At 38.9% G+C, this 144,179-nt stretch overlaps 8 protein-coding genes, 1 long non-coding RNA gene and 3 pseudogenes across 9 annotated transcripts in view; 5 read left to right on the forward strand and 7 right to left on the reverse strand.

Moving 5' to 3' along the window:
* The window catches only part of LOC137731092 (uncharacterized), a 3,151-nt gene extending 898 nt beyond the window's left edge, over window positions 1–2,253 (reverse strand). The window contains exons 1-5 of the mRNA XM_068470169.1: window positions 1,441–2,253; window positions 1,300–1,358; window positions 875–944; window positions 630–755; window positions 362–490 (exon numbers count right to left, since the gene is read on the reverse strand). Coding sequence (XP_068326270.1) covers window positions 362–490; window positions 630–755; window positions 875–944; window positions 1,300–1,358; window positions 1,441–2,217 — 1,161 coding nt within the window. The 5' untranslated portion in view covers window positions 2,218–2,253. The remainder of the gene's footprint in view (window positions 1–361; window positions 491–629; window positions 756–874; window positions 945–1,299; window positions 1,359–1,440) is intronic.
* Window positions 2,254–20,981: 18,728 nt separating this feature from the next.
* LOC137732471 (uncharacterized) lies at window positions 20,982–26,481 on the reverse strand. Its single transcript, XR_011068342.1, has 3 exons — window positions 26,320–26,481; window positions 26,040–26,183; window positions 20,982–21,096 (listed from the first exon to the last, which is right to left on the reverse strand). It is a non-coding gene; the product is annotated as an uncharacterized lncRNA (long non-coding RNA).
* Window positions 26,482–29,421: 2,940 nt separating this feature from the next.
* Window positions 29,422–37,891, reverse strand: LOC137732896 (pentatricopeptide repeat-containing protein At3g58590). The gene is made up of 3 exons (XM_068472149.1): window positions 37,878–37,891; window positions 37,092–37,132; window positions 29,422–35,308 (listed from the first exon to the last, which is right to left on the reverse strand). The coding sequence occupies exons 1-3, from the start codon at window positions 37,889–37,891 to the stop codon at window positions 33,039–33,041; spliced, it is 2,325 nt and encodes a 774-aa protein (XP_068328250.1). The 3' UTR covers window positions 29,422–33,038.
* Window positions 37,892–38,007: 116 nt separating this feature from the next.
* On the forward strand, window positions 38,008–81,327 carry LOC137732897 (uncharacterized protein At4g17910-like; annotated as a pseudogene).
* LOC137731177 (cinnamoyl-CoA reductase-like SNL6) lies at window positions 47,383–66,649 on the forward strand. The gene is made up of 5 exons (XM_068470283.1): window positions 47,383–47,518; window positions 47,612–47,766; window positions 51,267–51,470; window positions 65,419–65,532; window positions 66,590–66,649. The coding sequence occupies exons 1-5, from the start codon at window positions 47,383–47,385 to the stop codon at window positions 66,647–66,649; spliced, it is 669 nt and encodes a 222-aa protein (XP_068326384.1).
* Window positions 66,812–70,875, forward strand: LOC137731920 (zinc finger CCCH domain-containing protein 56-like). The gene is made up of 2 exons (XM_068471182.1): window positions 66,812–67,716; window positions 70,253–70,875. The coding sequence occupies exons 1-2, from the start codon at window positions 66,954–66,956 to the stop codon at window positions 70,531–70,533; spliced, it is 1,044 nt and encodes a 347-aa protein (XP_068327283.1). The 5' UTR covers window positions 66,812–66,953; the 3' UTR covers window positions 70,534–70,875.
* LOC137730632 (RING-H2 finger protein ATL29-like) lies at window positions 71,849–73,282 on the forward strand (annotated as a pseudogene).
* A 19,078-nt stretch (window positions 81,328–100,405) lies between the features above and the next one.
* On the reverse strand, window positions 100,406–101,359 carry LOC137732898 (uncharacterized). Its single transcript, XM_068472150.1, has one exon. It carries the CDS (start codon window positions 101,357–101,359, stop codon window positions 100,406–100,408), a length of 954 nt encoding a protein of 317 aa, XP_068328251.1.
* A 2,698-nt stretch (window positions 101,360–104,057) lies between these two features.
* LOC137732899 (uncharacterized) lies at window positions 104,058–104,525 on the reverse strand. Its single transcript, XM_068472151.1, has one exon. It carries the CDS (start codon window positions 104,523–104,525, stop codon window positions 104,058–104,060), a length of 468 nt encoding a protein of 155 aa, XP_068328252.1.
* A 4,099-nt stretch (window positions 104,526–108,624) lies between these two features.
* On the reverse strand, window positions 108,625–110,541 carry LOC137730435 (RING-H2 finger protein ATL52-like). The gene has a single exon (XM_068469424.1). The coding sequence runs from the start codon at window positions 109,982–109,984 to the stop codon at window positions 108,818–108,820; it is 1,167 nt and encodes a 388-aa protein (XP_068325525.1). The 5' UTR covers window positions 109,985–110,541; the 3' UTR covers window positions 108,625–108,817.
* A 6,311-nt stretch (window positions 110,542–116,852) lies between these two features.
* Window positions 116,853–118,897, reverse strand: LOC137732900 (RNA-binding protein CP33, chloroplastic-like; annotated as a pseudogene).
* Window positions 118,898–132,629: 13,732 nt separating this feature from the next.
* LOC137732549 (protein TORNADO 2-like) lies at window positions 132,630–134,725 on the forward strand. Its single transcript, XM_068471868.1, has 2 exons — window positions 132,630–133,270; window positions 134,375–134,725. Exons 1-2 carry the CDS (start codon window positions 132,773–132,775, stop codon window positions 134,684–134,686), a joined length of 810 nt encoding a protein of 269 aa, XP_068327969.1. The 5' UTR covers window positions 132,630–132,772; the 3' UTR covers window positions 134,687–134,725.
* Window positions 134,726–144,179: the final 9,454 nt, after the last annotated feature.

Genomic DNA, 144,179 nt, shown 5'->3' on the forward strand with positions numbered 1-144,179 from the left:
AAGCAAATAAAGATAACGGCGGCAGCAGACACTTAGCAGCCAATATGCATAGTTCAAGAATTGATCAGAGTCATTCTTTTGCTTAATTAACATCATCGTATACTTAGTGGCCAGCTGCCATGGAAACAAATTCATAATTTTAGGGTTGAAGGAAAAATGTTTCACATATGTCCCAGGAGACAACTGGGTGTCAAATCAACATCCCCATGAGGACTCTCACTAAATGGGCACAGCACAGCATCCAAGAAAGTGTGAATAATCAATTAAACAACCACATATCTGAGTTCAAAAGGCATGACATTATTACAAAGAAATATCGATTGTAAATGGGGTTTGATAAGCGTTGGTGAAAATAACATACCCTTGTTCTAAACAAAACATAAGCAATGCCCTTTCCAATACCATAGTTAGGATCCCTGATTATGCGAATAGCTTCAACACTGGAACCAAGATTGTTGATACCGCAAAACAACTGATAAACTTCCTCATCCTGCAAAAGAAAAGAAATTGTTATCCACATATTGCAACTAATATAAATAGAAATTGCCAAATTGAGCGGGGAAAAGTTACAAAGAGAAATAATAATAATAATAATAATAATAGTAATAAATCCTAGCAGAGGAATTCACCTTCACATCAAATGGAAGGTTACCCACAAAAACAGTTCTCGTGTGATCGTAAACAGTAGCACTCTCCCCCTTCAGCTTCTTACGAGGTGGGCATGCCCTGTCAACACGGATATGATGTCCTTCAACCTACATCAGCATGCATAATAATTAAAAAGTCAAGGCACGAGATTAACACTTCAGCTTTATGGTAAGAAACAGCTTATGCAGAATGATATAAATCAGCCAACTTCATGAGAATAACATACCACAGCCATGTTATGGGACAAGGAAGTCTGTGCCGATTCCTCCATTTTGAAAACAACGTAGGCATTAACACTGCAACACAAAATCTATTATTTCAAAGGCAATCATAAATTTTTTAAATTTGAAATTTTCTTGCCAACAAGCATCAAAAGTCTATTATCTATATCATTTTACATGTTTTAACAACTTAAAGTCACACGAAATGTAAATCCCTGACAACCTAAATGTATTGGCGAATAAGGGAGTCAATCTTCCACGGTAAGATTTTACTTGAGCTATGATAGATCACAATAGAACAGCTAGAAGCCTATACCCCTATCCAAATCTGATGGTAAATTATAAACAGGACCTTACGTGCTTCAAAACGTTTATAAATACAACAAGCAGTTCCTAAAACCAACTGATCATGTGAGTGAGAAATGATTACCTGTCAGCTTTATCGTGGATTTGCTTCGTGAGTATTGCTCCCTTTCTGGGTCTTTTCGTCTGAACAAAAATAAAACAAATGTATAAATCAGTAACAAAACAATATATTTAATCTCCAAACATTCCAACACAAAGTACTCACATCCAAGATTGGCACGGAGCGAATCCTCACTGACTCTACCTCTCCAAACTTAGTGAACTCCTTCATCAAAGCCTTCTTCTTGACCTTCAAGGGCAAATTTCCAACAAAAACAGTCCTCAATAGCTTGCTCTCGTCATCAAAACCTTCGGTCGAAACCAACATATCAGCTGGGTTATCCACTGTCTTCCTCTTCTCCCCAACAGTCCTCTTCTCCTCCTTGTCCCCATCCTCCTCGCCCTCCTTCACCCCATACTTCTTCACCTCATATTCCCTCTCAACTTCATCCCTTTTCCTCTTCTTCCCATCCTTCTTCTTCGCCGGGGCATTCCCTTTCTCCGAGGCTTCATCACTTTCCCGTCTTGACAACCCTTCAAACTCAGAACCCAAATTAGGGTTTTCAGAATCGGGAGTTTCCGGCAGCTTCCTTTTCTTCCTTTTTTTGCCCTCCAACTCCACAGGACCCTCTGAAGCTTCTTCGTTCAGCGAACCGGAAGCCGCTTTCTCTTTGCTCCTCCTCTTCCGCTTCTTCACGTCACCGTCACCGTCATCACCATTGTTTTCAGGCTCGACATAATTGATGCTTTCAGCAGGTTCAGCCGAAGGGGCAACAAACCCTTGGTCGGGTTCCCTGTTCTTCCTCCTGAAGGGGTTGCTGTCAGAGAAGATGGCAGGGGCGGCGTCGTGGCTGACGGCGTCGCCGAACAGGGTCTTGAAGATGTCGGACTGAGCTGCTGAAACGGCGTCGCTTTCTGGCTCCTTGGGTTTCTTCCTACCCATTGTATTTTGGTTTGAAGGAATTCGAAACCCTAGAGTCCTCTTTTCTTACAAGAATCAGGAGGGAGCGTTCGGAAGCGGTTGCAAACAGAGCGGGCCGGATCAACTTCAATTTCAGACCTTGGTGGGCTCAGAGATCAAATTGGCCCAAAGACAAAACTGTACTATTTTCTCGAGAGATTTCAATGCATCTAGAACATCGTTATGTTTTAATATAACTTAGAAGTTGGGCATATCAACCTTTTTGTCCTCTCATATTCTAGCATGTACAACATACCTTTCACATTTTCCACTTATGATGTGTCACTTAAAAATTAAGTATTTAGTGCATTTAAAAAGGAGATTTTCTGAAATATGATATGAAGTTATGAACTTATACACCATTTTTTTTATCTCAATTGTATCTTGATGAGCATAAATTGTGCTGTTTATTTTAAACCGAGGACTACGTTTTCTTGTGATGTTTTGCACTTAAATGAAAGAAATTACATGGTTTTGTGTCTTGGCCAACTTGGTGAGATGAAAAAGTTCCTATTATTTTCTTTAATGTTTAGTCAAACGTGTGTGCTTGGAGCTTTATTTGGTATAAACCAATTAGTTAAATTAGCATTTAATGCGTGTTTTCTAAAAAAAAAAAAAAAAAAAAAAAGGAAAAATTAGCATTTAATGCGTTTAATTAGTTAAATTAGTTAAATTAGCAAGCCATTTGTGTTTTGTATATTGCCCATGTGCCATGGAATTAGTCATACATTTCCACCATGTAAATGTTATGTAGGAGACAAAAAGGAAAGTAGCAAATTGTTATAAACAGGTCAAAGTTAGAGAGATAACCTTTTTAATGGTAGGTGCGAGGTAGATGTAAAATGTCACACTAAAACTATAGCACAAGAGGATAACAAATAAAAGATAGAGGAATAGATGACGTTACTGATCTTTTCTCTCGTTCTCTTCTTTTATATTTTTCTGTATCTTTTGATTGCAGTCGAGTGCTCTATTTATAGAGCAACTCATATTACTACATTTGAAATTTACAACACACTTTTGACAATATGATATCCTGCATTCCCAAAGTCAGTTTTCAATCTGTTATGGGAATTGACAATGTGTGCGTGTAGTCATAAACAATTTCAATGTTAAAAACCAATTTGTGAGGGCATTGAAAAACTCCACCAAAACACTGGGCATTCACTACCCATCAGCATTTTCAACACAAATGCATTTTCCTTGTTCTTTTATCAGCATGTGGCATTTCAAGCGATTCACGGTAAAGGATGAAAGCCTTCTCCACACTTTTTTTTTCAGTCAAAGGGTAGATTTCATTCCCAAAGAAAACATACAACCAAAGAGGCCACTGCTAGCTACATTAAGCACAGAAAAAAGTAGGGCCTCAAACTTAAAAAAGTGTGCCCAAAGCCAGCAAAGGTCCCAGCACAAAACCAAACAAACCAAAAAACTAAAGTAATTTATATCCCTGCCATCACATTGGCAACAGAGATCCTGCACTACACAGCAGCCTAAATTCTGACCAAACAAAGGCCCCCAAAGAAGAAGACACATAGCTCCACCATCCTTGAAACAGCACCAAACAATCCGCTGTCACCAAACAAAAGAAACTGACTAGGAAGTCATTGGGAAAACCACAAGCATCCGTGCCGATAAAGGCACACAAACGGATGGTGGTGGTGTAAACACCCAAGCCAGAGCTCTACACACTTTCGGGAAATACGCATCAAAGCGCAGTGAAGAGATGTAGTAGGTTGAGATTGGTGTGGAATCAAAGTGGGTGGATGTGAAAAAAAGTAAGAAACGAACACTAAGGTAGAAACGAAGTGGAAAGAATTAGGAGAAGTGGAAGGAAATTAGTTGTCACAAACATGGACAAAGGATAAGTAAATGGAAGATTAGAGCAAAAACAAGGTAAAGATTGGAGTTTAGAACATCAAGGTGAAACAAAAACAAACGGGATGCCACCGACCTAAGCCACACCTAGGGCTGACAACCAAAGGGAAATTGGATCAAGGGAAGACCACGCAGACAATGTGACACGCCCCAATCCCTATATCCTTAAGCAATAGGATGCCCACGTGCTGGATTGACACCTGAGGGTGACGAAGCCATTTTAACATGCATGCAAGTTACGAAGAAAGAATGAACGTAAATAAAATATTTACATTTAAATATGATGAAGTATGCAAATGCGGGAAAGTGTTTAGAGCATACAATTAATCAAGAATACTGCGAAAGAAATATTATAAAAAAGTACGATTACAAAGAAAGGGGTCATCCACTGAGAGGACTCGAAGATACCGATACGGGAATGCCGCAACGCCATGATTGTACGCTTATATTCTAAGTCTTGAAGGGAGCGCAAAACAAAGCGTGAGTGGCCCAAAATTTATAATAATCATACTAAGTAAAACCATTTTTCTTTTGAACATACAAACCCCATGTTTTGAAAGCATATAATACTACATAGTAGGTTTTTTGGAAACCCTAACATGCTATAAAACTGTGACAACCCGTTCCAAATTTTACGTTTTTATTTTATTTTAAAAGCGTGAATTTACGAAATTGCCCTAGAGGCAAGGACTTTGACTTCCGTTGGCCATCGTCTAGAGAGACGTATGATTTATTCTTTTAACATATTCTCGTAATACTTGTGGATGTGAACGCATAGGCGAAAGCCGTTTGCGAGTCCGGATTATAACGATACAGTTACGGACGTTCGAAATTGGTTATTCAAGGTTTAGTGTTAATTAAATTAAATCCCCAATCAGAAATTGGTTATTTAAGGTGAAACCCAATCAGAAATGGGGAAAAGAGAAAGAAGCAAAAAAAAAAAAAAAAAAAAAAAAAAAAAAAAAGCTTTCCCGTGGGTTTTTCTAACCCGCGACCACCCATCTTCCAAGGCCGATTCCGGCCAACTCCGGTGGAGTTTTTCGATGCCACCACCACCATCTTGAAGCTCTCATTCCCCTCTACAAAACCCACCCAAGAACCACCTTGATTAACCATGGTATGAGGCGGTTTGAGGCCACGAAAGTTGACGAAAATCAATGGTGCTCCGGCCACCCTTTTCGATTTTCCGTCAAATCGGCAAAGCAATGGCCGATGCCACCACTTGGGCTTTGTAGCCCATCATCCCAGGAGCAAAACCCAACCAACGATGACCCCGTTGTACCACCGTAGACGACGAATCGACGTCGGGAAGTTTTAGGCACCCGCCGGCTTTGTGGGCAAAATTGACCATCTTCCGTCCACTTTTGGACTTCGTGGCAGGTATGAAAGTTGCTCCACTCACTGAGATCTTCATTTCTGTGAAGTTTGAGAATTTTTGGAAATAGTTGAATTTTCCGGCGAGTCGGGACGGCCGACCGCCACCCGCGGCGGCGCATGCGGCGGCGCGTGGTCAGTGAGCCGCCAATGCTATTTTTAGGCTATGTCGAATGTTTTGAATTCAGTTTTGTCATTTGAATGACGTAGGTTGATAGTTGGAACCTAAATTCGTTACGATACGTTACTTGATAAAATGTGAATCGATGATCCGACCGTTGGATCTTCACCAAAATTGGATACATTATAATACGTAATATTTAAAGATTATAGGAATTTACGGATCGGGAATCCGACTTACGGATCTTCCTGAATTGGATTTGTAAGTTAGTAAAATAAATGTTCACGGCCACTTGTTTTAGGCAATTGGCGGAGATCTGACCGTTGGATCGTAATGAAATTTTAGTATGTTATTCTAGAAACATATTGTGGATCGTTGGGAGTTGCGGATTGGAAATCTGATATGCGGATCTTCCGGGTCAAGTTATACAGGGTTGTAAACCCTACCGTCGATCTTTGATCGACGGTTGACTTGTGGTCAATGGGTATCAAACTATTTTAGAATGTCGTTGAGGTTGTGTTTTATGTGAATCACATATTCTACGGATAAGAGTTCTGAGATGTGATTTGATAATTGGTCACAGGGACCAATCATTCAGGACGCCTCGATGCGTGCGCTAGAGAATCATAGCGTGGGCTCCAGGTGAGTGGATCTTTTCCTTTTTATCTTACATATTGTTGAGAGTTCTATCGACACTTATAAATTGATTAGGCATATTACTTTCATATATAATTATTGTGAATGCTTGAAGTACTATATGAACTACGAATGGCTTGATCCCTGTCTAGGGTACGTAGGCAGTCTAACGAGACGTTAGATGCAGCCATAAAATATTTGAGACAAAAGCCTTGCTTGGGAAATTGAGTAAGGCGAAGGAAATTGGTAAAGGCAAGTTTTAGTTTTATGAATTAGTTAGCTAAATTAGTGTTAATTGGGTCGTCATGGATAATTATCCCTGAAAATAAGTAGTTTGGGAGTAAGGCGTTATTGATTGTACACTTCTCACTGTATTGTTTATAATTGAACATGCTACGACATGGTTGAGTATTAGATTGCATCATGGTATAGCAATATGTATAATACTTGCATATAATTATTGGGAATGCTTTCAAGTGCAAAGGTGAACTCAGGACGCCCAGGTAAGTTCAGGTGAGTTTATGGTACTAGTTGAATCGATTGCGTTATAGCATGACTACAGTTATGTGTTAGGCAACTTCGATACTGTCGTACTAGTTGCCATGAGTTGCATATGTTATATTGAGATGCATTGAGAGCTCATAAACCTGCACCCCGGTGTTAGTGCTCCCGCCCGTGGCCAGGGCACAGTCCTTCACGTGATGTTCACCTCCCGCACCTTATGCTCACCTTGGATTCAAGGTAGGTGCACAGTCCTGTCGTACAGACCACTTTAGGTGGTTCCGACTCGTAGGTGACCCGCGATTATTCGCCCAGTCTTCACATGATCGTAGCACTTATTTACACCCAGCCCTGTCGTACAGACCACTTTAGGTGGTTCCGACTCGTGTGCAGGTATACTTATTGAGTTATTGGCTAGCCAGGATTGATGAGATATGGATAAGTCGTACAAGTCACTATAGGTGACTCCGACTTATATGCTAGCCAGGATTGATGAGATATGGATAAGTCGTACAGGTCACTAGAGGTGACTCCGACTTATATGCTAGCCAGGATTGATGAGATATGGATAAGTCGTACAGGTCACTATAGGTGACTCCGACTTATATGCTAGCCAGGATTGATGAGATATGGATAAGTCGTACAGGTCACTAGAGGTGACTCCGACTTATATGCTAGCCAGGATTGATGAGATATGGATAAGTCGTACAGGTCACTATAGGTGACTCCTACTTATATGCTAGCCATGACTGATGAGATATGGATAAGTCGTACAGGTCACTAGAGGTGACTCCGACTTATATGCTAGCCAGGATTGATAAGATATGGATAAGTCGTATAGGTCACTAGAGGTGACTCCGACTTATATGCTAGCCATGATTGATGAGATACGGATAAGTTGTACATGTCATTTTAGATGACTCTGACTGATATATCACTTTGTATTGATTTAGTTCATTTGGCCTACTTATTAATGTATGGTGGAGTTAATGGCAAACCGTGGTTTTGGTCATTTCTGAGTATGGTTTGGATATATGTATATATGTCGTATTGTCTTATGGAAAACGATACGGGTTTTACATTTAGGGGCATTACTTTTAGAAAGGTAATAACTTTGGATAGCTTGGTTTTATTGCTTACTCACACCTTCTGTTTGGTGCCCTCCAGGTTTTAGCTGCTGAGTTTGTATCGACAAGAATCTATAGCTAATCTTAGTTTTGGTGGCTACTTTTAAGGGTATGATTCTTACCCACACTACTGTACCTTACTTATGCTCTGACATCGCGTGTGAAATGGGTTCGCTCCCACTCGTAGCGCCCTCTGGTACTTAGACACTTTTAGATTCAAATTTATTCACTTTTTATACACTATCACATTTTATGGCTTCGTCACCTTCCAGGTGTCGGCCAGCACAGCTCGATTCAGGGTCCAAGTGGACTTTCTGGGTCGGGGTGTGTCAAAAACCATCGTAAACTGTGTATTTGTAAAATAGTGCTCAATAATGGTAACATAGTCGTTCGAAGGTAAATTCGTAAAAAGCTCGTAAATCATATAACAGTGTACTTAAATAGGGGTATCATAGTTGCTCGAATGCATATCCATCACCCGAGAGTGAAGTTGTACAACACTGGGTTACGCTAGTGAAGAAAAGCTACATATCATACCAACACTAGCCATGGCTAGTGAAGCTGTCAGACACTGGTTTCACCAATGAAGCTGCAAGTATAATCATAAGGTACCTCAGTACACGCAAACTAGGTCATATCGACATAGACAGGTACATACTCATATTGAGTGTATGTGTAGTATAATTACCCACTAAGTAAGCATGGAAAACATAAACATATCTCGAAACCATAGAAACTTTCTATCTTAAGCATCAACATAAACCATCATAAATTAATGATATGAAATTATTAAATCATACTCATAAATCCATAATATTTTGTAGGGCATAAAAGCAATAGTCATAAACCTTTTACAAAACGTAAGTTCCATAAATCATAAATAATGCGTAAAACGTAAAATCATGAAATCATGCTTTTAGTGAATGAAAGCCTAGTATTTTCTACTCACTGATACTTCATCGCTAAAGAGCCGTTCAAGCCCGGAAGGACGGGGTCACTTCCAACCAACGCACATAAATACAATTAGGGACCATTTGTTAAAATTATACCAAAATGATAGAATTTGGGAAAATGGACTACGAATTCGGATTCGGCACATCGAAAAACCTAAGGAGGGACTCGAGTTCTCCTACGCGCCACCACGAGACGGCGGTTGGGGTCACCACGTGCCACCCCACACGCCATAACGAACGCTGAGTTAAGTCGCTGGAAAGTTGGTCGGAAAAGTAGTCGACGTCGCCATGTACTGCGGTGAAGGCGATTGTACTCCATGCGCTGAGCACAACATGCCGTACTTGCTTTCTCCACGAACTTGCAGATTTTTCAGGTGACAGGGCCAACTTCCAGAGTTAATTTTTAGCTCGATACAACACTAAATCGAGTGATTCAAGATCCTATGTAAAGTTAGAAATGTAGGGAAGAGATATATACCCTTTCAAGACTCAACGGAGGTCGAAGCTGGTAAGAAAAATGACTGGAAAGTGGCCAAACGACCACAGTTTGGGTTTTCCAGAAATGCACAATGACTTCACGAGGTTTTCTATGTGCCTACATCACCAAAATCACTCAAAAACCCTCCAATAAAAAACCTAGACATGATCTACGATGATTTGGACTAAGTTCGAGACTTATCTTCGCCGAAAACAACGAGAACTCGTCGGAGAAAGGGTTGTACAGTGAGGGCACCACCATCTTGAAGAAGAGGTGAAAAAATGAGAATGATCTCGTCCTTGCCATGATGAAGAGGTGTGGTGGTGTGGTTCACTGGCGTGGATGAGTGGTGTCTGTGTGTTTGCGGGGAGAAGGGAGAGAAAGCTAAGAGAGGAAGAGAGTGCTTAAGAGAGAGAGAGTTGAGAACGATGAGAGAGAGGAAGAGAAAGTTGAGGGACATAGAGGGGACCACAGGATAAATTTGTGGTCCCAATGGCACACAAACAACTCCACAAAGGACAAAACATAACAAAAAAAAAAAAAATCTTCTAAACGTGAAATTACCAAAATGTTCTCAACGTTTCAAATTTCGTAAAAACGTCATCCTAACTCTGAATTTGGTTCTGTTCTTCGTAACAACAAGTACTATAAGGATACGCTAACATAATGGGTTATACGTCTCACAATATGAGGGTCAATGAAAGTCTACATTTCGCCTCAAAATGCATTTTCGTAAATTCACACTTTCAAAAATAATAATATCGTAAAATTAGGGACAGTTGTTACACGGTGTGAAAGGTTCTCACCGCCAACAAAAAGCTTTCTGCTTTTCTCTCCCGATTTCCAGGAGCAAGTCGATGCACAATTGTAGCTTATCAAAATTAAATAGGGATGAATTCCCAAATTTCTATTCCACCCTCCAATTTGTTGGTTGTCCGTGGAAGCATGAACTAGGCATATTTGATCTTTAATTTTCGTCAATTGCAATGGAGGTTTGGCTATTTTCAAATTTGTTGGAAATCGAATTGGGAGATGAAATATCAGTTACTAATCAAGCGGAGAGTGAAAAGGGGCAACATGGGTGCTGGCTGCAGTAAAGGGACCTGAGGCTGTGATGTTAAAGATGAAGAAATTAGTGGGTGCTTTAGTATACGAATTGGCTGGAAGAAGAATTCAATTCTTTTCCGGTTCTTATCTGTTATTTTTTATCAATTGCTATTTTTTATCAATAAATAGGCATTAAGGTCACGTCAGTTACAAAAAAGAAATAGCTGAATCAAAGAGCCCACCTGTTCATCATTGAATAAAGAGAGAAGAAAAAAAAGTTTTGAAGACTGATTGGTGCAGCAGAAGACATAATTGGCAAGCTAGAGGTGCGGCAAAACAAAAGATTTTTAAGCTTTTTCTAAACCAAATTTTCTTCTTAATTCTTATGGATTCAGTCGTAATTTCGATTATGTTTCAAAAGTAATTTCATTTCGCTAGGGCTATGATGTAGCCGAACCATGATTCCCTTGAGTATCATTTTGCTATTCAAATGAGCTTTATTTTAATCTTTGTGATTAGCTACTACTTTGGTTGGAATTGAGTGTATGTGATGTGAGTTAACGCATATGCCATGTTGTTAATTCAGGTTTAAACTTCTTGCAAATGATACCATGAATTCCTTGATGTAGATGTCATCACTAGGTTTCATACGGTCTCTTAGTTAGTTCCAAAATCATTAATGAATTCGAATGTGTTTAGTAATCTAGATGACATAGATTATTAACACATATGAGTATACGTAGTAATCTAGATGCCATGGATACTATATGAATTAGAGGAACTAGACCATCAAGTTGGATGTATATTCAATCATAATTAATTTGATTTATAATTTGATTTCTTTGTTATTCTCCTCACCTATTTAGAGCACTTCCACCGGAAGCAAAAGAGGCCAGCACCCACTGGAAAAAACAGGCTGGGACTCAGCCAATCCACTCCAGCCCGTGGAATAGACTGGCACCCAGCCCAAGCCAGTCTCCAGGCCAGCCTAAAATCGATTAACCAAGGGACCAGCCCGTTTGTTTTTTTAAGCCTGGCACGTGGCCTTCACTTGTGCGTAGGCGCGAGTTGCAAACAAGAAATCAGAGGTGGGGCCCGCTAGCAGGCGTAATCAAATGTCATCTGGGCTCAGCGATGTGGCCAACTCTATGTCGTTGGATTTCCAACGGCTAGTTTTTCTAGATCATTGGATTTCCAACGGTAAAAAAAAAATTGAATTTCACTTTTAAACTGGACCATCCGATCACAGATCAATGGTCCACGTTTTTTCCCCAAAAATAAAATTAAAAAAAGGCCCAACGGTCAATTGGTCACGTGGCAGCTCGTTGGCTGTTGGATTTGAATATTTTTCAAATCCAACGGTCCAGACTAATTAACAACATTAAAGTTTATTAAAAATTATGATTTTTTTTAAATACAGAAAAATTAAATTTTTTTTTTTTTCTGTAAATACCTAACCCTCATCTTCCACCTTACACCACATTTCAATATTTTCTACACTTTCTACATTTCAATATTTTCTACACTTTGAGAGAAAAAAATGACTTCATGGAAGCTCATTGAAGATGTTACGTTGTGTGAATGTTGGGTTCACACTACTCATGACCCGATTACGGGTAATGAGATGGATAAGCAAGAAATATGGAGTAAAATTACGAAAGTGTTTTGCGTTGTACATGGAAAAGACGCCAAAACTAGTCAAGGTCTTCAAGGTCATTGGAAAAAACATAACGCATACTTTACTTGTTGGAAAAACGCCGTCTCTCATGCTTCTGGTAATCTGCATAGTGGAACAAGTTTAGCGGATCAGGTGACAATATTTTTATTTATTTATATGCATTCCACCTGCATCAATATTTTAATTTATTTAATTTCTTATGTAATTTTTATGTAATTTATATGCATTCCACCATTTGTGTTACACCTGCATTTTTTTTAATACTATCTTATCCCACATTTTTATAGACACTACAAGTACAAACATTCTACAATGCAAAGAACCAGAACAAATCATTCAACAAATGGGAATGTTGGTAAATTGTCAAAGATTGCCCCAGATACAAAATTGTGGCAACTAGTCCAGAAGTTGTCATGCACGGCATAGGTCTACACAGTTCGCCAAAAGTAGACACGGCCGAACAAGAAGCCGACACATTTGAAGACACGGAAGGGATGCCTGAAGAAGTGCCGGAGACTTAACTAACTCGTCAGTCCCTCAAGCCTCAAGGTAAAAAGGCATCAAAGAAAAAAGGTAGTTCTTCCAAAAATGACTACACTAAATATATAGAGGGACTTGCTCGCCAAGGTGAACTGAACATGGCATGAGAAAAGGCTAAAGATGAGGAAAAAGTTGCTGCTATGGTAGCAATAATAGCAGCTACTGAGGCCCGTGATGCAACGGCTGAGAGACAAAGAGAAATAGTTAATCGAGAGAATGAGATGATTAGAGAAACAGTTCATCGAGAAAGTGAGATGCTTAGAGAAGAAAGGATGGCTCAAGCAGATCGTGACACTATGAACAAGCCCTTAGTAGGACTGTCTCCGAATTCAACATATTTTTGGACATCAGAAAAAAAAGAGGTCGTGCGAAGGAGGCGTGCAAGAGATGCTGAAACAAGTCGAGGGGGTTTTATCTACAGAAATCCTAGCAATGAGGATCCTACCACCACATATCCTAACTCCACAGACTTTGTATAATTTCGTATTTATGTGTAGTACTTTATTTAATTTGTTATGTAATTTCTTATTTATTTTTAGAACTTTATTTAATTTCTTATGTAATTTTTATGTAATTTCTTATTTATTTTTAGAATTTTATGCAATTTCAAATTTATTTTTTGTACTTTATTTAAACACATGAAATAAGATTACATAAACTCACCAAATAAACTTAAAAAAAAAAACACCAAATAAAATTACATATCCTCACCATATAAACTAAAAAAAAAAAAAAACAATAAGTAAGATTACTTAAAAAAAAAAATACACTTTATTCTTCAAGCACAAGCCTCATTTTAATTATCTTCGCCTTCGTGCAATCCGCACTGGTGCTCAACCAAGTCATTATGGCGAGTTACGTGCCAGTATGTCTCTTGCAATGAAGTGTACCGCTGAATGATCAATTCATTGTAACGTCCATCCCATTCTAACAGCTCTTGTTGCACGAGATCTTTGGTCCGGTCATGAGCATAGTAGATTTGTGTTCTTGAGTTGTTCATCGGATCCGGCTCGTATTCATCCACAGCATCATAATCATACTGATCTTCAACAGCCATGTTGTGGAGAATAATACACGTCATCATGATGGATCGAAGAGCCTCGACATCAAACATTCTAGCTGCAGCCCTGACAATCGCCTAACAAGCTTGCAAGATACCAAAACAACGCTCGACATCCTTCTTACACCCATCTTGACATTTTGCGAAGTGTTTTTCTTTATCACTCTGTGGATGTGGCACTGTTTTGACAAACGTTGACCACCTCGGGTGAATGCCATCTGCAAGGTAGTATGGTCCCTCATATTTATTACCATTAACCCAATATGTGCATCCCGACGATTTTCCTTACAGCAGGTCGTCGAACACTGCAGATTAGGCAAGGACATTTAGGTCATTCTGAGCTCCTGGAACACCAAAAAAAGCATGCCAAACCCATGCATTAAATGAAGTCACCGCTTCCAAAATGATGTTTTTGGTTCATTTTCTATCGCCATAAGCTCCTTGCCATGCACTTAGATAGTTTTTCCAAGTCCAATGCATGCAGTCGATGCTTCCAATCATGCCAGGGAAGCCTCGCATCTCACCCTTCCTCATAAGCCTTTGCATGTCCCTTGGCGTGGGTTTCCAGAGGTACTCATTGGTGTAGAGGGCTTCAATTGCAGAGCAAAACCGCATCAAGGACTCTAGAATAGTTGTTTTTCCCATCTTCACGATCTCATCCACTTGCTCTGCAGATGCTCCATATGCAAGCATTCGCAAGGCAGCCGTAATTTTTTGCTCGGGAAGAAGACTTAGAACATGGAAAGTATCCTTTTTTTGCACAAAGTATGGATCATGGTTGCAAACAGCACTCATGATTTTGTCGAACAAACTTCATTGCATTTTAAAATGACGTCTAAAAGCATGATCAAGGAATATGCTGTTGGGAATAAAATAATCTTCCAAGAGATCTTTACCTAGTCTTTCCCTTCTTTTACCGATGTTTGCGGCACGTCTGGGTTTGGCTATCTGACCCACAACTTCCATGACACGATGGGAATGTGAGGCCCTTCGCCTTCCTCTAGATTGACCAATTTTCCTGTTGTGCCAACAACCTTTTCTGTTGCTCTTGCAACTGTTTATACACTCTCCTTGAAGAAGACATTGTAAGAACTCAAGATTTGAAAACGATGAAGAAGGATTTGGAGCTAAAAAAAAAGATTGAGTTTGGTGTGAGGATAGATGTAGGGATATAGGGTTTATATGGACAAAAAAAAGAAAGGATGAGGTTCTGGACAATGCCATGTGGCACTACGTGATTGGTTGAAAATCTTATCGAAATCTTGGCTAAATTATTGTAAACAAGAAGTGACACGTGGCGCGTCGGGATTGGTTGAAAATCTTATCAAAAATCTATCCACAAAATAGTATGTTCGGATAATGACACGTGGCGTGACAAGATTGGTTGAAAATCTTATCGAAATCTTGGCTAAATTATTGTAAACAGGAAGTGACACGTGGCGTGTCGGGATTGGTTGAAAATCTTAGCAGAAATCTATTCACAAAATAGTATGTTTGGATAATGACACGTGGCGTGACGAGATTGGTTAAAAATCCTATTCAAAATTAAAACTATTTTATTTATTTATTATTTTATAAAAAAATAATAATAATGTTTTAAATGGGCTAGGTGCCAATGCATTTTGTAGGGGTGGAAATCGTTTGTGCCAGCGCATTTTTTTAGGGGTGGAGATGCTTTGACCTATTACTATTCATTGGGGTCTATTATTGTACACTGAGTGGATAAATGGGCTGGGTGCTGGCGCAAAGTCTTTAGGGGTGGAATTGTTCTTAAGCTCATTTCGTTTTTATTTACAATTATTCTCAAATCATCAATTTTTTCTAAGGAAAACTAATGAAAAGGACTTGAAAACTTTGAGTTTTAACTACAAGGACAAAATAAAGGGTAAAGTGAATAGTATCATGATTGACTTTTTAGTGTAAAAATGTGGTTTTTCGTTAAAGTGAACAGTACTATGAGCTTTTCGTTAAAGTTCCCTTTCAATTTAAATCGAGTTAGTTAGAATTATACTCAATTTTAGTTGGAACGATCTTGTGCTTGTCTACTATATTATACTACAATTCGTACACTTGCGAGCATTAAAATTTAAACTTAATTGGGTTAATTTCGACTAATCTAATTTTGGCAACATATCTAGAACATTGTTATGTTTTAATACAACTTAGAAGTTAAATATATCAACTTTTTTGTCCCCTCATGAATTTGTGGAGCATGTGTTCAAGTTGCATGGAATGCCTTATATAATAGTTAGTAACAGGGACACTGTTTTCTTAAGTGCATTTTGGAAAGATTTCTTTAAATTGCAAGGTTCTAAGCTTTGCATGAGCTCTAGTTACCACCCTCAGAGTGATGGGCAAACTGAGGTGGTTAATAGGTGTCTTGAAACCTATCTAAGGTGCTTCACTAGCTGTCAACCTAGGAAGTGGCTGCAATGGCTTCCATGGGCTAAGTGGAGTTACAATACATCATTTCACACTTCATCAAGGTTTACTCCCTTTGAAGTTGTTTATGGATACCCCCTCCACATATTGTCTCATATGAATTGGGATGTGCAAAGATGGATGTGGTGGAGCAAGGACTAATGGCCAAAGATAAATTGTTGGCAATGTTGAAAACCAATATGTTAATATCACAAAATAGACTGAAGGTGCAAGCTGACAAACATAAGAGTGAAAAAGTGTTTGAATTGGGAGATTTTGTTTATCTGAAGTCGATTCCTTATCAACTGCAGTCCCTAACTTCTCATACTTATCATAAACTCCATCCAAAGTTACATGGACCATTTGAAGTTGTGGAAAAAATTGGTGCACTGGCTATTAGATTGAAGCTACCTGAAACCACAAAGGTACACCCAGTTTTTCTTGTGAGTTGTCTTGAGAAACACTTGGGCCCTAATGTGAACCTGTGCCAATATTACGAGTTGTTTTAGATGATGGATTGATGGCTCAAGAACCCTTGGCAGTGCTGCAAAGAAGAATGTATAAGAAGGGAAGCTCAGCTAGAGTTCAGTTGCCAATATAGTGGAAGAATGGCAGTGTTGAAGATGCTACCTGGGAAGACTATGACGAGTTTCTAGCTAAATTCCCGGATTTTAGTCTCTAAGGCCATCTCCAATTGAGAAAGCTAAAGGGCTATAGGGCCAAAATATGGCTTGATTTGGACAAAATCCATCTCCAACTGAAAGGCTGGGCCAAAAATTAGTGGAGCCCACTAGGCCAAAACATCGCCAAAGGGTTATTAGGCTGACCAAAGTTGACCTGGTACCTAACCCGTTTTCTGGGCCCCAACCGTTGTAGTTGCAATGAGTTGGACAGATCCAGCGGCCAAGTTTGATACTAATTGGTACTATAATTTACATTTATGTATATTTATTTGTTTAAGAGTGTTATGGGAAGCAGAGCAAGGGTACTAATTAGTTCTATCATTAACTCCTTTTTTAGCTCCGAATAATTATTGGTACTTTAATTAAATTAATTAATAAATTTAAAGAAAACATTTGAAACTAATAAATTATTAAAGAGCTATGTTTCGCCAACTTGGTTGGAGATGGAATATGAACGGGTCTTGTAGTTTGACCATGAGTCTAATCCAGTCAATGAAACTTAAACAACATGAAACTTAAAACAAAATTCAACAAGAAGTGGCACTTAAAATATATCTGGAAACCTTATTTTAATATAGTAGTTTAATTCAATTAACTAATAAAATTAAAGAACAAACTTAAAATAATAAATTATTGAGGGGATAAAAAATAGCCCCCTTCGGTTGGAGATGGTTGATAAATATGGTCTGGCATTGTTCATTAAAAAATAATTTCTTTTATAAATATGGTCTGACATTGTTCATTAAAAAATAATTTCTTGCAAGGCTATAATTTGGACAGAAGTTAATCATAACCCCTTCTAAGACTAGTTCGGTATGTGATACTGAACTGAAATTTCAATATTCCCGAATTTTAGGAATCCCAAAATATTTTCGTTATTTCTGGACAAATTGGGAATCCCGAAAATTTTGGAGCCATACATGATTAAATTTCTCAATCTGTGCAAATTAAAGCACATATTTCAACCACATTGCTCCTAAAGAGAGGACAACACAAACTTTAAAATCATACTCATAATATACAACTTAATTGTGCCTTCTCCGTGGAATGGACGTAAACAAAAATGGAAAAACACAACACATATGAGAGGAGCAGCACTTGTAAATAAATCCAAATGGGTTATTATACAAAATGGTCCCTGAGATTTGCATGATCAATAGAAATGGTCCCTAAGATTGAAAATCAATAGAAATGGTTACTGAGATTGTCCACCATCCATGATTTTGGTCATTCCGTTAAAAACGATTTTGGGCAATTTTCAAAGCTTTGTAACTCAATCGTTTCTTAACCAAATTCGACCAATAATATATCAAAATGAAGATGGGAAAGTGTCGAATATGATTATACCTATTTGGAAGCCCAGTGGTTGTCGGAGATGGCCGGAAAATAACCTGAAAGGTGACTAGTCCGCAGGAAAACTCTCCAGAAACTGGGTAAACTTTAAACATTCATAACTTCTTCAATACTCAACCAAATCGAGTGATTCAAGAAAGAAAATAATACTTCTTTATGAGACGAAGAGAATGGTACCCTTTTCGAAGGCTAACTCATCATGGTTTGGTCGGACAACGGCTCAAAAATGGCTAACCATTTTCGAGTTCGCCACTTTCGAGCAGTTTTCTGGCCAAACCATGGCCAGTTAGCAGTAAAGAAAGATAATATTCTCTTCATCTCGTCGAGAAGTATGATTTTCGTTTTTGAATGGCTCGATTTCGTTCAGTATTGAAGAAGTTATGAACGTTTAAAGTTTACCCAGTTTCCGGCGAGTTTTCCAGTTTTCCCGCGGACCAGTCACTTTTCAGGCTATTTTGCGGCCATCTCCGGCAATAATTGGGATTCCAAATAGGTATAATCTTGTTCTACACTTTTTTATCTTCATTTTGATATATTATGGGTCAAATTTGGTTAAGAATTGATTGAGTTATGAAGTTTTGAAAATTGCCCAAAGAGTTTTTAACGGAATGACCAAAATCATGGATGGTGGACAATATTAGGGACCATTTCTATTGATTTTCAATCTCAAGGACCATTTCTATTGATCATGCAAATCTCAAGGACCATTTTGTATAATAACCCAATCCAAATACCAAAGAGAGAACTAACAAGATGATTATCTTTTTTTTTCCCAAAAGAAAACTAGCAAGCGCTTGAAACCAGTAACAGAAGATTGTTGTGAAAAGAATATTCTAGCAAGTACTGTTCTCATGATGCATCAGTAACAAGTGAAAGATATCTATCAGAAACAACGAATCACAACACGAACAAAATTGAACTCTACAAACAAAATTAATTTCAAACCCTAAATTAAATTTCAAAAGGAAGACAGAAATTAGATTTCAAAACTCTAAATTAATTACCTAATTTGGGGTGAGAGTGAGACTCGGTGCTAGATTGAGAGTTCTAAGTGTCTGAGAGAGAAAATCAAGCGAGAGAGAATCCCAGAGATCGCGAGAGAGAGAGAGCGATGGTTGTGTGGTGTAGGAAGGCTGGAGAGTTAGATTCAAACAACGAACGGCTGAAATAATTCTCTTATAACTAAAAAATAATATATATATATATATATATATATATATATTATATTATTTTTGGTTCGGTATAGGATTACCGAAACATTGAAAAGACAATACCGAATCCCGTATCGAAATTTCAGGATTGGTACAATATGTCATTCCAAAATTGAGAGAATTTTGGTTTGGGATCTAGATTTTTTCGGTTTAGTTCGGGATTTTCAAGAATTTTTTCCAGCTCTAGCCCTTCGGTTGAAGATGGCCTAATGGTAACCTTGTGGACAAGGTTTTTTTTGTTGAGGGAGGGTAGTGTTATGACTAAGATACTTTTAAGCAAGATTAAGTAATTAATTAGTATTTTACTAATTTGTTGAGTTTGTTATAGTTAGTGGTAAGCTGGTAGTAGGGCTGGGCATGGGCCGGGCCGAGTCCATTTTTGAAGGAACCGGACCTACCTGTTTTAAAAAGTAACGGGACTGGTCGGTTCGGGTAGAAGGATTTTGAGTTTTGGAACCGGGCTTTACCCGGCCTGTTGTTCACTAGACCCGCCTTGCCCCGCCCCACGGGTCCAACTTTAAAAAAAAAAAAAAAATTAAAATAACTGAGAATAGGCACAATCCGACTTCAACCACCACGTTGGTTCTAAGCATGGAAACCCACAATCTGACCACGATAGGCATCCACTGCTTCGCAGAAGTGGATGCAATTGAGTCTGCTAATCGAAGGACAACAATGGTGGAAGCTTTGCCGTCGCAAATGCAGCCGAGGTTCCGTCGTTGCAACTGCCAAGATCTGAGCCTCTCTTTGCAATCCATGCTCAGACCCATCAAAATGAGTAATCCCTTTTCTACGGATCCCAAAACCCGCTCGGGTTTGATAGGTCGTTTGCCTCGTATGGCCCAAACAAGGCCTCCCCTTGCCTGATGGTGCTCGCCAGGAGGTGAGAAAGGGAGGAGGTACAGTCTACAGGAGGTGATGGTGCTCGCCGAAGCGTGCGCCACTGTGGTGAAGGTCGTGGTAGGGTGTGGGTGTGGTGTGGTGTGTCTGTGCTCTAAGAATGAGAGTTGCAAAGATGGGGGGAGAAGAAACGAGGAGAGGAATGAGGGAGAAGGTTCAAGAGATTGGGGGAGGAAATATGAGGAAGTGGTGTGTGTGTGTGTGTGTGTGTGTGTGTGTGTGTGTGTGTGTTCTCAGAGTGGAAAGAGCATTGAGATGAGAGAGAGAAACAATGAGAAAATGTTCTCGAGATTGAGAACTGTTACGGCCCACGGGGAGGAAAAAAGGAAGTGGCCTAGCAGACAGTAATGTTTTTAAACTAGGATGTTACAAACGGGTCGGTCCGGGTACCCTTTTTTTTTTTATACTTTTGGACCCGACCCACCCTTAACATTCCAAAGCTTCAACCCTGCTCGGCCCGTTTCTCTTTTTAAAAATTAGGAACCAGCCCATACCCACCCCGAACCTTGATTACCCGCCCCGACCCATGGTTCCTATACCGGTTTGCCCACCCCTAGTTGGCAGTGGCACTGAGTTGGTGGGAGAGTTTGGATAAAGATCAACTGTGGAAATGTGTTAAGCCCTTGCATGACGGTATGGATTCAAACTCCTTCGGTAGCTAATCTAACATCTAATATGACAAAATTTATCGTTTGGCAACAAAAAAAAAAAATGGCGTGAATAGCTTGGCAACGGTCATTTCATTGAAGAATTAATATTACAAAAACAATTCCCAGAGCTATTGCTCTCTATCGTCTTCCTCCTTCCATATAATATTCCATTGTTGAAGCTACTTGCAGGTTTGAGCAAGGACCTGAGATTGAGCCTAACAACCGGGCAGCCCCGTCATGAGAGTTCCAACTAATTCAAAACAAAATCCAGTACAAGAAAAATGTTAAGCTTTAATCACCCAAAAATTCCTGAAATATTTCCTACAGTTGTGGAGCAAAATAGGAAACAGAGCAGCAACAGTGTTTTGGGTGCGAAAATGGTGAAAAGATGCTAGTCGAATGGGTAGTGCTACCCACACACCCATATTTACTTCTCACACGCCTATCAATTTATAGCTGTCGGATCAAATGACCTGAAGAAAATCAATGGCAAAAAATTAACAAGGTCGTTTAAAAGGTAAAAATGGGTGTGTGTAGACCTGGCAATTTCTGACACGACCCGATAACCCGACACGACACGACACGAAATTAACAGGTGTTTGGGTCGACACGATAACGAATCGGGTCTTATCGGGTAACCCGATAAGCACCTGTTAAGATAACGGGTTGGGTCGGGTTTACACGTGGGTAAACACGATACACGATAAGCAGAATATTATTTTTATAATTTTATAACCATCAAAAAATACTGTAATAATTATATACATTAATTTTACAATTTTATACCCCTAAAAATTATAATAAATATATATATATATTAAATTAACTATAAAATTTATAATAATTATAATAATTATATATACTATAATAATTATACCCCCAAAATATTAAGTCTATCTATACTAATTATATATATATATATATATATATTAAATTTTATAAAAACTATAATAATTATTAATTAATAATTTAATATGCATGATCATGCATTGCATATTTGCATGATTTTGCATCCATTGAAATTTGATGCGTCAGGACTCAGATGTGATTTGTTTCCATTCTCAAATTTCAATAATCAATTTCTTGTCATTGCCATTTGCCAACTTGCCGCCCTTTTTGAAAAAAAAAATGGAGGGAAAATGAAAATGTTAAGAAAAGTTGAAAATAAAACAAAAAAGTGAGAGAATTCAATTAGGGAAAGATGTTGGAGGGAAAAGTGAAAATGATAAGAAAAAGTTGAAAAGGAAACAAAAAAGAGAGGGAAAAATGAAAATTAATAGAAGTGGTGAATCTAAGTATAAATAAACTCTAAGTGTTAGTCAATCTATCGTTTTACGAATTCTCCAAAACTAATTTCAACGATCCAAACCGTCAAAATTGTTTGTATATGCTTGGAGATCACATCAGCAAAAAATCACAAAAAAAAAACATTCAGAGATCAAGTAACGGGACAAAGCTTTTCAACGGTTATAAACGAAAAATCACGATTTAACGGTTATTTTAACTCCGATTTTGATGATTTTTTATAACTACACTCCTTGACCCTATATGAATACAATGAATGAATTCGATCTTCAATTTAAAATATTTACACAAGTGGATACCACAAAATCTTATGTTATACTTAATAAAAGTATAAATAAACTCTAAGTGTTAGTCAATCTATCGTTTTACGAATTCTCCAAAACTAATTTCAACGATCCAAACCGTCAAAATTGTTTTTATATGCTTGGAGATCACATCAGCAAAAAATCACAAAAAAAAAACATTCAGAGATCAAGTAACGGGACAAAGCTTTTCAACGGTTATAAACGAAAAATCACGATTTAACGGTTATTTTAACTCCAATTTTGATAATTTTTTATAACTACACTCCTTGACCCTATATGAATACAATGAATGAATTCGATCTTCAATTTAAAATATTTACACAAGTGGATACCACAAAATCTTATGTTATACTTAATAAAAGTATAAATAAACTCTAAGCGTTAGTCAATCTATCGTTTTACGAATTCTCCAAAACTAATTTCAACGATCCAAACCGTCAAAATTGTTTGTATATGCTTGGAGATCACATCAGCAAAAAATCACAAAAAAAAAACATTCAGAGATCAAGTAACGGGACAAAGCTTTTCAACGGTTATAAACGAAAAATCACGATTTAACGGTTATTTTAACTCCGATTTTGATGATTTTTTATAACTACACTCCTTGACCCTATATGAATACAATGAATGAATTCGATCTTCAATTTAAAATATTTACACAAGTGGATACCACAAAATCTTATGTTATACTTAATAAAAGTATAAATAAACTCTAAGCGTTAGTCAATCTATCGTTTTACGAATTCTCCAAAACTAATTTCAACGATCCAAACCGTCAAAATTGTTTGTATATGCTTGGAGATCACATCAGCAAAAAATCACAAAAAAAAAACATTCAGAGATCAAGTAACGGGACAAAGCTTTTCAACGGTTATAAACGAAAAATCACGATTTAACGGTTATTTTAACTCCGATTTTGATGATTTTTTATAACTACACTCCTTGACCCTATATGAATACAATGAATGAATTCGATCTTCAATTTAAAATATTTACACAAGTGGATACCACAAAATCTTATGTTATACTTAATAAAAGTATAAATAAACTCTAAGCGTTAGTCAATCTATCGTTTTACGAATTCTCCAAAACTAATTTCAACGATCCAAACCGTCAAAATTGTTTGTATATGCTTGGAGATCACATCAGCAAAAAATCACAAAAAAAAAACATTCAGAGATCAAGTAACGGGACAAAGCTTTTCAACGGTTATAAACGAAAAATCACGATTTAACGGTTATTTTAACTCCGATTTTGATGATTTTTTATAACTACACTCCTTGACCCTATATGAATACAATGAATGAATTCGATCTTCAATTTAAAATATTTACACAAGTGGATACCACAAAATCTTATGTTATACTTAATAAAAGTATAAATAAACTCTAAGCGTTAGTCAATCTATCGTTTTACGAATTCTCCAAAACTAATTTCAACGATCCAAACCGTCAAAATTGTTTGTATATGCTTGGAGATCACATCAGCAAAAAATCACAAAAAAAAAACATTCAGAGATCAAGTAACGGGACAAAGCTTTTCAACGGTTATAAACGAAAAATCACGATTTAACGGTTATTTTAACTCCGATTTTGATGATTTTTTATAACTACACTCCTTGACCCTATATGAATACAATGAATGAATTCGATCTTCAATTTAAAATATTTACACAAGTGGATACCACAAAATCTTATGTTATACTTAATAAAAGTATAAATAAACTCTAAGTGTTAGTCAATCTATCGTTTTACGAATTCTCCAAAACTAATTTCAACGATCCAAACCGTCAAAATTGTTTGTATATGCTTGGAGATCACATCAGCAAAAAATCACAAAAAAAAAAACATTCAGAGATCAAGTAACGGGACAAAGCTTTTCAACAGTTATAAACGAAAAATCACGATTTAACGGTTATTTTAACTCCGATTTTGATGATTTTTTATAACTACACTCCTTGACCCTATATGAATACAATGAATGAATTCGATCTTCAATTTAAAATATTTACACAAGTGGATACCACAAAATCTTATGTTATACTTAATAAAAGTATAAATAAACTCTAAGTGTTAGTCAATCTTAAAAACAAAAACTCTTTATCCTTGCACATTTAATATTTGTAATAGATTAGTAGTGTATGTATTATTTTTTTTATTAGGCTTTCATTTTCGAGTGTAGATATAGTACTTGAACGAGAAATGTTTTAATGTTTTCAAGTAATATTTATGTCGCAATGTGTGGTATGTGCAAATTTTAAAAAATATATATTTTTTTTCTTAACGGGTCATAACGGGTCATAACGGGTCGGGTCACTTTACCCGTTGGGTAAAGTGACACGACCTGTTAAGGACCCGTTAAGATAACGGGTGTGACACGACACGACCCGTTAAGATAACAGGTGTTACACGAAAACGACACGAACACGACAGACACGACCCGTTTGCCAGGTCTAGGTGTGTGAATAACATCGTACTAGTTGAATATGCAGGGAAGCGGTGTATAAACCTAATCTAATATCTACAGTGTATTACAATTTCTTTCCTGCTGCATTAAAATAGAAATGTGAAGAATAAAGCCAAGTTAAAAACCTAATATCTACTTATGTTCTTTGTTGTCCCGGAAGATTTTTCATTATATGAAGAAAATGGACAAATGCTCCACCCCATTCTGCAGAAAAAAGGTATACAACAATGCAGCACCGCAGCAATGCGGGCAGCCTAGCTAGTATTTCCTACAGTTGTGGAAACTGAGCAGCAACAGTGTTTTGGGTGCAGAAATGCTCAATTTATAGCTGTCGGATCAAATGACTCGAAGAAAATCAATGGCAAAAAATTAACAAGGGTGTTTAAAAGGTAAAAATGAGTATGTGAATAGCATCATACTAGTTGAACATGCAGGGAGGCGGTGTATAAACCTAATCTAATATGTAGATGGGGTAATATGGTCACAGACATTTCTCATCTGTTTACTATTCATCATCCTCTCCTCTCCTCTTCGAAAAATAAATTTCAAGATAACAGACGACAATTAAGATGAGAAAGACACAACTTTTGTAAGTGAATGGAACCAGCCTTGGCTAGTAGTCAAATGCGAGCATGAACAACATTGATTGCAACCTTATATGTCACCCATCATTTATATCAGCATCCATGTTTGCAGGATTGTTAAGAGCTGGTAGCATGCATTAGTTGTAAGAATTCAGTTGTTAATGACTTGTGACAGCTGGGAAATTGAGAGAGATTAAGATAAGCTTCTAAAGCAAGGCTGGGTAAGCAGGGCCGTTATAAATGAGCTCGGGCAGACGTCAACCTGGTTTTCCCTAAAGGAATAGCCGATTTCAGTTGTTTATTAACTACTCCATTCTGCTACGGTTGATAGCCATGCCACCCTTAAATTGGAAGCTTATCCTCATCAGTGAACTACTCAGCTAATACCTGGCCTTAGCTTCACAACAATGCTAATATGGAGTGTGAAGTCGATAATGATACTACACGTAAGGTTGCTGTAATTGCTCACCTCTCTTTGTATTTAGGACGTCAAATAGGACTATCAATAAAACCTTCAATATAAGTATACGAACCTCTAAAGACCAAGTCCACTGATTCTTCTTTAGCTTCAATGTGGAAGAAGATGATCTAAGATCTTGACTAGAAGTTCTAATTATGAAAACAAATGTTTCCACGAGCATGCCAATGACCTATCCAAGAATGCCACCAGCAGCATTCTGAGATGAGAAATATAAGATCGCCATCAACTTATATAATACAAGAAATAAATAAACAATAATCACATATTACAATGCCCCAAAAATCAAAAAAATAATTTAACAGAATAGAAACTACTCTCTTGAAGATACATACCATGACGGGACTGTGGTTAAACAAAGCTCTGAATGCAGCATATCCTACCAAATATCCGGTAAACATGGTCACCACAACATGTAAACCTGTGGAAGTCTGACTGTTATAGCACTGGAGCATCCAAAACATATTTTCAAAGAGAATAAAAATTCTGCAGAAAATTTACACAGCAAACACAACGAAAAAGAAGAAATTAAAGGATTATCAATCATTCGTGAACAAAGGGATAATGAAATATATTTTGTTTTTCTGAACATAACAACAGATGCTTTAAATTACGGAAAAATAAACCACTCAACTCTATTCCAAAATAAGAATGAATTTTAAACAGAGATTCAAATAAGAAATATGCGGTCAAACTATTTCAATAAATTCTCAACACAAATGCTTCCCATGAAGCAAATCTTCTAGGCAAGTACTTTGCACACCCCTACTAATACTCTTGTACAGATCACACAATACATACTAGGATTCTTTGAAATTTCATATAAGCGTGAAACACCTCAAGAGCTAAGTTTTGAGCGGTTGGAAAATGAATTCATTCAAATGGAAAGTATTCACTGAAACAGAATCTGGTTTCTTTCTTGCAACATTTCAAGCTTTACCCTTAACATAGTTCTTTCACGCTTATGTAGGCATCTACATTAGTTATAAAGACGGAAAACTTGAACAGGTACTGAATGGAAAAGATAAAGATGCTTACAAAATCATACGTTTCTTCTATACGCATTCCATATCGAGGGCATGATAAAAATCACAAGGTAAAACACTACTATTTGGTTGACCTGCTCATAGAAATGGAATCAAGTGACATTTACATGCAATGGAAACCAAAGAAGACACCTGAGATGTGACATCTCAGAGTTTATCCATTAAAACTTTTAGAATGGATTCAGTTTCCATTTGAATTACCATGCACAAGAGAACCATGAAAATGAAAATATGCCAAATAGAGCTATCTTTTAAAGGCTGTTAAAGTTGTTCACATGTGTTCTTTTATCTCCCTCCAATGATCCAATCCCATATCATTTCTCTAAATTACCAATTTTTCCACTACCCAAAGAGAAAATATGACAAAGTTTACCTTAGCATCCCAGTAGCGAAATTAAGGTCAATTATAAGTTATAACTACATCATATCAAATAGTAAGAAACTACAAAGGACGGTTACATGCCACATAGAAAACTCAACTCCAATACATTATGCAGACTATCATCAAAGACCCAGGAATTACAAAACACAACTGTCCAAATGAAATTAAAAAACACCCAATAAGCAAGAACACGGGAATTACCTTGGCAAGGTGTTATGGAACCGAGCTCAATATTCAACCGAAAAGAAAATTAGAAAATGGTTTCGATCTGAAAACAACATTCAATTAACCAGAATTCGGGAAAAAAGGAGAAAAAAAGAAAAAGAAAAAGGAACACGCCAAAATTGAAGACTGATAAGAATTAGGTTGTTAATAGTTCAACATTTTAGTGAGTAATGCAAAAGTTAACAATCACATAAATTATGACAGAAAGTTCGATAAACTGGCACTCCGATGTTGTAGAACAACTTAAAAAGACAAACTGTATGGTGACACCATTGATCACCATTTCAGGACAATAGGGGAAACAAAACTTCCCAATCGTAAAGAAAGTCACAAGTAATTCCATTCACAAGATTTCCCAAAGTCAAACTTCTGTTATATCTCTACATGATCATTAGAAGCTCTAAGCAAAGCCTAAGTATGACACTGATCACCAGAGATTCAGAACAAATTCTCTCCCCAAAGACATTTTTCGCCTAGTTTCCAGGCTCAAATCATTCAGCCATCCAAATAAAGGAACATAATCTGATGGATCACAAAAACAGGAGAAAGAATCAAGCCATGAATGCACCCTGGTACAGTAATTTTCATGCCAAAATGTTCGATTTTGGTTTTATATGTGAATCTGAATGATGAAGGTGCAGAAGAATTTTGGACAGATATGACAGCAAGAGCAAAATGAAGAGAGCGGTCTGCAAATCTCAAAGAATGTTACTCTGAACATTGAATCATCACATTCATCACACTGAGTTTGCGAGCTCAGAAAGGACAAAATATAACCGTTAGAGGGAGAGAGTTTTGCAATTCAACTCAATCTCAACCAGTCATCTTACAACTTAAGAGATTAAGACACATGACAGTTACTAAGACCTATAAGACTTAATAAGCAAAATACAATTCAAATGATTAGCCTGCCAATATAAGCACAGACTAATTTCACATATAAATCAGTACATCAATTTATAATCCAACACTCCCCTTTAAATTGTGGACTGATTTTACTCCAAGAAGCTCTCTGAGATGATTGAACTGACCCTTTGCTAAAGCTTTTGTGAATATATCTGAAACCTGCTCCTTGGTTGGGAAATAGACCAAATCAATCACTCCATTCTGCAAAGCTTCCTTAAGAAATGATACCTCCTATTCATGTGCTTGGTTTTCTGATGGAATATGGGATTCTTAGAGATGGAAATTGCTGAAGTGTTGTCACAATTGAGTTGCCTCAGTTGAACTTCTCCAAAATCCTCTAAAACAAACCTTAGCCAAGTAGCTTAAGTTGTAGCTTCTGCAGCATTTATGTTCTCTGCTTCTGCAGTTGACAGTGCTATGCAATGTTGCTTGACAGAGGCCCATGAAAACATTCCACTTCCAAAGGTGAAAGCATAACCGCATGTGCCTCCTCATAACATCTTCAGAGCCACTCCAATCACTGTCACAGAATCCAATTAGTATGGCTCCTTTTCCTTTCTTCTACTCCAAGCCAAAATCCAAAGTCCCTTGAATATATCTTAGAACTCTCTTTGCAGTTCCAAAATGTTCGTTTGAGGGACAATGTATGAATCTAGCTAGCAAACAGGCAACATACATTATGTCTGGCCTTGTTGCATTAAGGTATAACAGGCTACCAACAACCTTTCTATATTGAGCTTCATCAGCTGCACCACTATCATCTTCTTTCCTTAATTTGTCACTAGGAACTGATGGTGTGCTCATAGGTTTACAATTTTAAGACCAAACCTTTTGAACAGTGAGGAAGCATATTTCCTTTGATGAATGAAAACTGACTGCTTCTAGAATAAATGATATCATCAACATAGATAGACACTATGAGAATTTCTACACCATCTGTACTTTTGGTATACAAGGTTGCTTCACTAGTGCTCTTCTTGAACCCACACTGACCAAAATAGGAATCAATCTCTCTATACCAGGAGCTTGGTGCCTGTTTCAAACCTTATAGAGCCTTGTACAATTTGTAAATCTTGTTTTCTTCTCCTTTCACAAGGAACCCTTCTAGCTGATCAACATAAACTTTTTCCTGCAGTACACCACTCAAGAAAGTTGACTTAACATCCAGCTAAAACAACTTCCAATTCTTCTGTGCAGCTAGAGCAACGAGGGTCCTGATTGTGTCCAATCTGGCTACAGGAGCAAAAGTTTCATAAGTCAATTCCTGGCTCTTACGCATATCCCTTTGCCACCAGCCTTGCCTTGTTCTTTTGCACTGAACCATACAGGTTGAATTTGGTTTTCTACACCCATTTAACTTGAACAATAGGTTTATCCATTCGTCTGTTCACCCGTTCCCAAGTATTGTTCTTCTCAATCATGTCCATTTCTTCCTCCATTGCTTTTCTCAATGAATCATATTGTGCAACATCTTCAAAATTTTCATGCTCAACAATGCAGAGACTGCAATGTTCATAAATCTCATTTAAGTTTCTCCATCTCAAGGGGGTTGAATCATAAGTCTGTGAATCTAGCAGACCAATCTGTGAACTAGTAACTCGACTTTGTGAACTAGAAGATTCACTGAGTGTTGATGATGACAAAGGAGTTGTGGCAAAAGGTTGACTTTGCTGCACAGGCATAGCAGTTCCTTCAGTCTCACTCAATTCCATAAAATCAGTAGAAATGAGCGGAACACATATCTCCTTGACTTTAAGTTTCTCCCAGTCCCATTTTCCATTCTCATAAAAAATCACATCTCTAGAGATAGTCACTTTCTGTGTTGCAGGATTAAATACTGTGTAGCCTTTTTCACGAGCACCATAGCCAATAAAGATGTCTTCAGCACTTGTCTCCTCCAATTTGTGTCTCAAATTGTTTAGTATGTATGTATAACACACTGAACAAAACACTTTGAGACGTTTAATCTCTGGTTTTCTCCCACTGAACATCTCAAATGGTGTCACATTCTCTAGAGCTTTTGTAGGCCATCAATTCAGCATATAAACAACAGTGCTAACTGCTTCACCCCAGAGGTTGTATGAAAGATCCTTCTCATGCAACATTTAGCCATCTCAATTATTGTTCTGTTCTTTCTATACAACTCCATTTTGTTGTGGAGTGTAAGCAACAGTGAGTTGCCTTTCCAAGCCTAGAGACTCACACAATCCAAGGAATTCATTTGAAGTGAACTCCCCACCCCTATCTGTCCTCAGCCTTTTCAGAAAGTAATCACTTTGTAATTCCACCATGGCCTTGAATTTCTTGAAGATAAAACACATCTGACTTGTTCCTCAAGTAGATCCAACACATTCTTGAACAGTCATCAATGAATGTGAGGAAATACCTATTCCCACTCATTGTTGGAACTTGCATAAGGTCACACACATCTGAATGCACTAACTCAAGTGGCTCCTTTGCTCTCCAGGATGACTCCTTCAGAAATGAGTCCTTGATGTTCCTATAGCACAACCATGGCATAATCATCTGTCTCCTGAATTTCAGGTAAGCCTAGCACCATTTCTAGTTCTTACAATTGCTTCAAACTCCAGTAATTCATGTGCCCGAATCTTCTATGCCAAACTGTAGCACTCTGATGAACATTGGTTCTCAATGGAAGTTGATGACCAGTCTTGAAGACCAGTGGAAACATGTATTCCCCTTTGTTTTACACTCACAACCAAGTTTGTCAATGACTAATCATCAAACACATCCACCTGTAGTCTCCAAATAACAGAAAATAGCCATGTTCTGTCATCTGTCCAACACTAAACAAATTCTCTGCAAGTCCAGGTACCAACATCACTTCTTTTATGTACCTCTTGCCCTTCATTGTGTCAATGACCAGTGTTCCTCTTCCCTTCGCATCAACCAAGACTCCTGTACCTACTTGTACTCATTCCTGTTTATGTCAATATTCACAAGCAGGTCTTCCCTTGAGGTCATATGATTGCTGCATCCACTTCTATGTACCACACACATCACTGTTTTTCTTCACATTATTTGAGTGACTGGCATAGAACAAATTTCCAGTAGCGCAACTTTGTTGAGGTTGCAGTTCTTAGCTAAATGAACAAATTTACTGCACTTGTGACATTTGGGTTTACCCTTGAACCAACACTCCATAGTGCAGTTTATCACAATGTTTACATGCCCCCTTTTCTGCAGTGCCAATTCATTCATTCTTCACAAAAACAATGGGTTTGTTATTCCACCGCTTCCCTTTGGCTTCAAAATTCTCTGATATTTAGCATTGTTAGCAATGTTAGATTGACCACTAGAACTATTGTTCTTAGATGAAATGTTCAAACTAGCAAATGTCCTTTCTGTACTGCTTTCTCCATGTCTATTCAGCCTTTGCTCGTATCCTTTCAGGATAGCAACCACATCTTGAACATCAATGGTTTCCAAATCCCTAGTATTTTCAATCACCAATCAATACTATCATAGGACTTAGGTAGGCTAATTAACAATTTCTACATTATTATCTGATTACTCAAATCTTCACCGTAACTCTCCATTTGATTAATCAGATCAAATAAATGAACTATATACAGACAGGGATTCATCCTCATTCATATGGGTATATTCAAAATCACGGCGAAGGTCTTGTAACTTCACTGACCTCACTTGTTTGTCTCCGACGAACTCTTGCTTCAGGATATCCCAGGCTGCCTTTGCAGTCTCCTGAGTTGCAATCCGTGGAAAAATCTGATCGGAAACAGCTCCTTGGATAATACCAAGTGTTCTTGCATCCTTGACAAGATTCTCTTGCAGTAGCTTGCTCTCCATTGCCGAGAGCTCCTTCTCCTTCTTCACCAGAGTATTGAAGCCCTTTTCGACTAGATTCCACGTGGGATGGAAGATGGTCTTCATTTTGATTTGCCAGAAATCAAAATTGTTGCCGTTGAAAATCGATGCTCTTAGCTCTCCTCCAGCAGACCTAGCCATGTTAGACTCAGATCTTTACACAATTAAAGTTTCACTGCAATGAGATATTGTTGTGACTCAATTCACAAAACTTCACAAAATCGATGCCCAGGCTCTGATACCATGTTAGATTTTTGGTTTTATATGTGAATCAGAATCTGAATGATGAAGGTGCAGAATAAAAAATAAGTTGCTAACACTTAAATTATTTGTTAACCTCCTAAAAGTTGCATGCAAAATCACTTGAGAAAAATCTCAAATCGTACAAAAGGCAAGTAATGACAATGACTATGTAGCCAATTATGAATGGCCACTTTGCAATAGGTGAGAAAGAAGGCAAGGTGAGGGGAAAGGGTTGCTGGAGGGAGATCCTAGAGACTGGAGGGGGCACATTGAGAGGGGTAAGTGAGTAAGTGACAATGTTTATGACTCGAATAAGATATCACAGCAGACATGAACTTGGATTTACTTTCCCTAAGCAACGTTGAAGAAGTTTGTAAAACAAAAAATTACTTGCGAATTTGCTTTACGGGGCTTGTTTTGTATCAGCTCCATAACTCTTGCAGCCCTCAAAGAAACTACGCCATATAACGACATTTGGTGGGAAGGGCATGTTGAAAATCACCTTCTCTGCTTCCCTAACATGTCCACTTTTAGCCAGTAAGTCCACCACACAATGGTAATGATCCATTTCTGGTTCAACCCCATAATCCATTTTCATCTGCCCCAATAACTGGATCCCATCTGTCACCAACCCGCCATGCCTACAAGCCGTAAGCGTAGCGCCAAAAGTCACTACGTCCGGCTTCAAGCCGAAGAGAATCATTTCTCTAAATCGTTTTATTGCCTCAAGAGCATGACCGTTAAATCCAAGTGCAGAAATCAGAGCTGTCCATGTGAATAGATTTTTGTCTTCCATTTCTTCAAAGATCTTCACTGAGCTGCCGATGCTACCACATTTCCCATACATGTCAATTAACATGTTGCATACAAATGTGTCACAACAATTGAAATTAGTCTTAATGATATAACAGTGAAGAGAACTGCCCAAAGAAAAGTTGCACAGTTTAGCACAGACGCTTAGAAGGCTAACAAACGTATAATTGTCTGGTAGGACTTGATACCACTGCATCCATTTGTAAAGCTCAAATGCCCCTTTGTAATAGTCACTGCGGGCACAAGCTCCAATCACACAGTTCCAGGATACAAGGTCAAGTTTTTCAAGAACCGTAGGTAATTTCGGAGTATCATCATATTGCTTGGTTCCATTACAAATTCCAGCAATGACATAACAAGGAACAGCAGCAAGCAGACCATCAGCAGAAGCTGTGAGAAAGACCAGCAGATGAGATATGAGACCATTCTTGGCATATGAGGTTATAAGAGAGTCCAAGACATACTTGTTTTCCTGAAAGCCCATTCTTATAATTAAGCAATGAAGTTGTTGTGCTTCTAATGCCAATGACGACTTAAGAACAGCTGAAAACGTGAACTCAGTTGGTCGGTAACCCAAATGAAGCATTTCTTGCATTAAGAATATAGAAGCAGGCGAATAGATATTAGAGTATCCCCAAATCAAAGCATTCCAGGAAACCACATTTTTCGCATATATCTCATTAAAACAGCGATGGGCATTTTCCAAATTGTCACACTTGGTATAAAAGTCAATCAGTGCACTACCAACAAAAACATTAGATTCAAAAGCATTTTGGATCGTCTTAGCATGAAAGGACTCACCATAGCACGGCATCTCCAAATGGTTACAACAGTATATAAGACTAACAAATGTGATCTCACTAGGCAATACTCCATCCATCGACATTTTAGAGAAGAGTTCGAGTGCTTTCCATGATCTCTCAGTTTTCGCTACAGCACCAATGATAGTATTCCATGATACAACATCCTGAACAGTAACCTCATCCAAAACTTTCTCAGCCGAGCATATGTCAGTGCATTTCACATACATACTCATAATAGAATTCACCACAAGAACTTCACACTTAAACCCATTCTTTATGGCTAAAGAATGCAGTTGTTCCCCAAATCCCAAGTCTTGTTGGCATGAAAATGCTGAAAGAATACCCACAAAAGAACCTTCAGACAAAGTATAACTCTTTCTCACAAGTTCTCGAAATAACACCACGCAATAATCAGCAAACCCATGATTCCCAAGCATGGATATCATTGAATTCCATGTGACCAAGCTCTTAAAAGGCATATCCTCAAATGCCCAAACCGCTTCCTTTAACAACCCATGCCTACCGTAAAAACTTAACAAAGAAGTCCCTGCAAAAGCATCAACATCAAACAAACCATTCTTTATTACCAAAGAATGCAACTGAACCCCATGGTAAACATCCAATGACCCACATGTCAACAACCCACCAAACACATACTGAGTTAGCTCAAACCCATAACACCTCATCTCAGAAAAAATTCGCCAAGCTTCCCTTATGTACCCGCATCTACTGTAAGCACTAATTATGATATTATATGATACAGCATTTCTATCAGGCATTTTGTCAAACCATTGACGTGCAACTGACAATTCGCCAAGTGAAAAATACTGGGACAAGATGTTGTTGTAAACAAAAATGGGTTGGGTTGGAGATGGACCCGTTGTGATGGTGAGAGCATGGAGTGGTTTTGTTACTCTAAGGGACTGAACCCTTGAGCATGCTCGCAGTAGTTGCAGAAGGTGTTTGTGTTGTTGCAGGAAGTCTCCATGGGTGCTTATGCAGTTGGAAATGATCAGCAACGGAGCCACGATTCCAAAATGGAGTGGGTTGATTGAACCTTCAAACACAAAATTTATTTCCAATTAAAAAAATATTGGGCGAAAATTTCAGACACAAAATTTCTTTCCAATTAGTTTCTTTCACACTTCCCAAATTTCTAAAACCTGTCACAGAGACAGAAATGAACTGAGAAAAAACAAAGTATAGTTACTTAGAACTTAGAAGACACAATCTGAACCACAAAACTGACTATAATCAAGGGTTTAAATTTCGATTTTGGCAGCCCAAATGTAGAGAAATATTGAAAGATGGGATAGGATCAAGGGAGAAAGATTTTGACAAAGATTTTAAAATTCTTCTCAACCTTTAGATGTAGTTTAATCTAGCGGTCCCTAAGTAAAACTTAAATTGTTCTCGTTGACATGGTAATGACATGGAAATAAATAAATAAACTAATTTAAGTAATTTTATTTTTACCAAAAGAAAACAAAACGAATCATGTAAAGAGAAAAAACTCAACAATGCTTCTTCTTCCTCTTCTTCTTTCAATCTCCATATTTCTAAAGCCCTCTATGCCATGGATTATATCTGATTAATATATATATATATATATATATATGTATATATATGCAATGAAACCAATAGATTTTTCTTAAAAATACATAAGAGTAGAATTTAATTATAAAAGTGCTTATGCTTTTAACTCTTGTTTTGCAAGAGCACGGTCCAAAAATTATCACTTTTATTTTTTTTGGTCAAATTGTCATGAAGACGCACCAAATTTTGTTGTTCTGGGAAATCATGAAATCAATGGAGGTCTTCATCCTTCCCTCCCACATTTTTGCAGATTTTATTTATTTATGTTTATTTATATTCCATGTCATCATTCTTGTCATTTATTGATTAAAATCCTCCATATCACTTTTAATTAGGACCAATGGATGCTACAGAATCTAAAGGTTAAAAAAAGTGTAAAAATATTTGTCAAAATCTTTGTCCCTTGATCCTATCCTTGAAAGATATATCGATATAGGTGGAAACATCAGTACACAAACAAAATAATAGAAACTAGCAATAAAAGCATACAAACTATGTTTGAAATACAGATAGCAACTTTCCGGTTCCTAAAACTGACGGCATATACTGGAATGTATTTCCAAGAACCCAGTTTGACTCTGCATATAATTTCTCGTAAAGTATGGTTAGATGAACAAATTCGTTATTGCTTTCTTCTTGATTTTCCTTTCCAAATTTCACTTTTCTGCCTACAAGTTATGAAGGTTATATTCATCCTTGAAATTTCAGCAGAGTCTATTTTGCTCGCGTGACTTTCCAAAATAGTTGATAACCTCTTAACACTTCTAGTATTAACTTCTACATCTTCAACCACATTCTCAAGAACAACATACTTACAAAATTTCACATTGGACAAAACTGCAAGCTCAGTGTGATAGTTTCCTCTAATTCACTGATGAATTATACATTTGAATTGCCCAATCTACCAACAGAATTCAGACATGATAGATATCAATTGGAATACAAAACCAAATGCCCAATCAAATTAAATCAAGAATTACCATTCACAATTTCCTATCCACAGAAAAAGCAAATCCATAAATAGATACCTAAATCAGTTTAAATCCATTCAATGAACCCTAAATTAGTAACATATTAATTCTAATAACCCTAATTCCTACATCCCAAAATGAAAATTTGAAAACAATCATAGAAATTAAATAATAAGAAGAGCAGAAGAAGAAGAAACGAAGAGGAAGAAGAAAAATAAAAAAGAAAAAGGAAAATGTCAAATTATTGGCAAGGGAGAAAAGGATTCGACTTACAGTTAGGGAATGGAGGAGGAAGACGATGGCGGAGAAGGACCCTAAATTAGTAACATTTTCCGCCGTACGGTTTCGAATTTTTTATGGTTATTTTTATTTCGATTTTAATCTCACCCTACTACTAAAAGGAAAGGGATTAGGGTCCCTTCCTCGTAATTCAACAAATCAGAAAATCTGAATTATTGAAATTTGATTCAATAGCTACAAATAAAGGCTTACTTTAGAAGTTATAATAATTTTAATCATTGAATCAAATTTCAATGATCTGATCCCTAATTTAGTGGATTAGGAAGAAAGAGATCCCTTCCTTACTAAAACTCAAAATTCGTTTTAAGGTAACGCTAGACACCAAATTTTTTAAATCAAATTTGTAAATAAAATAATATGATTATAGATAATTAGATTATTAATTATGGTTAATCTTTCGTGGTTTTCAATATTTGATACATGAAGTTTTTTTCAACCCAAATTCATATATATGTTAAGTTGATGGTTAAGTCAGCCGTTAACTGATGACGTAACGCACACTTGAACAATGACTAAGCGTTTTGTCAATATGGGCCCATGTGGATATTAAAAAAATTATATACACACACATATATATATATATATATATATATATATAAACTAAACATAACTTTGAACCCTTCCCTGTTGCCTAAACCCCTTCTTCTTCCTCCGTCCTCGCCGATTTGATCTCCCTCATATGTCCCTCTACCCCCTCGTACTCGTCCTTCCCTCACCACCACCTCTCAACCCAACCCATCCCCCCTAGTCCCTCCATACCCAACCCGACCCATCCCTCTCCTAATCCTTCCATACCCAACCCAACCCGACTTGACTCAAGCTCTCTGCAATGTGTTCGAAATCAAGGGGGCCCTGGCCTCGCTAAGGAAGATCACGCAGACTAGAGAGGATGTCCGGGCCCGACTCTGCACCTCGCAGTGCATGGTCCTTGAATCTAGTCTGCTATTTCAGTGGCAGAGAGCTTCATTAGTGCGATGTGTTGTGTGATGTGTTAGGCTAATGGTGATTCTCAGTGGAGAACACGAGGGAGGGCTTTGGGATCATTTTTTTTTGTAGTTGCAGATTTCCAGAGGCCTATGGGGTGGTGCTGATTTTCAGATCAACTTTGGCGGTTGTCGAAGAGAAGAAGAAAAAGGGGTGGTGCGGGTGGAGGAAAGGGAAGGCCCATATCCCTAGGCTATTATTTATTTGTTTAGTTTTTTTTTTAAATTTTTTTAATTTGTTTAGTTCTTTGAATTTGTTAAATTTTTCTTAAATCTTTAACTTTTTTAATATTTACGCGGGCCCATATTGACACATGGTGCTTAGTCATTGTCCACGTGAGCGCTATGTTACCAGTTAACGGTTGTTTTAACGGTTAGCTTAATGGATGTATGAAACTATTCCAAAATTATGACTTGAGGTATGACTCTAGTATAAAAAAATTTCATGTACCAAATGTTAGAAATCACGAAACTTCACGATAGTAAATTGAGATTAACCCTATTAATTAAGTGTCAATTAACGTGCTTATAAATTATTTGGTGACACATTATTTAGTTTACAATTTAGTTTAAAAAATTTGATCTCCTTAACATGAAAGCTTATTATAGGACATTGGTATTTTTATTCAAACAATTATCTCAACTATTATGGTATAGTGATATTCTTTTTCACTTGTAAGTGAGAATTATTAGGTTTGATTCTCTCGCCAAAGAGAATTTGAACTACATTATTGTGTGACAACCCGTCCCTAATTTTACATTTTTATTAATTTTAAAAGTGTGAATTTACGAAAATGCCCTAGAGGCAAGGACTTTGACTTCCGTTGACCATCGGTTTGAGAGATGTGGGACTTATTCTTTTAGCGTATCCTTGTAGTACTCATTGGTATGAATGCATAGGTGAAAGCCGTTTGCGAGTCCGAATTATAGCGGTATAGTTACAGACGTTTGAAATTTATTATTTAAAGTTAGTTAAATAATTTGAACTCCCATTTTGTGGGAAGGAAGTCAATCGGTTTTGAAGGAAGAAAAGGGACCAATCAAATAAAAGAAGGGTTGACCAATCATAAAGGAAAAAAGAAGAAGAAAAAAAAAAAGAGGGGGGGGTGAAGCCCAGCTTTCCCGTCTATACACCCGCTCGCCACCCAAGCTAAATTCCGACGATTTTTGCCATTTCTTCCGTCGAATCATCACCATACAACACCTGCAACCTCTTCCACAACCTTCGTGGGTTTTTAAGTCCAAAATCACCAAGAATAGCACCGGAGAAGTTCGAAGTCGATTTCACCGTTCCATTGAGTTTCATTACCCACTATCACCCTCAATCAACTCCCCTTGGACCCAGGAACAAGACCTAACCAATTGTAGGGGCGTTGGGACACCAAGGAATGAGAATCGAAGCTCACCCATTATAGGGTTTCAGACGGATTTAGGGGAATTTGAGGTGTTTCTCAGCCAAATTGGCCTTGGCCATAGGTATGAAAGTTGTTCCTCTCATTGAGATCTTCATTTCTATAAAATTTGAGAATTTTTGGAGATAGTTGAATTTTTCTGGCGAACCGTGGCGGCCAGCCAACACCCGCGGTGGCGTGTGGGCCGAGACCCCACATGACCATCTTAGGCTAATTTTGACGACCCGATTCCATATTTGTCATTCGTTTAGTGAAATTTTAATGTTTTAATGAAAATTCGTAGTTGATCACCTAGTTGGCCACCACGAGGTCCTTGCATGAATTGACGATCTGACCGTTGGATCGTCATCAAACTTTAATACATTATGGTATGTAATATTTGAGGATATTAGAAACCTACGGATTGGGAATCTGACGTACGGATCTTCCTGAATTAGATTTGTAAGTTAGTAAAATAAAACGTTGACCGCCACTTGAATTGGCAATTGGCGGAGATCCAACCGTTGGATAAGAATGAAACTTTAGTATGATTTTTTAGAAGCACGATCTGTATCTTTGGAAGTTATGGATCGGAAATCTGAGATGCAGATCTTTCGGATTGAGTTACGTAGGGTTGTGGACCCTACCGTTGATCTTTGACCAACGGTTGATTTTTGTTCAATAGATCTCAAATCATTCTAGAACGTCCTTGGGATGTGTTTTATGTAAACTATGGGTTCTATGGATAAGAGTTCTGAGACGTGACTGAATAATTGTTCTAGGTGAGGATCGCTCGTGACGTCTTGATATTCGTGCTTGGGAAGATTGACGTCTCCACAAACGTTTATAAATTGAATATTTCATATAATTATTATGAATGTTTTGGAGGACTAGTACGAACTATGAATGACTTGATCCCTGTTTAGGGTACGTATGCAGTCTAACGAGACGTTAGATGTAGCAATATAATAATTGAGACTAAATAATTGAGACAATAGCATTGTTTGGGGAATTGAGCAATGTGAGGGACATTAGTGGAAAATGTGAGATTTAACCTTATGATTTGGTGGTTAAATGTTGGTCATAAATCAATGTGTGAAGAATCAAGAAATTAAGGTAAGGAAACGTAAGTAATGATAGTTAATTAAATTAGTGTCTAGTTGAGCTTATCACCGACAATTATTCCTGAAAATAAATAGTTTGGAAGTGGGGCGGTATAGATTATGCATTTCACGCCATATTGTATATATATATTTGGAAACACTATGTTATGGTTGAATATTAGATTGCATCATGGTATATCTCTATATATATTATCTGCACATAATTATTGTGTGACATCCCACATCGCCTAGATGAGTGATCCTTAAATGTATATTCTCATCCTCACCTAGCACGAGGCCTTTTGGGAGCTCACTGGCTTCGGGTTCCGTAGGAACTCCGAAGTTAAGCGAGAAGGGGGCTTGAGCAATCTCATGATGGGTGACCCACTGGGAAGTTGCTCGTGAGTTCCCAAAAACAAAACCGTGAGGGAATGGTAAGCCCAAAGCGGACAATATCGTGCTATGGTGGTGAAGCGGGCCCGGGAAGTGATCCGTCCCGGGCCGGGATGTGACAAATTGGTATGAGAGCCTAACCCTGGCCGTGGTGTGCCGACGAGGACGTCGGGCCCCTAAGGGGGATGGATTGTGACATCCCACATTGCCCAGATGAGTGATCCTTAAATGTATATTCCCATCCTCACCTAGCACGAGGCCTTTTGGGAGCTCACTGGCTTCGGGTTCCGTAGGAACTCCGAAGTTAAGCGAGAAGGGGGCTTGAGCAATCCCATGATGGGTGACCCACTGGGAAGTTGCTCGTGAGTTCCCAAAAACAAAACCGTGAGAGAATGGTAAGCCCAAAGCGGACAATATCGTGCTATAGTGGTGAAGCGGGCCCGGGAAGTGATCCGTCCCGGGCCGGGATGTGACATATTGTGAATGCTTTGAAGTGCAAGGGTGAACGCAGGACACACATGTAAGTTCAGGTGAGTTTATAGTATTAGTTGAAATGATGGAGTTATGGCATGACTACATTTATGTTTTAGGCAACTCCGACCTTGTCGTACAGGTTGCCCATGAGTCGTACATGTTATATTAGATGCAGTTAGAGCTCATAAACCTCCCGGTGTTAGTGCTGCCGCGCGTGGCCAAGGCACAATCTTTCACGTGATGTTCACCTCATGCACCTTACGCTCACTTTGGATCCAAGGTAGGTGCACAGTCCTGTTGTACAGACCACAATAAATGGTTCCGACTCATAGGTGACCCGTGATTATTCGCACAGTCTTCACATAATCGTAGCACTTGAGCGTATTTATTTACACCTAGTACTATCGTACATACCACTTTAGGTGATTCCAACTCGTGTGCAGGTATACTTATTGAGTTATTGGCTAGCATATTTAAGAGCTATTGACTAGCATGTTGATGAGTTATTGGCTAGCGATGAGCTATTGGCTAACATGTCATTGAGCTATTGACTAGCATTGATTGATGAGATATGGATAAGTTGTAACGGTCATTATAGATGACTCCGACTTATATGCTAGCTTTGATTGATGAGATATGGATAAGTCGTACAGGTCATTATAGGTGACTCCCGACTTATATGCTAGCTTTGATTGATGAGATATGGATAAGTTGTACCTGTCACTATAGGTGACTGCCGACTTATATGCTAGCTTTGATTGATGAGATATGGATAAGTCGTACAGGTCACCCGACTTATATGGTAGCATTGATTGATGAGATATGGATAAGTCATACATGTCACTATAGGTGACTCTTGACTTATATGCTAGCATTGATTGATGAGCTATTGATACAGCCGTACATGTCACGTAAGGTGACTCCGGCTAGCATGTTGATGAGCTATAGTTCAGCCGTACAGGCCACAATAGTTGGATCTCGCTGACATACCGTTTCATATTGATTTATTTCACCTGGGTTACTTATTCTTGTTGAGATATTTGACATGACATAACTATGAGATGGTTATTTTGGTTAAACTTTAGAGTTATAATCACACCTGTTATTTTCTGGGAAATTATACAAGTGTTACGGTGAGGGGTTACTGCCTTTGGTAATTGAAATTGGGTTGAAAAGTTTTGTTTCACTCACTCACATTTTCTATTTTTGCACCCCTCCAGGTTCTAGCATCAGAGTTCCATATCGACGAGGATTCGTGGCACTTTTCAGTACAGATGTCTTCTTATGATGGTATAATCATTATCTTACCTTACTGTATTATACATATGCTTTGTATCACGCATGAAATAGGTCCAGACCCGCTCATTGCGCACTCGTGTACTTAAACACATTTAAGTTTTAATTTATTCACATTTTATACACTATCACACTTTATGGCTTTGTCACCTTTCATGTGTCGGCCAACACAACTCAATTTGGGGTCCTAGTGGACGTTTCGGGTCGGGGTGTGTCAGTTTGGTATCAGAGAATAAGTTGGGCAATATTGTGTTCATCACACGCATGATGTGAGCATTCTTGGTTTTTGTGTCTAATGTTCGATTCTTGCCACCTCATCGAATACGGAAAAATATGATAGCTTTTTTTCAGTTTTGGGCAGTTTTGTGGTCTTGACGACATTTTAGAAAATCATTTTGGCATTTATCCTTCGAATTAAAACGAAGTTATTCCTTGTGGAAGAAATGTGTAGATTTGAGGCAAATTGAAGGCCTAAGTTGATGTATTGATAACTGTGTATGACCAGAGATTTTACCAACCAATTCCATCATCATTCTTCCATTGTTAGAATTGATCCTTTTGAGATTGGAAATATCTGCTAGTTTTGATTCCTTGGTAGTATTGTTAGAATATCACCTAATAGAATTCTTGCAAAGTCTACTTTTGTTAAGACTCTAGAAATGTCTCATGTGGCAATGTGGTGCTAAAGTGGTAACACTCAGCGGAAGAACATGTTGGGAAATTACTTTTGGTCCTTGGTAGTTTAATATTTTGTGATGTTACTTTTCGATCATCAAGAAATCTTGTTAAATTATTCTTAAATTTTACCTCTCTATTTTTGGCTTGGGACAACGTCGAAATTGTTTAGTTTTTTTTTATCATAATTCATCACTTTTGAAATTATTCGACTTTTTGATATTAGTTTGCATCAGCTCTGTTTGTACCCTCAACTTCACCTCTTGGTGGTAATTGGGTTAATTTAGAGTCACCAGTATGTTTCCCATACAAACTAAATTAGAGTTCCTAAGCATATTTGCCAAGATTGCATTAGAAGGATGACCACATCTCTGACACCACAGAGAAGATTGCACAGTGTGTCCTAGATAGGCAGAAGAAATTACACCTTGATTCAGTAGTTTAGGAAAAATATGCACAGGTACTCTGAACAACTCATTATTGATACTCTTTCCATGGTGGAGGATTGCCCCTGTTGCCTTGTCTTGCACATAAAATTGAATATCATCACATATGAACCAACTGTGATTGTCTTTGCATAACTTTTTAACAGATAAAAGATTAACAGTTAACATTGGCACATGCCAAACATTCTTAAGATGCAAAATATGAGATTGAGTTTGCAAAGTGCCATGACCAATATTGTGGACATCCAAACTTGCACCATTACCAACTATTATCTTCTTAGTGCCTTCATATGGTGTAGACCGAGCAAGGAATGTCACATCTGGGGTCATATAATATGAAGTACCCGTATCAAGAATCCAAGACTCTCTACTTGAAATGTCAGCAGAAGTTTGAGCATTCAGAGCTTGAAAAACAAGAGAAGGGGATGGCATACGTTGAGACACAAATGGAGGAGTCTGATTGGTATGCATAAACTGAGAATGTTGATTATTGTTGACAAACTGTGACTGAGCAAAAAACAATCTCATATCAGCTTGAGGAGGCATATGAAAACCTTGATAGGTATAGTTGGCAATTAAGGAAGGAGGTGGTTAAGCTCCTTGATAGGCATAATTACCTCAATGCCTGCAATTTAAGGCAATATGACCTCGTTTTCCACAAATTTGACATTCTTGCACAGATAGACCATTATCATTCCTATAAAGGCAAGTAACTGTTGTATGACCTTTTCTTGAACAGATTTGGCGCTTAGGAATATGTTCAAATCAATTGGAGGTATTACCTGACCATGGCTGCCAATTATTACTAGATCTGGAACTATTAAATCTCAGTTTATATCCACCATTTCCCCTTGGTCTATAGTTGTTGGAATTGAATGATCTACCAGTCGGATAAGTACCTGAGGAGCCATTAGATTGAAACTGATTACCCATAAAAGGATAACTTGTATGAGATGATAGGCCATCTGAGAATCCAGAACCAACATTCGGAGGAAACTGTGTAGTAGAAGAACTACCAGAAGAACTTGAGGAACCATTAAATTGAGATGATGAGCCCCTAGCATTATCATTAGAAGCATTAGTATTGACATACATGGCAGATATACTCTGAACTAGAGACTGCATTCTAGTCTCAATTGTTTTCTCTGCATCAATCAACTGAGCTCGAAATTCTTTAAGTGTAATAGGTGACTTGCAAGCCAATATAACAGTTCTAATCATATCATAATCAGAAGGTAAGCCTGTTAGAGCAGCAATGATGAGATCTTATCTGGCACTTTCTCCCTAGCCGCCTATAACTGATCTTTAATAGTCTTTAACCTCAGGAGATACTTATCAATAGTGTCCCCCCCTTTCTGCATAGCATGTAGTTCTTCTTTGAGATGATTAACACTAGCTTTGGACGCAGACATATATTGATCCTGTAAAGCAATCCATGCCTCATGAAAGGTTTTACAACCTACCACATGTTCTATAGCATCATCACTGAGTGTAGCAATCAACAAGCTTAACAGGGCCATATCAATCTTAACCCAATCCTTATAGGTTGCATTTATCTCATTGGTAACACCTAATTCAGTAGTGAGAACAAATTAGGGAGGGCACACAGAATCACCAGTAAAGTGATCAAAAAGATCATAGCCACGAAGAACCAAGCCAAACTGAAAACTCCACTTAATGAAATTATCATCATTCAGTTTAATAGTAAGCATACCCAGCAAACTTTCAATTTTCACTTGATTCACCATGATGTGAAAGAGCAATCAAACTTATATCACCAGATGTAAGCAGTAACAACAATGGCGGTGAGAGAACGCCCAGAAAAACCCATAAACAAATTGAGTCGATGAACAAAAACCCAAAGACAAAAATTGCATATTTGATCTCCAAATAAGAACACAATCACTATACTATTGCAGAGAAGCAAGAATCACATATAAACATCAACAATGGCTTCCGCCTTCGATCAATTCATTCAATACAAGAAACTAAAAACTCAACAAATTTGGCATCGGCCTTTCATCAAATCAACATATAACTCTTCAATTAACTAGAAATTATGGCATCGGCCTTCAATTATACTTCAATTCGAAAAAAAATTCCAAAACAAAAAACAGAATTCTTTAGAGTTTTCGAAGCAAAGAACAGAAACGATAGCACCTTATTCACCAGTCGAAGCAGCAGAGATCATGAAGCAGTACCATTGCGCAAGCAAGACCGGCTCTTCATACCATATTAACAATAAAGATTAACTCCATGGAAATCAAGAAACACACTGAAGAAGGAAGCTTAGAGAAGAAGAAAAAAAATATCCCAAGATATTTCTTAACTGTTTCTTCTGTTTACAAATGAAGAACCTCCAAAGTATATAAGGGAAAGGCTATTTATACTATTCTATTGAGACTTATGAGATAAGCTACATGTGCACATGTTTTGCACATGTAGTGACAATGACATGGCATACTATACTTATCCAATAAATAAAAGTAACAACACTTAAAAGCTATAGTAGGCAAAATTCGCACAAACAATTTAAAAATCCTCACAACATACTCTAGATCCCAAAAACAACAAAGCCCTATAATAAAATCATTATGGATAGTAAATTTTTCTGGATATAACTAGTGTATAAATTGTTGGACAATTATCTGATTCTAAAAGCTTAAGACACTAGCCACTTAGCATTGCTATCTACTGATTTTTTATATTATTTGTAATTGAGAGATCTTATGTTTATTTCTGTCAATTCAAACCAAATTACTATCACGGATGTATTATGTGTTTTAGCTCAAATTCCTCACTTGTATAAATATATCATTGTATTAAAATAAAACTTAAGCAACAAGAAATATTGTACAACAAACGAAGACACTCATTATATTGCAATTTGCCTTGTAGATAATTTTGGCTCAACCTTGCTCCTGCAAGTTAATATGATAAATGATAAAGTGAAGATTGAAGAGCTTATAGTATTCAATTATGAGTTTAAAGAATTTTAAAATCATTTGCAAATTCAAGGTGTTCAGTCAAGATTTAAAACGAATTCATGAAAATTCAATGTATTAATTAAAATTTTGAAAGAGTTCATAACACTCTGTAAAAATCTGGATATATTCAATCATGATTTTAAAGTATTATATGTATTCAATTGCTAATTTTTTTTTAACATGTGATATTGTATATCTACACTAAATATAAGGTGGAGTGCGGCTAAACCACACAATGGGCAACTTAAATTGATATTGAATTCGCCATATACAATATTTGAACATAAAACCTCTCACTTTTAAGTAAAGATGAATATCACCAGTCTGTTGTATTGAATACAAAGTTTAACCTAATAATTGACATCTCTAGCATTAACCTATATAAACAAACCTCATCCCTCTCTTTCTACCCAGAACCTGCAACCTCCCTAATATTGACAGCTCGGACTTTTAGACCCAAAAAGCCTCTCTCTCTCTCTCTCTCTCTCTCTCTCTCACAGAGACAGAGACACAAAAATGGCACCAGCAGCAGCATCAGACTCTTCGAACAGAGCTGTATGTGTAATGGATGCATTAGGCCACTTAGGCACCAGCCTTGCTGAGCGCCTGCTGCCAAAGGGATACACAGTCCATGCTGCCCTTCAGAAACATGGTGGGTAACTTAATGAAGTTTTTTAATTATCTTTAATTCTGAATTATTATCATTAATTAACAATATTGTTCTGGGGGTGTGTTGATTAACTAGGGGAATCGCGGTTGGGTGGGATTTCCTTTGACAAAAAGAAGCTCAAAGTTTTCAATCTAGATCCGTTCGACTACCGGAGCATTCTTGACGCTCTCAAAGGCCGTTCTGGCTTGTTTTATTCATTTGAGCCTCCACAAGATCAACCAAACTATGATGTACGTACCTTCTTTCTCCCTAATTGACTTCCTTAATAATATTTTAGTTTTCGTATTTTCTGTGAAAATTGTTGTTTAATAACTGCTTTTTGTTTGTTAAGGGTAGGGTTATTATACAAAATGGTCCCTCAGATTTGTATGATCAATAGAAATGGTTCCTGAGATTGAAAATCAATAGAAATGGTCCATGAGATTGTCCAACATCCATGATTTTGGTCCTTCCGTTAAAAACGATTTTGGGCAATTTCCAAAGCTTTGTAACTAAATTGTTTCTTAACCAAATTCGACCCATAATATATCAAAATGAAGAAAGGAAAGTGTATAATAAGATTATACCTATTTGGAAGCCCAATAGTTGCTGGAGATGGCCGGAAAATAGCCTAAAAGGTGACTGGTCCGCCGGAAAATTGGAAAACTCGCCGGAAATTCGGTAAACTTTAAACGTTCATAACTTCTTCAATACTCAACCAAATTGAGTGATTCAAAAACTAAAATCATACTTCTCGACGATACAAAGAGAATGATATATTTCTTTACTGCTAACTCGTCTTGGTTTGTCCGAAAAACTGCTCGAAAGTGGCTAACTGGAAAATGATTAGCCACTTTCGAGCCGTTGTCCGACCAAACCAAGGCGAGTTAGCCTTATAAAAATGTACCATTTCTTCGTCTCTTCAAGAATTATTATTTTCATTTTTGAATCACTCGATTTGGTTGAGTATTGAAGAATTTATGAATGTTTAAAGTTTACCCAGTTTCCGGCGAGTTTTCCAGTTTTCCGGCGGACTAGTCACCTTTTAGGCTATTTTCCAGCCATCTCCGGGAACCATTGGGCTTGCAAATAGGTATAATCTTATTATACACTTTCCTATCTTCATTTTGATATATTATGGGTCGAATTTGGTTAATAAACGATTTAGTTACAAAGCTTTGAAAATTGCCCAAAATCGTTTTTAATGGAATGATCAAAATCATGGATGTTGGACAATCTCATGGACCATTTCTATTGATTTTCAATCTCAGACACCATTTCTATTAATCATGCAATTCTCAGGGACCATTTTATATAATAAACCTTAAGGGTAAGGAAGAGTTTCAAGCTATTACAATAATTTAAGAGGTTCAAAACTATTAAAAAATACTTTTGTGAAGTTTCAATATTTTACTGAAAACTCAAAACAATTACGAAATTATTTCAGTCTTTTTTTCTCTCAATAAAACTAAAAGCTGAAACGTTAGTAAACGAACCCTTCTGTTAATAACATTCACTAGAAATTATGTGTTTAATTTGCTGATTTTCTCAATTCATTTTGTGTTATTATCAACATAACAAAAAAAAAAAAAAAGACTAAAATATTATCAACAGTCTCAATTCATTTTGTGTTTTAAACCCTTTTCTCATAACCAAAAAAATATACTAGAAAAGAATAAATAAAAAGAGCTATTATCAACAGTCTAAAACAAATTATTATGCAGTCTAGACATCTTAAGATGATCACGTAATTGCCTAATAAAGTTGTCACTTTCTCCCAAAAAAAATGATAACGTAATGTATGGAAGTGACAGGAGAAGTAATTTTTTTTTGGCAAGAAAGAAGTTTGGAAATGAGATATCATTTGCTTTTCTATATTTTGTGTGTGTATATATATATTTTTTTTAAATGATAAACTAATTTACCAATCATCTAAATACCAATCGATACATTAACATTAGCATTTTCCTACATATTTTGCGTGTATGAACACATTTTTTTTAAGAAAATGAGAAGGAGAGAGGGAGAGAGAGAGAACGTTGAGGGAGTGGGAGGTTTTTGTTTTCGGTTTTATTTATTTATTTTTTTAATATTAGATGTATTTTAACATCATCTATATGTGAGACTTCAATAAAAAACAGTAAAATTTGGATATGTGAAACTACATTATTGCCCATCATTTTTTTTGTGTGATAGAAGACTAATTTGTCTTTTCACCCTCTTTTGGTTGACAAAGAGGGTTTTATTAATTAGTAGAGATAACAGCTAAATTATTAAAAACTAAGTTGGGTCCCAACTATTCTATAGAAACACATCCTTCTCTTAAAAAACTTATCTTTTTTTTTTAGTTTTTATTTTTTAATTTTAATATCAACAGTATAAGGAGGTGGAGGGAACTTGGTAGTATCTAAACTACCAATTAATATACTCCTTTTTGTCAACTCAAAGAGAGTGAAAAGACTGAGTTGTCACATCCCGGCCTGGGACGGACCACTTCCCGGGCCCGCTCCACCACCGTAGCACGATATTGTCCGCTTTGGGCTTACCATTCCCTCACGGTTTTATTTTTGGAAACTCACGAGCAACTTCCCAGTGGGTCACCCATCATGGGATTGCTCTAGCCCCCTTCTCGCTTAACTTTGGAGTTCCTACGGAACCCGAAGCCAGTGAGCTCCCAAAAGGCCTCGTGCTAGGTAGAGATAGGAATATACATTTAAGGATCACTCCCCTGGGCGATGTGGAATGTCACAATCCACCCCCCTTAGGGGCCCGACGTCCTCGTCGGCACACACGTGATCAAGGTTAGGCTCTGATACCAATTTGTCACATCCCGGCCCGGGCGGGACCACTTCCCGGGCCCGCTCCACCACTGTAGCACGATATTGTCCGCTTTGGGCTTACCATTCCCTCACGGTTTTGTTTTTGGGAACTCACGAGCAACTTCCCAATGGGTCACCCATCATGGGATTGTTCTAGCCTCCTTCTCGCTTAACTTCGGAGTTCCTACAGAACCCAGAGCCAGTGAGCTCTCAAAAGGCCTCGTGCTAGGTAGAGATGAGAATATACATTTAAGGATCACTCCCCTGGGCGATGTGGGATGTCACAGAGTAGTCTTTTATCACCAAAAAAAAAAATTATGATAGGCAATAATGTAATTTTACAAACCAATTCTAATGTTTTATATTGAAGCTTCACCTACATATGATTTTAACATATATCAAATGCTAAAAAAAATTAAAAAAAAAAACAAAAACCTTTATTCCCACCCCCACTCCCACATTCTCTCTGCCTCTCTCCTTCCCATTTTAAAAACAAAAATAAAAAATATTGACACACAAAATATGCAGGCATATGCTAGTGTTTTTTATTGGATCCATGAAAGGAAAAAAAAAAAAAAACTACAAAAAAATGAAAAACCACTAGATTTGGAATCAATAGAAATAACTAGATCGATGCAACATAGTCAATCAGCCTCTTAAATTATTATTCCATAAGTACAGATAAAAAATTTGGACATCTTACATACATAGATTCTTTTCTCAGGTTTGAATGTTTGGGTCAAATTATTGAAAGTTCGCAGGACGATAGTTTTTTTTTTTTAATTTTTTTATAAGAATCTTTTTTAATATACCACGTAGAATTGAAACAGTTATGGAAATTAAAAAAAAATTTAAACAGTTGTGAAAATTAAATTTAGTATCAAATAATAGTTAAATTCCCATTAGTTTTTATATATAAATGTTTTATGTAGGAACACATGACAGAAGTAGGGGTTCGAGCAGCACACAACGTACTAGAAGCCTGTGCAAGAACTGAAACAATAGACAAAGTCGTGTTTACATCTTCCGCCACTGCTGTCCTTTGGCGAAACGATCGCAAATCGACAACTCTTGATTTGGATTTGGATTTGGACGAACGACACTGGACCGATGTCAATTTCTGTCAGAGTTTCAAGGTAAATATTATATCTTTGTATTTTCAGCTCAAAATTTAATCCATTCCAACAAAAGAAATTATACAAAGGTTCAGTCGTTTAGTCAAATGTGTGTGTTTATAAAGGAGTAGGATTCTCTCCCCTCTTTTTTTTCCTCCCCTTCCCTCCCTTCTTATTTGAACGGTCACGATTAGACCATGTCAACATCTTATATTAATTTTTTATAGCAAGAGAAAGACAAAATAAGAGAATGTAAGAGGAGGAGATGCAAGGGAAAAATACGAGATGAGAGAATCCTAGTCGTTTATAAATAAGTTAATTAGATTTAAACGCTTAAAATTTGAATTTCTTTTATTAAACATTAATGCCTTTTAGAATTTTGATCAAGGCGCTTTGGTACATTAGGCCACATCAGTATTTTTTATTTTTTAAATTAAAAATAATAATTGTATTTTTTTAATTAAAATCTTACATATTGATTTCTAAATTTGTCCTTTTAATTAGCTGAGATAATTTTTTTTTTTATCCGGCCATTTTTTTATTCATGTATTTTAGGAGTTGTGTAATCTTTTTTAGGAAATAATTTTGGTTTTTTCGCTCAACATATTTATCCAATTATCTCTTTTAATTTTTGGTTTCGTTCAAAACATTTTTTTTATCCTAAAATTGAAAAAATAATTGAAATGATGGACGCTTAGATTTTTTTTGTTTGTTTATTATTTAGTATACTTTTTGTTAGATAATTATTTTGTATACATTTGAATTTGTTCATATTGTTGATTAGTTGTGACAGCCAGTCCCAAAATTCATGTAACCGTACGTGTGAAATTACAACTTTGCCCCTAATTTGTTTCGTTATGTTTTTGGTTGCTTGGTGTGGTGTTGGCAGGTGCTGGGCCACACACACACTCTCACTGTCTCTATCCCTTTCTCTGTCTCTTCCCTGTCTCTCTCTCCCAAGCTCCCTTCTTTCTTCTTCTTCCTTCGAACTCGTACGGACACACACACAACTACACTAAATCATCACAGATCGAGGAAACTAAGAGCACATTCGAGATCGTGAAGTTCGTGGGAGCACAATCGTACCATTTTCAGGTAAGAAATCCGTCGTTTTCACGTCGATTCGACAATGGCAGATTTGTGTACTGTTCATGCAAACATTAATCTAGCACGTTTTTGGAATTTTGAAGCTCGTAGATGTCTTAGTGAGGTTCCCAGGAGTCCCGGAGTAACTCGTTGGACAAATTTGGACGTCGGAATAGCCTGGTTCGAAGTTGGCCGGTTTTGGTTTGTGTGGACAGGTATGATCTTGTGGTTTTTAGCCCTTAAAACTTGTATGGACGTGTTCTTCTAGTCTAGGGCTTCATTTTGGTTCAAGAATCACGAAAAATGGTGGAGAAACGAGTGAGAAAACGTAGATTGTAGGTTTTTCCAGTTTCCGGTGCCGGCGACGTCGCCGGAGGCTCGCCGGGGAAGGTGACGGAATATTCCTAACGCCGTTGACGGAATCCGTTAGAACTAACGGAATATTCCTCACGGCGTCAATTGACGCCGTCAGCGTGCCAGGCACGTGCCTGCGCGTGGCCGGCGCGTGTGGCCGTGCCTTGGCCGGCGCGTGGGGGCGCGTGCGGTGGAGAACATTTTTTCTAAAAATATGGTTGTGATCCTGAGGTTGTGTAGAGCACGTTGGTATATTCAATTGTCCATTTTGAGCAATGTATGAGAAGTTATTACGAGAAGTTGGTTATGTGCTTTAAAGTTAACGTTTTTATAGTTATTTCGCATATAGGTGATATGTATCCCGAGGACGAGCGTGCGCACTCGAGGCAGGGGGGCTACGACCCTTCCACATACCAGTGAGTGGGCTTTTGGTTTTCCGTATATACCTATATACTATATTTTCCCAGAAATTTAATTAATGTTTATTACTTATGTCATGCGTTACATTATCATTATTCATGCATCGATGGTTATGTTAGTAGTTGCATATATATATATACATATGCATATTGGGTGCTGTGGACGCACAGGTAAGTGCCAGGTAAGTGTTGTTTATATTTACATTCAGCAGTAGTTTGAGATGCTTAGAGAGCTCATAACCTGCACCCCCGGTGTTAGTGCTCCCGCCCAGAGTAGGGCACAGTCCTTCACGTGATGTTCACCTCCCGCACCACACGCTCAGCTTGGATCCAAGTTAGGTGCACAGTCCTGTCGTACAGACCACATTAGGTGGTTCCGACTCGTAGGTGACCCGCGATTATTCGCACAGCCTTCACGTGATCGTAGCACTAGAGCGTATATATATGTTACACCCAGTCCTGTCGTATAGACCACTTTAGGTGGTTCCGACTCGTGGGCAGGTTCAGTTATTGAGTTTTGAGATTTGAGCTCTATATGCAGCCGTACAGGTCACTTTAGGTGACTCCGGCTGCCAGATTACATGTTATTGATTTGATTTATATCTGAGCACTTGCATTTTATTATGAGATTCCGACATGGCATATTCTTGAGCATGATTGGCATATCTATACATACGTACATATGTTTATTTTCTGGGAAGTATACAGGTTTTACGGCGAGGGGTTAGAATGTATTTTACTAAATGGTTTTCAATGAGATTTGTTTTTGCCCACTCACGCTTTTGTTTTGCGCCCCTCCAGGTTCTAGTTGCTTAGCAGTTTCGGTGGTTTCCGAGAGGGTTCTCCCGGCTTTTCTGAGAGACACTCACCACCGTAGGGTCACATTCGGGTGTACTTTTGTCGCAACTTTTCTTTTGGACTGCTGTAGTCTTGCTCTGAATTTGTGTCTCACTTACGCTAGCACTTGTTTTTACTACTTTGTATGCTAGTTTTTAATTATTCGTACTTTTTATTTTACTATCTTATTAGCTTCCGCACGTGCACATGGTTACGTCACCTTCGTGTGACGGCCAGCACGCCCTGATCTCAGTCGGCGTGTGTCAGTTTGGTATCAGAGCTTAGGTTTGGCAGTCCTGTGCTTTTGGTGTGAGTTTTCTAATGGTTTTGGTGTCTTCTGTCAGAATTATGCCGCCTCGTCGGGAACCACGTCGCTCTTCTGAGTCTAGCTTCCCCGATGTAGCTCAGTTAGGGGAAGTTATTGCTACAGCCCTTCAGTCAGTGATGCGCCCTCCCCAGAGGACTCCTCTGGAGACTATGTACAATCTGAAATTGGATAAGTTCAAAGGTAGTGAGGGTCACGAGGGCGCAGAGCGATGGTTAGAGCACATTGAGAAGACTTTCCGTGTGTTGCACAATCAGGGGAACCTTCCTATGGAGAGGTGGGTCGAGACGACCTCATGGTTTCTGGATACGGAGTCTGCAGCCTGGTGGGAGCGGGAGCTTCGTAGGTTGACTCCAGCTCAGAGGACTGATTGGAACGTTTTTAAAGATTTGTTCAAGAGGAGGTATGTGCCCCCTGAGTACATTGATCGGAAGAAGCAGGAGTTCACCGAGCTGAAACAGCGGAAGATGACGGCTAATGAGTACTATCGTAAGTTTACTGATCTGTCCCGCTACCATCCTGACGTTGCTGGTAATCCAGCAGAGATGCTCCGTCGTTTTCGTTTGGGCACCAGGAAGAGGTGGCGTTCGATGGCGACTACTACACACTGTGAGTCCTACCAGGATTTCTACGAGATATTGTTGAGGATTGAGGACTCAGAGAACATGTCGAGCAACAGTGATGAAGAAGAAAAGGACGGCAAGCAGAAGAAAGATGACAAGGGAAAAGGTCAAACATCGCTTAGGCCTCGCCAGACTCAGAACTTTAAGAGGGGTGGTGCTAGTTCGAGTTCTTCTAGTGGTGGTTTCAGTGCCACTGGTCAGGGACGAGGAGGTAGATTTGCTGGTGGCGCTCGAGGCCAGAGACAGGGTGATGGTGGTCGAGGCAGAGCTCCGATTTGCCGTAGGTGTAACAACCAGCATTTCGGCGAGTGCAGGCGTGGCAGCAGTGGTTGTTTCACGTGTGGGCAGACGGGACATAGAGCTGCGAATTGTCCCCAGGGTCAGCAGCAGAAGCCGCAACAGACCTTTATGCCACCACCTGCACCGATTCAGCAGATTCAGGGTCCGAGTAGTTATGGCCAGGCAGGTAGAGGTGGTGCCTACCACTATCAGGGTGATGCTGTTCCTTATGCGCCGGGACAGTATCAGTATCCCCAGGACCCGTATTCCCAGGGAGGTTATCCTCCGTATCCTGGCAGTTATGTGCCTTATCCTCCAGCTTTAGCGGGTGGTTCTCAGTGGTATCAGGGAGGACAATATCAGCATGGTGAGATTGCTACCAGCAGTGTAGGGTCTTCGAGACAGTCGGGTCAACCCAGTCAGGGACGTGGTAATCAGGGTCGCGGTGTTCAGGCGAGCAGAGGTCGCGGCGGACGACAGCAGGGCCAGGGGCGTCTTCATAATATTTCTCTGCAGGATGCTCAGAACAACCCGGATCTGATTATGGGTACGTTAAACATTCTTGGTTATTTTGTTAGAGTCTTAATTGATTGTGGAGCTACACATTCCGTGATTTCTCATACATTTGCTCAAGTGACGCAACCTCGCCCCACACCTCTAGGGTACGATTTAGAGTTCGCTATGCCTAAAGGATAGAGATGTGTTGTAGATTGTGTGTACCCAGGATGTCCAGTGATTGTTGAGGGTGTTGTTTTTTCAGCTGATCTTATCCCGTTAGATATTGTTGACTTTGATGTGATTCTGGGCACGGATTGGTTGCATTTCTATCGTGCCAACATTGATTGTTACGGGAAAGTAGTTACGTTTCACCGTCCTGGACTACCTGTGGTTACTTTTGTTGGTAAGCAAAGTGGGGTGAGACATGGCATTATTTCGACTTTGCGAGCGAAAAAGTTGTTGTCTAAAGGTTGTCAGGGGTACCTAGCTCATGTGGTGTTAGATGAGGCCGTTCCTAGCAAAGTTGAGGATGTGAGAGTGGTCAGACACTTTCCTGATGTTTTTCCCGAGGATTTACCTGGTTTACCCCCAGATCGAGACATGGAGTTTACTATTGAGTTGCTTCCAGGTACTAATCCTATTTCTTTGACTCCTTATCGCATGGCTCCCGCCGAGTTAAGGGAATTGAAAGTTCAGTTGCAGGAATTGGTGGATAAGGGTTTCATTCAGCCTAGTACTTCGCCTTGGGGCGCTCCAGTGTTGTTTGTGAGGAAGAAAGACGGAACTTTGAGGCTGTGTATTGACTACAGGCAATTGAATCGGGTGACAATTAAAAACCGTTATCCATTGCCTCGTATTGATGATTTGTTTGATCAACTTCGAGGTGCTTGCGTCTTCTCTAAGATAGACTTGAGGTCTGGGTACTATCAGCTGAAGATTAGTAGGGATGACGTCCCTAAGACGGCGTTCAGGACTCGTTATGGTCATTACGAGTTTCTGGTTATGCCGTTTGGGTTGATGAATGCACCAGCTGCTTTTATGGATTTAATGAACCGGGTGTTCCAGCCTTACTTGGATAGATTTGTTATTGTCTTCATCGACGATATTCTGGTGTATTCTAAGTCCAAAGCGGAGCATGTTCGACATCTTACTTTGGTGTTGAAGAGGTTGAGGGAACACCAGCTATATGCTAAGTTTAGCAAGTGCCAGTTCTGGTTAGACCAAGTTGCGTTTTTGGGGCACGTCATTTCTGCTCAGGGTATTCTGGTTGACCCTCAGAAGGTCGCAGCTGTGGAGAATTGGGAACAACCACGAACCGTCACCGAGGTGAGAAGTTTCCTTGGTTTGGCAGGGTATTATCGGAGATTCGTTAAGGACTTTTCGGTGATTGCCTTGCCACTGACGAGGTTAACGAGGAAGGATGTTAAATTTGAGTGGGATGATAAGTGTGAGCAGAGTTTCCAACAGTTGAAGCATTGTCTCACTCATGCACCTGTTTTGGCATGGGATGTGTATTGATGCAGCATGGTAGGGTGATTGCTTATGCTTCACGACAGTTGAAACCTCATAAGTTGAATTACCCTACACATGATTTGGAGTTGGCTGCTATTATCTTTGCGTTGAAGTTGTGGAGACACTATCTGTATGGAGAGAAATGTAGGATCTTTACAGATCACAAGAGTCTTCAGTATCTCTTTACTCAGAAAGAACTTAATCTTCGTCAGCGGAGGTGGATGGAGTTACTCAGCGATTACGATTGCACGATTGACTATCACCCTGGTCGTGCAAACGTAGTGGCTGATGCACTTAGCAGGAAGTCACAGGGCCGTATTAATGCGTTGTACGCTAGTCGTGTTCCTCTTTTGGTGGACTTGCGTACTACGAGAGTGAGGTTAGAAGCAGAAGATCGAGAAGTGGCGTTACTTGCTAATTTCCAAGTTAGACCAATTCTAGTTGATCGGGTGCTTGAAGCTCAGGTAGCTGACCGGGAGACTCAAGAACTAATCCAAGCTCGAGAGTGAAGAAGGAGCTGAGACCTCAGAGTTCGTGATTCGGATGGCATGTTGATGCTAGAGAGTAGAATGTTCGTGCCTAATAATGTGGAGTTGAAGAAAGAAATTCTCGATGAAGCACATATTTCGGCTTACACCATGCATCCTGGAGGTACTAAAATGTATCATACCATTCGACCATTTTATTATTGGCCGGGTATGAAGAGGGAGATAGCTGAGTATGTGAGCAGGTGTGCTGTTTGTCAGCAGGTTAAAGCGGAGAGGAAGAAGCCGTTTGGGTTGTTGCAGCCGCTTCCCGTTCCAGAGTGGAAATGGGAAAATATCACTATGGATTTTGTGTACAAGCTGCCGCGTACACATAATGGCTTTGATGGCATTTGGGTGATCGTTGATCGGCTCACTAAGTCGGCACATTTTATTCCAATGAGAGAGAAATATTCTTTGGGCCGTTTAGCGGAGCTGTTCATTTCGAAGATTGTGAAGTACCATGGTGTCCCTGTGAGTATTGTCTCGGATCATGATCCACGATTTACATCGAAGTTTTGGGTGGCTTTTCAGGAAGCTTTGGGCACGAGACTACTTTACAGTACGGCGTATCATCCACAGACAGACGGACAGTCAGAGAGAACTATTCAGACCTTGGAAGATATGTTGCGAGCTTCGGTGTTGCAATTTGGTGATGCTTGGCACCAGCGGTTAGATTTGATGGAATTTGCTTACAACAACAGTTTCCATTCGAGTATCGGCATGGCGCCATTTGAGGCATTGTATGGTAGATCTTGTCGCACACCGTTGTGTTGGTCAGAGGTTGGCGAAAGAGTTTTAGTGGGTTCGAAGATTGTTGAGGAGACTACTCAGAATGTTCAGGTGATTAAGTCTAACCTGAAAGCAGCCTAGGACAGGTAGAAGAGTTTAGCAGATCGGCATGCTACAGACAGAGTGTATGAGGTCGGAGATTGGGTATTTCTGAAGCTTTCACCGTGGAGAGGTGTCGTGCGGTTTGGAAAGAAGGGGAAGTTGAGTCCCAGGTACATTGGACCATACATGGTCACAGAACGAGTTGGTGAGGTAGCTTACAGGTTGGAGTTGCCTCCGGAGTTGGCTAGAGTGCATAACGTTTTTCACATGTCTATGCTCCGACATTATGTTGCTGATCCATCTCACGTGATACCTCCTCAACCGTTAGAGATTAATCCAGATTTGACGTATGACGAGGAACCGGTGACGATCATCGATTGGAAGAAGAAGGTTCTGAGGAACAAGACGGTGAACTTAGTGAAAGTTTTGTGGAGGAATCATTCAGTCGAGGAAGCTACGTGAGAGACAGAAGATCGGATGAGGGATTTGTATCCTCGATTGTTCTTTGACCACTAGGGGTTGCTGCTTGGTTGTTTTGAATTTCGGGACGAAATTCTATTAAGGTGGGTAGGTTGTGACAGCCCGTCCCAAAATTCATGTAACCGTACGTGTGAAATTACAACTTTGCCCCTAATTCGTTTCATTATGTTTTTGGTTGCTTGGTGTGGTGTTGGCAGGTGCTGGGCCACACACACACTCTCACTGTCTCTATCCCTTTCTCTGTCTCTTCCCTGTCTCTCTCTCCCGAGCTCCCTTCTTTCTTCTTCTTCCTTCGAACTCGTACGGACACACACACAACTACACTAAATCATCACAGATCGAGGAAACTAAGAGCACATTCGAGATCGTGAAGTTCATGGGAGCACAATCGTACCATTTTCAGGTAAGAAATCCGTCGTTTTCACGTCGATTTGACAATGGCAGATTTGTGTACTGTTCATGCAAACATTAATCTAGCACGTTTTTGGAATTTTGAAGCTCGTAGATGTCTTAGTGAGGTTCCCAGGAGTCCCGGAGTAACTCGTTGGACAAATTTGGACGTCGGAATAGCCTGGTTCGAAGTTGGCCGGTTTTGGTTTATGTGGACAGGTATGATCTTGTGGTTTTTAGCCCTTAAAACTTGTATGGACGTGTTCTTCTAGTCTAGGGCTTCATTTTGGTTCAAGAATCACGAAAAATGGTGGAGAAACGAGTGAGAAAACGTAGATTGCAGGTTTTTCCAGTTTTCGGCGCCGGCGACGTCGCCGGAGGCTCGCCGGGGAAGGTGACGGAATATTCCGTCAAATCTGACGAAATATTCCTAACGCCGTTGACAGAATCCGTTAGAACTAACAGAATATTCCTCACGGCGTCAATTGACGCCGTCAGCGTGCCAAGCATGTGCCTGCGCGTGGCCGGAGCGTGTGGCCGTGCCTTGGTCGGCGCGTGCGGCGGAGAAATTTTTTTCTAAAAATATGGTTGTGATCCTGAGGTTGTGTAGAGCAAGTTGGTATATTCAATTGTCCATTTTGAGCAATGTATGAGAAGTTATTACGAGAAGTTGGTTATGTGCTTTAAAGTTAACGTTTTTATAGTTATTTCGCATATAGGTGATACGTATCCCGAGGACGAGCGTGCGCACTCGAGGCAGGGGGGCTACGACCCTTCCACATACCAGTGAGTGGGCTTTTGGTTTTCCGTATATACCTATATACTATATTTTCCCAGAAATTTAATTAATGTTTATTACTTATGCCATGCGTTACATTATCATTATTCATGCATCGATGGTTATGTTAGTAGTTGCATATATATATACATATGCATATTGGGTGCTGTGGACGCACAGGTAAGTGCCAGGTAAGTGTTGTTTATATTTACATTCAGCAGTAGTTTGAGATGCTTAGAGAGCTCATAACCTGCACCCCCGGTGTTAGTGCTCCCGCCCAGAGTAGGGCACAGTCCTTCACGTGATGTTCACCTCCCGCACCACACGCTCAGCTTGGATCCAAGTTAGGTGCACAGTCCTGTCGTACATACCACATTAGGTGGTTCCGACTCGTAGGTGACCCGCGATTATTCGCACAGCCTTCACGTGATCGTAGCACTAGAGCGTATATATATGTTACACCCAGTCCTGTCGTACAGACCACTTTAGGTGGTTCCGACTCGTGGGCAGGTTCAGTTATTGAGTTTTGAGATTTGAGCTCTATATGCAGCCGTACAGGTCACTTTAGGTGACTCCGGCTGCCAGATTACATGTTATTGATTTGATTTATATATGAGCACTTGCATTTTATTATGAGATTCCGACATGGCATATTCTTGAGCATGATTGGCATATCTATACATACGTACATATGTTTATTTTCTGGGAAGTATACAGGTTTTACGGCGAGGGGTTAGAATGTATTTTACTAAATGATTTTCAATGAGATTTGTTTTGGCCCACTCACGCTTTTGTTTTGCGCCCCTTCAGGTTCTAGTTGCTTAGCAGTTTCGGTGGTTTCCGAGAGGGTTCTCCCGGCTTTTCTGAGAGACACTCACCACCGTAGGGTCACATTCGGGTGTACTTTTGTCGCAACTTTTCTTTTGGACTGCTGTAGTCTTGCTCTGAATTTGTGTCTCACTTACGCTAGCACTTGTTTTTACTACTTTGTATGCTAGTTTTTAATTATTCGTACTTTTTATTTTACTATCTTATTAGCTTCCGCACGTGCACATGGTTACGTCACCTTCGTGTGATGGCCAGCACGCCCTGATCTCGGTCGGGGTGTGTCATTAGTGATAATGGTACGTTTATTGTTGGTTATCATATATTGGTTTTGTATTGATTGGTACGTTTATTTTAATTTTTGGGTGTACATATCGTTGATTGGTACATTTAGTTTTAGCTTTTGGTACGTTTTGTTTTAGCTTTTGATACATTTAGTTTTAGCTTCCTGTACATTTAGTTTTGTTCTCGTTGATTGATAGTGTGACAGTCCGTCCCGGACTTTTCATATCGTAGGGGTGAAATGAAGATTTTGACCTTAGTATGGTTGTTTCATTGTGTGGTCATTTTTGGGTTTTGATTGGTTGATTTGGACCACACACATACCCACACTCATTTCTCTCTCTCTCTCTACCCTGTCCCGAGACTCTCTTTCTCTCCCTTTCCTATCCTTTTTGTATGGACAACACCACAAACCCTTGAAATCGTCACGGATCGAGGAAACAAAACTACATATTCGTGCTCGTGAGGTCCTTAGGAGTTCAACCATACCCATTTCAGGTAAGGATACCTTCATTTTCACGTCAAACTCGGGATCCTCCGATTTGGTCACTGTTCATGCACACGTTAATTCTTGTGTTTTTGGGAATTTCAAGCTTGTAGGAAGCTTGGTGAGGTCCTTAGAAGGCTCGGGGTGGTTCGTTTGAAGGTTTTGGACGTCGGGATCGTGAGTTGTAGGTTTGGCCGGAGTTGGTGGTGTTTTCTCGACAAAATTTCCATGGGTTTTAGTGCTTGAAAGTGGTATGGATTTGTTTATCTTGTTGTAAGCTTCATTTTGGTACCAATTTTGTGAAATTTGGTTGAAAAATGAGTGAGATATCAAGTTTAGAAAATTTCCTGGTTTTCCGGCGCCTGCGATGGCGCCAGAGTTTGGCCGGAGAAGATGACGGAATATTCCGTCAGTTTGGACGGAATATTCCTAATGGCGCTAACGGCATCAATTAGATTTAACGTAATATTCCTGACGGCGTTAACTGACGCCGTCAGTGTGCCAGGCACGTGCCTGCGCGTGGGCGGCGTGTGTGGCCATGCCTTGGTCGGCGCGTGGGGGGGTGTGCGGCGTCGGAAAATTATTTTAAAAATATGGGGATGTTCATAAGGTTGAGTAGATCACGTTGGTGTATTCATACACCCCATTTGAGCATTGTATGAGAAGTTATTTCGTAATGTTGGTTTTGTGCTTTAAAATTAACGTATTTACATTTGTTTCGCATATAGGTGAGACCTATCCCGAGGACGAGCTCGGTCACTCGAGGCAAGGGGGTTACGACCCTTCTACATACCAGTGAGTGGACTTTTGGTTTTCCGTATATACCTATATACTTATGTTTTTCCCAGAAAGTGAAATGAAACGTTTATACATTTATATGCGATGCATTATGTTTGCCCATTTAATTATGCATTATTAGTTGCATATATATATGTGTGCTGGTTCTGCGGACGCATAGGTAAGTGCCAGGTAAGTTATGGTTTATGTTTATGTTTAGTAGTGATTTGAGATGCATAGAGAGCTCATAACCTGCACCCCCGGTGTTAGTGCTCCCGCCCAGAGTTGGGCACAGTCTTTCACATAATGTTCACCTCCCGCACCACACACTCATCTTGGATCCAAGTTAGGTGCACAGTCCTGTTGTACAGACCACTTTAGGTGGTTCCGACTCGTAGGTGACCCACGATTATTCACCTAGTCTTCACGTGATTGTAGCACTTGAGCGTACTTATTATACACACAGTCCTATCGTACAGACCACTTTAGGTGGTTCCGACTCGTGTGCAGGTATAGTTAGTGAGTTGGAGATTTGAGCTCTAGATTCAGCCGTACAGGTCACGTTAGGTGACTCCGGCTGACAGATTACATGGCATTGTTTGGCATTTCCTGAGTACTTGCATTTTATTTTGAGGCATTTGGCATGGCATATTTTCGAGCATGATTTACATATATGAATATATTCTATTTTTCTAGGAAGTATACAAGTTTTACGGCGAGGGGTTAGAACTTTGTTTTTGAAAAGTTTTGTTTTTGCCCACTCGCACTTTTTGATTTGCGCCCCTCCAGGTTCTAGTTTGGCTAGCGCTTTTGGTGGCTCCCTAGAGGATTTTCCTGGCTTATCTGACAGATTATCACCAGTGTAGGACCACCTTTGGGTGTGTTTATTTAGTGTTGTTTTTCCTGGACTGCACTAGGTATTTTGTGCTTTGAAATTTGTTTTTCACACTTACACTTGCACATGTATGTTATTTACTTTGTGTATAGCTAGGTTTGTTTTTATTCATACTTATATTATTATTTATTAGCTTCCGCACTGTGCACATGGTTACGTTACTTCCACGTGACGACCAGTATGCCCTGATCTCGGTCGGGGTGTGTCAGATAGGGTTTTTTCACGATTTTGTTACAATTGTTTTTGTACCATTTAGTATTATATGGGTACGATTAATATTATACATATCGTTGATTGGTACATTTACTTTTATTCTTCAATTTTGTTTACTAGTACATTTATTTCCGGTTTTAGTAGGTTTGTTTTCATACATATATTTTTTATTGGTACGTTTGTATTATTCTCGATGTTATTTTCTTATATGAATTACTACAAAAATTTATATATGAATTACTACAAATATCTTAAATGGTATTTTATTTCTTCATTGAAAGGGAAAAAAAATCAAATGGCAGGGTATTTTATTCCTTTATAAATTGTAGATAATCTTTTTTTTTTGTATAATTATCTTTAGAGGGAATCAAAGGAGCTAGATTGTAGGAAATTTGTTTCAATATCTCTGCTATTTTTTTTCCTGACGTGAATAATTTAGGCAATGGTAAGATCTGTAATTTTGGTACAAATAAAGGACAGTTATGATAGATGAGACTCCAATTTTGTAGAAAAAATATTTAATTAAATCTCTAAAACCAACAAATGTTTAGTCTATAGAGTTGAAAACCCAGACACTTATATCAAAACACTCCTTTATAAATGCTTCTACATACGGTTAACCCGCAACAAAAATACTAAGAAACAAGAAGACTTTTTTGTACTGTGGTGGCCCGATGCCCAGCCACATCTTGGACACTCTAGGAATTTTGCCGCCACGTGAGTGGCCGATTTCTTATTCATGATGTGATCCAAGTCTGGAGATAGTCCCACATTAGAGAAATAAAAAAATTATATTATTTATAGAGTACGGTTTTTTTAGATCTCTGATTCAAGAAGATTAAAGTCGCTTATTGTTCAAATTTAATTCAACTATGAGAGAGAAAATACAGTTAAAAATTAAATGATCACCTATTGTTGAATTAGAACGAACAATAAGTAATCACAATTTTTTGAAAATCTGGATCTAGAAGAACATATGTGACAGTTTATATATGAAAATTACTGCTAAGTGTCATGGGGGCTTATAATAATTTGTTAAGTCTGCTTTATCAATGGTCATAAATGATTCCTGCATGTCAATGGCATAGGATCCTATTCGATTTCTCTTTGTGAGGATTTTGGAGATTACTTCATTGTGCCCGTTCATCTGTTATCTTAAGATCAAAAATCATTTGAATTATTTATTTAAAATTGAACACAAACAGTACTTGATAAAAATTAATCGCACACTATACGATAAACAGATACAATGAAGTGATTCTCGGAATCCACACAAAGAGAATCTAAAACAGATCCTCATCCCATGCTGACAAAGTATGTGGTGCGAGGTGGTTGGTGTCCCTGTGTTGATTAGCAGTTAGAGTGTACTGAGTAGTTAGGAATGTGATCCGATCCCACTTTCAACCTGAACCAACAAATTAATAACATGTGGCTCCATCTAGATCTAGCGAGTGCCACTGAAGCTGGCATTCGATTAGCTTAACGTAATGATGAAATTAGTCATACTAAACTTCAATTAACCCTAATTATATATATTTTTGATTTGGACAGTTGTGGCATGCATTATCAAAAACCCTAGCAGAGAAGACAGCATCAGCCTTGGCAATGGACAGGAGCTTGAATATGGTGTCAATGAGTGTAGGGTCGCTGATGGCTCCGAGAAAGGTACCATTCTCTTCGTGTCGTCGGAAAGTATGATTTTCGTTTTTGAATCACTCTATTTTGTTGAGTATTGAAGAAGGTAAGAACGTTTAAAGTTTACCCAAATTTCGGCGAGCTTTCCAGTTTCCAGTTTTCCCCCGGATCAGTCACATTTCAAGCTATTTTCCGAGCATCTCCGGCAAAGTTCAGTTTGAGGGGGAGTAATAATAGAAATGCCACATGGTACTATTTCAATAGTGAAGTTTGTTAGTATTGTTAGAAGGGTATTATTGTAATTGAGATATATGACTATATAAGAGATTGTATAATTAGTATTTCATTAAGTTCATTTGTATACATTTTTTCATTAAATCAATACAATCTCTCTGGTTTTCTCTCTATCATCTTCCTCTTCCTCTATACCAACTTTATCTTTTGCAGAGCTTTCAAATAGGTATAATCTTGTTCTACACTTTCCTATCTTCATTTTGATATATTATGGGTCAAATTTGGTTAAGAAACGATTGAGTTACGAAGTTTTGAAAATTGCACAAAGAGTTTTTAACGGAGTGATCACAATCTCTGAGACTATTTCTATTGATTTTCGATCTTAAAGACTATTTCTATTGATTATGCAAATTTCAAAGAACATTTTGACTATTTAGCCAAATAAAAAATAAAATAAAATTATTCACACATATAGAATGTGTACTCATTCGCTAGTTATTAAATTAAAATACCATGTAATGGTAAATTCATTTCAAAAGACCAACTATTTTTGCATTTTCCTGAGATACTCCTTCAACACAAACGCACGCTCAGGATCGCCTCCAAAGTAAAAGACAAAAAGTTGGAAAAGAAAATAGGAAATGACTAAAAATGGAACAAAAGTAGAGAGTCTCGTCCAAGTCTTTCCTCTAAAAATTTACAATCTTTGATGTGAAAATTTGGAAATCTCCTCCATCTGAGGGATCTTTGAATCAATTCTCTCTCTAAATTCTCATTCTTTCTTTCTTGCCTCATTAATTTGAACACTCCTATCAATTTATCGACCACTTTCCCTTTATTAATGCATTAACAGTTACCCATTTTGCTCTGCCACTTTTCTGGTAATTATGTTTTGGACATTTTGAGGCTGTAGATCCAACTGCAATTCCAACTTGGTAAGTGTTTCACCTTCCCATTTCCCCCCTTTGTATCTTTCTTTGATCTCTTGTAGTTGTTGTTGTTGCAGTAGTAGTAGTAGGTGGGTCTTGAAATATCCATTTCTCAGATTGTTGGGTTTGTTTTTTGGTTTTTTTTTTTTTCCAATCAAAATTTCAAAAATTTTGATAGAATTTTGGTCAATTTAGCTTGTGGATGTTTTGGTATTAGGGTTTTTATAGAGCAGTCTTGTTTTGTTTCAAGCACTCTACTTTGTTGAGGAATTGTACTTCCAAATTCCAATGGATTATGGTAGAGAGAGCAGTGTAGTCCATCTAATCACCGGGAATAGTAGTGGTGGTGGTGGTGATATTTGGTCTAGTGACCAGGCAGTTTGGGCTACTGAGGATGAGTACCGTGTTTGGAATAATGGTGACGCGTTGGCGGACACCATGTCCAACTCAAATTATGATCAAAGGCAGTCGCAAAGTCGCTCTGGAAGCGAACCCCCAAATAAGAAATCAAGGAACTCCCAAGATGCAACTTCATCTAACCGGTCAAAAGCCATTGGGAAAATGTTCTTCAAAACCAAACTTTGTTGCAAATTCCGTGCTGGGACGTGCCCCTATGTTACCAATTGTAACTTTGCTCATAGCATTGAAGAGCTTCGGAGGCCGCCACCAAATTGGCAAGAAATTGTGGCTGCCCACGAGGAAGAAAAGGCTGTACCTTCAGAGCCTAGGGAAGAGTGCCAAATTCCAATCGTCTCTACAGGTTATGGTGTGGAGACTCCAAGATCCTATAAAGGGAGGCATTGCAAAAAGTTTTATACTGAGGAAGGGTGTCCTTATGGGGATAATTGCACTTTTCTTCATGATGAGCAGTCCAAGAATAGAGAGAGTGTGGCAATAAGTTTAGGTCCTGGAGGGTATGGTGGTGGTGCTGCTGCTGTGAATGGAGCAAATAACAAGCCATCAAACTGGAAAACAAGGATTTGCAATAAGTGGGAATTGACAGGATATTGCCCATTTGGAAGCAAATGCCATTTTGCTCATGGTGTAGCAGGTATGATTTATATACTTTTTCCATTTTTGCTTTAGATAACGGAAAAGAATTGATGTTGATTCTGTATATAGGCTAGTGTTGTCTTTATAGCTCCAGTTTGAAGATTCAGCAATATTCCATGCTGTAATAGGTATCTGATTTGAGGATGAGAATAATTTAATTTTTATAGTTCCTTCATGTTGTCATTTGTCCATGTACATTTTCATAGAGCTAGCTGTCTTGCTTGGGCTTCCATTCTAGGACTTAAGAAATACTGGTTTCAGTTTCTTTACATGGATGCTTGATGTTCTCAACTTCTGTTGCCCCAAATAAGTAAGACATTGAGCTAACTCTAAAGAATTGTTGTAAAATTATAATTTCATACATCATTTATGTCCACGCCTGTTCTTGTTTTGCTCTTGATTTTGCAAAGTACTTGAGTATGTTAAGTGATTCAATTATGATCAACTACTATTTAAGTTTATTTTCCAATAGTTTCAAAATCATCGTACTGGTTTACTTCTTGTTTTGGTGCATCATTAACAAAGACTTTGTTACCTGTGTTTCTCCCCTGCAAAAAGGAAACCTTAACACAGGAATGTTTCTTTTAACAAAGGAATGTTTCTTTTTCATCATAAGACAAAGATGCTTGTCAACAGCTTTCTTTGTTCTGTTGTCTTTCATAGAGAGCCTGGGAAAGCCCAATTCCGATGTTAGGACAGAGGTTCTGGATTGCAAGAACATAAGACTTTATTCGAAGCCGCTCATCCCGTCTTTTATTTGAGCCAATCTATAGTGGAATTTAGAGGAATAGTTCCTGTAGCAGAAATATGCTGTTGAATTATTGCTTACTTGTTCACCTGTGTTATTGATTATGACAGGAAAAAGTGAACTCATTATGGTGGCGGGAAGAAATCTCCCATAATCTCTTCTATCTTTCATTTTTCTTAACCATCTGTGGCCTTGAACCAAGATTTTATTGAAGTTGCCTATGCTGATTTGGACAACTGGATAGTTTGTCCGTTTCTTAATTATTATTATAATTTACATGGGTATGATTAGAGAATACCAAGGAAGAAGGTCAGCTGAATAATACCATTAGGATTCCAGCAGCGGAGTTGATGTTACTATCACTAGATCGAACAATCTGCAAGTCATCAGGGGGAGTCTAGGGCTGTTCTCCAACCCACTGAAAAACCTTAACAAAGAGGTTGGTACAGAACAACCAGTCCAAAAGAGGCTTACATCTGACTAAGAAGGCCACTCGTATTATCATAATGATTAATAAAATCATCTTTTATTGTAGGCTAGGGAAGTTCCTAGTTAGAAGCTCTATTCCATTTTTTCATTCAAACATGCCACCTGAGCCTCTGTAAGTTTAGAAGAAACAAAGATTTTGACATAATTAGCGGTAGAGAATGAGATGGTGTATCGAATCTAGACTGCTGACACAGATATTTGTGGAATTCTTATTGTCTGGATCTGCCTCTGAGCATGTATATGTGTGAGAGGACTTTATAAAAAAATATAAGTGATATAAGTTTCTAACTCCTATCATGTCTTTAATGAGGGAGAAGACAAATCCAGACTCTCTCATACCTTCAGTGGAAATTTCTCAGAAACACGGGGCATATTCCCACTGTTAAAGTTTAAAACAATTATTGGTTCACAATTGTAACAGCTTAGGGTTTTGGGATCTGGTTGTCTAGCATGGTACTAGAGCATCGGTAGTAGGAGGTCATTGGTTCAAAATCCAATCCCCATTCTTACTTCATTGTAGGATTGAAAGGTGCAGGGTGGGGCTGGACCTATGTTTCTCTGCCTCTCCACATGCAGAATGGGGACATTCCTATGAACTTAAGGTTTTGGGTAGTGGTAAACCAACAATGTATGTCACCTGACCGACTGTACAGATGGCGACAAATTCAAATTAGCAACCAGCTTAAGAGAGATGTGGCCAGCCCACACTTATGAGCTGATCAACTTTTTCTTATTGGTGGTTTGACTTGTGCATTGAAGTCTAGGGAAATATCGTGCATCTTCCATGAGGAAAGGCACAATGGAATTTACCCTCAAAATATAAAGCTTAAGCAAGGATCATGTAGATGCATACTATTGTCGTACAACTTGATCCAGTTTGGCTACACGGTGCTGTCACTGTTGTATTATGAGTAATGATACTAGATTGTGCATTTGTTTGTTTACTTGTTTTCTCTAATTTTTAGTTTATTGGCTACTGAACTATCGGTACAAGTTCTGGCTGAATAATGAAAGATTAGAAAGTGTTCATAAAAATTGGCATGGTGATGTTCCTGTTAAGGTTGCAAGTATTCAGGGTTAGTTGACAATAAATGCAAATATGCTCTTATGAGAACGCACTTGACAACATCTGTTCGACTTCAACTTTTCTGCCGCGGAAGAGTAGCATGCTAATGTATTGTCTGGAATCTGAGGACTATATTTTTGTTTCAGTTCGAACTTATGTGCAATATCTATCATGACTAATCGTATAGTGCTTTCAGTATCTGACTTTGAAATCCCGAAATTCTGACTGCAGAATTACACCGGTATGGTGGTGGGCTTGTGGAGGGAGAAACTAGAGATTCTTCTTCAGTCGCTCCTGACAATAAGCAGGGAGTAGTGCCTTTAAAAACTCCAGGAGATGCTGTGGTAGTATCGGTCCCTCTAGTCTCATATTCTGATGTTTATCACCTTGGAGTTCCGTCACAAAGATCATCTATCGTAATTCAGAGATCAGGGCCGAGAGCCCATCAGAAATGGAAGGGACCAGACAAAATCAGTAGGATATACGGTGACTGGATTGATGACATCGAATAGAATTTGCGATTGCTCGCCTGCAATGCACTGCGGTCACTTACATAAATTAGATAGAAAACTAGATACCTAGTCTTTGTAAGAGATTACGGTATCATCATGTAGCTGTAACATTTCTGTAAAAGTTTCTGTATCCTCGCTTCGAGTTCAGGTTAATCGCGGGCTTGTTAAGTCGCATCCGATGTGTGTTTCATGTGAGAATTTTGTTGTTACAAATAGAACTTGAAGCTTTGTATCACTCTCCTAGTCTTAGTCTTCCTTGTTACCATATATAATTATGTGACGACCCTCTTTGTCCGAAAGAGACGATGGTCCTTATTTTGTACCACTTTGTTCGAACTGTCAGTTCCCTATTCTCGAATTAGTCATAGTATTTGTATCTAGTCTTCTGCCTTTGAGGTTCTTTTGTACTGTTTGAAACTTTATTCTCTCGTATGATGCAAAATAATATGACTGGATTTTTCTTTCTTATTCGATGAATGGCCAGGCGAGATTCGAATTTGGGACTCCAACATTGGAAAGAGAAGTGCTAACGCTGCACCAAGGGCCAAATATGGCATTGAAATATACGGGTGGCTAGATAGTGTTATTTGGACAACCATTTTTATCTTCTATACATCCTTGTTAATTTTTTGCCATTGTCTTTTTTACTTTTGATTTGACGTTTGGAAATTAAGAAGGGTGTGAAAAGAAGAAATGAGCGTGAATAATACTATCCTATATATATGGATCTAGATCGAGAGACATTTTTCGACACACTTTTTTGGGGTTTTCATTTCGTAATTTTTCAAGAATTCGAACTGTTCATATTTCAATTTTTCTTGCAAAAAAATAGACAAATATAAAATCATTAAAAATATTCATTTCTAGTAAAGAAAATAGACGTATACATATTTATACAAAGACCACAATGAATGAGTGGGCCCTAAGAATATCAAAATATGAGTTCCCCGATTCTGACACACACATATATGTATGCATGTGTTAGGATACAAAGACACTCTCTTGACATACATTTTAAAACATGTTTTTATGGAATCCACTCTATAATGTATTTCATCAATCCTAACCCTATTTGTGTGTGTGTGTGTTATTGATGAAGAAATTGGTGGTTTGGAATAATAGTGAAGAGAATAATTCGCTGAGCCCTATCCTTCTCTCAAGGGCTCGCTCAAATTAAGCTCAGAAGTTTTGGTTCTTACCAGAGACTTCCACATCTCCAGCCAACATACCAAATTAAGGCAACAATTTTGTCTGCTCACAAAAACATGAGGAGATGCATTGACAACATGCATGCCTCCTTGTTTCTCTCTTGCCAATGACTGACTGGAGGAAGCAATCCAACACACACAAAGTTAGATCCCAACACTAACACAAACAACATTGCATTCTCTTCTTTGTAGCTCCTTCTCGTCAATATTACTATTACTATTATTGTTGTGTTCCGTCGTCTCGGAATATCCATGCACTAGGGCTGGCCGGAAGTGCAAGCCGATCTCCGGCCACGAGGTTAACATCAAGGTATTGCCGCTCACTCTTTGTTATGCAGGGAATGTCATCATCGACCACGAATACAAATTACTCCCCAGTACCTCAACATGCCGCGTCCCCTCCAATTACCATCCTTCTGACCGTCCTCCTTGTCTTCTTCTTTGCGGGTTTCTTTTCTATTTACTTTTGCAAGTGCTTCATGGATCACATCCTTGCCTCCTTTCAGAGCACACCCTCCGGAGATCTTGTGGGCACGGCGGTTGTACCCAAAGAAGGCCTTGACGTTTCACTCATAGAATCATTTCCAACATTTGAGTACGCAAGCGTCAAAGATTTTCGAATAGAGAAGTACGGCCTAGAATGCGCAATTTGCTTGGTGGAGTTTGAGGACGATAGCATGCTACGCCTCTTGACGGTGTGTTGCCATGTTTTCCACAAGGATTGCATCGATCTTTGGCTCGAGTCTCATAAAACTTGTCCATTTTGCCGTGGAAATCTCGAAGTAGTAGCCCCGAGTTTGGCGGACAAGTCTCCGGTTCTTGCTCATGAGAACCACGCCATGCAAGACATTCATGAAGGGCATGAGTCAGTGCTGTTGGATCTGGATGCTGTCCGCATTGACATTAAAGATGAACAAGGCCAAGATCATCATCATCATCAAGGAAATTATGATAACAGTAGTAACAACAATAACAATATGGTTGCACAAGGTGAACAAAGTAGCAGCAGCACTACTCGAGATCGAGATCAAGATCACGATCAGAATCATGATCGAAACAAAGAGAATGAAACCGAAAGATTTTCGCGGTCGCATTCAACGGGGCACTCCATAGTTAGGCCTAGAGCAGAGGAGGATCGATATACGCTGAGATTGCCAGAACATGTGAAGAAAAAACTTATAAGAGGACATCATAACTGGACGGGAAGTTGTACTACATTTGGGGAGTTTTCTCGCCAAAGAGACAATGCGGGTGCTTCCTGCTTTGGAGAGGCCTCTGGCTCCGCAGGTGGAGGAGACATTAACAATGCCCAAAATGAAATTACAAAGATAGGCCGAGGCCTAAAAACGTCTGTTACATTAAATCATCTTTCAAAAGGGGCCTATTACGAACATAACGGCCACGAAATACATTTAGCCTCAATCAAAGTTGTTTCCTAGATCAACAACACGGTCTGCCACCATATTACGTTCTTTGTTGTCTGTAGATATTCTGGATACTGCATTTCTATTTGTGACTAATATAATCTTGACATCCCAATATGAAAGCTATGGTAAAATTTATCGTCTTTAGTCTTGATGAATTTGTACTTACAAAATAATTAAACACACCTTTGATCAAAGATCAAAGTCATGCGCCCATGGAGTTAGAGAGGGGGGGGGGGGGGAGTTGGCCAATAGATCTCTGATTCTTGAGTCTGTTTTTCTAAAAATAGGGAGTTTAAGGCTTAAGTTTCTATCATAATTCAACTCTACATTTGCCCAAATCTACATTTACGATACTCAAAATGATCCAAAAATATCATCAAAACTTGACAAAGAAATAATTTATGGGCTCATTAAAATGTTCGATGTCTGTAGTTAGTTGGTTCAATTATTTAGGGTAGCAAGGGACAAGGTTAATGAAGGGTCTGTGAGTTCTTTGCGCTTGCGTTTGCATGGCATATAGAACAATTGTGATGCGCAATATAATATACGCTGGCGTGTGAGAGGATAGGTGGGTTAATAGTTGGGGATATTGGTCAATTTCACACTGAAAGAGATATTATTGTAGAACATAGGACAATCGGGCTGCAAAGGATAACAAAGTTGCATCCTAAACACAAGGCTCTCCAATATCCTCTTCTTTCCTCATCCTAAATACATGGGCATTCCTTGGAATCCAGATTTCAGAGGGAAAAAACCCAAGACTGGAGGGGTATCTATGAAAGCATTTCTAGGTTACTAAATTCAGGATAGGCCAACTTAGAAAAACACCCTACTAAAGGGGGGCAAATTGTTTCAACAATATTTAGCTAATGCATATGCCACGCTTGAAGAAGATATGCTTGATTTCATTAGATCAAATCAAACTTCTTTGAGAATTGAGAGTCTTAGGGGAATTCATGAAGCACTTAAAAAATGAAAATGCAAGTGGTTGAAACATTGGCAAGAGAATTATCCTGCCAACTTCTTTTACTAGCATCAAAGTTCTAAAAGACGCTAGGTGTTAGTCGGGTGGTGGGTTCGGGTCTAATGCCTAGATAGACTAGGTGAATTTAAGTAAATCTATCATATTTCGTGTAAATAAATATTTGCTTATACTTAAAAATATATATAATTTCATCATAAACTACAAAATAGAATGAAATATATATTATGAAGTATTGTAACATAATGAAAACATGGGGAACAAGGATATGAAGTGTGTTTATTTAAGTATGTAACTAGTCTCTTACAATTTATTAAAATAAAATAAAATACAAAATGAAAGTTATCTATTTTCTATCTAAGTGAGTCGTGACCTAGGCGGGCGCCTCAATGGGTCTATGTGCCCTTTCTTAATTTTCAAATGCCTAGGCAATAATCGGGACGGTAGCCAGCTGCCTAGCACCCAAGCAGGGACTAGGCAGATAATTTTTAGAACAATGTTTGGCAGTGTTAGATACATGATCAATAATTATCAGGATGTTTTGGTTATATTTCGTCATTTTGGAAATCCTGTTTTATTTATGACCTTTGCTTGCAATGCTAAGTGGCTTGAAATTGTCGAAGATCTTCGTCAAACCCCTGGAAGTAGGGTCGAGTGACGCGCCCTGACCTGGAATGTCCACTAGGGCTCCGAATCGAGCTGTGCTGGCCGACACCTGGAAGGTGAAGAAGCCATAAAGTGTGATAATGTGCACAATGTGAATAAATTTAAACCTAAAAGTACCTATATACACGAGTGCGCGATGAGCGGGTATGGACCCAGTTCACACATGATACAGAGCATAAGTAAAGTACAATAAGGTAAGATAATAATTATATCATCATAAAGAGCCACCTGAACTGGGGAGTGCCACAAATCCTCGCCGATACGGAACTTTGCTACTAGAACCTGGAGGGGTGCAAAATAGAAAGTGTGAGTGGGCAAAACAAAGATTTTCAGAATCATTTCAATTATCAAAGGTAGTAAACCCTCGCCGTAAAACCTGTATAGTTCCATAAAATCATACTACATATAAGTATGTAATTAAATGTATATTAACAGTAAATCCAGAAGTATAACTACACAACATCTCATTAGCAATATAAATAATCATGTGCTTAATAACTCATACTAGCTCGCAAGTCGGAGTCACTTATGGTGACCTGTACGATTGCACTCATATCTTCTCAATCAATGCTAGCACATAAGTCGGAGTCACCTATAGTGACCTGTACGACTTATCCATATCTCATCAATCAGTGCTATCACATAAGTTGGAGTCACTTATAGTGACCTATACGACTCATCATTATCTCATCAATCAGTGATATCGCATAAGTCAGAGTCACCTATAGTGACCTGTACGACTTATCCATATCTCATCAATCAGTGCGATCCCATAAGTCGGAGTCACCTATAATGACCTGTACGACTCATCAATATCTCATCAATTAGTGCTAGCGCATAAGTCGGAGTCACCTATAGTGACTTGTACGACTTATCCATATCTCATCAATCAGTGCTAGCACATAAGTCAGAGTCACCTATAGTGACCTGTACAACTTAATCTATAGCTCATCAAACATCTCTGCACATGTGTCGGAACCACCTCTAGTGGTCTGTATGACAGGACTGGGTGTAAATAAGTACGCTCAAGTGCTACGATCACGTGAAGACTGTGCGAATAATCGCGGGTTACCTACGAGTCGGAACCACCTATAGTGGTCTGTACGACAGCTTGTGCACCTACCTTGAGTCCAAGGTGAGCGTAAGGTGCGGGAGGTGAACATCACATGAAGGATTGTGCCTTGGCCACGGACGGGAGCACTAACACCAGGGTGTAGGTTTATGAGCTCTCAATTCATCTTAATATAACATGTACAACTCATGGGCAACCTGTACAACAGTGTCAGAGTTGCCTAACATTGCAACTTGTACAACAATGTCGAAGTTGCCTATTATTGCAACCTGTACGACAATGTCGGAGTTGCCTAACACATAAATGTAGTCATGCCATAACTCCATCAATTCAACTAATACCATAAACTCACCTGAGCTTACCTGGGTGTCCTGCGTTCACCTTTGCACTTCAAAGCATTCACAATAATTATGTGCAGGTAATATACATATGGATATACCATGATGCAATCTAATACTCAACCATGTCATAACATTTTCAATTATATACATATATATAATATGACATAAAATGCATAAGCTGTAACGCCCTACTCCCGAACTATTTATTTTCGGGGATAATCATCGGTGATAAGCCCAACTAGACACTAGTTTAATTAACTATCATTACTTACGTTTCCTTACTTTAATTTCTTGAATCTTCACACATTGATTTATAACCAACATTTAACCACCAACACATAAGGTTCAATCTCACATTTTACACCAATGTCCCTCACATTGTTCAATTCCCCAAACAAGGCTATTGTCTCAATTATTTAATCTCACTTCTTGTATGGCTGCATCTAACGTCTCGCTAGACTGCCTACGTACCCTAAACAGGGATCAAGCCATTCGTAGTTCATGCATATACTTCTAAACATTCACAGTAATTATATGTAGGTAATATGCATAAATCAACTTAAAAATGTTTGTGGAATTATCAATCATGTATATATATACAGTAGAAAGGAAAAGACCCACTCACCTGAGGTCCGCGCTACGACTCCCTAGCTCGAATATTGAGACATCACGAACTAATGTCGCCTAGAACAATTATTAAATCATGTCTCAGAGTTCTTACCTATAGAATACATAATTTACATAAAATACATCCCTACGTAATTCAATTCAGAAGATCCTCATCAGGGATTTCCAATCCGTTACTTCCAAAGATCCACATTATGTTCCTAGAACAACATCCTAATGTTTCATTACGATCCAACGGTCGGATCTCTGCCAATTGCCAAAATCAAGTAGCGGTCAACATTTTATTTTATGAACTTACAAATCCACTTCGGGAAGATCCGTATGTTGAATTCCCGATCCATACGTTTCTATGGTCCTCAGATATTACGTAATATAATGTATTAAAGTTTGGTGATGATCCAACAGTCGAATCGTTGATTCACACTTTTACCAATTAATGTATTGTAGAGAATTTAGGTTCCAACCATCAACCTATGTCATAAAATTACCAAAATTGAGCTCAAGGCATCTAATTTAGCTTAAGAGTGACATCGACAGCCCCCTGGCCACGCGCCGCCGTGGGTGACGGTCGGCCACGTTGACTCGTTGAAAAAATCCAACTATTTCCAAAAATTACCAAAATTTACAGGAATGAAAATCTCAATGAGTAGAGCAACTTTCATACCCGTGACCAAGGCCAATTTGGCCATGAAGAGCTCCAATTTCACTAAAATCCACGGGAAACCCTAGAATGGGTGTTCTTCAATTCGACATCCTCGGTGTTCCAATGTCTTCACCACTACTTGGGATTTGTCCTTGGGTTCTAGGGGAGTGTTCTAGTGGTGGTAATTGAAGGAAATGGTTTTACAATTGTTGGATTTTGAACATGGTTCCTCGCAGCACCCACAAGTGTTTTTCACCAAATTACAATCAAATCCCTTCCAAATTTGGGTGGAAATGGAAGAGGAAAGGACTAGGTAATGATTGGGAGTGGTGCCTTGATCCAATTCGTGGGAAATCCCGTGGAAAACCACCGGAAAATATGGAGAGATGGGTGCACGGGTCATGCGGGTTGGGGAACCTGTTTCGATCTTTCCCCCGTTTCTCCCCCTTCTCCTTTCCCTCATTTCTTTCTTTCTGATTGGCCATCCTTTCCTAACTCCTAAGATATTCTTTTCTCTTGCATATCTTTTTGAAAGTTTAGACAAACAGCAATAAAAAAAAGTTCAGAGAATAATGTGTTTCGGAATAATGGAAATATATGGAGGTTTGAGTGTTCCTCCAAAACTAGCAGCACCCTAATGGAACAAATATCGTAAGACTAGTCTCTTGAAGGTCCCAACTTCCAAGAAATCCTGGGATTATGTTTAAATATTATCATCATTTTTATTGACTCTTTAATGGTTTGTTTTTTCCTATAGTTTTATATATTTTTGTTTGCATGATATGATCTTGAATGGTATAAACGGACTGCAGTGTCGTCCTGTCGTAGTCTGAAAATATGTTGTTGATGGCATGCTGTTTGTTTATGCTTTTTAAGGTCATGGAAGACTGCTATTCAATGTGCTAGTCCACTAATCATCCTTGGGTTTGTCCATCTTCTGTCTACGACAGGCGTGGACTATCAGGTAGGTTTATGATATCAGGGATTATCAGGTCAATTTGGTATGTACATTGTTGTCATGTCTAGTTTTCAGTTTAAGCCAATTTGACAATGAAGGGTGACCTTTCTATTCAGCTTCTATTGTAATAAGTCATTCCGTTTAAACACTGAAGTGCATTGTGATCATTTCAATACTTGTGTTCAATAGGCTATTCTATGCTGCATTAATCTCTTTTTGATGTCATGTTATGTTTACATATTGTAGGTTCATGTGGCTGAATATGGAGTGCATTGGAATTTCTTTTTCACACTTTCTGGGGTATCAATTCTTACATCCATAATTAATGTTCCCGCACAGTATTCTGGCATTCTTGGTTCATTAATTCTAGTAGGTATAATCTTATTGTGCAATGTTGTTTTTGGTGTATGCGGTTTATTACTTTTATCCTTTGAGTAGATATAAGACTATTCTTTAGCCTAATTGGTTTTCTATCCCCCAGGTTACCAAGTTTGCTTGATGCATGGGTTAAACTCATATCTGCTTTCTAATGAAAGGGGAGCTGATATAATCAGCCAAAATAAGGAGGGGTTTTTTAGCATATTTGGTAAGTGCTTGAGCTTGAATATTTTTCAAGCTTATTCTATCTTCTGAATAATTTGGACTCTCTGTCAAGTTCAAAGCACAAATTTCTTTATACACCAATAAAAGAAGATGGGATCCATTTATTTAGTCAAGTTGTTAATGTTCTCAAATCTCATGACAGAGTTTGCTTAACAAAATATTCATTTTTTTGTTCTGATCATAACTGATATAGGTTGGATCATGCTGTAAGAGATATAAGCTTCCCTTTCCATAATGATGTATCATACGAAGTAATTGCACCAAAGAAAACATCACACACGTTCCATTTTATTGCATACTTTCTTTTGGAAAAGCAGCTGATTTAGTGTTATCTTCGCGGTGTATAGGGTTGATGACCCAAGTAAAGTTGTAGCATGATAACCAAATGAATGCTGCACCCAGATTACTTCTTAGGAAGACTCTAAATCGTAATCTCTGCATATATACAATATGATCATGACGTTTCTCTATGCTTATATATTGAGAGATAAAAGTGATAACAGACAGTAGTATCTCAAGATTGATACTATTGTCTGCACCAAGATTGATGTCCCCAGAACACATTCAGTTTACACTGTTAAGTTCTGCATACCAGGAGAAAGTACTCTAGATTCAGAGTATAGCAGTTAATGGTTAAGTCGTGTTTGTAATTAATGGAATTTGGTGCTTGGAGCTAAGACTAGTATCTTGCAACTGAGTTGCCGCTTTTAGATTTACTCATTATTAAGAAAATGTACAACAACAACAACAACAAAGCATTATTAAGAAAATCTAGAGGATTTAAAATCTGAATTGAAAAGGAGACGAAGTATGTGCTTGCATTATAAGTATATTTAGCCGGACTTCCAAATTAAATCAAAATACCATATGAAAGTATGTCAATTGTTCTTTTTAATACAATACCCAAGTTATATCTTTTAGGCATTTTAGCCAAAATGGTCCTTGAAATTGGCATAAGTCCTTAATTTGGTCCATGAGATTTGAAATTAATAGAAGTGGTCCCTGAGTTTGTCAAAATCTTTGTTAAATATGGACCAATATGAAAAAAATACCCTCAATTTAATAAACAATGTGCCAAAATGATTTGACAAAATTGAGGGTACTTTTGTCATTTTCTCTTTATTTAACCGAGATTTTTCACAAAATGATTGACGGTGGACAAACTCAGGGACCAATTCTATCGATTTTAAATCTTAGGAACCAAAGTGATGAGTCATGCCAATCTCATGGACCATTTTGGCTAAAACCTATCTTATATAATGGTATCCCCTTTGAATATGGAGGTTGAAATTTATCATGTAATAAACGATGTCACTAAAATTATCTAGCATCATTGTTATGATCATCACCATTTCCACTAAGCTCATTTAATCCCCTCTCTATATTTCCTAGTGTTATCTGTAACTCAAACAACAAAGTGGGAATTGGTTTCATAAGTTGGCCGTAATGCAGTTGGGTTGCATTTAGCCATATGATGTAATTCATTGAATGACCTAATTGTGGGTATTTGGGGAACGTAAACATCTCTGATATAGCTGGAAAGAACGCCATCTTCTGCTGCGAGGTGAACTGCTGAACAATTGGCATATATTCTTTACAAAACCAATTAGGTTAAACAGAAAAACAGTACAAAAATGCAAGTGTGTTGTTTGCAGATTTTCTTCTTATTGCTTAAAGTAGTTTATTGTTTTCATTCCCAGGATATTGGGGTATGTACCTTGTTGGATGTAAAATGTTTAAATGGCATGCCCCCTTCTGAAATTGTCGTTGTAATGGATTAATGTTCGTGATTGAAAATGTCCTCATTCATCTTTAGAATATGTTTATCTGTAGAAAACAACAGTTGTACAGAAGACTAACCTCCTTTCAGTTTAACTCCTACTCAAGTTGTCACTCCTTTTTCAGGTGTTGGCAATACTGCTGGTCTCTGATTTTCTCCCCGGAAGTAAAACTTCTGCGATTGAAGAAGCGTATAATCGCAATTTGCTCGGGACGTTTCTTCTGGTATGCTACAGCAAACTTTTTCAAGCTTCTTGCGCCAACCATTAAATGATTGTCTGGTTCAATCAACATTTCTCATGCTTAAAACAATCTCATACTGCTTTTTCGTGCCGGCGAATTTGCTCACGGGTTTGGTGAACTTGATGGTGGATGCCCTGTTTGCATCGGCAGTCAAAGCCCGTTTTATATTAATTGCCTATACATTTTCGCTGACTTTCATCGTTGGTTTCCTAGATTTTTGGGGCATCCGGTTGAAATTTTGGTAGGTCGGAATTGGAAATCTAATCAGTTAAGGACATGATATCAATGTAATCATCAGAAATTCGTACAAAATTGTTGCTCTCTTGATTACAATGATTTTTTTTTTCTTTCTCCCGAGCCACCTATGTGTACAACCGAGGACCCAACTCTCTCTCTCTCTCTTTCTCTCTCTCTCTCTCTCTCTCTCTCTCTCTCTCTCTCTCTCTCTCTCTCTCTCTCTCTCATGGATAGCATTTGACCGACCCTATTGGCACTCTTCATAGTGGTTAAGTTGAGTGTGATAGCAACAAAAAAGAATCAATCACCGCGAGTTTGATTAGTATTACACTATGCTACTATGGCGTGAGTTTGACAAAGATGAGTTATACATTAAGTGTGGGATTCGTCTCTTTTCGTTTATTTTGTATGTATCACACTAATGAATTTAATATAGTGAAATAAAAATCGCTCTTAAAGCAGATTTTTTGGCACATTGTAAGAATTTGATTCTTACATTATTGATATCACACTCATTTTTTCGGCCCCACTGTGGAAATGTCCTTCTGCAGTGCTAGAATGAAGACCTAAAATATGAAAGCTTCGTATCCTCATTTTACATTACGGAGTAGGTCTAAATAAGTAGTTACTGTTGTAGTAACATACTCATTGATTAGCGTAGTTGTGGGCTTAAAAAATCAGTCGGTTAGCATTTATTGAACTCATAGTAGGTAAAAAAAAAGGAGTGAGATACTAATATATTGGACTCATAGGAATTACACTTAAATAGTGGGTCAAAAATTTATGTAATACCAATATAATGAACATGCACTAATGTAGCAGTAGTATTATAAGGTATGCCACTCAGTTACCTGATTCTTAGAATAGGTATTTGTAACGACTCCGAAATTTCTAATTCGGAAGCTAATTACTAAGATAGGCCCCAAATTCATTTTCTTAGCAATTTCACTAAAAGATCAATCTTAGGTATTTTATTATGGCTGCATCTAACCTTCTCGTTGGACTACCTATGTACCCTACTAAGGGATCAAGCCATTTGTTGTTCACATTATGCTTCTAGAACAACATATTAAAATTTCATTTTGATCCAACAATCGGATCTCCACCAATCACAACATTCAAGGGGCGGTCAACGTTTTAATTTACTAACTTGCAAATCCAAGTTGGGAAGATCCGAACGCCGGATTCTCGATCCATAAGTCTCTAAGGCCCTCAAATATTATGTACTATAATGTTTCAAAGTTTGGTGATGATCCAACGGTTGAATGGTCGTCAATTACGAAAAATTGTATGGCAGTACAATTCTCCGAAAAATTTGAATATTCAAATCATCATATCAAATTTCAACGAACGGACTTTGGATATGGGCTCAGGACATCAAGAATGTCCCGCTGTCCAAAATCCATGAAAACAGATTCTCCACCACGTGCCGCCACACGTGGTGGTTTCCAGCAACCGGAAACCCACTTTTTCATCTAACTCCAAATTCTACCAAAATTTATAGGAAGATAGAGCTCAACAAGAGGAACAAGTTTTATACCTACCACGAAGTCCAAAAGTGGACGGAAGAGGGTCAATTCCGCTGATAAAGTCGACGGGTGCCTAAAGCTTCCTGGTGTCGATTCGTCGCCTACGGTGGTCTAATGGGATCAAAGCTGGTTGGGATTTACTCCTGGGATGATGGGCTACAAAACCCAAGTGGTGGCATTGGCCATCGCTTTGCCGATTCACCAGAAAAATGAGAAGGGTGGCCGGAGCACCATTGGTTTTCATCGGTTTTTATGGCCACACACCGCCACATACAATGGTTAATCAAGGTGGTTCTTGGTGAGCTTCAAGATGGTGGTGGTGGTGTTGAAAAATTCCACTGGGGTTGGCCGGAATCGATCTTAGAAAATGGGAGGTCGGGGGAGGTCAAATGGGGGTTTTTCTGGGCTCCCTGGGCCTCTGAACCCGGTTTCTATATATGGAAACCTGCTAATATAGGCAGATAGACTTTGGAAACCTACTACTAATAGTAAGTTCACATGTCTAAAAGGTCTCACTACTTCCGAGGCTCGTAACTTCTTCGTTCTAACTCGGAATTAAGAACGGTTTACACCTACACGCTCGTAGGGTCGTCCTCTATTCAAATATGCCAAGAAATACGATAAAATATATGAGGATAAAATACATCCTCGTATAATTAAGTTAAGTCAACAAGGGACATTTTCGTCATTTCACTTTCCAATAAAACAAATTCCACATAATCATATATTTTAAATTTTTCAGGGTATTACATTCGACCCTCATTAACATAAATCTCATCCTCGAGATTTCTTCCCTCAAGTAACGAAAAAGGAATGAAAGCTAATTCCACTATTCCACTTATCGTGAATAAAATCATAACCTCAGCCTACGATTTTATTCAAGCCCCAGAAATAAATACTTCCACGAAGTAATCATTTATACTCAGGTTTCCTACCACCCTCATTAGTATAATAAATATCGAAAAATCTAGCCATGCACATTGGCAAAATAAATATCATCATCAAGCCACAATCCTCATGGCCTAAATAAATACTAGATTATTAAACCACATTTACCATTTGTTAGATAATCACAAACATTGGTAAAACCACTTACCATCATTGGCTATACCAAACATCAGAAAATTTTGCCATATTCATCCTTGGCAAAACAAATATCATAAATTCCAACCAAACCATCATCATTGGCCAAATAAATACCAAAATACCAAGCCATAATCATCAGTGGCTAAGTGAATATCACAATTTCATGCCAAACCATTAAAATTGGCAAATCAAATATAAGAAATTCCCACCAAATCATTGGAATTTCAATTCACAATCATTGGTGAAATCACTTACCATTATTGGCTATACACAGCCGTCACCATGATTCCCTCTCAGAACTCGGGTGCCAACATAATCCAACCTGATGACCGGTCCCGCGGCCGATTACCCTCACTTCAATTTGACCACAACAGAAAGAAGTAGGGTAACGAGAATGTCCATTTAATCCTACATTCTAGAACCAAGTACCCTCCCCACGGGATACGGTACATTTCCAGCCATGTAGGCCTCCAAAAGTTTAGGGGATCGAAACCCAAGGTAGCGCATGGTGCCCCTCAATCCTAGTGCCTCTCAATCCAAGATTGTCCATTTTCCAATGGCCATACCACATAGACTATCCCGCAGGAATAGCCCGACCGTATAACACCCTTTGAAGGTTTAGGGGATCGAAACCCAGGGGAACCTTACAGTCCCTTTCACTCTCAGGTCATCAAAATCATCTAGGAAACCTGCATTTACAATCCACAGGAACCTGTGTTCACAACAACACACATGAGTAATCCAAAATACATATATGTAATCACATATTCATAGAAATTATGATATATGCAACCGCAATGCAAATCATAATTTCCACTAACGAAATTCCATAATCACCATGAAAATTGCACCACAATCACAATGCAGATCATTTATGTATCTCACATATATACATCACATGAATGCCACTTATTCACAAGAAATTATGCTATAATATAATCACAATACACGTGCATTTCACAAAAATGCCACATTAATAGTAGGAATTATGAAATATTGCAATATCAAAACAAATCATAATTCACATAGCACTTTGTTCACAAAAATTATGAAATAATGCATTCATATTGCATAACATGTTTCACAACAATAAGAATTCAAGAACATTCCACACCCGTCAGTGATTCGCAACATATTTGCATTTCACATAAATGCCTCACTATTCATAGAAATCATGAAATAATGCAATCTCAATGCTAAACATAATTCGCACCAATATGAACCCGAGACTATTGCATATGGTAGAGCAGGATCATTTTCTCTAATACCATTATGTAATGACCCGAAATTTCTAATTCGGAAGCTAATTACTAAGATAGGCCCCAAATTCATTTTCTTAGCAAATTTCACTAAAAGATTAATCTCATGCATTTTATTATGGCTGCATCTAACCTTCTCGTTAGACTGTCTACGTACCCTACTAAGGGATCAAGTCATTCATAGTTCACATTACGCTTCTAGAATAACATATCCAACAGTCAGAACTTCGCCAATCACAACATTCAAGTGATGGTCGACGTTTTAATTTACTAACTTGCAAATCCAATTCGGGAAGATCCATATGTCGGATTCCCAATCCGTAAGTTCTTAAGGTCCTTAAATATTATGCACTATAATGTCTCAAAGTTTGGTGATGATCCAACAGTCGAAAAATCGTACGACAGTACAATTATCCGAAAATTTTGAATATTCGAATCATCGTATCAAATTTCAACGAACGGACTTTGGATATGGGCTCAGGAGATCAAGAATGTCCCGCTGTCCAAAATCCATGAAAACAGATTCTCCACCACGCGCCGCCGCACGTGGTGGTTTCCAGCAACCGGAAACCCACTTTTTCGTCTAACTCAAAATTCTACCAAAATTTATAGGAAGATAAAGCTCAATGAGAAGAACAAGTTTTATACGTGCCACGAAGTCCAAAAGTGGACGGAAGAGGGTCAATTCTGCTGATAAAGCTGGCAGGTACCTAAAGCTTCCCGGTGTCGATTCATCGCCTACGGTGGTCCAATGGGATCAAAGCTGGTCGAGATTTACTCTTGGAATGATGGGCTACAAAATCCAAGTGGTGACATTGGCCTTCGCTTTGCCGATTCACTAGAAAAATGAAAAGGGTGGCCGGAGCACCATTGGTTTTCATCGATTTTTATGGCCTCACACCGCCACATACGGTGGTTAATCAAGGTGGTTCTTGGTTGGATTTTGTAGAGGGGAGTGAGAACTTCAAGATGGTGGTGGTGGCGTCAAAAAATTCCACTGGAGTTGGCCGGAATTGATCTCGGAAAATGGGAGGTCGCGGGAGGTCAAATGCATGTTTTTCTGGGCTCTCTGGGCCTCTGAACCAGGTTTCTATATATGGAAACCTGCTAATTTAGGCAGATAGACTTTGGAAACCTGCTACTAATAGTAAGTCCACGCGTCTAAAAGGTCTCACTACTTCCGAGGCTCGTAACTTCTCCATTTTAATTCGGAATTAAGAACAGTTTTCGCCTACATACTCATAGGGTCGTCCTCTATTCAAATATGCCAAGAAATACGATAAAATATATGAGGATAAAATACATCCTCGTATAATTACGTTGAGTCAACGAGAGACATTTTTGTCATTTCACTTTCCGATAAAAAAAAAAATTTCCACATAATCATATATTTTAAAATTTTCAGGGTATTACAGTATTATACTCACTTAAATTAGTTTGAAATGCCTAATAAGAGGACTAAAATTTGTAGTTAAAATCATGTCTTTTAACGACCAAAAGTGCATAATCACGTCCCTTGATATCAAAAGTAAAGAATAAATATGTGTTTTTAATATTTTAATCAATAGTGAGTGATTACGCATTTTAATTATCTGGTGACCAAGGCATGCACATAAAAATGCTATTGAAATTCGCCTGTAGCCATATGGCATTGGTTGTTGAATACAATGACTAGCCATGATTTGGTTTGTGTAATCGGGACGGAGATGTAGCCTTCAAGTTCCAATTACATAAAAAACAGTACATGAGAAGAGAAAAGCAGCTTTGACAATTGACACAATAGCCAAAATAACATGCGGTAAAAACAATAATAAAAGTAACAAAAAAATAGGGTAAAAAGGGTTGAAAGTAGGTCCTTTGAGTTGGATGAGTATTCACTTTGGATTCTCTTTGTGACGATCCTAAGGATCTGTTCGGGCATGATTTTCCTCGCACAGCTTTCCAAGGAGATGGCACTTTGTTGGTTGTTAGGTAAGTTCTTGTTGCTTGGTATACTGCAAGAAGAGTTTACAGTTAGTTTGAAATGTGCCTTTGTAGGGTCTTTGGTGTAGGCCTTGAGGCTCACAATCAAAACTAACAAGGATCTGAGCGTGCCACTGTTATCTTAGTAGAACAAATTGTTACTAGGTGTGAATTAAGTTGATTGCTTGTGCCCCAAGTTACTCAAACTTCTTGTTTATCAAAGGATTGTCACATATGGGTTATGTCTGCTTTAAGTTCTTTTTCTTGCCTTGTAAACAAGGACTTTTAGTTCATAATCTTGTATGTCCAAAATGAAGGGAGTTCAAGGCCCTTTCAATCACTTTATCGATCAAAGTTTACTTTAGTGAAAAATGATTTTGTTAACTTCTCTAGATTCAGTTGCAAATGAAGCTTTTAACTTATAAAGTAGTTGAAAATGACTTAAATCCATAAGGGAACATGCATTGAACCATAGATCTACTACATATAAGTACAAACAAAAGAGACTCAGAAAAGATTTAACCTTGTTGGGCAAGGTTGAACTTCTTGCAGCCACTTGTCTTTGTTTACAGAGGTTTGTACGCTAAGGAAGATGGAAAGTAAATAGATTTTACAAAAGGGAATTGACACTACAACACTAAGGGAAGGTAGCAGAACTTTTACACTAGACAAAATATGGCTTTTACTAAGGGAACTATAACTAAAAGGACTAAATATGGACAAGTTTCAGGTTTTTGGGTACAAACTGGCTTGAGAGCAGAATTTGTATGTCTTTTGATTGGTTGGTTGAGGGTCCTTGTCTCTGGTGTCCCTTTCTCCTTTTATAAACAACTTGGCTCGACCCTTATTGCCTTACCTTTAACTGATATCTTTTGGAGGGCAGTGAGTCATCCCTTATTTACTTGCTATGCCCTTGAAAAATGCTTTTTAGCCGGTGGTGCGTTGGTCTTTATCACCAATCACTTCAATCATAGGCATATGGCCCATGTTGCGATTGAAATGGCTTCTCATTGCTTCAAGCTTGTCAACTGGGCTTTGGGCAAGTCTGATTTGCTTTGGAGCCTTTGGGCTTTCACTAACACAAACAATGCCCCCTTTGATCATTGTTAAGTCTGCTAACCAAGATATTAATAATGATTAAACATTAGTTACATGCTTTAACTCGAGACTTACGCCAATTTACTCAGTTGTTTTCGAATAAACCTTTGCACTAACCCATGATCTCCAACGTTAACTAACCGCCCGTTAAATAACCTTTATTTAAATTCTTTTGGCCATCACTTCCAGCAAACACATCTCTTTGAATTTCCACCTGCTTCTAAAAATGAAACATGGCACCTAAACTCTACCCTGCATGCGAGTCTGGTGAGGGGATCGTCAACTTGCGCTGCCAACTCAACGGCCTCCATCGTCCTCAGGCTGGCCTGAACCTTTCCATTTTCTTCGAAGAGGGAGGGGTGCATTCTCTAGGGCCGACATGGACTACTCGAGTTCCAATTGTAGTGGAGAGCAACATGCTTGTTTCCAATTGCTTCACTCCCAACCCCTACTTCGTCGAGGCTGGAATTTCAACCTCCAAATGGTCGAACTTTACAAAAGGTTTCCCATTGATGCGGGATAAAACCTGGTCATAGTGGGTGCACGAGCTCTAGCCCATGTGGAAGCAGAAGTGGATGGCAAATGGCATCTATGAGCTCATCATGCTCTCCAAGGTCACAGTTATAGCTAAGCCCGAACTTTTGACCATTGCTCTCCTTTTTTGGAATAATGGGACCAACACATTCGACTTTAGAATGGGTTTCATGTCTCACACAGTTCTGGCTATGGTCCGTCTTTGTCCTGAGGCCCTCGAGCAGATACGTGGGCATTACCCACGATTAGTTTTCACCTTCTTGCCCGACCGCTGAAGGCTTGGAGGCCTCCGAGTCCATCACCCATCTGGAGTACAACTCCTCAACCTTCAAAAGCCATGAGACGTCCTTCACGGGCTTCATCTCATTTGCTAAGAAAATGTTTAGCCCACCATCTCCCACTACACATAGGGCTCAGGAACACATGTACTTCCTCCTTTATTGGTTGAACAAGCATGTGTTCCCAAACAAGTTGAAGGGAGTGAAGCTATAATAGATCCCTTTGGTGAAAGCGCTGCATTTGTTTGATGACGTTGCCACAGAACCCTATATCTTGGCCCACCTCTACCATCTTCTTCATCAGATAACCAAGGGTGAACCATTTGAGACCAACCTCAATGGGCCTACCAGGATGGTCCAACTCTGGCTTTAGTGGTACTTCCCCAAGCTTCGGGTGCCTAACTAGGAGTTCCTCGAGGGAGTAGCTCCAGCCCGCATCCTGGCAGAAACTTTGGTCATGAACCACTCCACCCTTGCCTGCCTCTATTTCTTTCACATCTGTTGGACTTGGGTAGATTTGGAGTGAGGTGCCACTGTGCTTATGAGGTACCTTTGGTTCTCGGACTAAGTCTTTTAAGATGTCTTTGGAGAGGATGCCAACGACCATTGTAAGGAGAAGTTCATAAGCTGCATCCAACAAAAGGACCTTGCTTAGGGAGTACGCAGTGACCGAACTGGTTAAGAGTGCAGGCTAGAAGTTTACCATCCTAATTTCTGTGGTAGGCAGATAGGATTTAGGCAGGCAATCTCAGTGCCCTTCTTTGACTCCGTGCAATGTGGAACCTTCTATCGCCTCTGCTCTCCCTCCAAGGTGACATTTTGGGCAGCTCGGCGTAGCTTGGAGGTGATGAACAAAATCGCCTAGAAGCCCGTAGCCTTGAACTTTGAGTGCACCCCTTCTTTTGCCACTTAGTGGGAGGCCAAGTGGTCAAAGAATTATGATAGGGACCAAGAAGGCCCACAATCAATTATTTCGGCAGGTCTTCTTCAAATCTCTCCTTAAGAAGGAGGAGTTTGAGACCTGGAATGATGCCATTAAACAAAAAAACCAGCGTCTACTGATAGGTACATCTCATTGCCTTTGTTCTGTCTTTTTCTTTATGAGGTTTTTGCACTCTGTTGTTTGCTAACTCCTATTTTGGTCTTGCAGCCCAAGGGAACATTGAAGAAGTGGATATTGGGCCAGAGGAGGAGGCTGCAAACGCCTTGGTTCTGCAAGATGCTATTGCTAAGGCAGCAAGGCAATGAGTGGGGTTCAGCTAAGCTGCTAGAGATGCTAGAGACATCTTCGAGCTCTTCAATGATTCAGAGGTTGAGATTGGACTTGAAGTGGATGCAAGGGTTTTTCAGCGGGCAATGGCGACTGTTGTAGAATCTTTAGAGTATGAGCCCAAGGAGAAGCCTCAACCTCAACTTGCTCTATCTGGCCCGAGGGCAACTTCCACTAAGAAGATGACCAGGGCTCAAACTTCCCAGGCCTTAAAACCTTCCTCTACCCATCTAGTCGAAGTAGGCAGAAAGAAACAGAAGTCCTCCGGTAAGTAACTTATTCTCAATCTTCCTTTACTTTGATTTTTTTGAATTCCAAGCTAATTTCTCCCTTTCATTGGTAACCAAGGTCTCCAGCTACCAAGAAACCTTCCCCCATCTCCAAAGAGGGGTAGTTGGGCGAAGAAGTCTAGTAAAAGGATAAGGAAGTCCTTAACAAGATCCTCAAGGAATTGAAGGTATAGCTTTCAATCTTAGAGTACTAGGTTGATTTTGAAATTTTCTTCCCTTAGAACTTTAGCTAATTCTCTATTGCTTTCTTGAAATAGGACGCCAGAACAGAGGGGACCTCCCAGCCCAAGCCGTCTTCTCCTACAGCCCGATTAATACGTTCTCCTCCTCCTCGGGCCAAGCCCTTAGAGGTACGCTTTTCTCTCATCCCTGGTTAGTTTTGTGATTTTTTAAATTTCAAAAGTTAATGTTCACTTCTGTTCTTCTTTGGGCAAATGGTGGGTCTTTCTACACCTCAAGTCAAGCAAACCTTAGCCCTTACCTTTTCTACTTTCCCTCCGACCATGGTGGTGATTCCCACTTCCTAGTTCAATCCAACAACTAGGGAAATGCTGCACTACATGGAGGATAACAGCACTTCAGTAAGTATCTTCTTCCTTAAGCCCTTTTGATTTTTTCTTTTAAGTCATCCCTTGACTTATACTTATACTTCTTCAGTGCACGAGGCCAGCAATTAGCTACCACCAACTTTTGGAGAACCAATAATCCCTGAAATACCTGTGGTCTAAGGGGTGACTAGCCCGAAGGCTTATCAAGCTTCTGTTCAGACCAGCCTGCCTGTTTCTCCCAACACAGCTGCAACAACAGAGGTCTTTCTTTCCTAAACTTAAGGGTCAGCTCAAGTATGCAAGTTTCTTTACTTCCACTTTTCTTCAGTTTAAGTATAAACCGATCCTCTTACTCACTCTTTCCTTGGTTTAAAACAGGCTTCTAGCGAGGGCTTGGGCAAGTCCCATTAGCCTGCAACGCATAAGGTGGTCCTCCCTCTGCCTCCCAAGGCCTATGGGGTCATAGGGATTCCCATCCCTTAGCCTAAAAAGACTGTTGTTATTGCCACCTCTTCTTCTTGGTTTCTTCCCTCTATTTCAACTGAAGCTGCTTTCGCCTTTGCTGCCTTCGAGGGAGCTGGAGTAATGCCTTTACCTTTCGTATCCATTATTGCCACGACCTTCTTGCCCGAACTAGTCAGAAAGCTTGGGCAAATCAGGACCAAGCTGAGGTCTCCAAGGTGCCCTTCTGAGCCCCAACATATCCAGGATCTAGGCCGAGAATTCAGGGAGTGGATGCACAGGGACTTCACTACTTTTTTCAGCCTTAAGGCATTCCAAGAAACTAAGAAGGCTCTAACTGAGTTGTATAAGGCTCAGCAGATGTTGAAGGTCCAGTATGAGTCATTTCTCTTATTCTTTGAGCACTTGAGAGCTCTGAGAGATCAACATCTTCAGGCAGAAAGGCAAACAAATTGGGTGAAATGCTATAAGAAGAAACACCTCAGGACTTCAGCTTCTCTACAACAGCTAGTGGAGGAAGGCTCGGCCATGGAGGATGGCATTATGGTGGTTGCTGCTGAAATCCAAAAGTTGGAGGAGCAACTTTCTACTTTGAAAGTCAAACAGATTACCGTCTCGAGCAAGCTTTACCAGAACATCAAAGAGGTGAAGAAGGTCATCCTTGAGGTGGAGGACTCTGAAGCCCAACTAGCTAATTGTAATATCGCTTTAGAATAGCCTAGGAGGATTTTCACCATTGATGCGAGAATTATACGCACACAAATTAAACCCTCTTTTTGTCAAATTGTAGTAAGTATGTAAGTAGGGATCGTTCTGGACCGGGGATTAGGAGGGATTGTTAATCACTTGGATTTGACTCAAAAACGTAAAAATAAAGTTTAAAACACTTAACTTACTTAAAGAAAACTCAAAAGAAGTTCACAAGACTCCAAATACTTAAAAACATAAAATAAGATAGATTTGAATGACTAAGACTTAACAAAATATGGGGGGGGGGGGGGGGGAATTGAGTTTTTGACGAGATTAAATTAAATGGACAGATTATAATTAAGGGAAAAATGTAAATATGAATGCGATGAAAATATGGATGGAATGCTAGCTAGGAGGTTCTTCTCCACACATGTTACAAGATTGATTTTCAGTTGGTCTTTCGATAAATTATGAAACTCAACACCCCGGGTTAATTAGGTCCGCTTAAATTAACCGTCAAGTTCTCCTTAAGTTAATGAATTGGATGGGTTTGCGCAACGCAATTCACAACATTCTCCAAAAGTCCTTTACGTGAAAAGCACAATAAAGATACAATCAAAGATCATTAAGCAACATGAAAACTATAAGTGTTGACGAGGCATTCGTTACTATGAACAGCATGAAACTAGTGCCAAGAATTCATTTAACGCGATTGTTTATAAGCAACCTCCACTACTTGTGAATATAAGTTCATAACTATTAGGTGAAACTCACTTATATTCTAGCATCATATTCATGCATGAAAATTAAGTGTGCACTCTCAATAAACATACATAAATAAGTTATCAATCAAACGGTTAAACAAATTGAATCCACTACTTATGAAATTCCAACCAAAGATAATCAATTCATATCGCAAGCATAAACATGGTTTCGAATCACCCCCTAGCTAAAGGGGGTTTAGTTCCTCATACGTACAAGACAAAGAGAATTGAAATTAAACATTGAAATCAAAGAAACACCTAAACATTCCAACAACTCAAACTTGAATTGTATGAACGTTTAGGCCCTCTTCTCTTCCTCTTTGTTGTGGCACAAGGTCTAAGGAAATGTTTAGGGCTTTAGGTGTATGTGGAATGGAGTGGGGAATGGTTGGAGTGGCTGCAATGGAGGAGAAAAATGTGCAGAAAATGGAACTTATATACACGGCAAAGGGAAGTGTTTGTGTTGTGTGTTGTGTTGTGGTGAATGGAATGAATTGTATGAATGCATTGCATGGTTTTATAGGGAGAGAATGGATGGGAGAGCATGTGAATGGCAGCTAGGAATGATTAAAGAAGGGAATGCATGTGGAATGACAACTAGATTGGTTGGTGGAAAGCTGAAAATGCAAATGGGAATGCTGGAAATGCAAGGGATGCACAACAAGGTTTGTTTGTGATGCATGTGGCTGAATTGTTTGTTGGGAAAGCTTGTGAGTGAATGATTAAAGATGCATGTGGATGAATTATACAATGGGAAAGTATGTGATTGACAACTAGGGTGAATGGTGGCTGCAATGATGAAGTGTGATGGCTGAAAATGGCAAGGGAAGGCACGGCAATGAGTTGGTTTGTGTGATTGTTTTGTGTTGTGAATTATGATGAATGCATGTGGATTAAAGAAGAATATGGAAGTGAATAAATCATAATAGGGCTGCAAGTTTAAAGGGCTAGGGTTTAAGTACATAGAATGGGCCTAAAATAGGGTGGTTTGCATGGCAAGGGAAGGGAAATATGGTTAAGCCCATGGCAAGGTTGTGTAATTGGGTTAGGGCCATTGTTTTGTGTCCTCAAGTGCATACAAGGCCTTCAATTTCATCCAACGCTTTGGCTCCAGGCATAAGCTATCCATCCTTAGCCCAATAGTGCTCCAAAAGGCCCCTAAATGCACTTCTTTGCTCCTTAAGCCCTTAGAACCTGAAAACACACAAAAGAAGCATAAAGGACTAAAATAACTAAAGAAACATAACGTAAAAGTACGAGAACAAGCCATTTAAGTCGCATGAATATGCTCCTATCAACCATCATGCAGACCTATCACTCTAGGATAGCTGCATTAGCTAGGGATGTAAATCTATTAAGCTAGGAACTTTTGTAACCTTTTCCATTATGAAAGAATGAAATATCCCATTTGCTTTACTTTGAGTTATCCATTTACATCTAACTGTCTCAAAAGGGTACAACACTTCTTCCAATGTTTAAATTTCATTAATGTAACAGTCTCTAACATCCCACAGAGTTGGGTGATATCTCTTTAAAAACTTAGCATTAACTGGATGTCTTTGCAAGTTTCATTCTAAATCTGCCAAGTAGTACCCTTCTCTGTCTAATACTTGGTTGATAATGAAATGACCTTCCCAAGTGGGACTCTACTTCCCAAAATCTCTAACTTGAGCTCCTAAGGGTAAAACTTCCTTCCATACCAACTCTCATTCCTTGAAGGTTTTCAATTTCACTTTCTTGTTGTATGCTTAGGCAACAGCCCTGTTTCCTTCTTCAATCTTGTTCAAGGCTTCAATTCGGGCTACATCCAAATCTTCAATCCCTTGACACATGGCCTGAATGTATTTCTCACCATGTAGACCAAACTGGTTTTGAAACCTTATAGAACTTACATTGATTTCCATAGGGAGTATATCATCTTGCTCGAAGGTTAAGGCATAAGGTGTGGTCCTATTTCCTGCTCTCTTTGAGGTTTTATAAGCCTAAATAGTATCTCCCAACTTCTCATGCCATCTCTCTGGACTATCTCTGCCACCATTCTCTTAATAATATTCACCAAGATCTTATTACTAGCTTCTGCTTGACCATTTGATTTGATAATAGGGGCTAGACTGGATCATCTTAATCTTGAACTTGTTTACAAATTCCTCCACTTCTTTTGAGATAAAAGATGGCTTTCAGTCTATAACAATTGTCTCGGGAACCCTATATCTATTTAAGATATTGGTTTGAATTCACAGCAACTGAAGTGATAGTCTTCACAGCTGAAGCTTCTACCTACTTGGTAAAGTAGTCAGTTGCCACAATTATGAAGGTGTTCCCTTTGCTGGAAGCTGGATAAATTTGCCCAATGAAGTCCATTGCCCACCCTCTGAAAGGTCATGGCTTCACTACTGGATTTAAGGGTACTGAGGGTATATGTTGGAGAGGTCCGTGTCTTTGACATTCTTCACATCCTCTAGCATAAGCTTTACAATCTTTTTCCATGTCGGGCCAAAAGTAGCCATACCTCCTTAACAACCATCTCATGTTAGTTCCAGCTTGATATGCTCCACAGTTGCCTTCATACACTTCAGCCATTACCTTCATTGACTCTTCTAGGCCTAAACATTTCAACAGAAGTCCATATGAAGTCTTTCTTAGCAAAGTTTTGTCCCACACGACAAACTTAGTTGCTTGCTGCCTAATCTTTTTACTTCTGAGAGAAGAATGGTCTTTCAAGAATTAAGTGATGTGTGTTCTCCAGTCTTCTAGCTCAGGTTCTTTGGTCATTATATCTAAGTTGAACCCTTTCTTAAAGATAGAAGGGAGATTTCTTCTTTGTACCTTCACATTCACTTCGAACTTTCTTTCTTAAATTTGTGCTCCAAAAGTCAATTGTGCCATCTCATTGGCAATTAAATTTGCTTCTCTGGGAACTTGTAATCTTCATTCAACTGGTTAATCACCAACTTTGAATCACCAAACAACTCAACTTCAGTTGCCCCCAACTCTATCAGGATTTCCAAGCCAATCATCAATGCCTTGTACTCTGCCCTGTTATTGGTAGTATCTTGGTAATCCAAAAGGAATGAATAACAATGTTGAATTCCTGTTGGATCAGTGATGACAATCTCAGCTCCAGCAGCATGTTGAGTGCAAGACCCATAACCTCCAAGGAGTGATCCATAAGCTAGTTATTTTCCATACTTGCTGAATCCACTCTTACTTTCCCGAGTGATCCTTAATAGGTGGAATCTAAAGGCTGGCCACTTCCAGAGTTCCTGGTGTCACGGGATGACTCTTTAAGCCTTCCGCCCGTGCGGCACTTAGACTTGAATACCTCGATGAACAAGCTAAGTAAGCCTTCGGAGCCTCGCTTCCCCGGATTGAATCACAAAGAAAGCTAAGATAGCTTGGAGAATGCTAAAATCACTTAGAAGATGGGAGAAAGGAAGCTTTGTATTGAAACTTAGGAGAACTTTACAATTGCTTACAATTCTTGGATGCCTTGGCCAAATGGCTTGCCTCCTATTTATAAGCCTAAGTAACCTCCTTAATGGAGGGTTCTAGAAATCCCTACTTACATCCAAAAATATCTAGTAGAGTTCTAGATACAACTTGCCTAATCTAGATTGTTCTAGGTGAGGCTTGAATTTGTACACTTGTGTGGATTGTTCTGGAATGCCCTAGATTATCTTGAACGCTCCGCCATGTTCTTGATTTTTCCGGGATGTTCCAGAAGCTTCTATGAAGACAAGGCTTTATGGGCTTAGATATATGATGTCTTGGGCGTTTTCTTTGTTTGTAACATATGGCCTGTGACATCCTCCCCCACTTAAGCTGTCGACGTCCTCGTCGACTCTTGCCTCTCGAATGTATTAATCAGGTCCTTATATTGCCATAAGGACGTCTCCTTCTCCCATGTTGCTTCGGAGTATGGTAGGCCTTTCCATTTGACAAAGTACTCCACATACTTTGGTTGTCTTGGTCGCACCACGACATGCTTGGCTTCGATGCTCTCTACTTCTTTGTCAAATGCCTCCGTCATCAAAGGGGGTGCTCGATGAAACTCACCTCAGCTTGGTTCCTCATTTTTTGCATGATAAGGCTTCAAGTTGCTCACATGGAACATTGGGTGAAACTTGAGACGGGGTGGGAGTTCCACGACATAAGCGGCTTTGCCAACCTTCTTGATGATAGGGAATGGTCGCTCATATTTCCGCAACAAGCTCTTGTGCAAGCCACGAGTACTCTTGTGCTAAGACGCGTTAAGCTTCACAAAGACTTGGTCGCCGGTTTGGAACTCCACATTCCTTCGCTTACGATCCGCCCATTTCTTCATCTTCTTTGAAGCCTTCTCCAAATGAGCTCGAGCAAGTTCGTGGGCTAATTGCCACTCCTTAGCGGTTTTGAAAGCGGCTGGACTATTCCCCGTGTAGCCAGTCACGACCGTGTTCGGGGTCAAGGGTTGTTGCCCTATAGCCAACTCGAACAGACTTTTCCCCGTCGACTCCGAACGTTGCAAGTTATAAGAGAATTGGGCAACATCAAGTAACTTAGCCCAATCTCGTTGATTGACACTAACATAATGTCGCAAATAAGTCTCTAACAATGCATTAACCCGCTCCGTTTGTCCTCAGTTTGGGGATGAAAAGCGGTGGAAAAGTTTAATTTTGAGCCAAGTAGCTTGAAGAGCTCCTTCCAAAATCTACCCGTGAAGCGAGCATCTCGATCACTGACTATGCTCCTCGGAACACCCCAATACTTCACCACGTGCTTTAGAAACAAGCGTGCAGCTACTTCGGCTGTGCACTCCACAGGTGCTGGTATGAAAGTGGCATACTTGGTGAATCTATCGACCACGACGAAGATAGATCCACATCCATCAGACTTGGGCAAATGTGTGATGAAATCCATGGTTAAACACTCCCATGGTCTTGATGGGGTGGGAAGTGGTTCCAATAGTCCTCCCGGTTGCCTTTGTTCCACTTTGTCTTGTTGGCACACAAGACAAGTCTTCACGTATGAATCTACATCATCCCGCATTTGTGGCCAATAATAAGCATCGCTCACCAAAGCCAACGTGCGGTGAGTGCCAGGATGTCCTGCCCACATTGAGTCATGGCACTCCTTCAAGATTTCTTTCCTTAAGCTTCCCCACTTTGGGACGTAGATCCGCTTGCCCTTGGTGTATAGCAAGCCGTCCTCAAGCCAAAACCTTCTTGTCTTCCCATCCTTGACAAACTCCACAATGTTCTTGGCTTGGACGTCATGTGATAAACCTTCTCAGACACGGCCCAAGAGATGGCTTTGCGGCTTGAGTACCGTAGCCATTAACTCTACTCGTCTACTTAGAGCATCGGCCACCACGTTCTCCTTTCCTTGCTTGTACTCTAGCTTGTAATCAAACTCCGCTAAGAACTCTTGCCACCTTGCTTGCTTAGGTGTGAGCTTTTGTTGGGTTTGAAAGTAGCTAGTGGCAACGTTGTCCGTCTTGATGATGAAGGGAGTACCAAGCAAGTAATGCCTCCAAACTCTAAGGCAATGGACGATGGCGGTCATCTCCTTTTCATGGGTCGTGTACCTCTTCTCGGCATTGTTTAGCTTGCGACTTTCATAGGCTATCGGATGTCCCTCTTGCATCAACACTCCTCCTATGGCAAAGTCGGAAGCATCAGTGTGCAACTCGAATGGCTTACTAAGGTCGGGCAACCTTAGTACAGGCTCCTCCATTAGGGCCTTCTTCAACCTCTCAAAGGCCTCTTGACACCGGTCCGTCCATTCCCATGCCTTGTTCTTCTTAAGAAGGTCTGTTAAGGGTGCCGCTATGGCTGAATACCCTTTAATGAATCTCCGATAGTAGTTGGCTAGCCCCAGAAAGGATCGTAGTGTTGGTACCTTGGTCGGCGGTTCCCAATCTTGAATGGCCTTGATCTTGCCCTTTTCCATCATAAGTTTCCCCTCCTTTATCTTATGGCCAAGAAATTCTACTTCTTTTGTGGCAAAGGAGCATTTCTCCTTCTTGACATAGAGTTCATGCTCCCGAAGGGTCTTGAACACTATGCGCAAGTGCTTGACGTGCTCCTCTAATGTCTTGCTATAGATAACGATATCATCAATGTAAACCACGACAAATTGTCAAGATAAGGATGGAATACCTTGTTCATCAATGTGCAGAATGTTGCAGGGGCATTGGTCAGACCAAATGGCATGACTTTATACTCGAACGATCCATATCTGGTCACCATCGCCGTCTTCGATTCGTCTTCAGGGGCTATCCTCACTTGGTAGTATCCTGATCGAAAATCTAACTTTGTGAAGTACCTTGCTTCACCAAGTTGATCGAATAAGTCGGCGATCAACGAAAGTGGGTACTTGTTCTTGATGGTAATCTTGTTCAATGCTCTATAGTCGATGCACAACCTTAGGCTACCTTCTTTCTTGCGTTGGAACAAGACGGGTGCACCATATGGGGACTTGGAGGGTTGGATGTAGCCAGCATCAAGTAGCTCGTTGAGTTGCTTCTTCAATTCCTCCAACTCGGGTGGCGACATCCTATAAGGTGATTTGGAGAGAGGCTTAGCACCGGGCTCCAACTCAATCGCATGGTCGACCTCTCTCCTTGGTGGCAACTTCTTTGGTAGTTCCTTAGGCATCACGCCCGCAAACTCCATAAGGACGGCTTCCACTTGTTTCGGCAAAGGCCCGTACTTCTCCTCCCCTTCATTCAACATTAGGGTTGCAAGAAATGTGGCCTCGCCTTTTTTCCAGGACTTGGCAAATTGAATTGCCGACAAGTGCTGGGTACACTTCTTGGCTTGCCTCTCCAATGGCAACAGGCAAGGTTGTCTTCCGTCGTCCAAGATACAGAAAATATTGTATAAGGGAATGGGAAAGGCTCGTACCTTGTCCATGAACTCTAACCCAATGACTACGCCATAGTCGTCCATCTTGACTATGGTGAAGTCGACATTTCCCTTCCATGCGTCAATGTCTACTTGTACATTGCGCGCAATTCCGACAATGGGGGTGGCAGCGGAATTTACCATCTTCACGCTACCGGGCTCCTTTGTGACTCGGAGGCCAAGCCTTGTAGCTTCCTCCGACGTCATGAAGTTGTGGGTTGCTCCCGTGTCCACCAACACACGCGTTGTCTTGTCACCAGTCTTGACGTCGACGAACAATGATCCTCCCTCAACTTGAGCCTTAGGTTGTGGGAGGGTTGTTTGGATGGCATTCAGCAGACGGATGCATCCCATCCTTGCATCGTTACTCTCCTCGGCCTTGTCCTCCTTGAAAGCCATGGCCTTAAGGGCCTTCTTTTGTGGGCAATCTCACATCATGTGAGGGCCGTCGCATAAGTAACAAGTGGGTTGCCAAGACTTACCCTTGCTTTTGTCATGCTTATCGGCTTTCTTCTCTTTCGGTTTGCTTGTCTCAGCCTTATCCTTCGGCTTATGTTCTCCCCCACTTTTCTCATGGTTACCCCTCTTCCCCGTGGACTTGGAATCACCTTGGTGGCTTAATTTAAACTCAATCAAGGATTCGGCGGCGGCAATGGCATCAGACAATGTTTGCACGTGTCTCCTTTGTAGTTCGAGTTTTGCCCAATTTTGCAGTCCACTCATGAAGTACATGAGCTTGTCTTCCTCTAACATGTTAGGCACCTCGAATAACAAACTCACGAAGGTGTTGACATAGTCTTTGACGCTCCCCGTTTGCTTGAGCCACCTTAGTTTCTCCTTGGCTTCGTACTTGGCATTTTGGGGATAGAAGTGCAACATAATATCTTTCTTAAATTCATCCCAAGTGGTGAGGGAGAACGTACCTTGCTCAATCTCCATGCTCCGACGACGCCACCACATAAGGGCATTGTCAGCTAAGAACATGGTTGCCGTTGAGATTTTGGACTCGTCATCTTCAAGCTTCAGGTACTTGAAGTATCGCTCCACGTTCCACACGAATGTGTCGAGCTCCTTTGCTTCCCTTTTCCCATTATAGGATTTGGGTTTAAAGGAGTCGATTACCTTGGAGTCCAACGCCTTGATTTCCCTCGGCCCTTGCACGAATTGCTTCACGACTGCTTCTTTACAAAACGCCACATCTCCCTTAAGTTCCCTTGTGTCTTTTATCTCTTCTTGAAGCGCCACAAACCTTGCCTCTATGTTGTCAAGTTGAACCTGGACTTCCTTCCGCATCTTGTCTGCCATGGTGTTGAGGGCGCCAAGGAGCTCATCTCGTAGCCCTTCCACCAAGCCACGCAGTTCATCCTTGCCATTGTCCACCATGGTTTGGATTTCCTCCTTATCGACAACGTCCTCATCAAGTCGAGTATCGAACTCGAGTATGGTTCGTTCCACCTTCTCGAGTTACTCCTCCATGGTATCCATCGATGCTTGCAAGTCCTTTAACTTTTGCTTGCTCTTGGCAACGTCTTGGACCTCGGCAATACGCTCCCTTAGATCGGAGACTCCGGACACCATCTCTCCACTTGCCATATCCTACTTTCCTTCAAGTGATTCACGAACTAGGCTCTGATACCAGTTGTCACGGGATGACTCTTTAAGCCTTCCGCCCGTGCGGCACTTAGACTTGAATACCTCGATGAACAAGCTAAGTAAGCCTTCGGAGCCTCGCTTCCCCGGATTGAATCACAAAGAAAGCTAAGATAGCTTGGAGAATGCTAAAATCACTTAGAAGATGGGAGAAAGGAAGCTTTGTATTGAAACTTAGGAGAACTTTACAATTGCTTACAATTCTTGGATGCCTTGGCCAAATGGCTTGCCTCCTATTTATAAGCCTAAGTAACCTCCTTAATGGAGGGTTCTAGAAATCCCTACTTACATCCAAAAATATCTAGTAGAGTTCTAGATACAACTTGCCTAATCTAGATTGTTCTAGGTGAGGCTTGAATTTGTACACTTGTGTGGATTGTTCTGGAATGCCCTAGATTATCTTGAACGCTCCGCCATGTTCTTGATTTTTCCGGGATGTTCCAGAAGCTTCTATGAAGACAAGGCTTTATGGGCTTAGATATATGATGTCTTGGGCGTTTTCTTTGTTTGTAACATATGGCCCATGACACTGGGATGTTAACAAGCTTTTCTTGGTGCTCGAATAAAAAGTTTGTAATTGCTTGTACCTTTATTGCTCTTTGAGGCATATACTGAAAACTAAACTCTGACAGTGCTAGAATCCACTTCCCAATTCTTTCAGTTAGCATTGGTTTAGACAACATGTATTTGATTACTTCAGTCTTGGCAATGATATGGATGTGGCAAGGCAACATGTAATGTCTTAACTTGCAGGCAGTGAAGTACAAAGCCAAACATAGCTTCTCAATTAGGGTATATCTTGTTTCTACCTCAGTAAGGATCCTACTAAGGTAGTATATTGCTTGTTCCTTCCCTCATTCATTGTTTTGAGCCAATAATCTTCCTATTGACTTCTCAGATACAGAAATATAGAGCTTCAAATGTCTCCCTCTCTGAGAGGGCATTAGTACTGATGGAGAGGCTAGAGAAGCTTTTGATATTCCCCAACAACCTTTGTAGTTGCACTTTGTTAGTAAGAGAAGGTAACTCCATTATGGCCCAGGCTTTATCTTTGTCTATCTCCACTCCTCATTGATGCACTAAGAATCCTAGAAAGTTACCCGATCTAACCCCAAAGGCACATTTCTTAGGGTTCATCTTCAACTTGTGGGTCTTCATTCTCACTAAGGCTTGTCTGAGGTCTTCCAAGTGTTGCACCTCAGTTTTAGACTTTACCACAATTTCATCAATGTATACGTCCATGGTATGCCCGATTAAATCATGAAAAATGGCGTTCATTGTTCTCTGATAGGTAGCACTCGTATTTTTCAGCTCGATTGGCATGACTATATATTCATATACTCCTACATGTCCTGGGCACCTAAAGGATGTCTTATGTATATCTTCTTTACCATTTTTATTTGATTATATCTAACATTTCCATCCATGAAGGATAGAACTTTAAGTTTTGCAACTGCATCTATGGATAGATCAGCCATGGGCATAAGGTATTCATCTTTAGGTGTGGCTTCATTAACGTTTTTATAGTCAAAACAACACCAGATGGCATTAGTTACAGCTTTTAATATAGGTACAATGTTGTTGGCCAATAACTCAACATAATTTGCAGGCCTAATAAATCTTACCTTCAACAGCCTCTCGATCTCTTCCTTAACTTTCTCTTTTATTTTCTTCGTCATTCTCCTTAGTGTTTGCTTCACAGGTTTGTACCCTTCCTTGATAGGTATTATGTGCTCTACTAAACTGGGGTCCAATCCAGGTATCTCTATGTAATGCCATGCAAAGCAATCTTTGAATTCATGCAAAAGGTCTACTATCTTTACCCGATCCCCAGTTTCTAACAAGCCAGTAAGTTGTATTGGCCTTGGATCTTCCTTAGTCCCCAAATTAATGGTTTCCAAGGGGTCTTGTACTTCTGGTGCTGGTTTATCAGGCTCTATACAAAAAAACTCAACTGACTTTGGACCTTCAGGCACATCATCTGGCCAATCCAAGTCATGTATACATTTAGCCATGTGAATGGCTGCTTTTACTTCTTCTCCCAAAAACTTTTCTTCTTCTCTGTCCTTGGTGCTTGAAGTTATTCCTTTCCACTCTACCATCTCTTTGGCTAAGCACTCATTATCTTTTCTTCTTTCTCTCCCATACACCAATAATCTCTTGATTAAGGACTTGACTGCAATCACTTGGTCCTTCCTCTTCTGTTCTGATATCATTGGTGTTGGTGGGCTACGACAATGTGAGGTATGTCCCATTCCTTCTTGGTAAGAGACAATCCTTGTTCTAGGAGCTTCTGGGTTGTCACCTTAGTAGGGTGGTCGTTCTTATTAGCTCATAGGCATTGTAAGATCCCAACACCGAGATTGTAAAAGTTTGCTTCTGTAACATTGGCTGCGGGAAGAAATGGTCGTGACTTGGCCTCCACAATCTTTTAAAATCCTGGCTCATTAGCTCTAGCCTTGTGGTATACAACAACTTGTTGATGTAAAGTAGATGGTATTGATAGACTTTGGTGAATCCAATTTCTCCCAAACAAGGCTTCATAGTTAGAGCTGATGTCCACCACAAAGAAAGCCAACATGATTTGCTTAGACCCTAAGTCTACCTCCAAGGGCAATATCCCATATGTTCTAGTGATGGCCCCAGAGAAACTAGAAACTATTAGATCAGTAGGAATAAGACATTCCTCACTTCTGCACAACCTCTTCATTTGTTTGAGTGGGAGCACGTAAACCACTGCTCCCCTATCTATCAACACCCGCTTAAAAGGTACTCCCTCCAAATGAGCAGTCATATATATAGGCTTGAGATGGTTTGCCAGACTTGGTCTACTGAACACAATTTGGTCAAAATATACCATCTCGGGCTCCTTTCGTGGAAGTTCGGGCAAGTGTACCATGCTTAATCCTCATTTCCCAGCTTCCTCAATGTTAACAAGTGCCATCATTGGTTCTGGTACCAAATAATCACCCTTCATTGTAGCTGGCTGATCTGGTTCGACACAAAACATGGCTGATAAAACATAAGCAATGTTTACATGGAAGTTGCTAGGCACATGTACTTCTTCTTCTTTCTTTCCTCCAATTTGATACACAAATTGATACATCCATGCCTATGCATCATTTGTCAACATCAATTCGAGCACCTTCTCTTCTCTGGCTACACCAAAGTTATGTAACTCCCTTGGGATTTCACAGAGAGTATCTACCAATAAAGGTAAAGGTAACCCTCTATTAGGGGAAATAGTCCCAAAACAGATATGTTATTGACTTCAACTTGGTGTAGGCATCATCACTACACTCTCTTGAGCTCTTTTCAGGATTTTGTATTTCCTTGGATGAAGGTTCTGAGGCACTTGATCTCCTTCACCCTCAGCTTTACTATTGGCTCTTTTTATTTCTTTCTTACTTTTCCACTGAAGTTGTTTCCTTCCCCCTTAAGGAACCTTCTCGAACTTGACATTCTCAGAGGCTTCTGATATGGTAGGGATTTTCAATAAGTTCATATGAGCTTTGTGTTGTCTATGAACCTTCCTTATCATGGATGCCCCTCATCTCTTTAATAGGTCTCTTATCTTTCCCAACTATATACCATTTTCGACCAAGTCGAGCTGAATCTTTCTTAGTGACTAGGGAAATTGGCTTCCTTGTTCTCTCTCATTATCCTTGCTTTATACTGCCATGATAACTTGTCTAGGGAGGTTTCACATCCATCCATCTTGGCATCTTTGCTTTTTTATCCTCAACTGGTGTATTGGGCTTTGCTCTTGTAGAAATGAGGCACTTTGGACGAGTGCTTCACCTGCTGTTCTTTTGTTAACAACTTCTTATACTTAGTAGTTGCAATCACCAAATCCTAAAGCTCATTAAACTGCACATCATAAAACTTTTTCCTTAAAGGTAGCCTTAGAGCCTTCTGGGCAATGACTATGAGTTGAGCATGATTGATTGGAAACTAGCACGTTCATCCTTATCCTTCTAAACCTCATTATGAAGTCATCTGTAGACTCATGTTCATACTGTTTCACCTCCACCAAATCATTTATGGTCATCTCGGGCTCCACCCTATAGAACTGTTCATGGAAGGCAATCTCCATTTGCCCCCAATTGGTAATGGAATTAGAGGGTAATGGAAAGTACCACTGAGATGCCAAGCCTACCAATGAATTCCCAAATAGTCTTAACTTGTAGTTAGGGTTGTCTTCAAATGCTACACAGTAGTTGGGAAAACTTGAAGGTATTGTATCTGGAAGACACATTACAGTCATCTCCACTGAAGGTTGGGAATGCGGACATCTTGAAGTTAAGGGGAAAAAGGTTTTGCTCATCAATGTACTTAGGGTAGAGCTTCTGGTATGTTATTTTGAACATCGGGCGAGCCTGTGGTTGAGCATTCTCGACCACCATCCTTCTTAGTTTGGTCAACTCATTTCTAAGTTGCTGGTTAGCTATATTGTTGTGTAGGGTATAAGGAGGTCCCCACTTCGGGCTATTAGCCAACGATGATGACCTATAAGGGAGGGGTTTGCCTACAGTTATGGGCAAACTTTTTCCACTAGTATCTCACACTTGCTTAGTCACCCCAAACTTCCTTTCTTCTAACCCGATCTATCCCCTACCATCTATTGGGAATAATAGAGGGTCAGGTAAACCTATTTCCTGGATCTCTTCTTCCTCTAGTCGACTGGCCCAAATTTTCTCCTTCGTCTTCCCCTTATCCTTATTTTCCTCGAGTAAGGGAAATAAAGAGATCACTGGTTCCTTCTCAGGGCTTGCTTCCATGATCACCTCCCTGGCATAACCATTTCTTGGTGTGGAGTACTATAACTCCAACTTTTTCTATAGAGTTTCTGTTTTGGTGACCTCTCATCTGGTTTCCAAAGTGATATTTTCCATACTTCTCAACACTTGCACTATAGTAACTTGCAAGTCTTCATTCGTAACTTTTTCGCCCGACTTTTTAAAAGAAGTTAGGCTCTCCAGAATAACAAGACCTCATAGGGGGGAAATTTTTTCGAGTAATCTATCATATCTAATCCTTTTGGACAATGGGGTTGCCCGTACTCTATTTTCCACCTAAAAGTTCACTCCTTCCTTTTTCTTCTTGGCATACAAGACTACCAGGATCCCATCAGGCGTGTCAAAACTATGTTCGGGTAGGATTTCCCTTGCACAGCTCCTAAGGAGATGGCACTTTGTTGGTTGTCAGACAAGTTATTGTTGCTTGGTGTATTGCAAGAAGAGTTTACAGTTAGTTGGAAAGGTGCCTTTGTATGGCCTTTGGTGTAGGCCTTGAGGCTCACAATCAAATTAACAAGGATCTGAGCGTGCCACTGTTATCTTAGTATAACAGATTGTTACTAAGTGTGAGTTAAGTTGATTGCTCACTCCTTAAGTTACTCAAACTTCTTGTTTATCAAAGGATTATCACAAATGGGTTAAGTCTGCATTAAGTTCTTTTTCTTGCCTTGTAAACAAGGACTTTTAGTTCATAATCTTATATGTCCAAAACGAAGGGAGTTCAATGCCCTTTCAACCATTTTCTTGATCAAAGTTTACTTTAGTGAAAACTGGTTTTGTTAACTTCTTTGGATTCAGTTGCAAATGAAGCTTTTAACTTATAAAGTAGTTGAAAATGACTTAAATCCATAAGGGAACATGCATTGAACCATAGATCTACTACATATAAGTACAAACAAAAAAGTCTCGGGCAAGATTGAAATTCTTACAACCACTTCTCTTTGTGTTTACAGAGATTTGTAAACTAAGGAAGATGGAAAGTAAATAGGTTTTACACAAGGGAACCGATACTACAACACTAAGGGAAGGTAGCAGAGCTTTTACACTAGACAAAAGACGGCTTTTACTAAGGGAACTATAGCTAAAAGGACTAAATCTGGACAAGTTTCAGTTTTTTTGGTTACGAACTGGCTTGAGAGCAGAATTTGTATGTCTTTTGATTGGTTGGTTGAGTGTCTTTGTCTCCAGTATCCCTTTCTCCTTTTATAGACAATTTGGCACGACCCTTCTTGCCTTGCCTTTAATTGATATCTTTTGGAGGGCAGTGAGTCATCCCTTATTTACTTGCCATGCCCTTGAAAAGTGCTTTTTGGCTGGTGGTGAGTTGGTCTCTGTCACTCGTCACTTCAATCATAGGCATATGACCCATGCTACGACTGATATGGCTTCCCATTGCTTCAAGCTTGTCAACTAGGCTTCAGGCAAATCTGATTTGTTTTGGTGCCTTTGGGCTTTCACTAACACAAAGCCCAATGTTAAATATTAACTCAAATAGGATCAATTCATCTTAGTCGTTCATCGTACATTGTGCGGCAAGCTTTTGTTAGGTACTGTTTCTGTTCAATTTAAAATAAAATTTTCAAAATGATTTCTGACTGCAAGATGACTAACGAACGGATAAGATGAAATAATCCCTATGATCCCCACAAAGAGGATTCGGATAGGATCCTATTCTCTTTGAGTTGAGAATGCTGAGACTTGGATTATGGGTAATCGTAAATAATATGAAGTTTAGCGAGAGAAGCAGCAGTAGATGCAGCAGCAGATAGTCACATGGATTAAGTTGCAGAGAGGTCTAGGGGTTTGACAGACGGAAAGACACAGTTTGACCATGGCCCAAACGACGAATGAATAAACAAACAAACAAACAAACAGAGAGCAAATGAAGTGAGGACAATATGGCGAGCCAAACTTATTGATAACTTATAGGCACTACAGTTACTACACATGAAAAAATCTTGCAAAATATATCCCCAAGACCTGAGTGAAGTGTTAACCATTTCCCACCAGGTAAAACTTATAACTAGCGAAACATTGGATTTGTTGAATGTTTCGTATATTTAGAAATTTGGACATGCAGTATCCAAAGTTCACCATGTGTAGTCCAATGGATATTAGAAAACAGTAAAACATACTCCAAAAGAAAAAATATATTAATCGGAGAAATATTTGCATACCATTAGCATATACCATATCCGTCTAAAAATAATAACACTTCATTGTTGGTCTTATAACCTAAAAGGGACATTCTATACACTCGTCGTACGCAACAATTTTTCGATTTAAAATCTCGAAGTCGTACAATGGATTGTAAACAGATAAATATAATACCTAATTCAGAACAAAATCTTTGGTTTTCCACTTTAATCCGAATTCCCACAATAGTAGTTTTCTAGACTGGAGGAATTACTGTATGCCCTGCTCTTGAAGGCTTGATTTGAAAGAATCTTCCGCTTGAAAATGATCTCTTCATTGCAACTGGACTCATAACACAATGTAGGAGTACTCCTTTTGTATGGCTAGATTTTCCAGCTCCTCCAGCAGACCGTTTCGAAGGACCAGCAACATCATCTGAGCCTCCCACATGATCTATATCATTGTCCTCTTCATCGTACTCCTCATTCATGCCAATAATATCTGCGACTAAAACACGGTTCCCACGTGAATCGTCCATGGAAACCGACCTTCTAACTACTTGATGATATTCCTCATGGTCTCCTCCAATCTCAATGATGGTACTCTCTCTCCCTTCTGCATTTCCCAAATCACTAAAAGCCCGTACCGATGATGTCTTCGGAATAACTTGATCTCCATGAATTACGTCCACGTTTTGAGAAGAACCCCTTTCTGAATCTTGTGCCGTTACCGCATTTTCATTTGCTCCTTGGCTTTCAGCAAATGATGATGTATCGTGATCGGTTAATCGAGGACTTTCAGATACTGCATTGGGAGGCAATTGAAAAGCATTTGCAGAAACAGAAACTACGTTAGCGCGACACAAAGGGCAATTGGAGTGAGATTTAAGCCATGTATCAATGCAAGGGAGATGGAAAGCATGATTGCATTTAGGCAACAGCCTCAGGCTCTCATCTTCTTCAAACTCACTCAAACAAACCGAACAATCTGTTCCTTCAACCAATCCATCTCCCTTCTCGTACTTACAAACTGTTAATGACTTGATCAAAGCCTCATCTAAGCCAGCCGTTGCTACATGCCACGGCTCATGGATCGCCGGGTTGTAAGTGTCATCGAGCTCCTCATTCAGGCCATGACTTTCTCTTCTTGCTCTCCTCTGGTCCTCGTTGCCACAGTACTTGGAGATTACAGCGTAGTAGCTCACAAGAAGAAAGGCACTGACCAAAATGCCAATAATTGCAATAACAAGAGGAGAGAAATTTGGAGACGATGATGATGAATCGTCTCGAGGAAACTCAAGGGCAGGTGGGGGTGGTATTGTGATGTAACACCACTGTGGGCAATACAAACTACAAAAGCCTTGAGAACAATCTTTTGTGTTCATATATGGTATCCAAGTTTTAGGGCTGCCTTGAGACCCCATCTCTAATCTGAATTCTAAAACCCACCCACCCAAGCATCCAATACTCACATTCTCAATATCATATTTTTCTTGCTTCGCAAGCAAAACCTGTTTTTCGACTCTTGGGGCAAATAATTCAATACCATATGCCCTAGAGATCAACACAAAGATTAAAAGACAAAGATGTTAACGAAAAAAATTAATTGAGGCTAAAACAGTTGCGCGACAATTAATATAGCTGAGGTGCTAAATTTAGTACTGCAGAGTTGAGGGAATTGGCTATTGAAATGACTAAAAGTTGTTCAGAGTGCCGTAAAAGTTTGGGTGTGGACCTTAGCGTTGGAGATGGTCTAATCAGCAACTCAGAAGAAGGACATTAGAACAGAAGACCAAAAAGGGTTCACCTGAAGATTGTTAATTAGATTGGATGGGTTGGGGATTTTTCTTGCTAGCTATGAGCACACACTGAACTTGTAGAGATTCTGAAGAGTTGTCAATGCAGGAACAGCAAGTTTGTGCAATTTAAATTTGTTTGCAGAGACAAGATGGGTTGGGACTTGTGGGAGAAAAAAAGCAGCTTACTTGGAAAGCAAAAGCAGATATATTAGACTACAAGATGAGGTGTGTTGTGTTTTCTGCTTTTCCTTTTTTATTTCTTTTTCTTTGTTCATTCTCTTTTTCTTTTTTCCTTTTTTTTTTTTTTTTTTTTTTTTTTTTTCTATCTTTTTGGGAGATAGTGTTGTTGACTAACGTGCTGGTGTTAGTTGGGAGTTTGATTTAATGAATGCCTGCCTTTAGTTGTCCGAAGAAAAAGACTAATACAGTTGCAAGTGAACATACGTCTCAAGGTGCTCTGCTTTAGATGAGGAACCTCTCTGTATCCTATTTGTGAGGATCCTACATTGTGCGGTTAGTTTTCGTTAGAAATATTTGTGTTGAATTTTAAATAATAAAAAAATTAAAATAATTTATGATCACATGATGTACGATGAACGGAGATAATGATGCAGTAACCAAAGCTCTCATGCATGTATTGGAATCTCTCAAGAGTCTCACGCGTATTGGATTCATCAAATATATTTAATTGAGTTTTAGAACAACACAAATAATTAAGTAGTCATATAAGAACATTTTAAATATTTTTGGGTAGAGCAAAAGTCCAATTCAGACTAGAGTTTCATTGTGTTGTATTCCTTATAAATATATGTATTAAACCCTTGAGAAAGGAGACTAGAATGAATTAAAATATTATTTGCCTTGAGCATTTGAAAAGCGTGATTTCTCCTTCTAAAATCAAGCATTTGGCTTGGTCGTGTGAGAGAATCCATGATTAGCGATGTGAGCGAGCTCCGTTGCCCCTGGTTGAGCAAATCCCAGGTCATCTATCCCTCGTCTCCTCGAGAACATTTTGTCCTGCATCAAGTGGCATCAGAGCAGGCTTTCCGCTGCATTAGAAGATCATGGCTGATATTTTTCATCCATTTGAACATCAAATAAAAGAAGAGATTAGCTTGGTTGATTGGAATTCTCCACCAGTTTATGACAAGTATGTTGATGACGACATGGAAGAGATTAAGAGGATGCATCGACATCTCACCAATCAAATTTCTCGCATCGAAAATCGACGATGAGGCGTTGTGGCTTCCGAAGGGGAGGGAGGCATTTGTTTGCAATGTGTTAACCTTTTTCATGATAACGCTATGTGGTTTGAATCAATTGAAGAAGGAGATTTTTGTTCAGCATTTTACCATGAAGTGGCACAAGATACGGTTAGTTTGGATTATCTTAGTTCACATTATGGGTGTGAAAATATTGAGGCTTCATCTTTAATTCATTTGAGTATGCCTCCCTTATTTGATCGTTGCTTGAGTAATTGTGAAATTTATGATGGTTTTAACTTGAGTAATAACAAAAGTTTCGGTGGGAGAGAAGAAGGGTTTTCATCTCTCGAATCTTTGAAGGAAGTCGGTGACGTTGCTGAGTGGGAGATATCAAATTCCATGATATTGTTGATATGAAGGAAGATGCTATTTATGAATACGTTCATTTTATTGGTTTTGATATTTTTAATTGGAAGGCTTCTCAAGTTTTAGTCGATTTAGTCAATCAAATGAAGATTGATATCAGTTGGATTGCAAGATTTTTCATAGAGCATGAATTTAGCACTTCAAGAAAAAGAAAATATTCCAAGTACTTATTCGCGTGGAAAGGTAAAAATCAATTTCAAGATTATAACGGAGTCAACAAATATTTAAACTCGAGGACAAGTTTCTTCAGAGAAGAGGAGAATGATGCAGTAACCAAAGCTCTCATGCATGTATTAGAATCTACCAAGAGTCTCATGCATATTGGATCTATCAAATATATTTAATTGAGTTTTAGAGCAACACAAATAATTAAGTAGTCATATAAGAACATTTTAAATTTTGGGTAGAGCAAAAGTCCAATTCGGACTAAAGTTTCATTGTGTTGTATTCCTTATAAATATATGTATTAAACCCTTGAGAAAGGAGATTGGAATGAATTAAAATATTATTTGCTTTGAGCATTTGAAGAGAGTGATTTCTTCTTCTAAAATCAAGCATTTGGCTTGGTCGTGTGAGAGAATCTACGATTAGCGATGTGAGCAAGCTTCGTTGCCCCTGATTGAGTGAATCCTAGGTCATCTATCCCACATCTCCTCGAGAACGTTTTGTCCTGCATCAGAGAATGTAAGGATCCCTAGGACTAGGATCCTCACACAGAGAATTCGAATGCGATCCAAATCCCTCTACTCTACTCTCTTCCATTAAATTGGTGAAAGAGGCATTCTACCTATAAACTAAAACTAGAGCCACCATGATGGGTGTACCAAACTTTCAAGAGCATTTTTTGCAAGTAATCCACACAACTAAGTTTCTCTATAGAAGTCTACATTCACAAAGGCCTAAATTTGGAGAACAAACTTTCGTGTCACGGTTGCATATCACCACCGTGCCGCTCTCTTTATTCTGCGTAAGCCACGTAAAGATAGAGTGTTGTCTTGTGAGGAGAGGGAGAGGGAGAGCAACACAATGGGGATATGCAGGGAAGTTTTTCTACAAGATTTGTGACAAACATTGATTAGTCTCTACTTTAGACTAAAGAGAACATATGAGTCAATGATGACACAGCCTTTCTATGTTGGATATATAAAGAAAAGAAAAAGGGAGAATATAATGTTTGAAAGAATATCTCAAAGAGGAATATTTATGTTCTATCTTCATGGTTCTCTTTCTGATCATGCAATGTTGCACAATGATTCAAACCATCTATCTTCTAAGTCATCGTTTGAAAATCAACTCTGTCAAAAAATTAACCAAATCCAATATATTTTGGTCATTTAACAATTATCCAATAAAGAGACGAACCATTTTTATTCAGTTAACACCAGGAGGTGCAACATTGCGGAATAAAAATAGTCAAGAAGGTTGAACAAGAATGTTTGACTGAGAAGCACAATTTCTGATTTGATTAATTTTTTTGCAGAGTTTATCTTTAAAGGGTGGACTAGAAAGTACATGGTTCTCATCATGGTTGAACATTTTGGAATAAAAAGGAGAACCAATAATATAGAACAAGAAGTCCAACTGAGAAGATTGAGAGCATCCCCCTATAGCTCCATTTTCTCTTCAAAATCCACAAAAGTGAAAATGCGGGTCTCAAGAAAAGGGGGCCTCAGATTCCTCTTGAGATGAGCATATATTCGCTTAAAGAGTGTTGTAGGGACCAACATTTGTTCCCAACAAATTAACTGTTGAACAAATCACAGTCCCCTAAAAAAAGAGAAGAAATCATGATTCTAATATTCCTAAAACCCAAAATATTGTTGGTCAAGAAAATTAGTAAAGTGAGTCGAAAACTAAAGGAAATGTGATATTGTATTAAAAAGAAGGGAATAGGATCCTATCGGGATCCTCACTTCATCGTGTCCATTCATTTGTCATCTTGAAGTAAAAAATTATTTTGAATTTTTTTATTTAAAATTGAACACAAACAGTATATAACGAAAACTGACCGCATGATGTACAATGAACGAACATGATGAAGTGATCTCCATATTCTTTACAAAGAGGATCCGAAGAGGATCCTCATCCAAAAAGAAGCTGTCTTGTGTCAGGAGCCTTAAGACCTAAGGAAGACTTGTCTCTCTACCAAACTTCCTCCAACATTGGCAAACTTTTGCTTTCTCTAAACTGAATATTTTCCATGTGAAGGTAGAGTAAAAACCTTAATAAGAGGTTTGACATTAAGTTACGGTACCATGAGACAATTTCGAAGCTATCTTTCGTCACGAAGAACGACTGGATTTTCCCTCTGCTAAACACCTTCCCTTAAACTTTGGACCGCCTCTTTTCCAAAGTCACGCCAACCCTAGATTCATCTTAGCCTATAAACAATTTGTACCTTTTTTTACAGATATAAATCTAAATTTAGAGAACCTAGCAATGAGGACATCCTCAAAAGTGACTCCAGTATCAGAAGAGAAAAAAAAAGTGACTGTGTTGGAGCGAATCAAAGAACCCTCGACCTATCATATAACCCTCTCTAACCACTTGAGCTTACCCCAAGAGCTTAATCCCCTTCATGTGGTCCAGTTTTCCAAACCAACACAAATCTGTTAAAGTGAATTTGGTTCCAATCAACTAATGGAAAGAAATGCTGCTAGAAAAATAGTGGCACAAAAGAAAAGGAAAGAAAGCATACAGAATGAAATTTGACATGCTTTTGATAGAATTTTGATGATTCTAAAGTGTAAAGAAAAACTAAAATGTATAATGCCAAGATTTGAGATGTGTAACAAGATACCGATCTTCAACACAATAACGTTAACAATTACCTTATACTCAGCTCCTTTCTCAGCAAACAAGAAACTACACACTTGGATGTGCATGTTCAAGTGTACACACATGTAATACATGTAAAACACAATAGAGAAACAGTCTTACCTACAAGCTTTTTTGGAGCCTGGGTCTATACAGTAGATGCATTTTACGCTTAGTAAACCAGTGGCTTGCGATGACTCTGAATTCATTGTTCATCGCCGTAGATACAACCCCTGATATCACATCTCCAAGAAAATAGAACAAAGTAATATGTACTTGTACATTTATGAGCTTAATCTATTAGGGATCTTTCTTCTTCTTTAGAACCCAAATTCCTTCCTTTTCCAAAGAACCATGGTGAGCCCATAATGCGTAACTTAATAAACCCGAATGTAAACCAAGTACCTGACAGTCTATGACATATCTGCTCCTTCCACCTTTTCCTCCATTACCTTATTGTAAGTGATAAACAATTTTATCAGAATGCTTGATCAGTTTTACTCAATACCTCAATCGAAGAAATAACTTATTATGCTTTAACGACCCTATGGGAGAAAAAAAGCAAGAAAGAAATTGAGGTAAAGACAAGTACTACATATTGTTATAGACAATGTCTAATGCAAAAGTAAGTCCAGAACTCCTCTCTTTAGAAGTGCTTACCTTAGAAAAGTCCCACGAATCAATCAATTAGTTTACTGTATTCACTTCGTATTGCATATGAGCTATTTTTAAACAAAAGCAATCTACGTTTCTTCATTTCCAGGTAGATACTGCATAACAATCAAGATCAATTGCAGTAGACCAAATTAACAAGTAACTTAAAGGTTCAAAATGAACCCCTTCAATATATGATCAACTGTGACTTGAAAAGAAAGCATCAACTAATCTATACTAAGCTATGCTCCTGCCTTCATACAGCTACGATTGGATTATGCTGTAGTCCATTTCAGTGCTCATCAACCCTGCAGCCTCCGACTACTTTTTTCATCAATTAAACCCTCAAGAAGGAAACACAACGAACAAAAAACTTTCTATTTGTAAAATCTGAAGGTCTACCTCCTGCCCAAACAAGATAAAAAACACAGCACACGGACACCCATGTGTCCGTACCCAAACATTACAGTATGCAAAGGCATCAAGCATAATTTTTAGGTGATCCACAACACTTAAGTACTAATCAAAACCTTGGCTTAGACTCTAAAGAAGCTGTCCCAAGAAAGGATCGACTTTGTTATACATACAATTAGCATCCGTCCAGAAAAATGTCTGAAGATATATGGGTGGTTGAGGTCAAAATTTCTGCTTTCCCAAGATTCCAATTATAATCTGGAATAAAAATGGATCAATTTGTTTAAAGACTGTTTGTGGACTTACGATTCTTCAGGTTGACCCTCAAACCTGTCTTCCTCTTCCTTTTGGCTTCCAGAGTCACCAATATTCTTCTCGCTAAATTTTAGATTAATTGGTCTACCCATTAACTCCTGCCAAAGAAAGTATTATGTGCCATTTTGAATGTAAGATATCAAATGTAGGAATTTCCCTTAATATTTTTATAGAAAAGAGTTATGTTAATGACACATAATATTCGGGTTAGTAATTTTTTTTCTCTAACATATTTGATGTATACAGTCAAATTATTCATTGCACTTATGTTTTGTTACTTATTATGTTACACTGTATGTAGCCTTTCCAGATATCTTGTATGAAAATGTCTCATTCAGCCAATGTAGACTACTGCCGAAATCTGAATCCGTTTACTTAAAGCCTCGCACCCAAATGCAGTGTAATTATTTCTTCTTCATCTAAAATGCTTTTCCAGTTACAGAATGCAAACTAAAACATGCGACGATATTGAACTACATATTAATATACTGAACATATATACGGCTCCGTGGATAATTAATAAGATTCCAATTTCATTTGTCATGCTTTCAAGTATGTACCTAAGCAGATACTACCAACCCCTCTTTTTAAACCAAGAGTAAAATTCCAGCATACATTAAGTGATACAATGTTCTCTACAATAACAGCATACACCCAGAGTCCTATAGATATGTGTGTGCATCATAAATGAAAATTTCAGAGAAAAAATCTCTGAGATGGCTTGATCTTACTTTCCATCCCAAATTAGACACGTAAAGTTTATAGCGTGTCTCTCCAACTTGGGGATTGGGGGGCAGTGGAGAAGGTTTCTTAAATTGCTTTGTAAACTCAATTCTGATAGTCCTACCCAACATCTCCTGTATCAAATAATTCGGAAGCGAAAAAAAAGTTTCCAGATATATGAACCTGGTCATAGAATTTCATCAAGTCAATACAATTATAATCCAGCAAATGTAGAATCTCTCTAGCTAACAATAACATACAACATAAACCATAAACTCTATCTAAATAAGAACAGCTTTCCAATCTGTAACAATTGCAAACAAAAGGGAATTCCCTAGAGAAGCAATGCAGATTCTTCCATGTTTGTGCACACAGGATATGTGGGGAAATTGGTCGTCTTAATCTATGTTGATGACTTAATTATCACTGGTTACAGTGAAGAAGAAATTGCCAATCTCAAACGAGCTCTTAGACAACAGTTTGACATCAAAGAAGATCTAGGAGTACTGAAATATTTTCTAGATATAGAAATGGCTTATTCTCATAAGGGTCTATTTCTAAACCAACGAAAGTATGTACTTGATCTACTCAAGGAAGCCAGGACGAGTGATGTCAAACCAGCCAAGTCACCTCTTGATAACAAAGCATTACTTTGTCCCATTGAACATCCAACACCTCCCCTATGAAATCTTTTAATCTTCTCCAACCAAACATCCCAAAATACAGTCATGAACCCAAAACCCCATAGCACCTTTTCCATCTATCCTCCTACGAAAGCCTCGTGCATGTCACAGAAAAGAGGCGTGCAACAAAAAATAGCTGCTAAATTAAGCAACATAGTGCCACCTCAGTAAATAGAACAGCCTGTAATTATATTCACCAGTAATTATATTTTTTCAATCTTAGTGATCATTTCCATCTCTATAAAACAAAAATATTGCGATGAAAATTTCATACAAGGATACTTTGATACAATTCGAACCATTACCAAACTCATTTATTCAGACCACTTCAATGAATCAAAAGAAAACCAGATAAGAACAAAACATTTGAGTTCCTAAGAAACAATTAATTTCATTGTGTTGGCCATTGAACAGAAGGAGATAAACTTGTATCTATCGCACGCCGTTTCAATCTAGTAAATTACCATCACCTTCCCTATCAAACCCAAAAGCTCAAACTTTGTAACCATAATTCAATTGATATCGCGATTACTTACAAAAACAACTGAGTACTTAACATTCAAATTAATTAAATCCCATTTTAAATTAAGAGTAGACTTACAAACTACCAAGGCAATCATAGAATACCAGGATAACATACATGAGAGTGAAATTTATCAATGGCAGCCAGAGCTTCTTCCCCGGAATCCATTGTCACAAACGCAAAGCCTCTGCTCTTCCCATTTTGTTGCTTTATAATCTGAAAAATCCAACATTTATTAACATTAAATACCCAAAATTTCAATTTTCAATAACAAAATCACATAATTAAAGAACAAAACAAGGAGAGAAGATGATCAATTGAAAAATTAAGCACCTCGACGTCTTGGACAGTCCCACATTCGCCAAAGAGGTTCTTGATATCCACCACAGTAAGAGACCATCGCAAATTCCCCACGTACAGCTTCCTCTTCTGGTTTTGCTGCTGGCTTTTCCCGCCGTTTCTTCTTCTTCTTCTTCTTTTTCTTTTACTGCTTTTTCTTCTGTAATCTCCTCCACCGCAGAGCACAGCAGCTCAAAAAGGAGCTTTCTTGTGGGGATGCGTCGGGGACCGGAAAGAGGAAAATTGACTCATTGAGGGAAATGGGAGGGTAGGATTGGAAATATGAAGTTTGAGGGGAGCGGACGGTTTGGGGGATGAGAAGAATTTGGAGGAATAACAAGGAAAAGAAGAGTAGAGGGAGGAGACACAGAGTGCGGCTTCAAATGCCGCCATTGTTTTGAATGTTGTGTGCAGAGAGAGTAGGAAGTGGACAAGGAAAGGTCCGGGGTGGACACTCGACACTCAATTCATATTGCATGGATCAAATACAACATCCCTTCTATCGAGTTTTTACAGTATCCCCTCATATTTGAGAAAATACACTAACATCCGTAGGTTTTAATTCACCCTCACATCATCTTTCAACGAATATTCTGCTAATAAATTGACAACTTTACCTTTATAACTAAATACTTAAACTGACACACCCTGATCTAGGATGTCCATTAGGACTCCGAATCGAGCTGCTGTGTTGGCCACACCTGGAAGGTGACGAAGCTATAAAGTGTATGGATGTGGAAGATGTGAATAAATTTAAACCTAAAAGTGCCTAAATACAAGAGTGCGCAGTGAGCAAGTATGAACTCATTTCACACGTGATGACAGAGCATAAGTACAGTACAGTAAAATAGGGTGAGAATTGTACCATCAATGATAATCGCCTACATCAAGATTTGCCAATAATCCTCGTCGGTACGAAAACTCTGCTACTAACACCTGGAGGGGCAAAAAAAAGGGTGAGTGGGCCTAAAAATAAAGTTTTAATAAAACCCTTTTGAAAGCGTTATAACCCCTTGCCGTAAAACCCGTATAGTTTCCAGAAAATAATACTACTACGTGGGTATAAAAACCAATGCACAAGAGCAGCGAAAACTGAAGTATGCCATGTCATAATATCTCAGTAATAATAAACGTAAGCCAGGTGTGAAACCAATATAATATAGTATGTCAGTTGGAGTCACCTGACTCGACCTGTACTACTGGGCATGTAGCTCATCAATCTAGGCTAGCACACGAGTCGGAGTTACCTAGTGTGACCTGCACGACAGGATGGGTATAAATATGTACACTCAAGTGCTACGATCACGTGAAAGCTATGCAATAAATCACGGGTCACCTATGAGTCGAAACCACCTATTGTGGTCTATACGACCGGCTGGCACCAAACTTGGATTCAAGATGAGTGTGTGGTGCGGGAGGTGAAAAATCACGTGAAGGCTGGCCCTAGCCTCAGGCGAGAGCACTAATACCGGGGTGCAGTGCAGCCATGATGAGCTCTAAATAAACGTTTGCATACCAATGCAATACAACCCATTCAATCACATAATACTCACTTAAAGCTTGCCTGAGTCTTCGCAGCATCACACAATACAATTCACAAGTGTAACAATACAATATTTAAAATGTAACTTATTTACGACATGGTAAGCAAAGCATATCCATATAAAAAAATGTTTCTGGAAACCGTAAAGTTTACACACACACACACACACTATAAAAAGGGAAAAAAAAAACCCACTCACCGAGATCTGCGCTATAACTCCCTAGCATGAATATCAAGGCGTCACGAACAATCATCGCCTAGAACAAATATCAATTCACAACTCAGAATTCTTATCGATAGAACACGTAACTTATGTAAAACACATCCCCAAAGACATTCTAGAATGATTTGAAACCCATTGACCAAAAGTCAACCGTCAATCAAAGGTCGATGGTAGGGTCCATAACCCTATGTAACTCAATCCAGAAGATCCGCATCTCAAATTTATGATCCGTAACTTCCAAAGATCCACATTATGTTTCTAAAACATCATACTAAAGTTTCATTACGATCCAACGGTTGGATCTCCGCCAATTGCAAATTCAAGTAGCGGTCAACGTTTTATTTTATGAACTAACAAATCCAATTCAGGAAGATCCGTATGTCGGATTCCTGATCCATAAGTTCCTATGATCGTCATAAATTATATACTATAACGTATTAAAGTTTGGTGACGATCCAACAGTCGAATCGTCGATTACTATAATAATCAAGGGGCAGACCTTAATGGAACTAGGTTCAAACGATAGAAATTCGTCAATCGGACTTCACATAAAAAATTGGAGAATCAAATTTAGCCTAGGAAATTCAAGGGATGCCTCGGCCCACACGCCGCCATACGTGGCGGTCGGCTACCCAGACTCGCAGGAAAAATCCACTATTTCTAAAAATTCTCAAATTTCATGGAAATGAAGATCTCAATGAGTAGAGCAAGTTTCATCCCTGCCACCAAGTCCAATTTGACCTAAAAATGCCTCAAATCTTCACAAACCCGTCAAAAACCTAGAAATTGGTGGTTTTGATTCGACTCCAAACAAGCTCTGACGCCCCAACCAATGCATGGGCTTTGTTCCTGAGGTTGAGGATAGTCTATTAGTGGTGGTGGTTGACGGAGTTAGCTTCACAATCGTTGGATTTCCGTCGTGACACCCACGGGTTTTGTTTTTCACATAATCAAGGCTAAATCTAGTGAAATTTGATTAGAAATGGAAGATAGGAGATCATGGAATGTTTTCCAGGTGATGGAAGACGAAAATCACGTCGGAATATCATGAAATGCATCGGGTCGACGGGGAGGAACCAGGTCACGGGTGATCCGGTGCTCCTCCACGATCTCTTTTCCCCTCCTTTCTTCTCTCTTCATTGGTCACTCTCTTCTCTCCCTTCTTTCTGATTGGGCATCCCGCCCCTCCTTTCTCTTCTTTATATTTCATCTCCACTACCCATCTTTTCTTCCATTTAATCTAGGCCACACACGTGGCTTTCCAGATTTTGCTCCAAAAATCTAGAGCACTCCAGAAAATAATAAATTTACAATTTTGCCCTCGACTTCATTCGTTAATAACTCCTTCGTTATAACTGCAAATTACATTTCGTTTACGTCCACGTGTTCATAGCGACGAGTACTACGAGGATACGCCAAGAAAATGGATCTTACATAACTCGACAAGGTGGTCAACAAAAGTCAATGCATTTGCCTCGAAGGGCATTTTTGAAATTTTACATTTTAAAATTATAAAAACTGTAGTTTTTGGGGACAGGTCGTTACATAAAAAATAAAGAAAATCTTTATAAATTAAAAAAAAAATTATTAAAAAGTAGCTTAAACATTGAAAAACACATAATAGGATCCTCTCCGGATCCTCTTTGTGGGGATTCGGAGGATCAATCAATCATGTCCGTTCATCGTACATTGTGCGGCCAATTTTCATTAGGTAATATGTATATTCAATTTAAAATTTAAAATGATTTCTAACCTCATGATGTACAATGAACTGACACAATTGATTGATCCTCGGATCCCTACAAAGAGGATCCAGAGAGGATCATTGTCCAAAAAACACCACCATTGCATCTTCATTTCTTTTTCCCTTAGAATACACGTAGACCTAGCATTGACGTCGTATTTCTTGTGTCCGTGTCGTTTTCGTGACATACCCGATATCTTAACGGGTCATGTCGTGTAACACCCATTAAAATAAACGGGTAATATGACCCGATCCAAAATTGACCCGTTAATATTATCAGGTAATATGATTTGATCTGTTACCCGTGCAAAAAAAAATATTTTAAATTAATAAATAATGAAAATGAAAAACATAATTTGACCCAAATAAAATGGAAAATATAATACTAAATTAGTATATGCATTTCACATTGTCACATAAATATTACTTCAAAGCATAAAAAAGACATTTGTCTTTCAAATATTACATACCCTAAAATAAGACCCTAATGAAAAACATTAGTACATTACTACAAAATACCGAATGTTTAAGGATATGCAAAATGAAGAGAGTTGCGTTGCGTTTCAAACCTTGCACGTTTTTTTAATGTGATTGGTATTTTTAAATTACTTGATATTTTTATTTTTATGTGTTTTATAATTTTTTTTTAATCTCACTCTTTGCCCATAGAATTCTATAAAAATAAATTAATAAATAAAAGTTAATTTTTTTTTAAATTTATATAGAATAATAATACATATTTAACATACAATGCATACATATACAACTAGCTATTGTATTTTATAGTAAATTTTTTTTAGTAGTTTAAAAAGTTAAAATTTTCAAAACAATTTTTTTTCTTAATGTGTCAAAACAAGTTATCCACGTGTCATCCTCGTGTAAACCTGTTAATGACCCGTTATTAACGGGTTCTTATCGTGTAACCCGATAACGACCCAATTAGTTATCGTGTGACCCGAAACTCGTTATTTTCGTGTCGTTTATATGTCATGTTAATAGGTCATGTAAGAAATTGTCAGGTCTAAATACACGGTTGTGAACCCATGAAATCAGCTGAGAGTCTGTACTTTCCTAATCAATGTATTCCAAAACTTGTTCTTTCACATCATCTAAAAACATTTCATCTTTTGAAACAATGAAGTCAAAGATAGAACCAAATTTGGGATTATAATCTATATTTAAAGCTGGAAGGGCTATTGAACGGTGGTTTTTGGGGTCACAGGCTTCACCAAAAAAAAGTGGATAGAAATGCCCCTCAAACAAAAAACTTCAAAAGCAGCCCAAAATAATGCATCAAATGTGGCAGGGGTATTTTCGTCATATAAATAATGATGAATAGTTTTTTAATATTTAACTATTATTGTACTGTGACAGCCCGTTCCGAAAATTTTAAAACGTACGCGTGAAAAGACGATTTTGCCCCTAGTGTGATTTTCGTTGTGTGGTTGTTTTTGGGTTTTTGTTGGCATGTTTTGGGCCACACACACACTCTCCTGCACCCCACACTTTTTCCCCTGCCCTGCACCCTGTCCCGAGCTCCCTTTCCCTTCCCATTTTCCATCCAAATGTACGGACACACACCCAAAACCGTTGTAATCTTCACAGATCGAAGAAACAAAGTACATATCCATGCTCGTGAGATCCATTGGAGTCTAACCATACCCATTTCAGGTAAGGATACCTTCGTTTTCACGTCAAACTAGGGATACCCGATTTTGTTACTGTTCATGCACACGTAAATTCTTATGTTTTTGGGAATTTCAAGCTTGTAGGAAGCTTGGTGAGGTCCTTAGGAGGCTCGGGGTGGTTCGTTTGAAGGTTTTGGACGTCGGGATCACGAGTTTCCAGGTTGGCCGGAGTTGGGGGTATTTTTCAGGTGAGATTTCGTGGATTTTAGCACTTGAAAGTGGTATGATTTTGTTCCTCTCGTTGTAAGCTTCAATTTGGTACCAATTTTGTGAAATTTGATTGAAAAACGAAGAAGATAGGACGATTTGAAAATTTCCCGATTTTCCAGCGCCAGCGACGGTGCCGGAGCCTCGCCGGAGAAAACGACGGAATATTCCGTCAGTTTGGACGGAATATTCCTAACGCCGTTGACGAAATCTGTTAAAGTTAACGGAATATTCTTGACGGCGTTAACTGACGCCGTCAGCGTGCCAGGCACGTGCTTGCGCGTGGCCGGCGCGTGGGGCTGCGTGCGACGATGAAAAATTATTTTAAAAATATGGGGATGTTCCTGAGGTTGAGTAGATCACGTTGGTGTATTCATACACCCCATTTGAGCATTGTATGAGAAGTTATTTCTTAAGTTTGGTTATGTGCTTTAAAATTAACGTTTTTATAGTTGTTTCGCATATAGGTGAATCCTATCCCGAGGACGAGCGTGGTCACTCGAGGCAGGGGGTTACGACCCTTCCACTTACCAGTGAGTGGGCTTTTGGTTTTCAGTATATACCTATATACTTATATTTTCCCAGAAATTTATTTAGAACGTTTATAAGTTATATGCCATGCCTATAGTTTTGCCGTTATTTATGCATTGTTAATTGTTTATATATATGTATGTTTGGTGTTGCGGACGCACAAGTAAGTGTCAGGTGAGTTGTGATTATGTTTACATTCAGTAGTGATTCGAGATGCATTGAGAGCTCATAACCTGCATCCCCGGTGTTAGTGCTCCCGCCCAGAGTTGGGCACAGTCCTTCACGTGATGTTCACCTCCCGCACCACACGCTCAGCTTGGATCCAAGTTAGGTGCACAGTCCTGTCGTACAGACCACTCTAGGTGGTTTCGACTCGTAGGTGACCCGCGATTATTCGCACAGCCTTCACGTGATCGTAGCACTTGAGCATATATATATATATATATATATTACACCCAGGCTTGTCGTACAGACCACTTTAGGTGGTTCCGACTCGTTTGCAGGTCTAGTTAGTGAGATTGAGATTTGAGCTCTAGATTCAGCCGTACAGGTCACGTTAGGTGACTCCGGCTGACAGATTATATGATATTGATGCGATATTACCTGAGCACTTGCATTTTATCTTGAGGTTTTGGCATAGCATATTCATGAGCATGATTTATATATATTTATACTCTATTTTCTGGGAAGTATACAGGTTTTACAGTGAGGGGTTAGAACTTATTTATTAAATGGTTTTCGAAAAGCTTTGTTTTTGCCCACTCATGCTTTCGTTTTGCGCCCCTCCAGGTTCTAGTTGGATAGCACGTTTGGTGGTTTCCCTGAGGATTTCCCCAGTATATCTGACAGACGATCACCAGTGTAGGACCACCTTCGGGTGTACTTTTGTTGCGTCGTTTTCTCCTGGACTACTTTAGGCTTTATGCTCTGAACTTAGCGTCACACTTACGCTTGCACTTGTTTGTTATTACTTTGTGTAAAGCTAGTTTTTATTCATTCGTACTATTTATATTATTATTTTATTAGCTTCCGCACTATGCACATGGTTACGTCACTTCCACGTGACGGCCAGCATGCCCTGATCTAGATCGGGGTGTGTCAGTACAGTGATAAACAGTGTTTTTAATATTTAACTTTTTCTTGTATAGTGTTTTTTTTTATTTTTTTTTTATTTTATAATTAGTACCTCACAATAGGCTTGCAATAATGTGATTCAATTAGTTATTTATTAAATGTTATTTTCTCTGTTCTTAATGTAAATTTAATAGAATGTAGATCGAAATTGAAATCGATTTTATTATGTAGATTCAGCTGCTTTGATTGGTTTATAATGAGTTTCTTCTAGCATGATCTAATATTATTTATTTAAAACATATAAGTCGCGCGCAGCATGCCGCACTACAAGAAATCAAATAAATATTGGCAGAAATATTTGCCTCTAAAAACACCCAATAGGGGCAAATATGTTGAAAAGTTGTCCCTAATAAGAAGGAGGGGCGGATAGTAGATTCGCCCCTAAAAGAACCATTGCTATTGTTATTAGAGACAAAAAATGTCAAACATCCGCCCTTAATGTTTTTGTTGCCGTGTTGGCAAGTTTTATAAATACACATCATCACAGGCAGAAGCATCCGCCCCTAATACTTTTTAATTATATAAAATAAATAAATCGAGCATATAATTACACCTGCTCCTAATACTTTCAATTATATAAAAAATTCACAATATAATAAATGCATTATCCACCCAAACGTTAGTTATTGGTTTTGAATCATTCAAAATATTGAAACCCAACATGATTCATCTTCTTCTTTCCAGATCTCAAAATCTTCTCCTTTCTCTTTTAGTCTCTCAAGCTTTGCAGATTAGATCTCTAAGTTCATCTTCTTATTTTGCAGCAGCACACGAGTCTTTCTCAATTAACAACTGTTCATAAACAAATACAAAAAGAAAAAAATCAAATGTAACAAACAACAAAGCCAAATTACAAAATTTACTAATTCGTACGAACAAACAGAAAAATCAATCCTGAATTTCACAAATCAATTAAATGTATAAGAAAAATCAATAAACAATGATTAACACAAGGTAATTACCTGAAAATTCTTTAGAACCTCCTTCTCCCTATCAATCAAATGATATTTTTATTCCAAACTATTCATGAAATTTTCTTCCACTCTAAATTATTCAAAACCCCCTCAAGTATGCCTACAAAACAAAAAATTCAAGATGGAAAAATCCCTTCGATCAAACCAAATGAAATGAGTTTTATCATCACTCGAACAAACCTTTCTTCCGGTGCTCTTGGAGTAGCAAGGGAAAAATAGACAACAAAAGATTATGAAGAATGAAAGAAAGAGAGGACGAGTTTAAATCTGCACAAGAGAAAGGGAAGGGAAGAAAAATGCACAAGCAAAAGGGATGGGAAGCAAAATGAAGGACACGGGAAAAATGATGAACTGTGCGGCAGTGGAAGAGAGAAAAGAGAAAAATGAGGGTAGTGGGTATGTATTCGAATTATGTAACATTTCACATTGCCTAGGGGAGTGAATCCTTTAAACCTTATATGTATATTCTCATATATACCTAGCACGAAGCCTTTTGGGAGCTCACTGGCTTCGGATTCCGTAGAAACTCCGAAGTTAAGCGATTCCCTTCCGGGCCGCCACCACATCCTGGGCTCAACTTCACCATAGCACAATGTTGTCTGCTTTGGGCCCCGACCACACCCTCACGGTTTTGTTTCTGGGAACTCACACAAAAACTTCCCAGTGGGTCACCCATCCTGGGAATGCTTTCGCCTGAACTCGCTTAACTTCAAAGTTCCGATGGAACGCGAAGCTAGTGAGCTCTCAAAGGGCCTCGTGCTAGGTAGAGATGAGAATATATATATAAAGTTTACAAGATTCATTCCCATGGGCGATGTGGGATGTTACAAATTAGGGTTTAGATAATTAATGGTTTTTTTTTTTTTTTTCAGGTAAATAGTTATATCCTTCATTTTTATTTTTAGTAAAAATTAATTAGTAATTAAACATATCCGTCTTAATCTTCTCCAAAAAAAAAAAAAATCCATCTTAAATAGATTTTTTTTCTTTCAAATAAATAGGTACAAATATCCGCCTCTAATGAAAAAAATAAACAAATTTTTATAATTATTAGTTGAATTAGAGGCTAATTGAATTCCTATTACTTGTTCCTCAAAGTGATAAAATTAGTAGAGGCGGTTTATTGTTTGTTCCTATTACTTTAATAGAGACAATTGCATGTCTTTGCCCTCAATGAATACTATTAGAGACAAATTTTATTTTTGCATCTAATATTATGCTTCTAATACTCACTTTTCCTGTAGTACCATGATTCAAAAAATATCTTCTGCGCATATATGAGCACATGCATGAAGGCTAGTCTCTATGAATTTCAACGTCAATATTGCTCCATAAAGGTGATTCATGTTTTTGCAGGATGACGGGGCACACTTGTTTGAATTTTAAGAGACATAAGTGAAACTTGAGAAGAGGAAAAGGCCCTATGGGTCTACTTTGTTAACCTTGGGATTTAAGCGGTATAAGAGCTAGTTTGGTATTACTATGCATAAAAAAAAATAAAAATAAAAAATAAAAAAATAAAAAAGTTCTAATGTGTTGTGAGAATAAGCAGTTGTAAAATAAAGTAGATAGTGTTTGATAAGTTTTTTTTGTAAAAGCGCTTTAACCAACAAAAATAAAAAAATAAAAAATTTGAGTGTTTAGTAAACTTTTATATAGAACTGCTTTGTAATAGGTGTAATATAATATTTTTTTATTTGAAATCTTTCTAGAACTCTTCGTATTCTCCATCTTTTTAATCTCCATCTTCTCCATCTTCATTTACCCAGAAATAGTGGCATATTTCAAAATGGCATCTTTCTCGGTGATATCGACATAATCCCACCTCTACCTCCCAAAGAAGTTAGCCTTTCCAATACCTGTGAAACATTTACCCAGAATATTAATTCTTCACTCCTCCATCCGGGGTGCAGAAATGGCGAATCCTGACAAGTCAAAGATGGACAACAAAGATGCAAAGATTTGGGTGTGGTTGCATTGGGAGAGGGGGGAGGGGGGGAGGGGGGAAGGGGCTTGGGTGGGATGGGGAGGTCATGGTGGCACTACAACCCCAATTCCTCCATTATTAGGTGTCTCTTCCAAGAAACACTCCATCCCAACCCCCAATAAAACTCTCTCTCTCTCTCTCTCCCTCCCTGCCCACCCACTCTTTCTCCTCTCTGTAACACTGAAACAAATTCAATTTATTACCCAATCCAAATTATTTATTTCCGCAGCTATTTCTCACCATATTTGTTAAAATTTAGCTAAATTGAGTTGTGGGTATTTGAAATATTTTAAATTTTAGCTTGAATTTATCAAATTGGATTCTGGGTACCTCAGCTTTTCAGCCATGCTAGGATTTGGAGGAGATTGGGTCAAGAGGGTAAGTTGGGGTTCGAAAATGGGTTGGAATCGAATAGTATAGGAGTTTTGATGTGGCAGGAGGTGGATGCTTGAGCTGGGAATGAAGTTTCAGGTTTGGTTCTGCAAGGGTTTTGCGAGAGGGCGTGCGAGAGTCTGAGAGTGAGAGGAAGGCAGGAGAAAGGAGGGAATGTTGGGAAATTGAAAAATTTATTAATGAATTTACTGTTCAGCCGTGTTTTTCAAAATATGCTTCTTTTTTTCAAGCTGTTTTTTGCAACATCATGTTTTTGATTGTTTTTATTCGTAAGTTTGAAATAAAGTTGGTTTGGAGCGTTTACTAAACACCAAAAATTTTCTCAATATTTTTTATACCTATTTTTTTTAAAAGCACCTCTGACACACCCCGACCGAGATCAGGGCGTGCTGGCTATCACACGAATGTGACGTAGCCATGTGCACGTGCGGAAGCTAATAAGATAGTAATATAAAGTACGAATAATTAAAAACTAACTAGCATACAATGTACTAATACAAGTGCTAGCGTGAGAGTCACAACTTCAGAGCAAGTCTATAGCAGTCCAAAAGAAAATATACGATAAAAGTACACCCGAAGGTGACCCTACAATAATGGGTGTCTGTCAGAAGTGCCGGAAAGGTCCTCTGGGAAACCACCAGAACTGCTACTCAACTAGAACCTGGAGGGGCGCAAAACAAAAGCGTGAGTGGGCAAAAACAAAGCTTTCAAAAAACCAATCGTAAAAAAATACTTTCTAACCCCTCGCCGTAAAACCTGTATACTTCCCAGAAAATAAACATACGTGTAGTATATATGCCAAACATGCTCAAGAATATGCCAAACGTGCTCAATATTATGCCATGCCGAAATCTCAATAAGATATGCAAGTGCCCAGGTATAATCATATCAATATCATGCAATTTGGCAGTCGGAGTCACCTAATGTGACCTGTACGGCTGCATCTAGAGCTCAAATCTCAATCTCAATATCTGAACCTGCCCACGAGTCGGAACCACCTAAAGTGGTCTGTACGACAGGCCTGGGTGTAATACATATATACGCTCTAGTGCTACGATCACGTGAAGGCTGTGCGAATAATCGCGGGTCACCTACGAGTCGGAACCACTTATAGTGGTCTGTACGACAGGACTGTGCACCTAACTTGGATCCAAGCTGAGCGTGTGGTGCGGGAGGTGAACATCACGTGAAGGACTGTGCCCTACTCTGGGCGGGAGCACTAACACCGGGGGTGCAGGTTATGAGCTCTCTAACTATCTCAAACCACTACTGAAACATAAACGAGCATAACGCTTACCTGGCACTTACCTGTGCGTCCACAGCACCCAATATGCATATGTATATATATACGCAACTACTAACATAACCAACAATGCACAAATAACGAAATGTAATGCATGGCATAAACTAATAAACATTTATTCAATTTCTGGGAAAATATAGTATATAGGTATATACGGAAAACCAAAAGCCCACTCACTGGTATGTAGAAGGGTCGTAGCCCCCCTGCCTCGCGTGTGCACGCTTGTCCTCAGGGTACGTGTCACCTATATGCGAAATAGCTATAAAAACGTTAACTTTAAAGCACATAACCTAACTTCTCGTAATAACTTCTCATACATTGCTCAATTTGGACAAATGAATATACCAACGTGCTCTACACAACCTCAGGATCACAACCATATTTTTAGAAAAATTTTCCTCCGCCGCACGCGCCGGCCACGCGCAGGCACGTGCCTGGCACGCTGACGGCGTCAACTGACGCCGTTAGGAATATTCCTTCAATTTTGACAGATTTCGTTAACGGCGTCAGGAATATTCCGTCAGACTTGACGGAATATTCCGTCTCCTTCTCCGGCGAGCCTCCGGCGACATTGCCGGCGCCGGAAAACTGGGAAATTTTCTAACTTCGTTTTCTCACTCATTTCTCAACCGTTTTCCATGATTCAAACGCCAAAATGAAGCTTAGACCTAGGAGAATCACGATAGACTACTTTTAAAGCCTAAAAATCACAGAATCGTACCTGTCACCAAACTCAAAAACCGGCCAAGTTAGAACAGGGCGATCCCGACGTCCAAATTCGTCCAATGAAGCACTCCTAGGATCCCTGGGACCTCACCAAGTCAACTATGAACTTCAAAATCCCAAAAACGTGGTGAAATAAGTTTGCATGAACAGTACTCAAATCGGAGCTTAAGAAATCGACGTGAAAACAACTGGTTTCTCACCTGAAAATGGTACGGTTGCACTCCCACGAGCTTCACGAGCTCGAATATGGCCTTAGTTTCTTCGATCTGTGATGATTTGGTATAGTTGTGTGTATGTCCGTACAAGTTCGAAGGGAAAAGGAAGAAATGGGAGCACGGGAGAGGGAGAGAGAGAGAGTGACAGGGAGAATGAGAGTGTGTGTGTGTGTGTGGCCCAACACATGCCAACACCACACCAACAACCAATCAAACAACAAAACAAAACGAACTAGGGGTAAAATGGTCATTTCGCATGTATGTTTCGATAATGTCGGGACGGGATGTCACAACCTCAGTATCAAATTTATTGTTCTAAAAATTCCTGCTTAGCGCTAAATAAGCTGGTTTTTGCAGCTTCAGGTTTTTGTTTTTTTTTTTTTTTTATCCAAAACTTTGAAATAAAGATGGTTTGGAGTGTTTACCAAACATCAAAAACTTTCCCAACTTTTTTTTATACCCACTGTTTTTTTAAAGCACCTCAGTACCAAACCCACTGTTATAAAAATCCCCGCCTAGTGCCACCTCAGCATTAAGCAGCTGTCTACCATCCTGATTAATGTCTGGGCATTTGAAAATTAAGAAAGGGCGTCTAGACCTGCTGAGACGCCTGCCTAGACCGCCTAGTCCATCCAGACTCGCTTAGACACCCGCTTAGGTTGCGACTCATTTAGATAGAAAATAAATAACTTTCCTTTTGCATTTTATTGTTTCCAATAATGAGCTTTTGATTAAGATGCATAATGGGTTCGATTAAGATGCACAATGGGTTCATTAGAATCATACAAGGAATCTACCAAGTCATAGACAGAATGTTTAATACAAAGTTGTCCATATTTTATGGTAAAACAAAGATTGTAATCCATCATATTTAAAGGAAACTAAAAATATTAATATATAGTTCTATACTGGGCCAACTTCAAGGACTTAAACCCATATTTGAGTTAGGATCTTGTGTAAGGGGATGACTCATATGAAACAGATTTACTACTACTGTGACTTCTCATTCTAATAAGATTATGACATGAGGAAAGTTTTCAACACATAACAATGTATTGGTAAACCATGATGCCCGTTTCAGTAAACTCGTTTTTCATAAAAGTTGATGTCCCTGTGCAGTGCAAAATTTCTAGGGCAAAGCCATTTTCACATGGATGCAACTGCCACAAGCATTATTGTCCTCAGATAATTGTTTTCTTCCAAATCTTTCCATGATTTATGCATTAGTTGCTTGCAACTCATATCTTTTGTCTCTTTCTTTTATCCCTTCATTATGTTCAAGGTATTCCTTTTCAAAAAAGTGATACTCAAAGTACGTGATTACACCTAAGGATCAAAACGCGATTTAAATAACCATTACCTATTACTTTACTAGCTTTACATGGATCCAAGGTAAGGAACAAAAAAGTGTTGGTTTTGATGCCAATAGGGTTTAAAGGTTAGACCTGCACTCGAGGTTTTATGCTCGATTTTCCTCTTCCATGCATACTATCCTTTGTATGGTAAAAGAATTTGGCCCTTTTGGCTTTTGCTACTCCTAGCTTTCGTTACCCTACCCCTTGATAAATAGTTTGAGATATATCTCTCATGTCTTACTAAATCTAGTTTTCAAACGGAAGAGGAACGTAATCGATCTAGAGACCAAAATGGCACTTAGCAACAATGTCATCGGAGCCATCAACTTCGTTGCGATGCTGCTCTCAATTCCAATCATTGGTGCAGGAATTTGGCTCGCAACAGAGCCAGACAATTCTTGTGTAAAGCTTATACAATGGCCTGTCATAATTTTAGGCATCTTGTTCCTGGTTGTGGCCATTGCAGGCTTTGTGGGAGCGTTTTGGAGGATCCCATGGCTCCTTATCTCTTACCTCATTGCCATGCTGGTTCTTATAATCTTGCTTGCTGCTCTGGTGGTTTGCATCTACATGGTCACCATTAGAGGCTCTGGCCACCTGGAGCCGAGCCGGTCTTACTTGGAATATCGTCTTGATGATTACTCCGGTTGGCTTCGCCGTAGAGTTCGAAACCCTTTTAAGTGGGCACGCATAAGAACTTGTCTTAGCTCAACAAATATGTGTGATGAGTTGAATCAGAGATATCGCATGGCTCAAGATTTTTTTAACGCGCACATTACCCCCTTACAGGTAAATATTGTTCTATCATTTCTTCCAACATCAATTTATTTTTATTTTTTCACTTGTTTTTCTTCATAGGGATCGGATGTGAATTCCCCTTTTTTTTCTTTTTTTTTTTTTTTTTTTGTTTTTTTGTTTTTTTGAATGAAGCACGTTGTTACGTGTTTTTAATCCATAAAAAGGTGGAGAGTACATTCTTGCTATTTGTGTCTTTTTTTTTTTTTTTTTTTTTGTTGGGGTTATAGAATTAATTAATTAATTAATTTATGCAAGGTCAAATTTGAAAATTTGGTAGATTAATTTTTTTTGTAGTTGGGCATAGAGATAAGAAAGTTGAATTCAAATAAAATTTCTTTTTCTGTAATTTATTGTACCATTTTTTGTGGCAAGAAAAAAATTAATTGCACCAATTCCTTTTCTTTTTTCAAATTCAATTTGTTGGAAATCCCACATGGAAGGTTTGATAAAACAAATTATGATTTATATACAAATGATTTCATTATTAATTATGACGTAGGCCTTTTAAGTTAAACCTTACACCTCTTAGGCTACAAGTGATTAAGCTAAAAATAATATCGGCTTTAAATCATTTAAACCGTGTCTCTGAAACTTTTACACTATGCACAATATTGGATTCTCAAAATCTACCAATTGCCTGTCTTGTTCCTTTCTTTTCTATATTTTTTTTCTTCTTCAAATCCCACTATAATTTTCAGCTCTTCAAATTAATAAATAATGATTATTTTTCATTTATGTTTGATTCTTGTAAGTGGAAGATTTTATATTCGATTTTCGTTAAAAACAAATTTGAACCACATTATTGCAAGCATATTGGGATGCTTGACTCACTTTCCCACCCCTTGATGTCGATCATATCCTTTGTTTAAAAAAGAAAAAAAATTAAGAGTGTTTGATAACCATTTTGTTCAAAAACATCTTCAATTAGGTTTCTCAATAATAAATAACAAACTAACTTATCAGCAAAACAAACCCACTTTACTCTTTCATTTTAGAGATTCTTCTTTTTTTCACAAGTCCTCACAGATCTCTTTATGCTTTATTCCTTGTGGTGAAGCTTCTTCCTTTTTCTAATTTAATTTTTTATCGTTATAGTCAGGATGCTGTAAGCCACCCACACAATGTGGGTACACGTTCGTGAATCCAACGTACTGGATAAGTCCCATAAACAACGCAGCCGACATGGATTGCCTGCAATGGAGTAACGACCAGACCCAACTTTGCTTCAACTGCGATTCCTGCAAAGCTGGATTACTTGCTAATCTCAAGAAAGAATGGAGAAGAACCAACATTATATTGCTCATCACTCTTATTTCTCTCGTTGCCGTTTATTTGATAGGCTGCTGTGCCTTTAGGAATGCCAAAACCGAAGACCTTTTCCGCAAATACAAGCAAGGCTATACCTAATTATCATATAATCTATATTAATGAATAATCAGTCCTTTTCTTTCTCTAGCTTGTTTAATTAATTTGATTTATCTCGTGACATGAACATTCTTATCATATTGGTTAGTTTTAGTTTTATGATTTGCCAAACTTCGATTGTTGTGTAAAGTTGACAAAGGTGTACATGCATGATTTGCGGGAGGGAACCGAAAGCTGGTCATTACTTTAGAATTACAAACCCCATTGAGATGCTTTTTATGCATAAATCAACTATGCATGTAAGACTTTTTGCAACTATAGGACACAAGCTGCTGCAATGACATTTACGTATGATAAAAGACTACATTATTGTACTATACTTCGTAGTACATCTTCAATAGAGCCTTGTTTGTATTAGTGGGTTCTACATCTAAGAGAAAGCTTAGTACAAAGATTGTACAATTGTGGTTTTTATTTTTTTTTAATTTTTTTTATCACAAATAGCGTAAACTCATTAGTTTGGTAATATTTCAAACTCATCAACATCGTCCTTTATTTGTTGCTTTACTCACCAATATTGTCTCTGACATGCAACTCTGTCAGAGACAACATTGATGAGTAGAGCAATAGATAAGGAATGACAATGATAAGTTTAAAATATTGAGAACCAAACTGATGAGTTCACAAAACATAAAAGACAATTTGTGATATAAAAACCCTAATAATGTGATATAACTATTAGAGAGTATGATTCACATGTCAGCTGGTTGGTTTTTTTTGGCACTCCACAATTTTTTTAACACACGTCAGTTACTGAATTCACCTCACATATTTTTATTTTTTAAATAAAAAATTATCTTAGAACACCCACTTAACTTACCCAAACTACTCTCACACCGACACCTACTTTTTAAAACTTTTGTAATTTCCAATTGAAATTGTATAAAGCTTCAACAATATTTTCCGAAAACTTCTTACATTTTTCGTCAAGGATCTCTGCATTGCACAAGAATATCATTAAAGACTCTGTAAAACTTAGTCATTTCATATAAAGGCATTATGTCAATCGATATTGAAATTTAAATAGGACGTGTTAAAAAAATTGTGCTTTCTCAATAAAACAAATAACACAATAATATCACACAAATTTGTTCAGATAAGATCGAAGGATTGAAACAATCTTGCAATTCATGTTAAATAACATAATGCAAAAACAACGGGTAACTAAGTTTCCAGGTGCACAATAGAAAATGATCCTCGATGGATTCTTTTCTTAATGATCCTAGGGATCCTGCAATCATGACTGTTCATCGTATATCGTGCGGTCAATTTTCGTTATGTACTATTTATATTTAAATTTTAAATTTTAAATAATTTCTAACTATATAATGTATGATAAACGAATATAATTACAGAATCTCTACGATTTCTAGGAAAATGATCCTCACGGATCCTTTTCCGTGCACAATGATTTCAACAAGGTAAAACTCTTCCACTACGAAAAATCTTCTGGCACTTTTCCAGTCAAAGTTCAATCCACTATAAAGTCAAACAAATATAAAAGCGATTGGATTGAAACTCATCTTACTAGACAACGGATAATAAGGGGTGAATTGATATTAGTACTGGACACGTTTTCAATGTTTTTTTTAAAAAAATTCTAAAGTTAAACTATCAAATACATTTTCAAATTTACAAAAAATACATAGTTGTTACTTTTGTTTCGTTTTCGTTTTGCAAAACAGTTATTTTTTTTGGAAATTGCTATTTACACTCTAAAAATATTATTTTGCACTCTTAACAAGTTTATTTTTCATTATAATATAGAAAATTCGGAGTGCAAAATGAAAATCTTGATGCCAATAACAATTTCATTTTTTTAATAGAACAAAACAGTTCTTTAAAAATTCATTTTGTAAATTGTTACTGTACTTGCCTTAACCTGAGGCTCTTTAACATAGTGTTTTCAGACTAGACTATCTTTAGGGATTAAGTTAGTGTGACTAAGGCCTCATTTGGTTTTTGTTTTTTTTTTTTAATACCAAAAATTGCTTAATTAAGCAATAAAAAGGATTTGGTAAAACTAAAATATTCTGCTTATTTTTAAGAGAGAACTAATAAAAAGTTCCTTTTAATTTAATTTTTTTTTTTTTTTTATAGAAAAACACTTAAGTCAACTTTTCTTTGTTAACGTTGGGCACTTTTAGGCCCAAACAATGGATCCAACCAAGAGAGGAACCCAGCAAGGCCGATAAGAGAATGCAAAGCCCAAAACCCAAGGGGCTTAAAAGAGGACAAGCCCGAGAACATGGTCGACATTCCCTCATTCTAGACGACCAGGAAGCGCAAGAAGGATTACAGACGTCGTAAGCACGTGGGCAAAATGACAACCTTATTTTGTTTGTCAAATTTTCATCAGTTCATTTGGACTTGTAATGTGCTAATTTGGATTTTCGGTACTACTTTCCGCTCATTGGTTCGAAATTTGGTTGTGAGTATATCTCTATTTCTCTGCTCCAGCTTCCAAGTAATGTGATAAGAAGATCAAACAATTGATTCGGGTATGTATAGGCATTTCGACAAGAAATTTAGTGACATCCACTACAAAAAAAGTGGTCTATAAACACAATTGATTTGTGTCCTTTTCACTTTCATTGAGCGCATATATATATATATATTTGTGCTTTTTAATGTCAATGAGCACAAAAATATCTCAAATGTGCTTTCTTAAACAAAAAGACATATTAGTTTGTGTCTTCAGTAAAGTATATTGTGCCCCTATTTATAGATATCAGTAAACATAATTTTTTATTAGTTTATAAAAACACAAAAAACATTTTTGTGCTCTTTGATTTAATATATTTAAATCAAATGATTTTATAAACACAAAGTTCGGGCCTTCCTTCACAAGTTTGGACACAAAATCATATTTTAATATTAGTTTTTATTGATCAAGGCCCATCGCACCCCACACCAGACAATGGTGAGCAGTAGCATTAAATGAGTTTTTCAAAAACTCAAGTCCTGCCTTCCTTTCCTTTTTCTCATTACCTACTTTTTCAAAAAATAGGCTCAAATGTATCATTGGTGTCGTCAAAAGACACAATTATATATTCTTTATTATTATTATTATTTCAAAGACTTATGACCCACTCATTCCTTACTCTCTCTCTTCCACTAACCCCACTTTCTCACTCTCCCCTTCTACTCTCTCTCTCTTTCTTTCCTTTAACTTAACCCAACCACACCGAAAGATGGTATAGGAATTCGGTAATCCCATATATATATATATATATAATGGAGAACTTATGTGGATCGTCGGCTTGGTTGAGATTAAATCTTGACCGTTTATGTATAATTAACCCTAAAAAAACTTCTATCTCAACCTCACTTCACTCACAGTCTCCTGTCTCCTCCGCCGAAACCAAATCGAGCCCTCCTCCTTCCTTAGTCCCACATTAGTGACATCACCCAAATTTTTCAGTTGAATTGCGGACCCATCCACAGCAGTCTTCAGTCCTCACTTGTGGATCCGTCCCCTAAATCGCGACTTGTTAGGACCTGACAATTGGGCCTTGCTCCTCTCTTTCAGTCTCGAGCCTTTTGTTAATAATTACATTGTCTTGTCTTCAAGCCTAAGCCCATTAGCTAGGGTTTCCCTTTCTTGGCTTGGTGTGTGTGTGTGTGTATATGTTAATCTCAACCCCATAGGGCTTATGAATGAATGAAAAAATCCTCTTACCTTTTGTCTCGACTTGTTCCTTTCTCTTCTTTTAAATTCCTACACTGTTATTTATTCTCTAACAATTTCAGCTTCTGATTCGATTGGGCATACCAGTTGGTATCAGAGCCCGTCGACAGATGGGCAAAAACACATCATTCGCTAGCTCTGACCTCGACGCCGTCCCCGCCGCAGTGGATGTTCATCATAAGCACCTCCATAACCAGGTTGATGATACCTGCGACACCATTGTAGTTTTGGAAAACCAGCAAGTTTTATTCCAGAAGTCGCTCGACCAACTCAGTGACTCCAACACTGCATTCCAAAATACCATGACCTCCCAGTTCGCAACCTTCCAGTCCTTGTTGTTTGACGAGTTGCACCTCCTAAAATCAGCCCTCCCACCAACCCTACCCATCACCATACCAGCTACTTCCACCCCAGCCACCACCGTACCACCCACTGCTACCCCCAACCCCCAGTGATCCTCTACACCTAACCTCCAACCATCTTTCCGCTCCCTCTTTCCTCCATCAACTACCACCTACACGGGCTTAGGCCTTTCTAATTTACCTACTTTAAATCCACTACCCACTTACATTCCCTCAACCCGGCCCACTCCATCTCCTAATACCATTATAAATAGGCCCACCCACTTTCAACTGAACCCAGCGTCTTCATCCAATTTCTCACTCCATCCTTACACCTCGGGCCCATCCTTTTCCCATTCTTTCCATGTCGCACCGTCCCCCACCCCTACTTCTACTACCCATACCCACCCAACACCATATACTTACCAACACCCTCCTGATCATGTCAAATCCATCAAAATGGAACTCCTTCGTTTTAATGAGGAAGACCCCTACGGGTGGTCAGCCATGGTAGAACACTATCTCGACTATTACGAGGTCCTTCCTCAACAATGGGTCCTTGTGGCAGCATGTAATTTTGGGTTAGATGCCTCTATTTGGATGAGGGGTTTCGAACAAAGACATGGCAGAGACAATTGGGGTCTATTTGTTGAACTGTTGCTACAACGTTTTGGTGAGGGTGATATAGCTAATATTGAATCATAGCTCACCCACATCCAATAAATGGACACTGTGGATGATTATATAGTAGAGTTTGCTAAACTCTCTTGTAAGGTGATTGATTGGACATAAACTTAGCTTAAACATGTTTTCTTGGGGGGCTTAAAAGAGGATATTCTCCATGATGTCCTAGCTATCGAACCCGATTCTTTACACCAAGCTAAAAAATTGGCCAAAATTTTTGAAACCAAAAATCAGTCTAAAAGAACCTCTCGCCCAAATTTCTCTCGGCAATACCTCCCATCTAGCTTTCCAAAACCATCCAACCCCAACCTCATCCCTACCATCTCATCCCTTAAATCCCCTAAACCCCAAACCACTAATTTCAAACGATTAACCCCAGCTGAGGTTCAAGAAAAAATTCGCAAACGCGAATGCTTCCATTGCACAGAACCTCATGTCCCTGGACACAAATGCAAATTTCCAATGATTGTGATGCTTGATGCCCCTACCACTGAGGATGATTCTACTGAATTTCATGATTGCCAATCGGAGGTAGAACTTCCTCCCGATCCCCCATGTCACATGCTAGAGCTCTTTTCTCTCCCTGGACTTAGCATGGGTTAACCAATGAGATTGCAAGGCTCCATTAACTCCCTTCCGATTACGGTCTTGATCGAATCCGGAGCTGCTTGCAATTTGCTCCATACGGATGTTGCACACCACCTAGGCCTACCAATTGAACATATTGCCCCAATTTATTTCACCACAACCTCTCACACTCGAGTTGATGCATCCTCACGAGTTCACGATGTTGATGTAAATCTGGAAGGCGAAGCCCTTCGAGGTTCATTCCTCCTTTTGAACATACCAAGTTATGACCTTATCTTGGGGTCTGAGTGGTTGGAGTCTCTTGGCTTTATAGGGTGGCACTTCAAACATAAAAAATGATATTCAATGTCCAAGGCCAAACCCACACTCTTCAGAGACTAGTCAAAGCCACCTCACCTTTTAGCACTTATCACTTACTGCAACCCACTTACCCACCCAACCATCTCATTCCCCAATCAACCCAACCCACGGATACCTCTCTCTCTCTCTACCAACCCATACCGACCCAACCATCATTTCCTTCCTGACACAATACCACCATCTTTTTGCCATACTATATCACAACCCAACGCCACATAGACCATAAAATTCCACTCTTACCTAACACTACACCTATCTTGATACGTCCTTATCGGTACCCACACTCCCAAAAAGCCGAAATTGAGAAACAAGTGCAGGAACTCCTACAATCGGGAGTAATTCAAAATAGCAATAGTCCCTTTTCCTCCCCAGTCCTCCTTGTGAAAAAGAAGGATGACTCATGGCGTCTTTGTATTAACTATCGAGCTTTGAATGCAGCAACCATCATGGACCGTTTCCCCATCCCATTGTGGATGAGTTACTTGACGAATTGCATGGGGCAGCCATATTTTCCAAGATGGACCTTCGGTCAGGCTATCATTAGATCCGCATGTGTTCCGAGGATATCCCAAAACAACATTTCATACACACCACGACCATTTTGAATTCTTGGTGATGCCATTCGGCTTATCCAATGCTTCATCAACTTTTCAGGCTTTGATGAATTCCATTTTTAGGCCATACTTGTGTAAGTTTGTCTTAGGTTTTTTATTTTTTATTTTTTATTTTTTATTTATTTTTTATTTTTTATGATACCCTTGTCTATAGTCCTTCATTGCCTATTCACCTTTCTTATTTGGAGATTGTTTTTCAAGTTTTGTCTACTCACAGCTTGAGGGTAAAGATAAGCAAATGTTCCTTCGGACAACCTACGATTAACTATTTAGGCCACTCTATCTCGGGCCAAGGTGTGGTGGACAGTTCCAAAATTCAAGCAATCACACAGTGGCCTCAACCGCAGTCTCTTAAAGGCCTCCGTGGGTTCTTGGGTGTCACGGGTTATTATCGGAAGTTCGTCTGTCATTATAGCCTGATTGGAAAGCCCTTGACTGATATGTCAAAACAGGGCAATTTCTCATGGACACCAGACTCTATTGCTGCATTTGACAAGCTTGCATGCGCTAGTAACCACACCCGTGCTTGTTATCCCCAATTTCACCAAACAATTTGTAGTGGAAACAAATGCATCTGGTATGGGTATAGGTGATGTCTTATGCCAAGAAGGTCATCCAATAGCTTACCTCAGTAAGGCACAGTCCGGTTGGAATCTCGATCTCTTTACGTATGACAAGGAAATGCTTGCCATCGTCTTTGCTGTGGAGAATTGGCACCATTATCTCTTGGGTCAACAATTTCAGATTGTGACTAACCACAAACCCATCAAGTTTTTCCTTGAGCAATGTATAACGACTCCACAACAACACAAATGGTTTATTAAGCTTCTTGGGTGTAATTACACAGTGGACTACCGGCAGGTTTGCCAAAACAGCGCCCCAGATGTACTTTCTCGCCAACATGAGCCGCTGCCTTTTATGGGGTTGTCCTCTCCAGTTTTTGATCGTATATCGGACCTACAACAATTATATGTTTCAGATCCACAGGTTCAAACACTTTGGTCTTCATTGCTCCAAACACCAAATAGTTTTGTGCGAGGCTTCACGCTTGTTAATGGTGTCCTTCATTACAAACAGAGAGTTTTTGTCCCTCTTACATCACAATGGTGTCCAAAGATCTTAGACGAATTCCACTCCTCGCTGCAAGGTGGCCACTCCGCCTTTCTCCGTACTTATAACCGAGTCTCTTGCAACTTTCTTTGGCCCGACATTCGTAAGGATGTAAAGAATTTTGTATCCACATGCTCGGAATGCCAACGCTAGAATCATGAGAATATTCACCCGCCGGGTCTCTTGCAACCGCTCCCTATTCCCACTTGCATATGGCAGGATATTGCTCTTGACTTCGTCGAATGAGTACTGTCTTCCAATGGCTATATAGTCATTTTGGTAGTTGTCGATCGCCTCACTAAATATGGCCATTTTATTCCGCTCAAACAACCATACACGGCTGCATCCGTTGCTGACACATTCATCAAGGAAATCTTTCTTCTCCATGGTATACCAAAATCGATTGTCTTGGATCATGACCCAACCTTTCTAAGCCACTTTTGGACAAACAGGGCACCAAATTGTGTCGTAGTTCTGCATACCACCCGCAATCTGATGGCCAATCAGAAGTCTTAAACTGCACACTCGAGCATTTCCTTCGATGCTTTTCAGCAGATTGTCCTCACAAGTGGGATGCCCTCTTTCCTTATGCCGAGTGGTGGTACAACACCACCTTTCAATCTGCCATTAAAATGTCGCCCTTCCAGGTGTTGTATGGATTGCCACCCCCAACCATTCAATCATACATACCTGGTACTACGGCAGTTAACTCGGTTGATGTGGCGTTGCAGGACTGTGACAAGCTCTCTGTCTCTTACATGTTCACTTGCAGCTGGCACAGAATCGAATGAAACAAGTTTACGACAAAGGTTGCACTGAAAGCCAATTCACTGTGGGTGATTGGGTCTATCTTAAGCTCTAGCCCTATCGCCAGCAATCTGTGGCCACTGGGCAATTCAACAAACTTGCACCTAAGTTTTATGGCCCATTCCAGGTGAAAGCTCACATAGGTGCAGTAGCTTACTATTTGAATCTGCCTCCTGACTCCAAAATACACCCAGTCTTCCATGTCTCTCTACTCAAGAAGAAGATAGGTGCTGCCATCTCTCTAACTCCAATCCTGCCCCCTATTGACTCTACAGGTCTCTTACATTGGTAGCCTGCGAAGATTTTGGACTGAGGGATGTTCAAGAAAAAGAAGCACAAGAAAACACAAACCTACAAACCTTGCGAAGGGCTTCTGCAACAAATAGGGGATTATGATAATAACCTTAAGAGCTATTGTATTTGCTTACCTGATTTTTCTTTTTATATATTTGATTAAGACATTTTGAATTTGCAGGTTCTGAAAGATGCTGAGGTAGCCTTACTCCATGGCAGATCTGGAACTTGTAAGTATTGATTTTAATTAACTCTGTTTGTTGGTGTCATTTTTGACTGATTGTGGGAATGGTTTTGAATTCGACTGTAATTCTTTTGATGACTACATAATGAATGTTGTAGTCTGTTAGCCGAGTGGGTCTTTTACTCACTAACATCAAGCTAGGGGTTATGTCAGCCGGTTTCAATAGCAGTAATTCCGGTTGGTCAATTTCTTTGGTCTGTTACATAACTTTAAAGGATAGAAAACTTCTCTAGTCTGTGTGCTTGAATACTGGAATCAAAATGAAGATGATAACATTTATCTATATAACGAATCTGAACCTTGAGCAACTAACCATGTAACCTTGTGCAAAGTCTTATGGGACTGAACAACCTAGTAATGCATTTTTAAGTTTTTAATGTTTGAAAGTTTTTTGGTCCTTGAACATCACTAGAAATATGTGGTAGTTTCCCCTCTTATTGGTTGTGTGAACTGCTTTATGGAAAATCTCAGAAATTTTGTTTGTTTTTTTATCTTGAACACTTGTAATTGTATTTCTTATGAGGAGTACTTTTAGTTTCCCCTATTAATCTTCTGCTTCCATTGTTGGTTGTTTTGGATGGTGGAGTTGTTATATAAGAATCATCTTTAAGCAGGTGGTGGAAAGGCCCCTAAAGCAAATATGAGTCCTCCCACAGATGATAGAGGTATGTCTTTCATTCTTTATCTCTTCATTTTCTCTGCTCTTGTAAATTGTTTGGTTTTTCTTTATCTATGAATTTAT

This window comes from Pyrus communis, chromosome 4 (genome assembly GCF_963583255.1).
Source record: "Pyrus communis chromosome 4, drPyrComm1.1, whole genome shotgun sequence".
NCBI classification, from domain to species: Eukaryota; Viridiplantae; Streptophyta; class Magnoliopsida; order Rosales; family Rosaceae; genus Pyrus; species Pyrus communis.

Coding starts and splice junctions, on each gene's coding strand:
- LOC137732549 (XM_068471868.1), top strand. CDS start 132,773: ATGGCACTTAGCAACAATGTCATCGGAGCCATCAACTTCGTTGCGATG. Junction 133,271..134,374: donor CGCACATTACCCCCTTACAG/GTAAATATTGTT, acceptor TTATCGTTATAG/TCAGGATGCTGTAAGCCACC.
- LOC137731920 (XM_068471182.1), top strand. CDS start 66,954: ATGGATTATGGTAGAGAGAGCAGTGTAGTCCATCTAATCACCGGGAAT. Junction 67,717..70,252: donor TTTTGCTCATGGTGTAGCAG/GTATGATTTATA, acceptor TTCTGACTGCAG/AATTACACCGGTATGGTGGT.
- LOC137731177 (XM_068470283.1), top strand. CDS start 47,383: ATGGCACCAGCAGCAGCATCAGACTCTTCGAACAGAGCTGTATGTGTA. Junction 51,471..65,418: donor ATTTCTGTCAGAGTTTCAAG/GTAAATATTATA, acceptor TGATTTGGACAG/TTGTGGCATGCATTATCAAA. Junction 65,533..66,589: donor CGCTGATGGCTCCGAGAAAG/GTACCATTCTCT, acceptor ATGCATTAACAG/TTACCCATTTTGCTCTGCCA.
- LOC137732898 (XM_068472150.1), bottom strand. CDS start 101,359: ATGGTGGACAATGGCAAGGATGAACTGCGTGGCTTGGTGGAAGGGCTA.
- LOC137732896 (XM_068472149.1), bottom strand. Junction 35,309..37,091: donor TCCTCCTCCATTCCCTAACT/GTAAGTCGAATC, acceptor TTGTGTTTGAAG/GTTCAATCAACCCACTCCAT.
- LOC137732899 (XM_068472151.1), bottom strand. CDS start 104,525: ATGGTACACTTGCCCGAACTTCCACGAAAGGAGCCCGAGATGGTATAT.
- LOC137730435 (XM_068469424.1), bottom strand. CDS start 109,984: ATGGGGTCTCAAGGCAGCCCTAAAACTTGGATACCATATATGAACACA.